Genomic DNA, 121672 nt, shown 5'->3' with positions numbered 1-121672 from the left:
AAGTCGGCCCATGTTGACAATGCCTCTTTACCGTCTATACCTGAATATGAAAATTTTTTAACGAGCCTTAGCGTTTTATATAGAAGCTCCTAAGTCAACCAACTAACATTAGGCAACATTTCTTGAGTTGGTGACGCATGGAACCATTTGTCGACAATTATGTATATCTTGCTTTGTGTTTATCTTTTAATCCCAGGGAGTTTGCACAAGTTGACTGTGGTGAGAACAACATCAAGGAAACCTATAAAAACAGGTTGTTTTAACGGGAAGATAATGTTCAACTTTCAAAGCAAGTTCAATACAGTATCAAGTTCCATCCGGTTGGAACCGGACCTGAAAGTGAATAGTCTTCAATGTAAGTGCTCCAACGTCTTGCGAATAAAACAACATTTTTACTCATGTTTGCACTGTAACAGAAGCGACCGAAATGATAATCCAGACAGCAAGTGGATACACTGGCGCCAATGACGCTGTGGTTTCGCGGAATTATTTCTCCTTTCCATAGTAGGCTAGTGGCCACGACATGATTTTCTTGGTTTATTGCAACTTTAAACTTCAACGACCTGTGGGCCCAAGATGATACATCGTCAAAACACAATTTTAAACAAAGCACGATATCAGCCACGTCGCATTCTATTGTGTTTCGATACTTTCAATGAGAATCGAAGAGTTGAATTAGTAAGTTATTGTTTCATTTTATGCTCCTACTGAGCTGTCCGTATTCTCGCAACTCAGTTGTTTGTTTTTTATTTATTTATTTGTTCTTTTCCACATTGTTGGTTGGTGACTGTACCCCGCCAGGTTCGTGCGCGGCGCGTTTGCAGTCCCGCAGCAGAATAGGCTACTTATACACCCACCAAACTTCAAGCATCATTCAAATAACGGGACACTTGACTCGAAAACTTTTACATCGAAAATACATATTTTTTTTCCTATCCACGGCTGCATTGCGGTAAAGCTAAAGTGAGAACTCAAATCACGTTTACTTAATTTCAAATAGAAAATTTTGAAAAACTTGCTGTCTAACCCTTCCCTTGCTTAGCTGCTAAATTAATATTTCAGCAATTTGCGTCACTTTTCGGATATTAGCAAATTTTGTGTGATTTAAGTTCGCACATCACATTAGTAACTCTGGAAATTTTACTAACGTAAGAACTCATGTCACACAAACTTTGCTAAATGCCGATAGATGGAGCCAAAAAGCATTTACGAATATTTAAAAGTAAATTATATAAAAATACGGTTTGGATTAAGTTTTTAATAATACCTTCTATTAATTGACAAAAAATTTTACTGGTTCGGTTCCGGTTCGAGCCCAACGCCAAACAAAATGTAGGGTTTGTAGCGGCAACGTGCCAATACGCAATATACCCGCCATTTTGTATAACTTTTTCCACAACAAAAGCACAGCCGAGCAGCAGGCTAGAACACTAGCTTCCCGTAAGTCATAGAATATCCATCGCGCTCCATAAACGGCACCGAGTTCCTCCTGACCAATGAATATACACATGGGCGTCCGCAGGAAAAAATACAGGGGAGGGCAAAACTATCGTCACATCGCCGTTCGATAAACGGTATTTCAGAACAAAAATCATCTGACTGCGCTACTCATTCTTGCCAATCCCAAAGTACCAAAATAATACAATAAACACAATATTAAACATCACTGAAGTATGTGGTAGGTTTGGCAAATACTTTTTAACGGAAGTAGGATTTACATTGACGAACCTTATCAGATGTAACAACAAATACAGTGAAGATATCACATAATGCCTGTTTGACACATCCATCAATGACGTAATAATATGCTTGTTACCGAACTATTGTTAAGTAATAATGTTCGATTCATTTAATTTGTTGTAAAACCTTATTCCGTTCTGTTACAGTTACACTTGTAATAAAGGGGTGGAGACCTACGGCGTCTTCAATTTACGTTCCAGGAATAGTTTTTGTATAACACTGTGTGAATGTTTATTGTATTTTGTTTTAAGTTGCGGATTCTCCGACCGTTTGCGTTTTTCTTTTTTCCAGGGGGGGGGGGGGGGGGCACGTGCCCCCTCTTGCCCCCCGCTGCGGACGCCCATGAATATACACTTGACCGCTCACATCGCTGGAGAATCCCTTCACACATGTCCATAATCCATATAAACCGCGATTTTTGGAAAGGTTCAACTCCGATTCGGGTTTTTGAGAAATCGTAATTTGCGGTTCGGGTTTAATGAAATAAACCGCTCAAACTGGTTCGCGGGTTCAGTTCCGATTCGACTCCCTGACAAGAATTATATGCACATAGGCTTAAAATATAATCCCCTGATAGCCACGCATATATCACGTGTATCACTTTGTTTGTTCGAAAAACAGCGAAACAACCCGAAATACGTAAACAAACAGGTATCGTTAAAGTCGCTTTTGACTATATTAACTTCACTTATTACAAACTATACTTTTTCATTTATCCGTTTTTTTTCTAATTCCAGGGGGCAAGGAAACTTTAACAATTTAAATCCGCAATTAAACTACTACTCTAAGAATCAGCATTGAATACAGTTTAACTAAAAGGCTTCGTAAGGTTTTTTTACAAACTACTTTGTACAAGCAGTGTTACACATGTTCATGTTTTCTTGCGTGTTTTTTTTTTCGTATCAAAAGGTACTTTTATTTTAAAAATAAAAATATAATAAACCAAATTTTTCAGGTTGCAACATATAAAAGTACCGAGAAACGCAGCCAATATTACAATTGGAACTAAACTGATGCAATAAAATAGCAAACAATCAAAGTAAACAGGTACAGTCTCTCCTTTGGAAGAAAGCAAAGCACAATCACAAGGCATTAAAACATTTGTCATTAAAGAAGCAGGCAAGAAAGTTAAAGGTTTCAATCCTTAAGAACGGAAATAATATTTTTTAGGAGTGCAAACAAAAAAACATGTTCAACTGTATTCACAGTCATTGGCAAATGTCCCAGATTGAATGTTTGTTTATTAATGTCTGACAACACTTTATTAATGTGTGTTAAAACAACGTTGACTGTTTTGGGGTGAACATTCTTACAGACACACATTTTGTGTAAACAATTTATTGCTGTCTTTTTCATGCCAAAAGGCACATTTTGGTCAATGGTACCCAGCAATTTATTCACTACAGAAGTGGTTAGTACATTCTCTACTGAAGTATTCCAGTACAAGCCCTGGCACAACACAGAACATGCTAACATTTGCTCGTTGGCACTGCCCCATAGAAAATCATCACAGAGAATAGGGATAATTTTTTCAAAGCAACTGATAACATTTGATGAAATTTCTTTCTCATTTATTGTAAAAAAATTGGGAACAGTATCTCTGACACTGATATGTCGTGTAACAGGTCCAGAAACCAAGATGCAAAATACAGTACAAATGTTTTTTCGGACACTGTGATCTTCAGATGTTAGACAGCTGAATATAGCACACTCTTTTTCACATAAAGAATAAAAAAGAATATCAAATACAATTTTTGAAACTTCGATGCCTTGGTCGGATAGCAAAAGTTGGAAGAAACTGCAAATGCTGCTTTTGACTGAAAGGGGTACCTCCTCTGAAGACAGCATGGTTGAGAAGTTGCTGACAGCCATGCTGTTACTACAACATAATGCTCTAAAATCCTTAGTATCAGGAAAGGTGTTTTGAAAACACATGATTACTAAATTAGTTGGCATTTCATTTTCTTCTACAGACATGTATGGAAACAAATTGGTTAAAGTGAAAGGCACTTCCATTTCCATGTAAACTGTAACCAATTGCTGAATATTTAATGCACCAATATCAGCCAAGAAAGGTAAATAGAGGCATTGGCATACACTTGCAATTATCTGCACCTGCAACTCATGATGGTCCATAAAAATTGGATTGTCCAAAAACTGTTTTGATATCAGCTTTAACAAAGACAGCAGAACAACTCCATCATTTATGGACAATAACGTTGTGAACTCTAATGGTTGGCATGCAAATGCATTGAGGGAAAGTGAGAGAAAGTTTATTATACCATGCAATGAAATCAGCATGCAGTCATAATAGTGTGTATCTTCTCTTGCACTTGTTAAGGTACGTGTTGATGTGATAGTTTCAGCATCATGGCCGCTTTTTATGTCAACATGGAGTGCATGACCTAATCGATACCACAATGTGGTCCAGATTCCAGACGACAGAAAATCTGCAACCGATTGGCTTTGGTTGTCTGTTACTATTTCCAATCCCATTCCAATAACACCATCCAATAATCCTGTACTAGTTGGAGGTAAAACATCAACTTCAGTCAAGTTGGAAACAGCTGATCCAACTAGATCAAAAAACTCAATTAATGGAAGCTGAAAACTCACCCCCAAGCAACTTAGTTTGTACATAAGCAAAGTTACAGACAAAATGACTGTGGGCTGAGTAGATTTCATCAAAATGGATGTCAGCACTGCCAAATTTTCTTCCAGCACGGAGGAAAATTCATTGTGTCCATCTAAAATTGTAGTGAAAGTATTAAGTACCAATTCCCAACACTGTGTCTGAAGTTCAGAGTCCAACACAATTTTTTGGTGCAATGTAGCTTGCAAGCATGAATTCTTAAATTTGGATGCAACAAATCTACAAACAGATGCACTATTTTGGCAACAAGTATAAACTATTTTCAGGCAATTAACACAGGCCTCATGCTGCTTGATGGGAAGTTCAAGGATCACTGATAGCAAACCACTGTCTTTTAAAAATAATTCTGATACGTAACTGCAAATGTGCTGTTTGCATGTTTGCATTGGTAATGCAATGACAGGCACATAAAGCATTGATGTTAAGCAAGACACAGCTAGGATTGTTTGTCTTCCCAAATTTCCATGGGGTGCTTGTAAGCAGGCCATTTCAAAAACACTTTTAACAATTCCTGAAGACAAGAGAAATTGATAAACCTTTGAAGCTGTAGATTTATTTCTTCCATGGTCACAGCTTTCACACAAAAATATCAAACACAGAAGTGTCTGTTCCAAAATTGGAACATGATGGAACTTGGAAATAATCTTTGCCAACAACAAAACCAACTTTCCTGCATACTCAGCAAATAATTCCACAGTAGATAATTTCATATTTGCAGCAATGCCAATATTCTGGACATTAAAATCACTCGCACAGTAGGCAGTGAGCATAGCCAGTAAATTGGTGGTAACTTCTGAAAACCAAATTGGTTGATTCTCAGTTGCATAATCTGAGAGCTGTGACAAGAAACTGGTAACTTCTTCAGTAACAGATATTTCCTTGCAAAATTTCCACAATGTTTCACAATCACATTTGGTTGTTAATAAATTGGTAATCACCCTTGACACAGATGTAAACTTGCCAGAAGCTGTTGGCTTTCCATTGACCAAGCCCAAAATAGAAGCATCCAAATCTGCTTTTAGTTTTGTGCGGAATGCATTATCACCTAAAAGCATCATAGGAGTTGTTAACTGCATGTTGTATGGATCTGTAGCTTCAATTACTTCTTGCCATTCATCATCCACATCTGATCCACCATCACTATCATCTAATTTTACAATATCTATGCTGGATAAGTTTTCCGGCGTTGTTGCCTTTACTTCCAGATCCTTGTGAGAAGCATTTTTTGTTTTTTCTGTGGCTACCAGATTACTGTCATGTTTTGGTTGAATATTTCCCTTAGAAGACATTTTTTGTCGTGCTTTTCGCAAAATTTTTGATCCACTGCCTTTGGAGACAATCTTTTGAGACATTTTCTCTTTTTCTCTTCTTACACTTTCAGATGGTTCAGTTGTTAAAGGTGATGAATGCTTATCATCTTGTGAAATTAGTATTTTGGATTTTACATATGGATGTTTAAGCAAAAATGGCCAAGTAAGTCTCTTCATGGGATCTTTTGTTAGCAGACCCTTTAGAAAGGTCCTGAAATTATCACTCATTGTTTTGGGCCATTTTATGTCATCTTTGATAATGAGACTGACTAATTGAAAGATGCTGTTTGTGTAAAATGGAGGTTTTCCAACAAACAGCTCATATAGAATGCAACCAAGTGACCACAGGTCTGCATTATGATCATATGGCCTCTCTTCAACTAACTCTGGAGACATATACAATGGTGTACCTTTGATAGATGTAAGGACTAGCGTGTTCATACTCATAGCTCTTGCAAAGCCGAAGTCACACAGTTTAACAACACCTCCCTTACCTATCAAAACATTTTGTGGTTTCATGTCTCTGTGCAAGATTCGGTGAGAATGTATGTAGAATAAAGCTGAAAGCAATTGACAAGCAATTTCACACACTTGTTGTTCAGACAGTTTGCCATCATCCTCTAAAATTTGAAATAATTCCCCTTCTGCAAACTCTGTAACTACTACAACTTCCTTCTCTGTTTCAAAATGATCAAGGAGTTCAATAATGTTGTCATGTTTCAAGTTCGACATAATATCAATTTCTCTCCTCAAGTTTTTTAAATCTTTCTCAGCCTTTCCAGTCTTGGGTATAAATTTGAGTGCAACAACTTGACCTGTGTATTTCTTTCTCCCTTTAAAGACTTTGCCAAACGAACCCTCTCCAATGAGTTCAAGCACATGGTAATTTTCCATTTTGTTCTTCAGGCATGGGGTAAAATCCCAAATGTGCAATCAAGGGCAGCGCTTAAAATTTTAATACCTTTACGAACATACACAATAGTTGCATCTTAAAACATGGGTGGATTACATAAATAAGATAATCAATGCTCAAGTGTAACAATACAAGTTTTGTTAAACATGGTTACTGAGGAGTATGGAATCTGCAAACTGTCTGTCAGGTCAGGACTCAGCATGTGGCATTGTCATTATTGACTACCTCAAACAGTTTTCAAAAATATTACATACGAGAGCAAATTTGCACTTACTAAACCAAGTAATGTATTTTCAAATAAACGCAAAAATACGGGATGAACTAACTAACACTTCTCTGTAGTTTCGGTTCGACTGACCCCAACCAAAGTCTACATAAAACTTTGACCCCAACGACTCGCAACAAATGTACAACTTAATTGTAGCTGTGTAGTATTTTAAATTTATAAAAAAATAAGGTACAACATTTTGCTCCAGAGCCAAAAATATTGCCTCTGCTGCCACTTTGTTGATTTTTTAGTATTTAATTAGATATACAACAGAAAGTATTTTATTTTGTGCCCAAAAAAAACTACGGGGGTAGGGGATTCGTTTCAAAATCACTTTGAAAATTACTGGTAAAGTTAAATTACTATACAACTGTGACTGTTTCCCAGACGTGATGGGGATAAACGCGTGCGTCCTGCATTCAAATACATACCTGCATGACTGTATTCGCATTCATGAATATTTACGCACACATAGTAGCCTTTTCGTACATGAACTGAACTTGTACGTACTTTTTGAAATAAAGGTTCGATTGTTTGCGCACAATCCTTGAATTTATGTTTAGTCGTGTCTTTGACATAACTAGTGGAAATACTTTTAAAAGAAGTTACCGGTAACTAATTCGCTAACCTAAAATTGTTTTTTTTACAAATTTTAAACGTTTTTGAATGTTTGGTAGGTTACACATCAAAATTTTAATACCCAGTTAAAAACAAATTATGTACGTTACGTTTGATAAAAACTAGGCAAGCTATTTTTGTATTTTGTTTGCTTTCACACCCAGTTATCGAGAAAACTACGGGGTCGGGGGAGGTAGTTTCAAAAATACTTTGGAAACCACTGACGGAACGGATTGACTGTAAAAAAGAAAAATTGCCACACAAATGTGATGAAATGTACCCAAACGTGCGCAAAACTGATTGTGACGTCATTACGTTTCTTACGGTCGTTATGACGTCATCAAATTCTATAAGTTACAAAATTGTCACCCTCAAATTTCGAAACAATATTCGATTCGCGTCCTTGTCTATAAATTCCCTCCAATTTTCACGAGATGTTTGATTCCAAAACTTGACCCGCTTTAGCTATCATGTCCTGAGAACAACCTGATATGTTGCCTACAACAGTGGTTCCCAACCTATGGGTCGCGACCCAAAGTTGGGTCGCCTGAACATTCTGTTGGGTCGCTTGTTATAGTGACCATTACAGCATCTACTTTTTGACGCCTCGTAGCGTTACTTTTATATTACCTAGGGCTTTAAATTAAATTGTTGCCCAATAATAAACTTCATCACAACTTGTAGTGATAATGCTTAAAACTGTTTGTGACGTCATAAAGTGATGTGTTAGCTCACAGTAGAGCGTTGTCTGGCTAATAATGCTTCGATTCAGCTCCGAGTTCGGGCTAAATGGAAATGTTTGGTCGAAAAAAACAACAGCGTTTATTCGTTATAAGGTTATTGATTTGCTAGACTGGCGTAGTAATTTTTAAAAAGCTTTCCGAATTTACAGACACAAATACAACTAAAAAGCATGTCCATGGGTCGCGAGAAACCACAAAACTAAATTTTGGTAAGTATTTGGGTCGCGTTAAAAAAAGGTTGGGAACCACTGGCCTACAACACCACAATTGCATTAACCGTACGTCAAACCCGAAGTTCTTTGTGTCGATCATTGTTTCGTAGCATAAAGTAAAACTGGTCAAATCAGGTTACATTCACAGACAAATCGATTTGCATTCGAATCTTATTTGCAAAAAAACAAACAAACACATTCTTACAAATACTCGATCTCGTAATTTAGTCATGTATTCGAACAAGTGAATACTCATCACGTTGGCAACTTTGGCAAATCCCAATAACACAGTGGTTCTTAACCCCATAAACAAATTTAGTTAACTTTGGACTCACCTCCCCCTTTGTAAGTGTAGTGTATTCTTTTTAAAAACGAGCACAAACGTTTTAAAAAACAAACGAATATGATGATGCAATACGTTGTTACATAACAAATTTTGAATAATGACATACGAGGCAAAGTTTTAGTTTGTCAGTATAAAATAGGGGTCACCAAATTTTTTAACTACGGGCCGGATAATTTTAATAATCACGCTCGAGAGCCGCATGGGTTACAAGCCCTGACGCAGCCTTTCCCAAACTGGCACTCGCGAGGCGATTTTGACGAGACCGCAAAGGGTTCATGTCTTCCCACGATCTTATTTGTATTCAGATTGTGCCGCTGTTTAATTGTCAAATTATGAAAGATATAGAAATGTCACATACCAACTAATGCACGTTTATTCTACCACAAAAAACTAAAAAGGCAATTGTTCGCACACAATTACTATTCTTTGCTTTTGTCTGTGACGTAACAAAGTGCTTTTGGATGATACTTATGCCTTGTAATCTTGTTAGACCAGGTATAATTATCAGTAATAATTTATTACTAAATGTATTATGAATGTTTGCACAATCTTTAACGCCCCCGGGCCGTAATGAGGTGATCCCTGGTTTACAACATAGGCGACGAAAACTTCTGGTAGTTCCATTGCTGCATGTGTTCGAAAAAGCTGTCGTTTTTTGCCTGTTTGGGGGGGCGTGAAGTGCCCGACAAACACCTTAGGGGGGCGTGGACAAAAAAAGGTTAAGAACCGCTGCAATAACAGGAAGGTGGCAAAACCGGTATGAATGACGATGAATTCAATTTGTTCCATGTCTGGTCCTTTCGTGTACATTAAAACGATAGTCATTTCAACGTACAAAACAAGAAGATGTAATCCATGGATCGCAAGTAATTTTTTGAAAATTTTCGATGATAATCAATACTCCAATTGACCTAATGCTCTCATTTAAAATTGCACTAGTTTTTGAGAATAAAGGTAAATTCTAGTGATGGATGTTGCAAAGTTTGCGTGCCCTGTGGCAAATCGAGTTCAACCAGTTCATCGGTCCGTCTCGAACGGCAGAACTGAAATGGGTTGCCGGAGTGAGTCAGCAAATTTTACCCTCTTTGTTGCCGAACAAGCTTTAAGTTTAACACAGGTTTGCTGTGGAGTTTGGGTTGGTGTTTTGTGCATTCTATTAAATAACCTACGAACGTAGTAAGGAAATCATTGTTTTGAACAATGTGCTACTTTGTTGTGTTTGACTTGAGAATAATTTTTGGTTTGGCAGGTTGTTTTGTTGTATTTATTTCTAATATTTGTAATGGACTATTTGAAAATAATATGTGGATCATCAAATGAAAAAGGGTGACATCTCCGTGTCTTGACCACTTAACACCCATTTGTGAAAGTCAACCATGTCTTGCAAACTAAAAAAACTTGGTTTTGAAAAGAGCAGTAGTTCTATGGGAAAATGCCCTGGACGAGTTATCCCTTCTATGAATGGAGATCGGTAAGGGTAACATTTTATTGTCTATTCACACACATATATTTGCATGTGTTGATTACCTTTTGAGTCAGTTTATAAGTTTTATGCCTTACCTGCCAATTGTTACATAAAATGGTTAAAAACGAGTCGTTTGACAACCTACCGAAATGAGCAACCAACATTGCATGCAGTATATATATATTTTGTTTTTGCCTCTCTAACTGTGATGCTCATAGTAGTAGTTATTTTGCTAACGATTGGAAGTGTGATGAATATTGTTTTGGTTGTACATTTTAGAATTGAAAGATTTGAGTTGAAAGAATATCCCAACGATTCTTTGACAATTATAAATGAGCTACGGCAAAACACTTTACTTTGTGATGTTACAATCAAGCTTGATTACAATGGTCAAAAAAAGAAATATTCTGCTCACAAGCTGGTTTTAGCAGCATGTTCTCCATACTTCAAAGCTATGTTTACAGGTGTGCAAAAATACTATGAACTGCTTTGTTACAAAAGTTTGTATAGGATTACCTTTCTTTATTTTTAAAGATGGTATGTGCCATCCTGTTATGGCTTGTTTCAGTAAGTGAAAACTAACCAAAGCCCTCAATAGAGGTTCCTTCTTTTGAACCATAATATTTTTAGGTGGTTGCAGAGAAAGAAATATGTCAGAAATTAACATGAGGGAGATACATCCTGAGGTTTTTACAAAACTTCTGGATTTTGCATATACCTCAAGAATTTTAATAAGTGAACAGTGTGTTCTTTATATCATGGTTGGAGCATGCATGCTTCAGATGACACATGTTATTCAAATTTGCTGCAAGTGAGTAGCTGCACTTTCCACACAATTAAAGGAGTAGTCCTGACTTTCTGTTGTTAAAAACAAAAATTTCGAAAAACTTTGGACTCAACATGATAAAATTGTAGATTTTTGGAGAACCAAGTTGATCCTTCCAACTGTTTGGGGCTGGCAGCATTTGCTGATGATCTTGGGTGTGGAGAGTTGAAAAAGAAGATTGAAAAATATATTTGTGCGCATTTTGGAGAGGTGTGTATTTGCATTTTTGTTTGTGGGCTTGCGGCAAATAGTTTTTTTTCATATTTTGATTAACAGGTGTCCCAAAGCGAAGAATTCAAAACACTTTCCCCATGTAGACTTTCTAAAATAATTGCATCAGATGAAATCCATGTTGACTGTGAGTCACAAGTGTACAATGCAGTGTTGTGCTGGGTACAGTATGACAGACAGGCACGACAACAATATTTAAAAATGCTTTTGGAAGCGGTAAGTTTGTGGTAGAAATATCTGTTAGTGTTTGGTACAGACGACTTACTTTTACAATAATGTTCTATAGGTAAGATGTCATTCATTGACACCAGGATTTTTGGAAAAACAATTGCAAAATTGTCCTGTTGTTAACAAAGAACCCCGTTGCAAAGAGTATTTGGCTCACATCTTTAAAGACCTCACTTTGCATAAACCTATAAAACACAAGCCTCGTGTTCCTGAAGCTGGCCAGGTACAGATTATTATTATCGCTTTCTTTAAAATCTTAAAAATATTTTAAACAATGCATATAGGTGGTCCTTGCCTGTACTAAATTCTGAAGCAGTCAGTGATTATTATTAAATTGTAGCATCACACACTAATGGAATGCTGCCAGGCAGTCAGTTTTCATAGTTGGATTCACATGTATTTGTACAGTTGCATTTGTTAAATTAAGTAATGCTACAATAGATTAAGGTAGTTTGTTACCCCCAATGCCAACCCTTTTAGTTTTATGCTGCATCCAAGGAATAAAAACAGTTTCAGCATTGGCTGCACAAATTGCAATTCTTGTGAAACAAGCACATGAAATGAAACATGATATTGGCCATTTGCTGATAAACAATCGAAAGGCCATTAGACTTTTTAACTATGGACTTTTGATTATTGGGGTTTGGCCGGTCTCATGGTGATTTAGGTCAGTTGTATATTACATTGACTAATCAGTATGTCTGTGAACATTGTAGGTGATATATGTTGCTGGCGGATATCTTCGACATTCACTGCCCTACATGGAATGCTTCCATCCAGAAGAGAATGTATGGTTACGACTTCGTGATCTTCCTATGCCTCGTTCTGGCATTGCTTCTTGTGTTGTTCATGGTTTATTTTATGCCATTGGTGGACGAAATAATTCACCAGAGGGAAATTACGATTCTGCTGCATGTGACAGGTGATAATACTTTGATGATATTAAAAAATGAACTAATCAATAAGTTTAAATGACACACTGACATGTTTGAGGAAAATTCAATCATGATCATCAGTACATCGCATATGATTTACCTGATTCCAAATGATATTACCTAATGAGTAGTACATTAGTTTGTTTTGCATTTACTTTTTACCACCAACCAAAACACATTTAAAAAAGTACATTATCGAAAATGCTTTGGAGTTACAATAAGAGTTTGATCTCTTTGATGCTTAATTTTATTTTTTCTCAGATACAATCCAATGTCTGATCAGTGGAATCAAAGGTCTTCCATGAATGTTCCCCGAAACAGAGTAGGAGTGGCAGTTATAGACCACATGGTATTTGCTGTTGGAGGTTCGCAAGGTACAATTCACCACAACAGTATGGAAAGGTAAGAATCACCTCAATGTTGAAGGCCATAGGTTAAAATCCTATAATGTTGCTTCTGTATAGAAGACAACTGTATTTTGTAAGTATTTATTTGGATTCACTGCATTTTAAAAATTGTTTGGCCATGTCTAGGTATGACCCAGAGAAGGATACATGGACAATGGTTTGTGGAATGAAAACCAAGCGAATCGGTGTTGGGTGTGCTGTTATCAATCGCATGCTTTATGCAGTGGGAGGGTTTGATGGACAACACCGGCTTTCCTCAGTTGAACGTTACCATCCAGAAAATGATGAGTGGTGTTTTGTGAAATCAATGCTTACTGCTCGAAGTGGTGCAGGTAAAGCAAGCACCAGTAAACTGCAGTGTATAAAAAAAACTCACGATGATGTAAAATTGCTGCTCTCACATTAGCCAAGTCTGAAATGTTGATGGTCTTAAGCCAGTGGTTCTCAAACTGTGGTACGCGTACCACTAGTGGTACGCCGGAACTTTTCAGGTGGTACGCGAGTAGCTTTCTGTGATACCTAAATTAGTCCAATCTAAAATTGCAACTCAATTGACCCAACTGTTCAGCACTGGTTTGGGCGAAACTCGTGTCTTGTACAGTCTTTTGAAATTGCTAAATATGCTAGTCAGGGAGAAAATTGGCCTATTTATTGGTCTATCCATGTAAACACGGTTTATGATAGGTGGTACGCAGCGATAGAAATAGTCGTCAGGTGGTACGCGGTCCGAATAAGATTGAGAAACACTGTCTTAAGCGAATCAGACAAGAGTTAGTTGGTTGCCCTTATTATGATAAAAATCGTTTGAATGCATGCATAGTCATGAAATAGTAAAATATTTTTGAGTTTTAGAGGGCTAATAAATGTTTTGTCAGTGGTGTTACAAATAAGTTGTAAAATCTGAACAATGAATTCGTTTATAGGTGTTGTTGCCTTTGGAAACTTTATTTTTGCGATTGGCGGTTATGATGGAAGAGAGCAGTTGAACTCAGTTGAGCGCTACAATGTTTTAGAAGACACTTGGCAATACGTTGCTCATATGAAACACCGACGATCAGCCTTGGCAGTAACTGTCCACAATGGCAAAATATTTGCACTTGGTTGGTTATGAGAAAAATATCATCCAAGTTTTCCTTTTTTGTGTGTTTGGAGCTGCTTTTGCCAAAAACTGTTAAAATGTAAATTTCTATTAGTATTTGCACATGGTGGATGGGCGTTTGTACATTAACATTGTCAATTTTTACCTTAGTCAACTCTGCAACATCAAAATTTTCATGAGCTGTAACATTTATGAAATAATGTAAGAGTTCTTTAGTAGCACAATGCGATTATTTGAATCCCTTTGTTACTATTTCAACTTCACAACACATATCGCCATTTTAACCTACTTTGTGCTGGCCAAACATTGACAAATCTTACACACTCTAGAAAAATATCAACTGTTGTAGAGTTGCATGATTTAAAACAAAAAAGTAACCTTGCCTTTCACAAACATACCAATACTCTACCACCAGTATGCACTCTAGGAAAACATACTTTTTTTATTTACATTAAATTACTTTTTGTAGGTGGATATGATGGGCATGACTTTCTATCAAGTGTGGAGTATTATGAACCATGCCGTAATGAGTGGCGGGAAGTAACCAACATGTCTGGAGGAAGGTCAGGTTGTGGTTCTGCAGTTGGATTTCAACCTTGTCTCCGTAGATAACAAAAGTAGCAAACCACCTGCATTTTTAAATGTCTGGTGGTTTTTTTGCCAACACACCCACAAACACAGACAGATCTTTCTGCACTTACTTTTCCATTAGACTATGAGTGTCTTGCACTTATCTATGACAATAAAAGTTTCATTTTTGAAGTACAACCCTATTGTTTGTGTTAAACTTCTATCATTGTTGCAAGTTCCAGTATCATATTGGGGATTGGTGCATTTGTTTTTTCACTAATGCCCAATAGAAATGTGTTGCTGCTATTTGTATGGACTTGGGTGTAAGGCTGTAAACTTCCGGTTCCTTCCTTGGCATACACCGATACTTGGATGGCATACTTTGTTCTTACTGATTGTATGCCAAGTTTTTACCCACTGTGAAGTACTACTGCAAAGAAACAAGCTTACGCAAAACAGGGCTATTTTAACCGGAGGGAATCGGATCTACCTCAGTGTATGGTGCTCAACAATACCTGGAAAACAAACGAGACCTATTTTTTGTTGTATATTTTCTCTTTTGTTGTATTCATGCCTTGTTATAAAAAGCCGTTTGGTGTTGCACATTGAGCAGTTGGTTACTGCTTACAATACAGTGTTACTTTGAAGGTGTGAATATGTTGCACCAAAAGTCGAGACATTGATGAAGTAAAACTTAAGAAAACATAATTTCACAACAGAAATCTCTGTGTCAGCATGTGTTATTGTCGCAGTTTTGACCAATAAAAAGTTCAAATCATACATGTTCATGCAAAGACTACTGACAGGATATAGCAAAAGATGTTAAGCCTTGATGGACAGGGACACAGTATTGGTCTTCCACAGCAGAGTAGTCAATATACATTAGCTTGAACACAAATCAGCAAGTTGTAGATTGTGAAGTGGAAGCAATCACAGACTTTTTGGCTCTGTATTTAAAAAAAAATTGCTAAACTCGAAAGTCCAAAAAATTGAATGTCAAACCATACATGCATTATCAGATAATCCATTTGGCAGCTGTGTTAGTAAAAAATCAACTTTTTGGCGAATAACTAGCAGTTCTGTTTTGATCAACTCAAGGGGGAAATTGTCTTGGGTGAAAGATGTGCCTCTCTGTTGAAAGATTGGAATTTAGAAACAGTTTGTTCAGACCCAATTTCACAAAATTCTGCATGTTACTTACTTCTGCATAATTATGTGTTGCAGAAGGCAGGGCAAGAGTCTGAACCTGCCAAAATAAGGCATAAAACCTTGATCATTCCGATAAGGCTATTTTATGCAGATAAAGCTAAGAAATCATGCTGGAGGTCTGTAATCCAATGGGTCATTTAAAGCAGAGCTACTCAAATTTTCTTGCTCTGCGACCCCATTTTTAAACAGAGATTTCTACGCGACCCCTTGATGGGTATGATGTAAAGAAATACTTATATTTTATATATATACCATCTAAAAAGCCTAAATTAATTTCTAACTTGATAGTCTTATTTTGTATGACGTCATAATCTATATTGTGACGCTTGTGGTATCTGCTTTTTCGCATTGTTTGCACACAATAGGCATAAAAAAGTCTGGCGCATCTTGCTACTAGGCTGGTAATACTCTTTTTAGTTCCACAAAATGTGTTTAGAGCATTTTGATTACACAGGAATGATGTTTAAACAATAAATGTACGCACGTATACCATTTATTGTGACTGACATAATAACCCATAATGTTTTGCGACCCCAAAATTATATTACGACCCACAGTCTGAGAAGCCCTGATTTAAAGCACCCTTTCTAAACGAGTGATTCCAAATGAGTGACTTTTTCTACTTGCTTACATTCAGTTGTTTCACAGAGCAATCTGACTATGTGTAAACCCCATTTATATCAGAAAAACAAATGAGGAAGAAATGTTTCAATTATGAAACAGACGTTTCAAACCAAACAGCAGTTAAACCCCATTGGATGATCAACAAAAGGGACTTTAACTGCAGACCTACATTTAAAAAAATGTTTGTTTACATAATAGTTTGTTTGTAGAACAATGTAGGTTTTGCATAATATACAAGTTAAATCTAAAAACGTATTTACAGAGCAATAATGCAAAATGTATAATCCATGAAAATGCACATTTACTAAAAAATGCAAATCTTATTTTATGACCTAACTTCATGCAAAATTATATATTTCTGCCTAAAATTGGCTGTGAGTAAGTTGTTGGCCTACCACCTGGAAGACCTTGATGTATCACTAGTAATAAGTATACAGTTTCCACTGTTCTATACCACAACAGGAAAACAAATTCGAGTGTTACAAACAAAAAAAGGAAAAACAAATAAATAATAGAGAAAATAGGCAATATTATGTGTTTAACCTTACATCTGAGATCGGAACTTGTGGACTTTTTCGGACTGGAGGTTTCTTTGGAATATGCTTTTCAACTCTTCCCGCTTGTACTTTTGCCAAACCAGTTAAAGCACCTCTTCCAAATGCAACTCCTCTACCTCTTCCTCTGCTACCCATGGCCCCACGACCACGGATATTCATCACGATTTTTCCAGAAACAGCTCTAAAATGTACAAACTGTAGTAATAACCAGCTATTTCCCTGACCAACAATTTTCATGTCACCATGGCATCATTTTAACACTGAGTGATGTTAAGAGTTTAAAGATGGCATGAAACCCATAGTGTTTGAATAGCTGTACACCTCAACACTTTACTGCAATAAACATGCAGTAAATATTTGAAAGTTAGATATGTTCATGATGTTCCATATAGGTTTGTTTTGCATAAGTTGGAAATGTGGTTCAAGCAGAAAACTTGTTAAAAGTTGTTTAGGCAAAAAAACTGTAGTAGTGCAGTTAGAGGTTGTCATCACAAATAACAGGGGTTCTACATGGCAGTAAATTTCATAAGCGTCTAGGGTCAAAAAAGTAAAAACTTTATTGGGTATGCCAAAATTGGCTGCAAAGCATTAAAATTACCATCAAAGTCTGCTAAAGGATAAACAAGAGAAAATAGTTAAAAACCTATGCAATAGAACATTGTTACACCTACCTTACCCAGATTTGAATCATTGTACAAGACTGTATTTTCAGCTGTGGTTAAACTTATTAAACTGGCAACCATGCACAAGCAAGACATTGTAATAAGGGCAATTAGAAAGGTGACTTTCCATGTTTTCATATTACCGTACTTTACGGACCATCCTTTTTTTCCTCATAAATTGATCGTGCACCTTATAAGCCGGTGCTCCTAATGTATGGATCAAGTAGTGCTTTATTGCCTACACTCCAGTACCGATACTATTATTATATAAATAAACCACCGTCTTACACAATAAACTACGGTAAAATCAACTAGCAACTGTGATATTCACTAGACTCATTTTTTCTTTTGCTCATTGTACTATTGTGACTTGCTTACATTTATTACGTAACAAGTAAACTTTTATAACCCATACTCCTTAAAATACGTTGCGTTCTATAGCTCGGTGCGCCTTATGTATGAACAAAAAACTAATCAAAGCAATTTATTGACAGTGTGCCTTATAATCGGGTGCGCTTTATGGTCCGTAAAATACGGTAATACATGCTATGTTTGACAAAAAATGAATAAATCTAAGTCAAAGTTACATGCAAAGCACCAAATAACTAAGTATGCAAATTCTTGGTCATCTACTTCACAAAATACAGCCAATCTAACAAACATTTAGGAAGACTGTATTTATCATGCGTGTAAATCTAAAGAAATATCAGATTGAGTGATCAAAAAGTCCCATTAGGTTGAAAACAAATACAGACACACCATATGTGTTCTTTTTATGGAATTATTGTAGTAAAAACCTGCAACGTTGTGTATATTTTTCCTAGCACAGTAGTTTCCAATATTTCTAAGAAATAATGCTAATATCTCAGATAAAGCAGTTTCAGACCATTGCTACATCTAAAACAGGGGTGCACAACCTGCGGCCAAATAGACGATTTTGTGTGGCCGTGAACATGTTTATTAAAATATATGCACTGGCGGCCGTGACGTAAAAACAACTCTTTTGCTAAATATTTTGACTTTCAAACTGCACTAAATCGATTTTGTAAGACTGAAAAGAACATTACCAGCCTAGAAACCCTGTGCATCACACTTTATATACGCCTATTGTATGCAAACAATGCAAATAAACAGTCATCTCTTGCGTCACAATACAGATTATGACGTCATAAATAGCTCAGACTGGTCGTCAGACTGTTTAGCTTAATCTGTGGATCAAGTTTTAAATTATCCGGGCTTTTTGGACGCCATTAGATGGTTTATGTATGTGGGACAAGCCCTATTTTCACATAATAAATTTCAAAACAAAAACAAGAAGGTAATTGGTGGCCGTTGGTGAAATAAAGATCTGCGATGCGGCCGTCTTTCCAAAAAGGTTGTGCACCCCTGATCTAAAATATATTACATTAGGATGTGTTGTAAAACAAGTATAAAAAACATAACACTGCTATTGGATCTTATGTCATTACCACAGTGTTTAGAATAGATATCATACATTCCTTGCAAAAGCTATCACTTTTTTTGCAAAGCCCCAAATATCATTTTAAAATGTTATTATTTTATTGGACCAAATTGTATATTGAACAACAATTTTTGTTAAAAATTGTTTACAAATAAGTGACACATTTTTTTCAAACAATTTTGAACCACTAGAGTTCCTTTGGCAGGTTTTGCAATCTAAATCATGTAAAGGCTGAACCAATAAAAATTCTCAAAACTATTCTTAAAAAGCAAAGATATGCTGCATTTCAAAAAGTGGCAAATGCAGTTTAATATGTTGATTTTGCAAAAAATGTGTGAAAACTTACACACTTTGTGAAACTCCTGTGTTTAAACCTTGTGGTTTCTGGTTTGGTTTTGGTTCAGCTGCAATATTTATGTCTGAAAAATTCAAAAACCATAAAAAACCTGAAAACCAAAACAAGGTAAAACTTCTGCAACCACAAAAATTAAAACAAAAATAGTTGTTTCATGGAGTTGTATTTTGGGTGGTAAAAGCTGTCAAAAACCAAAGAAAAAAACTGATTGTGTAAAGTTATTGAGGCTGCCGACGAAGAGGTCCTTTATCCAAGCCTGGACCGAAATTTGACAAAAATAGCACTGGTCCATGCCTTAAAAACCCATACTAAGCATAGCGTCACAGGCCAGCGCCTGTTGGTCAAGCTTACTATGTACTGTTTGGAAAATGTTGTCACTCAATTTGACAATAGCTTGTATTCTCAAAAGACAGGCATAATCACTGGCGACAGCCACTCGGTATAAGTGGCAAACATAGCTCTACACTCCATCACTCATCAATGCGCCTCCACCATACAAAATTACACGATGGTGTTCAAAAGATATATTGACGACATTATATGGATTTCAAAAAGTGCAGATGATGCAAAAAAAGTCATTTTTTCTGTATTCTGTCGTTTTTTAAATGGATTTTCGCACCATCCTCCTTCATATTAAATCCATTGTGTTTTCGGAAGCAGTACGCATGCGCCGCCTGAATGAATATGATGCCAACTTCATCTACAGCCTTGAGAGGTTGCAGCAAAAATGTTTAATTACTTGCTTTCCTACGAAAATGACTTCGGACATAATCACACTAGCTTCCACCTGGAAACAACGGTTTGGACCTAAAACTACTCCGCAGAAGTCACATAAAAGAGTTCTGGGCTACAAATTTTTTACGCATCCTTCACCTGACAGGCAAAGAAAAAGCGCTGAAACCAGAGGCTTGCATTGCGTTTCAACGCCCCAAAACACTGGGCGCAATACTATCAAATAAGCATGTACTGGATATGTCGAATCAACAGGCAGGTGGATATTCACAACCCTGTGGCAAGTGCGCATTGTGTGGTTGTAGAAAGGGGTGCAAAGCTATGGTTCCTTCAGTTTCCTGTGTCACCACCCCTTCCAATCACTCTATACCCCTAAGGCAACAACTGACATGCAAAAATTATGGTATGTACGTGGCCACCTGCACCACATGCAAAGAACAATACGTGGGACAAACGAAAAACCGTTACGTGGGACAAACGGAAAAAACACAAGATGGAATGCACACAGATCAACATGGCAGACAGATGATGTAACAGGCACCAAGAGCGACACAATGGCGCTGGCAAAACATTACCTAATCAACCATCCCTGTCTACAAAAAAAAAAAAAAAACGGACAAATCGAGTTGTTTTTCGGTAATATTTGTTGAAGAGCCACCTTTGAGCCAGTTAGATATTTGCGACGACAAATGGTTGAACGACCTAAAGGCAGCCATAAACAGACGCCTTGTACGCACGACCAGGTTTTTTTTTTAAGGTTTGGTTTGGGTGACCGCTAAGTAGTTTTAAGAGACCGCAAGTGTTTCATTTAAATACGAAAAAATAGCCATGTTTGCTTTTTGGGAAACCGCTGGAGAAATTTGGGGGGCCATTTCGGTCCGTTAATGTTAATGCCTCTGATGTCATAAGGCTGTTGACAACACCCTAACTACCAAGTGCAAAAATGTCCGCCAGGCAATCCATAACACAAGTAACATATGTCTGGTTGCCTTTACAACACTATTTCACCACAGAAACCTTTTGTTTGTGGTGCTCAGCTACCAACAGATACCCATTCACATTGTGTAAATCAGTGGTTCTCAAACTCGGTTTTCGGGCCGCATGCGGCTCCCAACTACTTATTTTGCGGCTCGCACCAGACCTCAGAAAACCACTAAACATTGCTGTTTTAGCTTTCAAAGTAATAATCTTTAGTGATTTTCTTAAGGTTTCGTTTTTTTGCGGCTCTCTACACACTTAAAAAAATACCATTTGGCCCCGACAATAAAAAAGTTTGAGAACCACTGGTGTAAATCAATTAAAAAAAACTCTTCTGTGTCCAAAGGTGTGAACAAAAACGGCACCCATTGAGTCACAAGTTTTGTTTTCAATTTTAAAACATTGGCCATCAATGGTATTATTGTACATACACAAACCTATAACCAAGTCAAAAATGACCTATGTCCAGGGTTGCCATCGACTTGAAACCAAAAATAAGGACAACCGAAAAATCAAATTTGTAGGAGAAACGAAACAAACGTTTTTAAACAAATCTTTGCAATTATACGAGTCATGACATAATATTTGCAATATTTTTTGTACAGAAACAATCTGTTTCAGTAACTCGTTGTTCGTAGAAAATATTTTGTGCATCTCACGACAGCTCAGGTCTAGGTTTACTTGTAGCAGGGATTTGACTTCTAATTGTTGAAAATAAGAAAAAAGAAGGACTACAGTCAAAAATAAGGACATTTCTTAGAAATAAGGACAATGAACTTTTCTAAGACATAGCCGTTCAAAATAAGGACAAATCTTAGAAATAAGGACGGTATGGCAACCCTGCCTGTCTATAGATTGTATAAGCAAAGATGATATACTACTACATAACCACTTTTAGGGCAACAGAAGAAAAACAAAAAATCAAATTCAAACCCCTTGTTGCAAAAATGTAGTTTAACTTTGACACTCCACAGTTAAGCATTTAACTATTTTACAACTGATGGAGGTTTTTGAGTTCCAATTATAACAATACGAGGCAAATATTTATGGCAACACATAAAGCCTTGAAAAAATATTTTAACAATGTAAACTTACCAATCTGCTGCCCACCAATAAATGTTCCATTTTCACCATGAACAGCATTCCGTGCTGATTTGGGGTTGTTATACTGTACAAATGCAAACCCCCTGTGTATCGAAATGGCTGCACAAATTAAGTTAAATTGTTACAATAAACTATTTTAATCACATTGCTGCCTATTCAGGTTATTTAAAAAGATCTTTAATTGCCACTGTATGCCGAAATAGTTGCCTATTTAATCAATAAAAAAATTTGATTTTATTGTTTGCAACATAATTTTACCAGTGATATATCCATATTTTGCAAATTGTGTTCTTAAATCTTTCTTAGTGATGTGAAGTGTATTTAGATTTCCCACGAATACTCTCATAAATGCAGTTTCAGGGTCACTGGTTTGTGAAGATATTTGGGGTTGCCCTGCAGGGAAAAAAGTTAAACATAAACAATCTGTGGTAGGATGAAATTGCTAAAAAACATAAAAAAACAACTCTTGCAAAAAACTTAAGTGACTTAGTGTGTACTGAACTGCATGCATGACCTGGGTGATGCTGGAATTCACTGTTATAGAAAAAAATGTAGATAGCATTACCGATTCCAGACAATTAAAATTGATAAAAAATGTATTTTAAATTCTCACTGTTATAAAGTTATACTGTAATGTCTTGTTAAAACCTACAATACATTTGTACACATTTTTTTGTGGGAGAAGTGGGCACTGACACAATAAATGTGGTAAAACTGTGACAAAATTTTTAGCTGTAAATAAGTGCATCAAAAAGTAAACAGTTGCTGTGGCCAGAAAACAAAATAAATTTGATGGTCAATTTATAAATAGAATTTATGCGCTATTATGCTGAAAATGATCATTTAAGGGGAATTGCTAATACTTGGTCAAACAGATACCTTTAAGCAGTGGTGGGATTCAAATTTTTTGTCAGCCAGTTCTATTACAAGTCATATTTTTCAGCCCGTTCTGTTACAAAAAGTCCATTGCAGTACCCAGTAATGCTAACCGGTTTGCTGATCTCATAAAATTTTCTGAAACGGTTCTTTAGAACCGGTGCGAACCGGCTGAATCCCACCACTGCCTTTAAGGTATTTACTGATGAGCTATATTTAATGTCATACCTTGAACTGGCTGACCTTTGTTCATGCCAAACATTGTGCAACTGCAGAAACCTATAATCTATTTTTGTACAAAGATACCTGTTGACATAATTGCAACCACAATCCTGAGTAAGCGTTCTTTGAAGTGGCTCAAGTTTTATCTTTATTATACTTTCTTAGAAAAGATGAATATGTAAAAAAGATGAATATGTAACTGTCGCCCGTTTTAGGTCACCTTTTTCAGGATAATAACACTTTAAAAGTAACAAAGAAGAATCTTGCTAATTGATGTTTTTTCCTCCCAAGAAAGGTAAACAATTATGCCTCTTATACTTAACTAATATACATGCACTTGTTTATTTCTCGAGATTGATTTTTGTAATTTGTATTTTTTCCCTTTTCCGTTGACCCTATTAACCCTAAGTTAATCAAGCATAATTACTTTGGTTCATCAAGTACATTGTTTTCAAATTCCCGCATGTCTGATATCTTATCCCTTGAGTGTTGTTATCCGTTGTTCACTCAAGATCGCCATCGATTGTAATCTTGATTTAGTAAAATACCGGACCTTCAAATACCACGCCACAAATGTTAAAAGTCACTCCAGTTCTATGATTCTTGTTTCTAACCGTTAAAATACTGGTCGAAGTGCAAATTGATATCACTGGCCAACACAATTTTTGGTGTCTTTAATGTTAAAACTGATATTGACTAATTTTGGGGTGCTGATTTCAAAAATCATTACGGTTTTCTTCAACAGATCAACTTTTTAAGTTATTCACAAAATCAAAATTTATAACCATATTGATTCAATGACTTTAAAATCATGCTTTTATGTGTTTGTTAAAGTTTTGTTACATTATACACATCATTTTTTTACAGTGCAGTCAGTTTATAGCTTGAATATGCGTTCTATGCTTATGCTCTGTCTAAAAATGGTTGGTGCAGGCTAGCGGTAACTTTAAACTATACGTGTTTTATGGAGTGATTTTCAGGCTAGTAAAGCAAGGTGGTAAAACTAAAATTAATAGTGGCTAGGTCATCTATAAGGTGTTGCATGAATTACCAAGATGTTTTATGCTACATTTCTGGTGTAAACCCATACAACACAACTAAAAAGAAAAAAAGGTCTGTATCAAATGTGCATATCTTGCACACTTCGATGTGGCCTTAGGGGTTTAGGACAAGCAAAAATTAAACGGGACGATATTGCTGCCACTCAGTTCCGAAAGTTACCAAAGTACATGTGTAGGGGTATACCTGATAACTTACAAATTTGAAACATTTTTTTGTTTTTTTGTGTTGAATTTTGTTTGTTAGGAGTGTCCACCTGTTACATTTAAAATTAAATTCGAAATTTTGTTCTTGCAATAACGTTAATTCCAAATAAAATACTCAAAACCAGTTTCACTATTGTGTATACATATGGATTGTTTTTCAAATGTGGATGTACCATAACAGGAAAACTAGACGTGATACAGATAAACTGATTGCATTTTTGAAATCAGGGCACTAGAATTAGTCAAAATCAGTTAAAACATTCCAGACACCAGTAAAAAAATATTTTTTTGTTGCCCAGTGTATTCTGTAAATATTCGCCCAATGTACATGTCGCTCGCCAATTTGATGTATCATTGAAGTCGTAAAAGTAAGTTATCTGCATACACATGTGTCCATATGTTTGTGTGTTTGCTTTTAATAAAACTCGTAAAAACGTTATATAAGTTCTGCTATAACAGTTAATAACCAGGAGTCAGCTTTGCATCCCCTGCAGCCCTGCAGGGTTAAATTTAGCTGGATTAAGAATCTATGGTTCTATGCCCTATATATAAGATTTTTGGAAAGTGGGACTGGGGTAGGTGGGACAGTAGGGTTTCTCTATTTCTCGACTTTTTAGTTTCTCGAGAAACGAGAAATTAAAAATCCATTTCTCGAGAATCACGAGAGTCTCGAAATTTTTATTTAAGCCGATTTTGTAACAAAAACAAACAAACAAATTTCCGATTGTACGTTTTTTCGCTTCTAGTAGCGATCGCAAGTAGTGATTCGCTAGCAAATCAGCCAAAAACGAAGCGACTGTTATAGATCTTATGCAACCAGGCTTCTGCCTGGGAAAGGTGAAAGTTTAGCGGCAACGCACGTTAAAAATCGCTGTTTCGGAAGCAAAATAAGAAAGTTATGTGCCCAGTCCGCTCTAGAGGCGAGTTGAAACGAAAAATACACGTAATAAGAGGTGTCGCATTTACTTTTTGTTTAAGATACATGACGTAATTTTTCTCGAGAAATTTTTATTTATTTCTCGAGACTCGAGACTCGATTTTTTCGAGATTTCTCGAGAGGGAACTCTAGTCAACGGCATTGTAATACCAACAGAAAAATCCAGTGTTTCACATTTTTGTAAAATTTCCCCCATAACCACTTGTTCCAACAAATATTAAATTTCAAGCTACCGCTACATTGCAATTTGCAAGAGACCAGATGCAACTTGTGGCATAAGAGTTGAGTTTCAAAAGCATCAGTTCAAGCACTAAATAAGTTGCTATTTTTGAAAAGACTACATGCTTATAAGGCTAAGTCATAATGAATTTTGTCTGCAAAGTGCTAGACGTCCAGTAGCACATTTTGCTAGATTTTGATTTGCTGATTGCTCAAGTTCGAAATTTTAGTACGCAGGGCAGAGGGACCTAAGTCCATCCACCCCCTCCATATCCACAATGTTTTGAGTGAAATAAGTGAAGCATGTCGATACGCTTGATAAATTAACAAAAGTGAGTTGTCAAATTTCAAATCAAAACCATGTCACATATTTTTTTTATCTGGGAGTCAACTGTGTTCGAAAAACTAAAATTATCAACCCTCGAACTCGAAAAAGCCTGCAGAAAGGGGGATGAAGATAAACCCTTCGAAATGCGCAATCATGTCCCCAGAAGAACACGAAGACATCACAATAAACTAGTGGTTCTCAACCTTTTGTACTATGCGACCCCCCTTTAGAGATTTTATAACTCCACGCAAGCCCTTTACACACGCACACAAGAAGTTTAACTACCAGAATGTGTTGATTGTGTTCATCACACATTTGCAATGTAAGGTGGCTGCAATAGTTCGGCGTTATGTAAGGTGCAGTGAAGTTAAGAAAATCCCAAAACCGCAATTATACAAGTATACAATCGCAAATATTGTTGCGCCTGTTTAAATCAAACGGTTGTGAGAGTTACTATGCCAAACAGAAGTCACAGGGAAAGTTTTTATGATACGGATAAAATCATTCCGAGTTGGGTTGAGTCTTCGCGACCTCCTCAAAAGTGCTTGGCGATCCCTTTGGGGGTCGCGACCCCCAGGTTGAGTAACACTGCAATAAACGAACGCATAGTCCCATAAGTTAGAGTTCAAGTTTCTCGGCAGTTTGATCCCCAACTGTGCCTCTGACGTCCAACACAGAATACCCGCACAGCGAGGGGACGCCTAGTCCTGAGCATTAATTGATTGATTGATTGGGAGTAGAACCGAAATCCGCAAACCCATTGAACGGGATACCGTAGGCCAGTGGTTCCCAAGGTAGAACTACTAACACTGGAACTCAGCTGACGCCCGGTTTGGTAGGTGGCGCAACAGAGCATAGGCGTTTATGGTGCTGACTTAGCAATCATTCTTACCATAAACCCAAATTGCCGAGTCAGCACCATAAACGCCTATGCCCCGATGCGCCACATACCATAAATTCCCAGACCGGGCGTCAGCTCAATTCCAGTGTTAGTAGCTCTACCGGTTCCCAATCGGTGGTAGCCTACGTGGTACGCGAACACATGTCGTTATTTTATTATTTCTCTGCATACAAATCGCTTCTTCCGACATAAAATGTAAAATGTTTGATCTTTCAAACGCCAGGTTTCACGTCACTATCTTACTCATTCAAGGTTTACCTTTATTACACTTTCTTAGAGGTCAGCATTAAGAGCGAGAAATCTCGAAAAAATCGATTTTTAAGAAATAAACAAAAGCAATTCACGAGAAATTACGTCACGCATCATAAACAAAAAGCACATGTGATTCCTCTTATTACGGTACGTGTATTTTTCGTTTCAACTCGCCCCTGGACTAGGCCTACGCTGGGCACATAGCTTTCTTACTTTGCTCCCGAAACAGCGATTTTTAACGTGCGTTTGCCGCTAAACTTTCACCTTTTCCAAAGGGTGACCGAGTCGGGCTTAGTTGCGTAAGGTCTAAAACACAGACCTACAGTCGCTTCGTTTTTTGCTGGTTTGCTAGCGAATCACTACTAGCGATCGCTATACTAGAAGCGAAAAAGCGTACAATCGTTTTTTTTTTTGTTTTTTTTTTGTGAGAAAATCAACTTGAATAAATATTTCGAGACTCTCGAGATTCTCGAGAAATGAATTTATAATTTCTCGATTCTCAAAAAAAACAAGGTGCAAAATTATGACGTTTGCACCATTTTGTGAGGACAAAATGTCTGCACCTGAATTGTTTCGTCACAACTATAACAAAGAAATAAATAATGCGCCTGCAGTTGAACAGTTCCCAGGCGATTTGAGGTGTAAAGCAAGTGTAAAAAGTGCGCTGCAAACCTATTAAACTAAGTTTTTCATGTTTAAAGGAACAAAGTGGCGAGGTTTTTCCGTAGTGTATGATTTGCATGAAGACGCTCGCTACGAGTGCAATGAAACCAAGTCTGCTTAAGCTAGGCTTGCCATACGTCCCGGTTTAGCCGGGACTGTCCCGGTTTTAAAGGTCTGTCCCGGTGTCCCGCCCGGTTAGCCGATATGTCCCGTTTTTTTAAGTTTATGCAGCCATCCGGTACGTTTAATTGACTCTCACCTGTGCTGCTATTAAAAGTGGATTGTCGTGCTTTGGTTTGTTGTTCACTACATTTATTTTGAGGAAAGTGGCATTGTTACATCACTGTATAATTGTGAGTTGATTGTTCCTGCTTTCATTGGATAAGTATAGTTGGCTGCAAGATAGCTTGCTAGATTTGTGAAGCACCTTAAAGTGTGACAATCAGACTGCTAAAATATTTCTAAAATGCCTAAAAGAAAATGTAAATTAACTAGTCAGCTCAAAATAGACTACCCATATATACGAGAGACGCATGATGACAAGGTTCACTGTGATCGTTGTCGGTCTGTTTTTTCAATTTGTCATGGTGGTCGATGAGATATCAAAGAACATTTGGAAACCAAAAGGCACAAAACTTCCATTGAGGCAGCAGTGTCGTCAACTCAACTGACAACATTTTTCAAAAAGGTCAATTCAAACGAATCTTTAATCTCAGCAGCAAAAAAGGCTACATTTGCGTTTCATACTGCTATTTATGGACAAAGCTTTAAAAGTTGTGACTGTACGTCCAATTTGATTGCAAAATTGTTTGATCCGAAGTTTTCCCTGGCAAAAACAAAATGTGAATTAGTGGTTGTTAATTGTATTGTGCCGATGTTAGCGGCTGAACTACGGCTGGAGTTAGACAAGGCTAATTTTGTCACCGTTACAATCGATGCTTCGAACAGAAAAGAGATCAAACTTGTTCCAGTTGTGGTTCGTTACTTTGTGCCCGACTTGGGCGTAAAAGTACGGTGGCCCACAAGTGCAATTCAACAACTTTTTGGCTGACATTAATTTTTTTTCAGTGCAAACATTTTTTTTTCAGTGCAAACATTTTTTTTTCAGTGCAAACATTTTATTTTCAGTGCAAACATTTATTTTTCGATGCAAACATTTTATTTGCAATACAAACATTTATTTTTCAGTGCAAACATTTATTTTTCGATGCAAACATTTATTTTTCAGTGCAAAAATTTTTGTTTCGATGCAAACATTTTTTTTGGTGCAAACATTTTTTTTTCAGTGCAAACATTTATTTTTCAGTGCCAAAAAATTTGTAGGTTCCATTACAGGGTGTGTCACAATTTTTCAAAATTGTGGAAACGTGATAAACCTGTACATTACACAGGCAATTGGTTGCAATCCCTGGCCACTAAACAATTCAGTACTTTCTATAGTTAATAAAAATTATAATAACAAGTATGTTGTGGATTTAAAGTTAAGATGGATTGTTTTTTTGCACTTATCCACATTTACATTCTGTCTGTAGCCTACTCTCTGCACACCATGCCAAAAACCAAAACGCTGGAGTTGTTTGTCTTAGCTGCACTGTAGGACATGTAAAATGTTGTGTTGTTTTACGGTGAAGCTTGCTAATAGGCTTCATTGTCAAGCAATATAGGCTACATCACACTTCCTATTATTGTTTAGTTTAAAATAAAGGTCCAATACTTCTACCCTTGTGTTAACTTCTTAAAAAAAAAAACCAAATTGTCCGCCACATCGAACTATTTTGCTTTATAATGCCAAAGTAAAGTATTTTGCTATTTTGCTTCATATTGTCAAAGTGAAGTAGGTAAACCGACACATATATTTAATTTAAGACCCGAAAATTCAGATAAATTAAAATCGATTTTATTTGTGCCCTATTAGAAAGTAGTTCTTTAGAAACCATTGCTGCATATGGCTTTATTGAGCCTTCTTCCTCCCGGCTACGCCTGAAACTGTACTCTCGCTTCGCTCTCACAGCCAGCTTAGCCCGCCCCCAATCTGTCCATGCTTAGCCCGTGTTAAATTTGTTAAGCCATTAGTTGACCTTGTTTAGCTCGCTAAGTCCAGACTTAACCAGCTTAGACTTAGCCCCTGTTCAATGAACTACGTCAGTGATTCTCAACCGGGGCCCTCTGGGCCACGCGTGTCGGTTCACTAGAAACATTCGCCAAGATACATTAAGTAATTTTTTTCTTCGTGGCGTAACCCCTTTCTTTCGTAATGCACAAAATTAAGGATATGTTACAAATGTCTTGACTTTGGACTCGGTCTTTGTGGCACATTGGGGCCACCAAGTACCATACCTACTTGATTTGATGTGATTTTTCTTCATCAATAAACTTTAACGATTCTGGAACTAAAAAGTTGATTTGCCAATACCTATTTTTAGGATTCGGCTTTTTACCTAATTTCATGGCCATAGCAATTTGTAAAACGTGAGCACTGTACTTGTTAAGGTACGCATGGCCCATGTCTTAATATTTATGCCGTTTGTCTGTTTTATAGAAATTTATTACTACCCCTATAAATCCTGGACTTTAATTTAAGTAAGTTTTTTATCTGCGTTTTTTTTTGTGCAGGGGTCACTGGGTCCTAAGGGGTTACTTATTGGGGGCACAGGTCCTTAAGGTTACTTGAAGGGGGGCACGATCTATGAAAGGTTGAGAACCACCGCACTAAGCCATCGCTTAGCACACTTGGCCCGGACAAGGTCTGATTACATCCTAAGCTCCGACTGTAGGCTGCACAATGCCTACCATGTCATTTTGCAATTTTTGACACGCCGTGTAAGTCCTAGGTGATGAAGCCATAAATGTTTGCTCAAAAAAAGTTTGCAAAAAAAAAAAATGTTTGCACTGAAAAAAAAATTTTTGTACTGAAAAATAAATGTTTGCACTGAAATAAAAATGTTTGCACTGAAAAATAAATGTTTGCATCGAAAAATAAATGTTTGCATCGAAAAATAAATGTTTGCACTGAAATAAAAATGTTTGCACTGAAAAATAAATGTTTGCACTGAAAAATAAATGTTTGCACCGAAAAATAAATGTTTGCACTGAAAAATAAACGTACGCAAAAAAATGTTGAATTGCACTTGTGGGCCACCGTATAAAAGTAAAGCTGTTGGAGTTTAAATCACTTGGTGGTGAAACTTCTCAAATACTTAGCAACTACTTAGTGTCCATTCTTGACCAAAATGTGCTAAAAGAAAAACTTTTTGGATTTTGTGCGGACAACTGCAATACTAACTTTGGCGGTGTAAAAAGAAAGGGGAAAAATAACGTTTTCTTCAAAGTAAGGGAAAGCCTGAAAAGACATATAATAGGCATTGGATGTGCTGCTCACATTGTTCACAACTGCCTCCAACACGCAGTGGATACATTGCCTGTGTGTGTGGAAAGTCTTGTAGTAAAAATCTACAAATACTTCCACATTTACACTGTTCGCGTTACCGAACTGAAAAATTTTTGCGACTTTGTCGAAATTGAATATCAGCGAATCTTGCAACATGGTTACACCAGATTTTTGTCCTTGTTACCAGCTTTGCAAAGAATACTTGATATGTTTGAAGCTCTAAAAAGTTACTTTAACTCCCAGGAAGGCTGCCCAACACTAATCAGAAGATGTTTTAAAGAACCATCGCAAGAGCTTTATTTGAAATTTGTCCACGGCTTACTGAAGTACTTCAACGAAATTATTTTGAAGTTGGAAAAGGAAAATGCCAGTGCTTTAGATATGGCAAACGTTCTTTCGGAACTAAAATTAAACTTACGTGAAAGGAAGGAGATCAGCTTCATTCCCTACCAGGCACTGCGTCTTTTAGAAAAGTTGGAAAACGCGGGGGAAGTGGATGGAAAAGTATTCCGTAAACAAACAACAGAATTTTATCAAAAATGCCTATCATATCTGGATCTTTACGAGGATGCTTATAAAGATGTGTTACCTCATCTTTGGATTGATCTAAAAGCAGGTGAAATATCATGGCCTAGTGTTCTTTCATCGGCAGAGCACATTATAACACCCTGTTTGGGATTGAGGTAATCAACAGCGACTCCCTTTTCGACGAGCATGTGCTAATCAAACGGTATCTGTCTCAACATGATAAAAACGAAAGCTGGAAAAAGAAATGTTGTGAAAAAAAGTGGGTCGAGATGTTTGCCTTCCTTTCAGAAAAACATGTACTCACTCCAAACTTTCGAAAGGTGATGGAATTTGTATTTTGCTTACCAGGGACTTCGGCACCGGTGGAGAGAATTTTTTCCATTATGAAAAATATATAGGGTCTGACAATAAAAGCAGAATGTTGGAGCAGAATGTAAAAGCCCTTCTGACATGCAAAATTAACACTAATATGTCATGCTGCGATTTTTATGACTAAGTTAAATCGAACAACGAGTTCTTAAAAAAAGTCCGAGGTACAGATAAATACGACTGGTCCAAAATGTAAATTGATTGCGTGTTTGCTTTTTGTGTTGAGTAATTCGGATATCGTTGTTCGTTTAAGTTAGGTGGTAGAGTAGTGGTTGAAACGCAATAGATTTTAGCTTAATATTCCTCAAATTTATGGGAATGCTAAAGAATGAATAAAATGTAATTTATTTGCTGTGTGATTGTAGCATTTCGTTTGTGTCTGTAAGGTTTACTCCTTGTGTTTGTGTACGGGGTATTTTTTGGACAGTATCCATCCCAGCCTTCCGCCCGTCAGTAAGTTTCATTTTCAGGATAAAAATCGTATCGTCTGTTTTTGATGTAAAAAAATACCGCATGTTTATGTCGTTAAAAATGTTTGTGTTTTCTGCTGCGTTCGCAAATACACAGCCAGATTTTGTTGATTATGATCAGGTCAACCACCTTCAGGCAGATCGTACAGAAGAGGTCGCGACGGCGTTGTCTTATATCAGTAATATCACCTACTATGCTAACCTTTGTTCCCCCAACACAGAAGAAACGGGAAAAAAATTGTTTGGAAGTGTCCCGGTTTAAAGTAAAAAAAATATGGCAAGCCTAGCTTAAGCGCCATTTAAGACCTTGAAGATAAGGTTCAACACCAACACATTGACAAAACAGGCGTCGCATATCAGATTAGGCTGCTTCAGGGATTCTTAAAGCTACCTGTGAAGGTTTATTTCTCGTTGCGTGGGAAAAGTTGGTCGGTTGCACGACAGATGGAGCTCCTGCTATGCTTGACCGTATATCCGGATTTCAACCGTATGTGAAAGCGCCAAACGCCACCCTTGTTCAATTGTTTCATACACAGATTTGCTCTTGAAAGTACTCGGATCCCTCCAAACTTGGGTTGTAAACTGGTCAACGTCGATAGTGTCAGCCTCAAACACTCGGTTGTTGAAAGTATGTAAACTCAAATCAATCTGTGAAGATCTTGCCTCTCAACATCATTAATTGTTTCCTTTACTATACTGAGACGCGTTGACTATCCAGAGGAAACGTGACGAGGCGTCTTTTGGAGGTGAGAGACGAACTACACACACTTTTCCATTCGAACCACACGGCGGGCTAGGAGACTGGGATTAAACCTAAGCCGAACCCGAAATGTAAATTCCAGTTTCACGAAATCTCGAACCAGAGTTTGTTTGTTTTATTTTTATCCGGATGGACGGGCAACGAGCTACCTTCTATATTGCTCAATCATAAAAACATGTGATGAATGTTATTTCTAATATAATATTAAGTATACCAAGTAAAATTATCTAGGGGGTGCTGCGGGGCCGACCTAGCACGACCAACCCCTGCTTGTATCGCAAATATATATGTATATTCCGAAAACAGATTTTTGCTCAAATTCCGGACATGTCCAAAATTTCTGGACGTCTGGAACCCTAGCATAGATTAAAATAACTTTTAATTCAGCTTGCACCGCAAGTGCCGAAAAAAAGTGCAAGGGCCGGTTATGAACTAAAGTTGGAAAACCAAGGCCAAGTTTGGAAAAAATCATGACAAAACATGATAATCGATACGACAGTATGATAGCTGATAGGCTATGGGTTGTTTTGCGGCGAATAGGTTACCCACCGGCCACCCCTGTAGGCCTACTTGTCCAACTGGAAACAAAAAAAAACTTTTAAGTTTTGTAACTTCAGCACTTGTTTCCAGTACTTCCGTCGTTCCGCATTCTCGTCTTCAAATTCCACAGGGCTGTACAGTGTTCTTGCACTGGCACTAGCAGTGTACAAAACTCGGAATGGGATGAACTACCGAAGCAACCAGTAGCCACGTGCAGCATGCAGATTGCAGATCAAGCAAATATGGATAGAATATAATATTACAACTGCTGTGGGTATTATCGGTGTTTTGTTAGATTGGCACGTTGATCATAACATAAGCCAATATTGTAATTGTAATACATGCTATACAATATACTACAGTACAGTGTTGTGAGCGGTTTACAGTTTTACACTTTGTAGTTATTGCATGATCTGCAACCGAACGAGGGACGGATTAACAACTCTAAGTGCCTGGGCCATTTCCCCTTCATCCGGCTCTGAGTCCAGTCTCTTGTGTAGTTTGGCGTTACTTTAATCTTCAGGCTGTTCAACTTAATCTCGTTTCGTAATGAGGCAATATAGCATACGTATTACGTTTAAATAGGTGGCCTTGACACAAGTAAGAAAGTAAAGGAAAATTAATAACAAGTCATGTGTCTTTGCTAGTTTGATGATGTTGTTGTTGTTTGTTGTAAATCTTTTGGATATTTGTTATTACGGTTTGTTAACTAGGGTTAGGGTTAGTTTATGTCTGATGGCTATTGCAATAAGTAAACACCTTGGCCTTGCCCTGCCTCAAAGTCGCCACATTATTGGATTGGGAGCAGCTGGATTTCTTGTTTACTTTATGAAAAAATCAGAAACTGGAAATTTTAAAGATCAAGCAAAGTAAGTAAAGATTTCTGTGTTCTAACATATCTTGTTCTGTAACAAGGGCAGACTCTCAATATTTTGCCATTTAGTAAGAATGTACTCTCAATACTATAATACCATCGATCTATTTGTTCCAGGGATGACGTTTATTTGTTACGAGATGAAAACAAAAATTCATCTTCAAAAGAAAAAGCCCACATTGATGGAGTTTTTATTCGGTAAGCAGAAAAAACTTTTTTCTGTGCCAATTTTTTTAAATATGTACAAAAATGCGAAAGGTTTCTGTGAAATTAATCACTGCTTTTAACCATTGCACCAGCCTTCTTATTTAAGATCTGTATGTAGTGGTATTTCAGTTATAAGCACCTTCATTATTGGTCAACACATGTTGCTTTTGTGCATTTTTTCTGCCTAACACAAATGTTTTTTCTGAGTTTGGTTTAGAAAATACGTTTCAACCTACTTTTTTGACCCAATAATGTGCAAATTTAATGTTTGTATTTCTCAACGCATATGACCCAGGAGTTTTAAACTTTGATTTGTTTGATTCCTAGTTTTCAAAACCATTTGAACTTCAATTTACCCATTTTTTATGCTTAATTCAGACAAAAGCGGTTAATAGTAAATCAGTTAATGCGGAAACAGATAAGTTAGAATGGTTCAGAGGATGTTGCACCGTTGCCTATCATTTGTTGAGAAAATAAGTCCGCTAAATGAAAGTCGCCTAATCAGTAAATGGTGAGTGTTAGTGATAAAATGTTGAATAAACAAAATATGTGGATAAAAAAGAGAGGATAGATTGAGTGAAAAAAGCGATGTTATTACATCAAAAATAACATTGGTGATGTGGTGTAAGTTAGGGTTGCCATACGTCCGGATTTTCCCTGACATGTCCGGGAATTTAGTGTTTAAATATGCGTCAGGGAGAAATGTTAAAATGTACCTAAAAGTCAGGAATTTAAGAAAAAAATATACATATACTATGAAATTAATGTACCAACGGAGAAAATTTCTAGTAATTAGCTACAATCGCATCTAAACCATGAAACGTAAAGAGGTAAACTGGCGGCGCGCAGGTTAACGCACATGGTTACTATTTCGTTTTGCAGTGTGTGTGCGCGCAACAATACCTGTTTGTTACTAGTTGTCTGACAAACAATACGCGTTAAATACAGAAATAAAAATCCGCGTCTCAAGAAAACACAGCGTTCGATGCTACGTGGGAACGTGGGAAGTTTCATTTGCTTTATCTGTGTACCTAATATGCAAGGAATTAACTAACAACCAAAAGTCGAATGTCGTGAGATATAAAAACGTTTTTACAGTGGCATTTTATTTCAAATTTAAAAGGTCTTTATAAGGGCGGCTCCCAATGTTTATTTTGTTTTTTTTTCTGTGACAATTTAAAATTGATCCGAATAGTTTTTAGAGTGGCAAAGGTTGGCGACCCGTGATATATGTGCTTATTGTTTCAAGGATAGTGAGAGTAGTAAGCTTAGCCTAATAAACTTAACTAAACAGAAGCCTACGCAGAAAGTTAATTAACAAGGATCAGAGTATTGTATCTAACGTTTTCTCGTGTCGCTGTAACTTCCGAATATTATGAATTTATTCCGCAATTGGAAGTAATTGGATCGCAAAAACCCAACGGTTCTCAAACTGGGTACGCGGTCTTTTAGGGCTCCATGAGGCACTTTTACGGGGACCGCAAAAAGCTGGAAGTAATTCTATGTTCTAATTTAGCGTCAGTTTGTGCAACTAAATAAGTTTAAATCAAAGTGAAATTGAGAATCGACCATCTCCATTGGCAAACAAAAAAATGCAATTGTTCGCACACAATGGTAATGTTTTTGTCTTGTCTGTAATGTCAGATTTGGATCATTGTTATGAAGAATTTTACATAACTATCTAAAATCCTGCAATCAATTTTCCGCAAGCCCTCGAAATAATGGCAAAGAGACCGTTTAGAGAAAATAACGAAAAAATTGAGAACCACTGGGTTAACGCAACTGAGATATATTTTGTCAGGGATTGTGTTTCATAAAATATGGCAAGCCTAGTGTAACTGCTGACCTAGTTATGCGAGAGCAGTTTTTTTGTATAAATATTAAAGAGATAAAAAGCATTTCTAATGTGTTAAATGCACTTCGTAACAACGTAACTCAGCTAGGGAAGTGTAAATTAACAACTGTTTTGATAATTTGTAATGTATACAGAGAATTCGGGTAATTGTGAAAAAGTGTTTCTTTTAACATAAAATACTTATTGCAACCAGGATTAACCGGTTTTGTCTTTAGTCAATTTTTTCAGTAACAGGCTCTTTAAGCCTAAAATCATTTACACCCTTTATTACACTATTATATATATATATATTACAATAGTGCTCATTTTTTACTGTTAAAAATTTCAGCCAAATTGCCCTAGTGACAACTATTGCAGCTGTATATATGTGCAAAATTGAAAATGTTTTGTGTCCTAAACTAAATTTAACACTTATAATAACGGTGTAGCTGCAGTGCGTTTCTTATCTCTTCACCAATTGTGCCCGCTCTTTTTAGCATCTCAACATAGTGCAGCTCTCTCCGGCAAGGTGAATATTTTAGTGCAATTGTGCTACTATGATTATTTCACTGAGCCAAATAAACTCAAGTCAATTTTTGGCATATAATGTCTTACAATGATTGAAAACATTGTGTCAACATAGTAGGCTAAAAGTACCAAAATATTGTTATTTTGCTAAAACTTAAATCAGTGCTTGACATGTTATAACATCAGGTTTATGTATTAATACAAAAGATAAGTTTTACTCTTTAAAATTTATTAAATTTATGATAAAATATAGTTTTTTAATTTTGTTTTTTTGGAATGACCAAATTCTTCAGGTGAAAACTGTTTGTTTCTTTTTATATTATATATACATAGTCATTGTTGGAACTTATTTCATTACCAAGTTGTGGCAAATTTATGAAAAAAGCAGGGTTCCATTTTTCCTCAATGCATGTACTTACACTATTTCAGGCGAATTTGGAAAATACTGAAAATTTTAGTGCCAGGTTGGTGGAGCAAAGAAACAGGATTCATAATTCTTGTTGCCTTAACTTTACTGATGCGCACTCGCTTTGATGTGTGGATGATAGGCAATGGAACAGCCATTGAAAGGTTTGTGGTGTACATTCTACTTTTTGGCTCTTTGTCACCTTATAATTTTTTTCTTGTTTATATATTTGTTGTTACAAGTTTTATTCATCACATTTTGTTTTTAGTTCAATCATTGACAGAGACAGACAGAGATTTGTACAGCACTTAGTGAAGTATATCTATGCACAACCAACGGTTGGTTATACCTTTACCTGGTTGAAAAGTTAAATAGAGTATGGAAAAAAACCTTGTTTTATTAAAATGAACTGGCTATTTTATGTTATAATACTGAACAATTGCAAACAATTACCTAAAAAAACTTGATTTGCAAAAATTAAAATTCTAGTGACCTGATAACAGTTTTAAAGTAAACATTCTATTGAAAAAAATGTTGTTTTGTTGAAGCTTTACAAATATTTTTATTTTTTTAGATTGCACTTACCAACCAACTTTTGAAATATGGCCTGAATTCTTTGAAGCTACACTTTCGCAAACAATTTTCTTTACATATGTATCAGCAGTATTTAAGGTTTGCTACCAGTTTGTTTGTTTGTTAGTTTAGACTTGATATCCCAATTCAAGTGAAAACTTTTTATGCTTTAATTTTATAATGCTTTATGACATGAATTAGTGTTTCTTGTCTTTTAGCGAATAAATTTGGGTTCATTTCTAAAAAAGATATGTTTTACCTTTCACAATGTGGCTTTTTAGTGTGTCACTTATTAGTTTGTCTCGGATACTTGGTTTTCTGGATATAAATAACAGCTTTTAACTCAAGAGATAGAGCTACTTTTTTGTGTACATGTTCTTTTTTTTTACTGCTTAATAAAAACATGATGTAAAACATGAACAAAAAGTCATAAAGTTTGTAAGGAATTTGCAAAATGCATTACCTGCTTTTGTCAATTTTTCTTTTTAAATCTGAAAATGATTGCACTATATTATTATGGGTCCCCTTCCCTGAAGGGGACACATATTGTTTTTGTCCGTATTTTTTTTTCTTTTTTCTGTCTAATGCCGGTTTGTGAGACGCGTTTGGTTAAGAAAGAGTGCTTCAAATTTATTCAAATTTACAGGGATGTTAGATAATAATCCAAATTTGATCCTCCTGAAGTTTGACCCCGTTTGACCCAGCGGTTCACCCACAGGCCCCCTAAACGTAAAATTTTAACGCTGGTTTGTAACGCTGGTTTGGTAAAGAAAAAGTGTTTCAAATTTATTTAAATTTGGACATATGTTAGTTATCAATCAGAACTTGATCCTCTAGAAGTTTGACCCGGAATGACCCAGCGGTTCACCCACAGGCCCCTGAAACGTAACATTTTTAACGCTGGTTTTTATCGCTTGTGTGGTAAAGAAGGAGTGCTTTAAATTTATTCAAATTTGGACATATGTTAGTTATCAATCTGAACTTGATCCTCTAGAAGTTTGACCCCGAATGACCCAGAGGTTCACCCACAGGCCCCCGAAACGTAAATGTGTCTAACGCTCGTTTGGTCAAGAAAGACACTGTAGGCAGAAGTACCAAGAAAGTAACTCACTGGTTTACGATAGCGGGAGGGCTCAGCTTGACGTCGGACAGACGTTTTACGAGACGTCGTTTCAGTGATTAGAAATCAGCTGTTTTGCACAGCAATGCTATGTCGTTTTATTAAGTTATCACTCACATTTTTAGTTTTGGCGAAGGTTTTACACCTATGACGTGATTTAAACCTAATAACCATGCTTCGTTTTTGTATATGTCAAGAAAAACTTTGTTTTTCAAAGAAAAGATGAAAAAATTAACTTGACTTTTTTGCCAAATAAATGTTTTTTTAAATGCTCGTTGTCAGGTTGGCCGCCGCATGATCACGGGTTACTTAAGGTCAACTAGTCGGTATTACAAACACAGTTTAACTTTCTTCATAACGTAGCGTTTTTTGACAATTAATTTAGGAGTCAATACTCAAGGCATGTATAAATTAGGCTTAACAGTATTGTTGAACACTAAGGACGGCATGCTATTGAAAACGGTGTCAAAAGATCAAACAGTTGTTTGGCGTGTGCACACTGAGAGGTTACTACAGGTCAATGGTACTCGTTTTGCGAAACAAAGTTAAATGAAAAACAATTTGTTATGTATACACTTAATAATAGTGCAAAAAGAATACGAAAAATTTTTTTTATTGTTGGGTTAATGCTTTCTAAAAATTTGTCCTTAAGAATCTAAAAATCACCGCAACATTTGTGTACTGTAAATCCGCACAAACGCGCGTATGGGGACCCATTTGTTTTTGTTAACAAAAACAATCATATGTGTAGATCAAATGATGTGTATAGTAAATTGGAAAATATCGTATAGAATATATAAAATGGAAGTATATCAGAAAGCCACTCTTCTAGTTAATTATTATCATTGCCAATTTGCTTGTACTAATGTATGGGGACTTGCTTGTTCCTCCTGCAAAAGCAATTATTTTGTTAAATGTCTTTCAAAGATAGGGATTCACCTAAAATGAGATAACACATGCATAACTGTTGTAACTACGACAATGTCTTTTAATAGGACTTACAATGTATATATAAATAGGCAATATATATTCATGCACTTGTCTGTTTTTTAACCATCATTAGCTTTTTTTTGTTTGTTTTGTTTTACAAAAAATAAAATTGTCAACTGATACTTATGTAAGGTGAAAAGTTATGTTTGATTAATTTGATAGACTATGACAAAAAGGTAAAATTGTTGGTAAAATAATGCTAAAACTTGTTGTTTAGTGGTCACACCTACTACAAGATGAGCAATATTGACAATCGTATTTCAAATGCTGATCAGCTTCTGACACAAGATGTAGAAAAGTTTTGCAATTCACTCGTTGAACTTTATTCAAACCTGAGCAAGGTTGGTCTAGTTACTATGGATGTGTTTAATAAAACTCAAAACTATGCTGTGTTTTATTTTAGCCATTGCTTGATATTGTAATCTACATCTATGGATTGACTGGAGCAATTGGAGCACAAGGACCGGCTATAATGATCGGCTATCTTGCCTTTTCAGGCCTCTTCTTAAACAGGTAATAATTCACATTAGCAACCAGCTGTGCATCTTCTACTATTCTTTGGGTAGAAAAGCAATATATACATGTTTCATAAACGCTTATTCTTTGCTTTGTTTCAGATTGAGAAAACCTATAGGAAAGTTAACTGTCTCTGAACAGAGGCATGAGGGAGAATACAGATATGTCAATTCAAGATTGATAACAAATAGTGAAGAGATTGCATTTTACAATGGTAATAATTATGGATTGATAGCCTTTCCTAATTATTTCATGCTTTTACCATAATATTGTCAAAGCAAGTGATAGTGTCCGAATTGGATGACATTTTGATGGTTTGTTTATTTCGCCATTAGGTGTCAATTGTTGTGTTTTATCCTGCAGCCCCAAAGTTTACCCCACTGGAATTGTGGGATGTATTTACATGTTAAGAAATAGTTCACAGGGTATGTGCTATGCCACTTGTCTAGTTTACTTTGTAAATGTATGATTTTCCCTGTTTGAAAGAAAACGGTTAACTTCTTTGAACTGCAGTTGTCATAATAGATGTAACCATTGAAAAGTAATATAAGCTTTATAGTTCATGCAGGGTTGGGCTGTAAAATAGGTTAAATAAACTCATGTGTGGTAAGGTGAAACATGGTAAATAAGGCGTGTAACTAAAACTGGGGGAAAGGTCATAGTCCAGTTTACTAATGCAAAGTCCAAAAGTGGAGACAAATGAAAACCAAATCCACATCTACTGTGCACCTAATGAACTTGCAACTTTCTCAAATTGTAATAAAAATCCTACAAGCAAAATAACAGCTAAATGGAAATAGTGATGATGTTTACTCTACAAATGGTGGTGGTATTTTATTCTTAGGTCATGTAGCCTGTAGTGACACACACTAAGTATTTTCTGTGAACAAGGATATGCTGAAATAGATTGTTTCTAGCAAAAAATATGGCATTTATTATGTCATGACCTTGCATAAACGCAAAGATTGTGTTAGTTTCGTTTGGTATGAAAAATGAATCTTTTGACTCTCCTTACTTTGTGGTCCTTGTTGATGGCAACCCAGGTCATAAGCATGACAACATTCCTAACTGCAAAGTTTGTTTGTAATTAACATTGGTCACATAATATGTGATATTTTTTCAAAAATGCTTCTTATGGGTCCCCTTCCATGAAGGGGACACATATTGTTTTTGTCCGTATTTTAACGCTGGTTTGTGAGATGCGTTTGGTCAAGAAAGAGTGCTTTAAATTTATTCAAATTTTCACAGATGTTAATTGTTTATCCATATTTGATCCTCCTGAAGTTTCACCCTGAATGACCCAAGGGTTCACCCACAGTGCACCAAAACGTATATTTTTTAAAATGGCTGTACTGACCAAAGTGCATAATCAAGGAGTTTCATGCTTTGTTGTTTGGTGCAATGTAAGGTATTCTAAAGAATTTTGTACCCTTAAAAACGATTTACCCATTTTCACCCCTTAAACCCCAAAATATTTGTTTCTGTCTAACGCTGGTTTGTTAAACGCATTTGGTCAAGAAAGAGTGCTTTAAATTTATTCAAATTTACACAGATGTTAGTTATTTATCCATATTTCATCCTCCTGAAGTTTCACCCCAAATGACTCAAGGGTTAACCCACAGGCCCCTTAAATGTATTTTTTTTAAACGGCTGTCCTGACCTAAGTACATGAACTTTTTATTGGATTCACCCATTTTGCACCCCTTTAACCCCGAAATAATGGGTTTTAGTTTTTCCAGTCCCTTAGTTCAGAAATGCAAGCCAGTTATATGTGCTAAAAGAAAAAAAATTTAAGAAAAAAAAAAGTTTGCAGTGGGTTATTCGTTTAGTGTTCAAAATTTTGGCTCAATGGCCAAATGGTTACCATTACATATGTGTACACTGGAAAGCTCAAGGGAGTAATTCACAATTGCGGCGATTTCATGCACAACGGGAGATTGCTGCTTGGCGCTTGAACGGGCGTTTTACGAGGCAGTCTTTTTGATGATTAGATCAGCACAGTAATGCTATGTGGTTTACTGGTTTTATTAAGTTAGCACGCGTATTTTCAGCTTTAGCGAACGTTTTGTATTTTAGAAGTGATTAAAACGATAGTTTGGTTTTGTAAATTTTAGGCAAACATTGTTGATTAACATGAAGGTAAAAAATACATGTTGTCCAAAGATGCAATAAAAAGTCATTAAACGGTCATTGACAAGTTGGCCGCCTTATGACGACTGGAGGTCAACTTGTAAGAAACGCAGAACACAGTTAAGAATGATTTTTTGTCACAACATAGATTCTTTAATTTTTACACATATGCTCCTGAAACAATACGTAAGTTAAATACAGATTAGGAGAAACATTGTTCTTAATCACTAAGGACTGCGTGCTATTAAAAACTGTGTCAAAAGATCTTTAAACAATTGTTCGGCGACTACACCGCAATAGGCTACTAAGGAACAATTATATGACAATAATGATGCAAAAAGAATACGGACAAAACTTAAGTTGGGTTAATGCTTTCTAATAATTTGTCCTTAAGAATTTGAAAATAACCTCAACGTTTGTTTTCCGTAAATCCGCACAAACACGTGTGTGGGGACCCATTCGTTTTTGCTTGCAAAAACAATCATACATGTAGATCAACTTATGTGTACAGTAAATTGGTAAATATCGGATAGAATATATAAAATGGAAGTATATCAGAAAGCCACCTTTCTAGTTTTATTAGCAATTGATCATGCAATGATTCATTTCCTTATGTGCATGTTTAATAACAGTTTTATTTTGCACCCTTATATCGTGTAAAAGTTCAGCACACGGTAATTTGACTAATGCTTTAAATCAAAACGTTTTTTTACATGACCTGTTATCTATAGGTTTTTAATCTTACATTTGTTATTTGAGGTTTTCACTGTACAAGTTATTGTTGATAAATACAAAAAATTTTTGAACTATAATTAGTAAAATAAAATTTGATTTACTTTCTTTCCAAAAAATGCTTTAATCACTATAAAACGGCTGTGTTTGCTAAAGTATAACCCCAGGTATTTCATGCTTTGTTGTTTATTGCACTTCACAGTGATTTAAAGGTTTTTTTTAGTTGGTTTTAATATTTATTTTCATTAATCTTTGAATTCATATTCGCAGGCACTTTCATGACTGAAAAACAATTTTCTGTAGCCTGAAATTTTAAAACAGTTGTTCATAGAGTATTACTTGTTTGTCACACAGCCCAACCCTAAGTATGCATTTACACTATTGTAGTGCAGTCTGTTTTCAAATTATAAGTGGTATGGGAACAGATTTTTTTGTATATATGTGGTGTGTGACCACTGTATAAAACCTTTCAAAAGGCACAAAGTACATTTTTTTTTCTGAATCTAAAAATGTTTGCATTATACATTAATACCATTATTAATTTACATGTGCGTGCTTGCAGAAACCAGTCTAAAAGTAGCTAACAGATATATACCCGGTGTAGGTAGAGAAAATGTTGTATGTGACAAATCATCTTATACTTTGCAGAATATATTAATTGACACTATATAGTAAAAACAATTTTCTAGCATGCATGAACTTAATGTTGTTTTTCGTTTCAGGAAACAAAAAAGAACAAATGACCATTTTAGATACATTCAATCGCCTGTTCAGACATTTGCAAAGATTTATTTCGTTTCGGTTTAGGATGGGAATTGTTGATGACATCATAGCAAAATGTAAGTATATCAGTACTAGGTACAAAATAGTTTCATGATGTTAAATTTTATTTTCAGACATGGCGACTACGTTTGGTTATTTGATTGTTAGTCGACCGTTTATGAATTTAAGTAATCCGAAGTTTGAAAATGCAACGCATTCTGAACTTGTTGAGGTAAAACTGCAGTCAGCACTAACCCTGTTTTATTGTTGATTTACTATTCAGCCTTTTTAACATGCAGGACTATTACCGGAGTGGTCGAATGTTAGTTCGTTTGTCTCAAGCTATTGGAAGAATAGTTTTGGCAGGCAGAGAAATGTCACGCTTGGCTGGGTTTGTAAATAGTTTGCTTTACATTTTTGTGGGAGACTAATCAAGTTGTTTTATGTTGCAGATTTACTTCTCGTGTAACAGAACTGATGAAAGTCACAGATGAACTTAATCAGGGAACATACCAGAGGACAATGGTTCACAGGTGTGCAAAAATCACGAGAAAATCATATAAAATAGTGATGTTTTGCAAGTTAACATATTTTAGTGAGAGTGGAGGTGCTGGAGGAAATGAGTTGACACCAGGAAGTGGAAGCATTGTTTTAAAAGACAAAATTATCAAGTTTGAAAAAGTTCCATTAGTTACACCAAATGGCGATGTTCTGATAAAGGAAATGAACTTTGAGGTCCCATCTGGAATGAATGTCATTGTTTGTGGGCCCAATGGTTGTGGCAAAAGCTCATTGTTTAGGGTTTTGGGAGAGGTTTGTCTGCTTTGATGTTAAGTAATGTGTTGTAAACATACTTCTTGCTCACAAGCATTTTGTTTACAGTTATGGCCACTGTTTGGTGGGACTTTGACCAAACCTCATCGAAGTAAGTTATTCTATGTTCCTCAACGTCCATACATGACACTTGGTACCTTGCGTGATCAGGTGATATATCCTGACACACATGCTGAAATGAAAGCAAAAGGTTTGGATGATAGTGTTTTGGAGAGCTACCTCAAACAAGTTGGTTGTGATTTTTTTTATCAACGAATGTCTTTTTTATATTTCTAAACCTTTATTCTATTCAGGTTCAGTTGGGCAACATTTTGGAACGTGAAGGTGGTTGGGATTCCATTCAAGATTGGATGGATGTTTTAAGTGGTGGTGAAAAGCAGAGAATGGCTGTAAGTGTTGTTGTACATTGATGTGTTAATCAATTATATTATGTAACAAAAAAATTAACAACTAGCCCTTTTGCTGCATCATATTCTCTCATTATAATACTTTGTGGGGATCGTTTTTTGATGCAACTACAAAATATGCTGTTTAATGGTATGACTTCATTCAATGGGTTTGGTATGTTGTAAGGTCTATAGACACCCAATTTCAGTACACTGTAGCCCCATAGACATCAAACCTTTCATTTAAACCTAATTTTGTGTAGATGGCGCGTTTGTTTTACCACAAACCCCAATTTGCGATTTTGGACGAATGTACAAGTGCAGTAAGTGTGGACGTAGAAGGGTTTATGTATCAACACTGCAAGAAAGTTGGTATTACCCTCTTCACTGTATCTCACCGCAAATCTCTGTGGCGTTACCATGAGGTATAGTTTAAGCCAAACAATTATTTGGCCTGAATTAAAGTTTTATAATGACGTAAATCATACCTGAGAAATGTTTTTGATGCTCAAAGCTTACTCCGTTATCAAATGTTTAGTATTATCTTCTCATGGACGGTCGCGGAAAATACGAGTTCAAAAGAATCGAAGAAGACACTTCAGCTTTTGGTTCCTAAATTCTTTGCTCTTAATTGCATTTTCGGTGGGTTTTTATCGAATTGAAGCACCCCCAATTAATGCACGTTTGTACACCTTGAATGGTCCTGCAGGCGCAGAAACTGTTCGGGCATAAATTAATATATAAGTTGTGGGAATTTTTTCTGTCGCTTGTTACCCTGTTTTCTTTAATTTATTACATGATTTAACAGAAAATAGTGCCATTACAATAATTTTATTTAATTACTGCCCGATTGCAATTATACCAATTACGCTGTTCCACGTAATAAACACTTTTGCTTGCCTCGTATAAAAGGCGTGATTTAATTGTGTTGTACATCATATGTCAGTCAATTTAATAACTTACGTTCATCGTGTGGTAAAATATACTACGGATTAAATTTAGATTGATTTTACGGGGATGCACTGGGTTTTCATTACATTACAAGTGTCATAACTTTCTCTTTCTCCCATACTTAAAATATATTCGGACTTTACCTCGTTTGTGTTGAATCTACCTTGTAATGTTGCATAAAAATACAGTTTTTCAGTTCGTTGTAATAAAATTTCCACGAAAAAATTGATTGCAACACCGTCCATAGAAATGACACAAAAACGTGAGTTTAATGGTAAGACACAACATCAAGTCTGGCAATTTAGAAATAAATCGACTTGAATTAAACTGCAGAAACAGCTAAATATGAAACATACCGGAAGTATTTTCCATTTTTCTATCAAGTGGCCTTGTTTTCTAGTACATAATGGAATAAACGGGATTCTGTCGGTAAAAACACGATATACACACGTTTGGTCATAACTCGGTCACACAATAGCTTGAGTAGATTCTACGAAACCTATATTTTTGGTTTAAAATTTTAACTTTTCTGCTTAAATAAAATTGATTTCTATTCCAGTAGCGATTTCTTGATAGTGTTTTTAACTGCAACATTTTTGAAACACAACAAGACAACCAATTATGTAAGTGCAATATTCGTGCCTGGAAAGCATGCACCTTAAATTGTCGGTTTAAACGTGAAAGCGCGTTTTCTGCCAATATGCTTCAACCGTGATGCATTTGTGGACGCTGATGTCTTAAATTTTCCTTTTGAATCTCAATATTTTTCTTTTGTCTATCAGCTGCCCATTTTTCCACGATGTTTCGTTTGTCGTACATCATTTTGTTAAACTGTCTTCCAGCTTCCATTGATTTTTCTAGCATCTTGTCCTTCAATAATGGATAAAATGTCAGTTAATTTTGACTGTTATGCAACAAAAACGATGCTGCAACTTCAAGTTTCTAAAATATTACCAGCATTTTTTTCTCCATGTCTTCACTGACTGCCTTCATTTGGAACCAAGAGTTCCATTCCAAAACTGCAGTGCTAGTAGATTCTTCGACAATGCTGTTTTTAAGAACGTAACATCCAGGAACACGCAATAATCCATTAACGGGCGTTCGTATTTTTAGTAATTGTGACGATTTCGTTCTTTCAATTGCAAACTTTTCATATGAATTCTGATCCGAAAGTGTAACCAACTTTGTTTTCGCTGAAACGAAAATGAAGATACTATTCTTCATGTTTTTCGTTTTGGAAAACACATGATCCCTGAGCAGGATTAGAACCCACAACCATGCAAGCACAAATAGGTGCTTTTTTATTTGACTCCATAGCGATCATATTTTCGTTACACTTACTGTATTGAATCTTGGACAAAGAATCCCACCAAGGTTTTTCAGCAAGTTTGTTCATAACCCTTTCCTCCATGATAGCTCGGTGACTCGTCATCATTTGAGATTTGTAAACAAATGAAGTATTTGTTGCATGAAACACACGCATAAACATATCTGTGTGGTAGCGCGGAGAGGGACCTGTAAAGGTAAAGAGTTGTGCAGACTATGAAGATAAAAGTTAACGCACAAAGACAGCAGGCGTAAATCACTCCATTGTACTTTTAAATAAACGCATTCTAACAGTCTTTACTTTAAAACCTCCTTATAGCGACTATTATAGTTTGACACTAAATAGAGTTTAACCGAACCAAGCTGGCCCAATGTGCGTTTACGGTGGGTTCGAACTTCGAATCTACATGTATGCACTGTTTTTGTATCACTCTCCAAAGCATGAGATATGTTACTGAACCGACTATGAGTATTATAGTACGCCTCTAATAAGCTCGGCGTTTTATAAAACCAAGTGGAAACAAATTGTTGAAATGCAAATATTTTGTATAAAGTACATTTCATCTTACCCATTTCTTCGTCACCGTACAGCATGACCGGTTCAGTAAAAAACTGAAGATAACGCGGATCTCCAGGACAAAGTTTTACATAAACTGCAGTGGAGTAGTGGTGTTCTTGTACGTCATACTGCTCCCCTAAACCCTGGTAAATATTTTTTTCTCAGTGAATAGGCATGTTACAGATCCAACACGAAAAAATACTATACAGTCTTACGTATTTATATCGGAGATTGTTTTCCTGTACAAATGCTGTTGTTCGCAGTGTAAATCTCCCTTTAACTTGTTCCACAATGGCTCGACAGCTCGTTTGCATTTCAGTGCATTTTTGTTTTGCTTCGTCTAAATCTCGATAAACTGTCGTATATCGCTTATCGTACATTGAAGTAGTGCGGTTAATCGTCATTTTGTCAAATCTGTGATACGTTGGCATACAAACCAAATCTGGCTCATCTCTTATAGTTTCAGCAACATTTTGCTCAGTTGTTTTGTTTATTTGTCGACGCGCTTTGTGCAACTCTGACATGCTGTATATATTCACGCCCGAGCCTTTGTAGCGAGCGAATTCGATCGTCGCATTCTCCAGTTCATACGAGCCTAATGGACAAAAAGTGAGTTTGGTGGATTTTCTTAATTAAAACAGAAAACTTGAATCACCGTTGCTTGGTGGATGAAGGCCAATAATGAGCCTTATAGCAATGGATGTACGTTCAGAAAAAAACAAACACTTAGTCTTTCACCCTTTAGTTTTAAAGATATATATATTTCGCTTTTACAGCATCGTCAGTATCTACAAACAAGCAGAAAGATTCCTTACTTGTATCTTTAAAACTAAATGATGAACGACTAAGTGTTTTTTCTGAACTTACATCAATTTGTTGGATTTTTTGTAAATATTCTGTTAATGATCTTTCTGTTGATTTTCCTTTTTCAACTATAAACAGTAAAACGACGGTCCCCTTTTCCTTTTTCAGATCCTTTTTCATTCGCCATTTTAGGCGAATATATTTTTTTACCTGAAACTCACTAATATTGTTTGAACCAAATATTATCGTCTATTGGTTTCATTCTTTTTTGTCCACGATGCGTTTTTTTAGCAAAACTGTAAAAAGTCTATATGACCAAAACTATTACGTCTTCAAACTAACTAAACTAATAAAAGTGGTACTTACGTATGTCCAATATTATTTTATTCCAAAGCTTTGTTTTTTGGACACCCATCAGGTTGTATTTTATGTTTGACAAGCCAGATGTGTCCACCTTCTCAGTTTTCTTTTCTTTATCACTGCTTTGAATTTAAAATAGTTTTTGTGTAATCTTTTTGTGAATTGCGGTATTTACCAACTGAAGATTATGTAAAACAATTGCATCAGTTGTCACACCTTGTAAGTGTCTTTTGGACAATTTTGCGGTAGGAACTACCCACCCCTGTCGAGGGACTAAACCACCATGGGTGAACATGAGGAATCATCTTGTATCTTCCCACTGTTTCATTTACCGAAGCAATTGACAATCCAGTTTTGTTTATTCTAAAGTACGACATGTCAACTTTAAATATTTCATAAACAAAACAGTTTTTAATTAACCTTTCTTCCATGTCATTGTCTTCACCTCCCCATCCCCAGAATCTGTTGCTGTGTCCATTTACAAGACGGTAGTTTTCGGGACTCATGGCTGTTACTCCGCCATACTTAGTCCCGTATCCGGTTGTGTAATTAAATTTGTCTATTGCTGCAGAGAAAGAAAAAAGAAAATTACACGCAAAAGAAGATTATTTAAAAATATTACCTGGCGAAAGATGTTTGGGCATTTTGCCACACATATACAGATTCTGGTCATTTTCTGGTAACATATCGACGTCATGAAATACAAAGCAGTCAAATTTCCTCATTAATCCGTCTTGATGAGAATTCCATTTGGTGGAAATTTCTTTAAATGCAGCGTTCATTACTCTCGCTTTGTTGAAAGAACCATCATCGAATTGCTCCGCAACAAAAATGCAGTACATAATATTTTGCCTCTAAATAGAAAATATTCTTTTGCATCAGATGTACCAACTGTGTCTAGACCAGTGGTTCTTAACCTTTTTATAGCGGCCGAACCCCTACGATTTAATTCCGGCAATTTTTAGTTTTTTCCCCAAATGAAGCATGTTTTTTTTAGTATCTGTACACTAACATGAAAAAGATGAAGTAATAAGTTTTTGCTGCCAACAAAATTTCGTTGTTTTTCTGCTTATGAACAACGCGAACAATGCTCTTTGTTACGTCAAAAAAAGAAAAGAAAACCTCAGTGCAGGGTTGCACAACCATTTTGCTAGGACGGCCGCGCCGCAGATTCTTATTTTACCAACGGCCGCCATTTACCTGCTTATTTTTGTTTTAAAATACTTGGTTTGTATCATGTATTTACCATCTAATAGCGCCCAAAAAGCCCAGATTAATTTCTAGCTCGGTGCATAGATTGAGCTGCACAGCGAGGAGATCAGTCTTAAGTGTTTATGATTTCACAATCTATATTGTGATGCTTGTGGTACCTGTTTTGTTCGCATTGTTGGCACACAATAGGCGTACAAAAAAGTCTGACACGTATGGTTATCAGGCTGGTAATACTCTTTTTAGTACCACAAAAACTGTTTAGAGCAGTTTAAAACACCCCTGCCTAAGTTTAACCTTCCAGTGTTTTGATATTGAGCAAATACAAATTGCCGTTATTAGCGACTATAGACCCTAAAGTTTGACAAAAACGAGTATTTGTATTGTTCTTCAAAAAGACCTTCGTCGAACCCCTGATTCGGCGTTGCCGAACCCCTGGGGTTCGATCGAACACCGGTTAAGAACCACTGGTCTAGACCTACATTAACCACCAGGTAAACTTTTGTTGTTATGCTATGCTCATAAATTTGTAAACGTTACTTTTCCAGAATCTTTAGTTAATTTATGGACTTTCGGTCACAATCAGTTAGCGCGGTGTTGATAACCTACCTGTAGCATTGGAATTAAGTAAGTAAGAAGTGTCAATAAATGTTGGTGTCGGTTTTTGAAGGGAATAACAACTGCAACCTTCTGTTTGGATCGACAATGTGTGGGTTGAAAACAGCCCTCGTGAAGATTTATCCCAGCTTTTGTTGCCTCCAATATAGTGGCTTTATAGGAAGCATTAACAGAAAGATTCCCCACTGCAAGATACAAAGCGTGTTCACGACAGCAGGCAATTATATCACAAACATAACGACTTGTTTAAAATATACGTTTGTTTTTGTGTATGGCCGACTTACATAAAAAAGAATTGAAATGCTTGCAGGCCTGGTTGCTGTTGCCTAGCAAATGCTTCAAGTCAGATAATGTCCTTTGGGTAGTTGAGCTTGCACCACTGTTAGCAGTGAAATCCTTCTGTATTTGCAGTGGTAAAACTATTAAAAAACTGCCATAGATTTCTACCGTTCAATATCTGCTTTTATTAATTACCCTTAGTTTTTCACTGATGTGCTGAAAAGCAATCTTTTCCCTTTCCGTCGCTTGAAGCTTCATTCTTTCATGATTGTAATATAGATAGGAATGCATTAAAAAAGTCGAAATAACTGACGAAGCAAAGACTAAAACTAAACACTTTAATCTGTAGTTCTGCATGATGAGAAGATGCTAGCAAACGCTACACACACAAAGGCAAACGCAATACTGACACATGGAAAAAGACTAGAAATCAAATGCCGCAGGCTATCGTTTATCTTGTGTTACCGGTTAGTCGACCAGAATAGTCCTCTTAATATTTAACGGCTTACAACGTTTCTTAACTTGTTACTAGAAAAAACTTAAGGATGTGCTTGTAAAATATTTTTTTGGAAACGAAGAAAGGGCAGCATTTCAACCGACAATATATCTTTAATAATTTGACTTATACTTTGTTAGCCAAAACATAAGCTAGTTACACTACAAACAGAGTCTAGCCCAGGGGTCGGCAACCTTTTTTCCACTGCGGACCGTTTTTGAAACTGAAATTTTTTCGCAGGCCGGCGTTCAAAACTAACATATTAAGCAACTAAAACGCCTAAATTAGTTTATCATCCCCGGGATACATGGGCAAAATGTTTCAAAACATTTAACCTGAAAAATGATACAGCCCGGTAACCAACTCGCCGCCTACCCGTACCGGTCCGCAGCCCGGCGGTTGCCGACCACTGGTCTATAGCCTATACAAAGTATAATAAAACGTGACATATTTCAGGAACAATACATAGAGCCTACCCTTGCTATAAAGGACACACATTATCGTTTCTATAACGTTGAATCTACCGTTAGTTGTTTGTTTATGTTATATAACTTCTTCATTGTTAAAACATTAAACGTAGCCTATACGTTATTCTTTTTTAATGTGTGTTAATGAATGTCAAATGTTTTAGCAAGTGCCGTTTAAGTTCCTCAGATAGCACTGTCGCTGTTATTTCAACTCTTTTAGGATGTATTGATGTACCAAAGTTTCGGTTGAACAAAACAATTTTGGATTTTTTTATTATACAAATGTAACCAATTATATTGGTCATGCATAATTATGTCCTGTGTACAACTTGTTTTTCGTGGTTTGGCAATGTCACGCGCATTTCATTTCTTCTGTTTTGTTATATTAGTGGACTGATTGACCGAGAATCCGCTGCTTTGCCAATCAGCCACTTACGAAAGCAACCTTATTTTTGTAAAAGGGGGGCTTTTTATCTGGGTGGCGCGAGTAATGCGAGGTGTTGGCTAAAGGTCGCATCGCGCTTTTGCATTTGAACGTACGTTTGTTGCTATTGGTTTTATAGTTTTAATAAAGTTGCGCCGCCCAAAACCAAATCAGTGCGCGGTACCGTTGGCTTTTGTGGTGAGCCGCTATTGCAGGGTTCGTTCCCAAAATAATTCAGTAACACAAATACTTTCTTTCTTTTGAACAAACGTAAAATTTTACAACCCACCTGAAACAACGTAATAAAACAATTTATCGTGTCTCCACACAAATATATACCTGACCACCTTGAAATTTGAATATCTTCCTTATGGTGATATATGTTATGTTTTATCGTTTGAAAAAAGTGATCTTCGTTTCCACTTAAGATACTTAAAATACCAATGATGGTTCACCAAAGAACAGGGATAAATAACAGAAACAATTAGGAACTTAGTTGCCTATTTGTTGAACGTACGCCAGACGGGAAAGACCTAGTTATATGTCAATGACTAGACATAACAAAATGTGTTTGTATGCTTTCACAAAAATCTTCTAAAATAAGAACTTAAATCACAAAACGTTTACTAAATACTGATGGATGGCGTAAAGACCAAGAATATTTAAAAGTGTATTGTTTGAAAATGGTGACGGTTAGGGTTATTAAGGTTGGGGTGAGTAAACCCAACTTAAAAATTAGATTTAGTTTCCAACCCTATCTCAGTTTTATTGTTATTTTTATATAACTGTGCTCTTTACCTCCTTTATCGGAATTTAGCAAACATTTTGTGATTTGAGTACTTACTTTCGTAGCTCTACATACTAACACTAACACCATAACTCACGTCAGTCGAAAATTGATAAATGGCGCAATAGGAATAAGTTATTAAAATATCGGTTAAACAGGGGTAGGTTTAGGAACTATTTTTTTAGTTTTTGTGATATTTAAGTTATAGGTTTAACACTGCATTTAACTCGGCGCATAACTCATAACTTAGGACGTTTAGCGGTATGTGCTGGATCAGGTCTTTTGTGGTTTACGTCATGTTAAACAATAAGGTGTATATAAGGCAAAAAACACCTTTTTGTTGAATTTTCAGAATTCAAAGCTTAACCAACACATCGCACTTATCAACCAAAAATAGCACTTTATCCCAAATGTATGTTGATAACCAATATTAGCATGAATGAAAGCGCAATAAGTTTAGTAAAAGTTGACAAAAGAAATATTTATCCGTCAATCGGCTACTTATATTTCATAAACTCGGGGTTTGTTATGCAACAACAGGGCAATCTATTTTGCAACAAAAAGATTTGTTAAATCCAGCAAAATTTTTTTATCTGTATAATCAGGGAGGTAGGTTATGGACGGTTTTAGTTTGGACAAAATACATTACTCAACACAGCATTCCGATGCTATGTGTAACAACGGTAACGGTTGATCAATCAAGCGGTAATTTAAACGTATAGTAAGTCAAATGAGAGCTTTTCGAAAAATGTCGGTTAAACGATGACGCCATTACACCCACTTCGTATTTTTTTAAGTTTGAACTTTAATGTGTACTGCATACCGGCGAAAACAAATATAAACGTGTTGCTGCTCACTGATCAAAGCGACGAAAATGATTCAAACACAATCATATCACAGCAATGTGCACAAAAGTGATTAATGCAAAAGGCAGGGTTGAACACATTTTAGACCAAACTTGCCTGAATGGCTTTTACAGATGGTATGTCGTTATTTGCGCCGATATTTTAAAACAATTTAAACGTATTGTTCGCTTAAAGTGGGTTGTTGGGTTAACTTGTGTACGCAAATAAAACGCTTTTATACTTGGACGCTTAACTACTTCGTTCAAGGTTAAAGTTAATTACATAGATAACTGTGATAAAGTTTATGCTATCTTGTTGCTTAGAATCCATGTCCCTGACGTTATCCCACCCGTAACATTGCGGGTTAGTCTTTTGTCGACCACAATCAATTGATATTCACCGCATGGGAGATTAGCTTCTGTGAAGACTATGTTGTTTTTATATGATCACATGCACAAAATATTATGTTAATATCGTCAGATATTTCCTTTTTTGCAACATCTTGATGAAAGGGTGAAATCGGTATAGGTAATAAACCGTGTGTACTAAATACAGAGAAACCCATTATTGGACATATTCGATTTCTCCGCAGCGACTTTCTTTTGTTTCCCTACGAAATCGTGACAATTGTACCTTAGCAACGTGCAAAACCAGAGCTCTGGTCCGTTGTGCGTCTTTAGAAAGTGCGTAATATAAGCTGTCGTTCTGTTGTGTACTTTTAGTCGAGACGATAAGGTTTTTTTTATTGACGCAGCTCCGTTTACAGAGCCCTCTATTTGTTAAGCTGTGAACAGGTCTAGACCTGGCCCCCATTGTTCTTTTGTTTGGATAGCCAACGGTTGCCAACCGAACGCGCTTTCGTTGCGCTGACGATCGGTCTGTTTGGAATGGTTGTCTGACACGTGACGAATTTAGCCAATCGAAAACCGCGAATATCCACGCTATGGCTTTAAAAGTCAGTGCTGGGCCTAAATCTGTTTATTCCAACCTGCCAAGACACGTAACGGTCAGCAAGCAAGTTTGGTCGATTTATCTCTTCACTGTTTTTCTGTTTCCAAAACTTCAAACTTTTCAAAATGGTAAGTTGTGCAGATTAATGCAGTAAAGATGTGTATTTTATTTAAAATAAGCTGTGTATTGATTGTAATTTTTGGTTTAGCGTGAATGTATCTCCATCCATGTTGGACAAGCCGGAGTCCAAATCGGTAATGCGTGCTGGGAGTTGTACTGCCTTGAGCATGGCATCCAGCCCGACGGTCAAATGCCAAGTGACAAGACCATTGGTGGTGGTGACGACTCTTTCAACACCTTCTTTAGTGAAACTGGAGCTGGAAAGCATGTTCCACGTGCAGTGTTCGTTGATCTCGAGCCAACTGTCGTCGGTAAGTGCAAGTTTCTTTTGTCACTAGCTTTGTTGACGCCATTTCAAATCGCAACTCTTCGTAGATGAGGTCCGAACCGGAACTTACCGCCAGTTGTTCCACCCTGAACAACTAATCACCGGTAAGGAAGATGCCGCCAACAACTATGCCAGAGGCCACTATACCATTGGTACGTACTACAAAGAAGAGATTAACAGTTTCCTAGGTTTAGTCAAATATTAAGATTTTATTGTTTGTGTTTTAGGCAAGGAAATTGTTGACCTGGTTTTGGACAGAATCCGAAAACTTGCCGATCAATGTACTGGTCTCCAGGGATTTCTCATTTTCCACTCCTTTGGAGGAGGCACCGGTTCCGGATTCACTTCTCTTCTGATGGAACGTTTGTCCGTTGATTACGGCAAAAAGTCCAAGCTTGAGTTTGCCGTCTACCCAGCACCTCAGGTAAAACCAAGGACTAAATTCATTCACGAAACTTTTTCTCTGATTAAACCAATTTTATTGTCCAGATTTCCACTGCTGTAGTGGAACCATACAACTCCATCCTCACCACCCACACCACCCTCGAGCATTCCGACTGTGCTTTCATGGTTGATAACGAAGCTATTTACGACATTTGCCGTCGTAACTTGGACATCGAGCGACCCACCTACACCAACTTGAACCGTCTGATCGGCCAAATTGTGTCTTCGATTACTGCATCACTTCGTTTCGATGGCGCCCTCAATGTCGATTTGACAGGTATTTACATCATTTTATTTTCTAAACTGTAATCTTACAAATGTATCCAAATTGTGTGGGTATTTACCTTAATCTACATCACAGTTTTTGCGCAAAGTAGCCTTTGCGCTGCTATTTCCGACTTGGGTATGTTTTAGGACAACGGCGACCCGCGTTATGTGCTAATTCAACTCAATTACGTTACAGAGTTCCAGACAAACTTGGTGCCATACCCACGTATCCATTTCCCCTTGGCCACATATGCTCCAGTCATTTCTGCTGAAAAAGCTTACCATGAGCAGCTCTCTGTGGCCGAGATCACTAACGCTTGCTTCGAGCCAGCCAACCAGATGGTGAAATGTGATCCCCGTCACGGCAAATACATGGCATGCTGTATGTTGTACCGAGGAGATGTTGTCCCCAAGGATGTCAACGCAGCTATTGCCACCATCAAAACTAAGAGAACCATTCAGGTTAGTAGAACTGATCAACTACTCTGCACACTAAATTGTTACAAAAGAATTACCCTTTGATTTTGTTTCCATAGTTTGTGGACTGGTGCCCAACAGGATTTAAAGTTGGCATCAACTACCAACCACCAACTGTCGTTCCCGGTGGAGATCTCGCAAAGGTGCAGAGAGCTGTTTGCATGTTGAGCAACACCACCGCCATTGCTGAGGCCTGGGCTCGTCTTGACCACAAATTCGATCTGATGTACGCCAAGAGAGCCTTTGTCCACTGGTACGTCGGTGAGGGAATGGAGGAAGGTGAATTCTCCGAGGCTCGTGAGGATTTGGCCGCCCTCGAGAAAGATTACGAAGAGGTTGGAGTCGATTCAGTGGAGGGCGAGGGTGAAGAAGAAGGAGAAGAATATTAAATTTATTGCTCCTAAACAGAAATGTCAATAAAATGAGTTGATATGTGAATTTATTTGGAGGATTTTCAAACGTATGTTTGTAGAAAAGTTTATGCCAAAAATAGCTATCTGTTAAGATTTAACAAAACATACAATATTGTTTGACCAAGCTGAAACACAAAATCCGACTTGAAACGAAAACAATCGCAACCAGAAATCGGGCATGAAGCAGAGCGTTGTGCAACATTTAACAGAAAATTACCCAATATGAAAATTTTTACTCAAGGTCGATTAGAATTATATGTTGTAATGAAAATGAAGGATATAATGCAAACGTTTGGGCACCTTAATTAATACTGGGATATTGCTTTCAATATACGAAGTCTACATTAAACTTTAAAGCTTATTGCCACAGCAAAGTAAAGGCTTTAAAAATATAATATCTAAATATTTAAGTCAGAGATTAACTTTTTCCGCCATGGATCAATTAGTTTTATGAAGGCGCGAGTGGGTCGAATAGCTAACTGGCCCAAAGGCAGCCTTTCCCAAACCAACATAATATTTTTGCGGCACACTTTAGGACAGCGGTTCTCAACTTATTTAATTTTTTGTCATAACGGCCCCTTCGTATTTTTTTCGAGCACTTGCGGTCCAAGCTAAATATAACTAAAAATACCTTGGCCAAATAAAACTGTGGAGTTACCAACTAAAAGTTTATTTGTTCCTTTCAAAAGTATTTCCACAAAACATGCAGGATGAATTTAGTTTAGATTTATAAGTTTAGATTCCGCACAAAATGTTCAAAAAAGTTAATTGTTATTCATAACAAACAAGAACAAGATGAATTTTTTGAGAGTTACACTCTTCAATATCAAAACTTTCGTTGCACACTAACATCTGATAAAGGTACTACCGGTAACTTAATAACTCACGGCAGACATAGTTTGCTAAATACCTAGGTGGCGCAAGAAGCATTTGCAAATTTAAAAGTAATAAGTCTGAAAATTAAGTGTAAGGGCTGTTAAAGTTGGGGTGAATTTTTATGATAAAAAAGCAATACATCCAACTAATAAATTAAATTATTAACCAAACATTTACTTCCCAACCCTATACCCCAGTGTAACTTTTAAAATAACGGTGGCCATTGCGCCACCTACCGTTTTTTAGCAAATATTGTCTGTTGTGATTTCCCATGTTAGTAGCTCTACCTGAAAACCCCTTTTGGAGGCACAGTAAATTAAAATCAGCTGTTAAAAAACTGTTAAAAAAATATAATTATTATTAATTAATTAGCACTTCGTTTTATAGTGTCCCTGCTGCTATACTTAAAATTTAGTACTTCTGAGATTTACGCAACCCTCAAGGTAATCTTTAGGGCTGGGCATTGGCAATTAAGCTTTAGGCATATGTAATATTGGACTAGAAAAGTCGAAACAGTAAACTGTGCTCAGTGGCGGACTAGGTCCAAAAATATTAGTTGCCAGAAGACATAGCGGCGCCCACCTGCCGATGCAATGTTAGTGATAACAAATGTTGTGATTAGCATTTGCATGATGATCGTGTTCTGAAACTCTTTTAACTTAATTTTCGTAACGGTTCGTTTGCACTTTTTTTCAAGCACTCGCGGTCCAAGCTTCATATTTATGAAACTTCAAAGAAACTAGAAAATGACCAAGCGAAACAAAACCTTATTGTTCTATACCTTTTTCCTCATGGTATTGACACAGACGCATGAAGTTTATAATCACATTTAGGTTCTAATTGATTTATGCCTCAAAGAAAAAGTCACTTCAAAAAGTTCTTAGCACAAACGCAAGAGGCAGTAGTTTTGTTCACATCTAATCGTGCGCATAATTAATCAGTGTACTGTTTTCTTTACCGAAGGTCTATTCATCAGCGAGTTACTTAAGCTTCCTGGTGCAACACTCCTAATCATTTCATTTCATTTTTGATCCTTGCGTGCAGCTACTGTAAATTGTAATATTCTCACAGAAAATAGGTTTATAAAAAGAAGGAGAAATATGAAGTTGAACTTCGCTTTTGCCGTGATTGTTGTCTTTTTAGTTTTCAACCCGCATCATGCCGAGGCTTGGAGGTAATACTATATGCACTAATATTGTCAGAAATAAAGATAACAAACTTCAAACCAATGTATTTTTTGCAGTTGGGGAAGTATATTTAACAGTGCCGTAAGAGTAGTAACAGATACTGTTGAGAACGTTGCAGCTTTTCTCAACATTCTTCCAGCAGAACGAGGGTATGACCAATTTGAAACAAAACAGAAATACACTTACCCTTGCTACTCATATATTCTTTTTAAGAAACAACAACTGTGATCCGATTACCATTATGACAAGGGAAGAAGCCAATGCGTTAAATTTTCACGGAAGAAAAAGTATGTACGCTTGTTGTGATGGACACGACAGGATATCTCCCTGGGAAGAAGACTGTGACATAGGTATGGGAAAGCACTTCAAGGCTTTTTTTCACACAACTTGAAAATGATCCAATATATAGCAATTATGTAACTACTGCAAGAGCTATTATATTGTGTTTCATATCATAATCTTTTTTGTCTTAGCTATCTGCGAGGGAAAGTGGGATTGCGAAACCAGGGGCACATGCGTTGAACCTAACGTATGCAGTTGCCACGAGGGATACACGGGCTCAAAAACTGGTTGTCGAACACGTAAGTATAAAAACTGTCGTTGCGAGTGTAAAAGTGGTAGCAAAGTATGCCTTTATCCAACAAGCGTGAAAGATCGTTTAGATGTTTTTTTCCGTTTTTTGTTAAACGAAACTTGAAGTTATAAAGCTGACGTCATCACAAAAACAACTCCAATAATAAAATATAAAAAGTATAAAACTTTAAATAATTACAAAGTTATTTAACTCGCTGGGGCATATGTGTAATCGAATACAAGAATGTTTGTTATAACCTGATTTCAAAAAACAGTTTTCATTCACACTTCGCAGCTACATGTAGTGGTTCGGCTGATTGTCAGACAAGAGGAATTTGTAGTAATCCCAACCAGTGTACGTGTTATGCTGGTTACTCCGGAGAACTAGTCGGATGTTCAAATGGTTTGTACATGTGATTTTCAAGCATTTTTGTTGTTAAAAGATGTTTGTTTTAGATGTGAATGAGTGTTCGTGGTTAAATGGAGGCTGCCAGCAGCTTTGTGTGAATACACACGGCTCCTATTACTGCGATTGTCATAGCGGATACAAAGTGGTGGGAACTCAATGTGAAAGTAAGACTATTGTTTTCTACACTTGATGTTTAAGTTTCATAAGACAATTTTGATTTGCGCAGATATTGACGAATGTGCTACCGGAACACACAACTGTGCTCATAAATGCGCGGATGCTATTCCGGGATTTACATGCTCTTGTTACAGTGGATACAAAACTCATGACGGCGGAGTGTCGTGTTTGGGTAGGAGTATATACAGTACAACTTTGTCACACTCTTACAATAGTTCTAAAATTTTTATGTTGCAGCACTAACAGACATTTTTTGCGACACCATTTACAAGTTAAAACTTGAAGAAATGATTTTTTATTTAATGTTATGTGTGGTAGTTAATTGTCAGTAACATTTATGTTTAATAGCGTTATTATGTACACCCACATTTTATCAAGTTTTAAACTAGATACAAATTACAATGCAAATACTTTGCGGCTTGTCAACTTATTGCATACATCTGCTCGTTTAGACATTACACAACAAACGGTTACCATTGGAGCATATTTAAAAAAAAACACTATATAAGTTAAATCCATAAAAAACAAATATTCTTCTTAGATATCGACGAGTGTGCTGTTGCGAACGATTGTCAAGAAATCTGCAACAACATCGGAGGCGGTTACTACTGTTCGTGCCCAACAGGGTTGCACCTTTACGGCGAAAAGGACTGTGTCGGTGAGATCATTACCGACTTAAACTAACTAGAGATGTACCGCATAGGCTTAATTTGGGTTCGCCTGAAACGGCATATACGGCATTTTTCTGTATAAATTCGAATTAACCGATTACCGATTCATTTATGACGTCACGCATAGTTGGAATCTGCACGTATGACATGAAAACATAACCTTTTTCCATGTCGCAAAGAGTTGTGTTACACAACAGAATAGCTGTTTTATTATCATTTTGGTTCTGGGGGATTTACGGTTACCTCGATCATAGTTGACAGCCTGTCTATGACGGAAAAGACACGTTTTATGTATAAATTTTGTGTTCGAATAAGATTCGGTTTCGGCCGAATCGCAACAAATAATAAAATGGCCAATTCGGCCGAATAAATTCGGAAAACCGATTATTCGGTACATCTCTAGAGCTAAGTTAGCTTTTTAGTTCAACTAACCAAAGCAGCATCTAATTCTAAGCACAGTTTCCACGGAGAGGGTTTTTGACATTTTATTTTTCACTGCAATTGCTAGATCATGACGAGTGCAGCACAGATTCACATAACTGTGAATATATGTGCAACAACAACCACGGAAGTTTCTCATGCTCATGTCCAACTGGATACAAACTGAACACTGATATGGCGACTTGTTCCGGTCAGTAAGCAAACTGTTACTTTGTTTGTAGACAGTAAGCATATATAATTCATTTCTGTTAGACTTTGTAAAATACAAAACGCACTCAAATTTGTTAAACTTTTAGCTGTAATAGACGAAAGTTGGCAGAATATCTTTTCAATAATTACAACACACACACACACATTACAGTCAATATGTTGTGTAGATGTTGATGAATGCGCTGAGTCTAGTGATTATTGTGGAATCCATGATTGTGTTAACTTCGATGGCGGTTATTCCTGCACATGCAACACTGGTTTCAAATCTGTTTCAAGTCAGGGCTGCGAAGGTAGATGCAATAATTTTCTCTGTTAAGCTTGTATGGTAAAGTATACTCGAGACTTTTGGTTCTTCAAGTTAAACTTGATTCCAATTTTAATCGAACCAAAATGGCGTAATTAAATCTTTGTTGACCAACAGATGTTGCGTATGTCTCGTTGGCGGTTAGTAGAGTGAAGGTTAGATCTTATTAATGTACACGTTGCTGTTATAAATAGCTTCTCTAGTCCGCAATTTAACAAAACTTTTGACGTTCCCCTTGCTGCTCACAGGTTATTAGTACGAACTACATTTATACGCCTATTCATTTGCAGACATAAACGAATGCAGCACGGGAAAGGATAATTGTGATCATAATTGCGTTAACACCATCGGATCCTTTTCTTGCTCGTGTGACAAGGGATATGCTCTCGATGATAACCAACATTCCTGCAATGGTGACTAGCTTTTTAAATATTTTTTTTTCATTTCTGATTCCGGTTTGAAGTATTTTTGTTTAAATTTATCAGACATCGATGAGTGTGGCGGAATCAATTCGTGTGACGTCAACGCCAACTGTGAAAACCAGCCAGGCACTTATAGTTGTAATTGTAAAGCAGGGTATGAAGGAAACGGCCAATACTGCACGCGTAAGTGGCTTAATCTGTAACTAAAATTAGATAAGTGATTAATTAAAATATTTTTGCACTTTAAAGCGATTTGCTCAATGACCTGCCTGAATGGTGGAACATGTTCGGCACCGGAAACCTGCCAATGTATTTCACGCTTTGAAGGATCTGACTGTTCTACACGTACGCTAATTACATTATTTCTGCTACTTGACTGATTTAACCTTCATTAATTGCTTTTGCTTTAATTAAAATAATTCGATAATTTCATTTCATACAGAAAAAAAATCTTAGTGTTTTTGTTTAGCAATTTGTGAACACTGCGTCAATGGAGAATGCATCGCCGAACCCGAATCAAATTTTTGTTCCTGCAATGAAGGATACCGGGGAACAAAGTCAGAAAATTAAATAAGTGTATTGTAGTTAGAGCAATTAATTTATTTTAATAAATACAATTTCTTCTCAAGTTCCCTGTTCTTCCGGTATGGGATAGTTTGTAATGTGACGTCCCGTTTTACAATGCATGGTTGTGGAAGCGTCAACGAAAATAATTGACTTTTCATTTTTTACTAAAGTAGCCCAAAGAGCACTAAAGAAAAGTCCAAAAAAGCCGCATGTTGGTTGTCAAGCCTCTGCATGCACGACAAAAATGTTTAACTTTTTACACATCATACAAAGTTTGCTCAATAGCGAATGGTGGCTTTCCAACAAACACTAAAATCTGTATAAATGCTAACAGTTAGGGTTATTAGGGTAAAGTTTCAGATCTTTTTTAAGTTTTTTTAGGTTTATGCAACCATGATGAGTCGCGGCACTCTGTTAACTTGTGGGGCAAGTTACCTAATAAGGTGTAGCAACAGGGCTTTTGCTTTTGTACTAGAGCTTTTGCGTCTATTTGAGAAACAAACTAGGTATTTGTTAATAACATCATCTGTGATAAACATTTTTAGTTGTGCTGAAGATTATGATGAATGTGCTCACAGTCCTTGCTCACACGACTGTGTCAACACTGTAGGCAGTTATCACTGCGAATGCCCTGCTGGTCTTATTCTGGATGCTACCCAGTTCGGTTGCGAAGGTAAATATAGCACTTTCAGAGTTGCGGAACACTAAAGATAGTTTGGCAAATTTTGTTGAACTGTAAAAGAATAATTTGAATAAAGCAAATTATTGTTACGTCACAATTTGTGTGTGGTACAATGACGACCGTGCCGCTAGGGCAGTGGTTCTTAACCTTTTTGTAGTCACGGACCCCTTTTATGAATTTTGTAAGTCCGCGGACCCCCAATGCAATTTACCATAAGTCTGTTTATGTTTCACGTTTCTTGCATTATACCCTGTCTTGCTTTTGAAGCATTTAAATCCACCTTCACAGTCCTTTAAAATCAATGACGTTTCTGTATTGTAGTGGCCAACACAACGAATTGGTAATATTTGTGGTATTTCTATTGTCTATTGTCAATGTGTGTTATGATGTCACAATAGGGAAGACAATCACAAAAAGTATTAATTGTTCTTATTAAGGTGTAATAAACAGCGTGCACTCATATGCAGGATTGTAAAAACGGTTGAGAAACTTAAAAATATTCTTCTGTTGGTTAATGATACATAGCATATTTCCCTCCGTGGACCCCTTGAAACCATCTCACGGACCCCTTGTGGGTCCACGAACGCCAGGTTAAGAACCACTGCGCTAGGGAAACATAATTACACTGTTTCTATGGAGCGTTACTGTTATATGCATCATTCTTGTTTGGATTTTCTTTACAAACCTCGGGTAAACCCCAAGCAACATTTTGAAAAAACCTTGTGCAAGTTAGGTGAAGACTTTCCGTTCAATGTTTTTCAATTTGTATGCATGTAGATCATAATGAATGCGAAACCGACAATCACGGATGTGAACAGTGCTTAAATCTTTTGGGATCTTACATTTGTGTTTGTGACGATGGCTTCGAATTGATAGCACCAGACAACCAGCTTTGTCAAGGTAAGTTACAATTTGTACATACCCTTGATTTTGACGTACTGCAGAATATAAGTTTAACCTAATTGACCAGATACCGACGAGTGCACGACAGGTGAGAACAACTGCGAACAAATTTGTGAAAACACAAGTGGTTCATACAGTTGCGCGTGTAATGATGGATATCGTTTGGAACAGGACGGTCATACTTGTGTAGGTAAATATCAAGACCAACGACAATTAGTTGTTGATTGTACAATAATCTACAATACTTTTTATTAGACATTAACGAATGCATTGAGCAGCAAGTATGTGGTCAGTATTGTATCAATACAAACGGAAGTTATGAGTGTGCTTGTGGAGATGGCTTTGTACTTGGTGATGATCAGCACATTTGCTTGGGTAAGTCGACAAATTCTAGTCCAATACTGGATGAATGAAGATTGATTGCTAAAATGTGGTTGATTATAAAGTATGTGTTGTTAAACTTGGATTGTAGATGTGGACGAATGTATGGAGGACACAGATGATTGCGAACATATTTGCGGTAACAATGAAGGATCTTATTCGTGCTCATGCAACGAAGGCTACCAACTTATGTCAAATGAACGCAACTGTGAAGGTGCATTCTTGTTTCAACATTACATTGATTAAATAAAAGGTTTTTGTACGGACCGGGAGTCTAAGCTTAAGTATTAGGTCTAATTAAACTAACCGTGTTCTTGATAGGCAAAGTGCTAACAAGTACCAGTTTAATGTTGTCATACATCTGTAACAATAAGTTCAACTAAGGATAGCCTACTGACATCGTTGTTTGTTTTTGAACGGCGTCACAATAGCTTGAACATCCTCAGCAATTAAACACCAGATTCCCATATTTTATTTCAGTATTTAGCGGATTATTTGTTGTATTTCGACTAATCCCTGTTACAGTACAGCCCTTCTTGACATTTTTTGACTTCCGTTCTGCATTAATTTTGTGTTGTTAAAAAACGAAGCAAACACACAACAGCCTATCACTCTATTAATTGTATGTGTATATCTCGTTTGCAGATGTTAATGAGTGTCTCGAGGAAAATGACTGCCAACAAGTTTGCAATAATATTATTGGAAGTTATACCTGTGAATGTGATGATGGATTTGTGATTGAAGATGATTTGAAATCATGCTCAGGTGCAGTGGCATGACAATTTCCATTTTAAAACACGTTTGGGTAATCGTACATCTCAAAACACAGATATGCAACCACAACCTATTCAAGCATTTCCTGATTGCCATACACACAATAAATATAACAAAACTTCCCAATTCCAAACCGAAACTGCTTCAGCTAATAATACTATTACGATTATTGTCAAGTGCACAGACTGCATTTTTTCGGTGTTTTTAAAAAAAAAATTAACAACAGATGTGAACGAATGCGCCGAAAACACCCACGACTGCCACCATGTGTGTGAAAACAACGCTGGATCCTTCAATTGTAGCTGTGATAGCGGATTTTATCTCTTAGCTGATGGAAAAACGTGCAGAGGTGATTATTTGCTGCTATAAGTGTGCAATCAAAATATTCACTTTTTCCCATTCGGACAAACTTATTATTCACTTCAAGACGGTGCATCTGTGAAAAAATGCAATCAATTTCTTATTTCATAAACACATAGAACTTGTCAACGCTTGGACCATTACAAGAAGTGGTTGTCAGTGTTATTATGACCCAACTCGATTTGACTGTCCATGTTGCATCGATGGTGGTTGTCAATGTCAAGATGAGGAAGTGAGGGAAAAATGCGTACAATGCGGTTATGGAGAACAATGCAAAACCCCAATGATTTGTAAGTGCAAGTACTTCTTTTTAGGCTTTTATAGTCAAATTTCATTTTACTGTTGTCTGTAGATGATGCTGCTCCTTGTTTCTTCGAGGCCCAACAACCAGAAGGTTTTTCTGTTTTTAACAAGAAGTGCAACATAAGAGGACTCTTTGAGCCAACGCAATGTGATGAAACTGGAAGTTGTTGGTGTGTGGACAGATTGGGCAACACTGTGGAAGGAAGTAAAGTTATTGATGGAGAGATGCCCGATTGCGGTAATATGTCTCTTATGTTCATTATAAAGACTACTATTGATTTAAACACATATAAATCAACATAATAAATTTTTTTTAGCGCCCCAAGTAAGTTACTATTTAATTCAGTACCATACTGGCCTTCAAACATTTTTTATAGGCTACCCTGGACGTAATATTTCTTTCGTAATTTGTTCGTTTGTGCGTAACAGAAAACAGAAACCTAGTCAGTGGTTGGACCTTGAAGAGAACTGGCTGTCAATGTGATTTTGATCCAAGCCGTACAGATTGTGCATGCTGTGTAAAGGGTGGCTGTTCATGTGGTGAAAAAAGTCCACATATGTGCATTCAATGTGGATTGGTCAATAGTTGCGGTGGGTATCCATGCTTTTAAATGCTTTTAAAAGTTTTTTTTTGCAATTGTTTATTTTTGTTTATTTTTTGCATTTTTTATTATATTTCAGAAACAATTGTGGATCGTTATCCCAAGGAGCTACTTGGTCTCCTTCCATAATCATACACAGCTCTAGCAAGAGTAGTTCATCTATACTCCTGTAGTTTACATTTATAACCTATATGTGTAGATATATAGCTGCCATATGCAAATATGTACTCTTGCAGTAAACATTCTTTTCAAAGCTGAAGTGCTGTCCTCAATAGTCTAACGAAGTTAACGAAGTAGCCCAATAATAACAGCACTAACTGCCTTTACTGTGCCTTTGGACGTTATTCAGTTAGTTTTACGGGATTCAATTTCTAAAATACCATAACATTTGTTAAAACAGAAAGTAAAAACTGTATGCCCTTAATGTATCTTTTCCATGCAAAAAATAAACAATAAACCCTAATTACTCAAAACGTATTGCTCGAGTCACCAAAACTTCAGATGCCTTTTAGTCAGCAATGGGGCGAAGGTATTATTATTACCAGGATTGCCGATTATGTCTGTATATATGCGTGAGGCGCACCAAGCCATTAATAAATAAAAGATACTGCAAAAGATTAAAGCGTACCCTATGGTTGTTTGATTAGATTAGGCAAAAAAATACTGATTATGGGCGTCACATTGCGTATAAAATTTCTAGCTGAGGATTACACAAGAGATTTATTGACAAGAAATTAACATCCCAAAGTCCTTGCGTACCCTTATCCCAATGTACACATGCCGGTGGCGTAGTCAGAGCAAAAATTCGAAAAGGCATAAAAATTAAAATAGGTTTGTAGCGACTTACCTCACTTCAGCCTGTTAACACGAAAGTGTTATTATTATGTGTATGTATAGTTGTGTTGTAAGATAAGACAACAAAGCAAATATCAGGGCCCTGGAATTTGCTCACAGTTGCAACTCAAGTCTCTGCGAAAACAAGTTTGGGACTCGAATACCAACAAGGATTATTTTTGAGAAATATAATTAGGCCAGTTGTACTTTAATAAAAAAAAACAAAAAAACTTATTATTATCATTATGAAACCTCAGACCCTAATAGCCTTAACCGTCAGCGTTGTTTTTTTACACAAACTTTAAATTTTAGCATTTAAAATATTTCCCAAGCTTCACCTAAAGAAAATTAGCAGGCCTGTGATTGTGAGTTCCTGTGTTATTAGCTCTACCAACCAGACATGGGGTCAAATACACGCGTCCTGTATTCGAATACTTTACGAATACCTGCATGACTGTATTCGAATTCATGAATACTTTGGTAATTTTTGAGGGACAACACTTCGAATGGTATTCAAATAAAACGAGTCAAGTATTTGTATTCATGAATTGTTGACCAAACTACAACGACAAGTAATTCGAATAATATTCGAATAAACCAAGGCATGTATTCGTATTCATGAATTCTACGCACTTTTTAAAGTTCGGCAATTCGAATTGTATTCGAATAATGCGAGTCAAGTATTCGTATACACGAATTGTTTTGTAATGTTAAGGTGGCAGCTGTTCGAATTGTATTCGAATAAAACGTGTCAAGTATTATTATTCATGAATAGTTGACCAATAAACAACAACGTGTAATTCGAATACTATTTGAATAAACCCCAAGCGTGTATTCGTACTTTTTGAGGTCTAGCAATTCGAATTGTATTCGAATTAATAGTTCTAGTTATTTGTATTCGAATTAATAGTTCTAGTTATTTGTATTCACGAATTGTTCAGTTGTTGTAAGAAGCAAACAATTCGAATAGAATTCGAATGTACCGATTCGGATATTTGTAGTTGCGGAAAATAAAAGAAATAAATACGCCCCGAAACTGAAAAAGTATTCGATCAAAAAGTAACATGGGTTTATGCATTGCAAATTTATTGGTAAAAATGTAAACCAACGAGTTTTTTTGCCACATTAGCTTGACTGATTTAATTATCCGTTATATAAAATTTCCTTAAATTTACAGGGGATGTTTGCTTCATGAACACGCTGCACCTGTCATGTGCTGAGAACAACCCAATGTTGCAAGCTTTGTAACACAATTCCATTTATGAATCGTCACAATTAAACTTCTATGTGTCATTGTTTCGTAACATTAACAAAAACTTGTCTAATGTGATCACATTCACTGCCAATTTGAATTGTATTCGAATCTATTTGGAAAAAATATGTAGCAAAATATTCTCGACTACTCCTAGTCTGGAGGTAATCGGCGATTCGAATTGTATTCGTAAAAACGTAGTCAAGTATTCGATTTTACGTATCTTACGGTGCCAAAGGCCGACAACAATTCGAATTGTATTCGTAAAAAATATCGTGTATTCAAATTTGGAAATTCTTAGGTCGGCAAAAACCTACAACAATTCGAATTTTATTCGAATAAATTTACTCAAGCTTTTGTCTTCATGAATTGTTGGTTCAAAAGATAACATCAACTATTCGAATTGTATTCCATGCACGATCGGACGAAAGCCAAATCATTCGAATACAGCACGAATGTGGCAAAACCTGAATGCATTTTTTCGAATGCATTCGAATACGAATGACGAATCCGAATTGCCCTATGTCTGCTACCAACACCAAGTCACACGAAAATTTGCTGAAAATTGATAGATGGCGCAAGAGGTGTTCGAACCTATGACATTCCATGGGACGAATCCCGATCAGGTTTTTTATGTCTGCATATGGGTCAGGCGCGCCAGACCATTATTTTCACGGGGTTCCAACCCAGGACACTCCCGGGGACGAATCCCGATAAAGGTTTTTTATGTCTGATATATGGGTAAGGCGCGCCAAACCATTCGCCAAGTTCCTGCCCACGCCGGACCATTTTTACACAAACTCTATTCAAAATACTTGAGTGCGTTACCTACCAGAAATTAGCAAAACTGCTGTAAGTTCCTGTGTTAGTAGTTCTACCTGGAATTAGTCGGTCAACAATTGGCTGTCCCAGAGTTAAAGCGGGCGTGACTCAGGTCCGAATCCGAAAGTTCAAGCCCGCTAAACATATTTTCAAAACAAACGAACCTGACCTGAATCAGGCACGAACGTCTGTGAAAATGCGACAATGGCGAGTATAAACTCAGGCCAAGGCCGTTTTATTAAAACTAGAGATGTACCGAATATTCGGTTTGCCGAATTTATTCGGCCGAATCGATCATTTTTGCAAAGATTCGGTTTCGGCCGAATAATTTGTTGCGATTCGGCCGAAACCGAATCTTTTACGAACACAAATTTAATGCGTTAAACGTGTCTTTTCTGCTTATTAAGGTCCACGCAATCTTTGAAAAGCCCAAACATAACGAAAATTGCGTCAATGTTTATCCTTTTCAACACATTATCGTTTTCCCCACGGTAGTCAAAAAAATTAGTAATTCATTGGCAGGTTGCCAATCATGCTTAAGGCAAGATTAAACCCCACAGAACTGAAATAAGGACGAAACACAACTATTTTGCACTGGCTGCCTGGTAGATAAACATTTTTTCATGTCAAACGCGTAGCGTACGACTTCGCGTGACGTCATAAATGATTCGGTTGATTCGGCCGAATTTATTCGGCAAAACCGCCGAATATTCGGTTTCGGCCGAATCGAAATTTAGCCGATTCGGTACATCACTAATTAAAACTCAAGCCCGACAAACTCGACCGCACATACAACTCTGGTTGGCGCATTGTTTTAAGAAGATCAAAAGGCAGTGCAAACGTAAAAAGTTTAGTAAAGCGTATCGGGTAATTAGTTAGGCAAACACTGTGTAACCTAATTTTAGCAAACCCGATTGAACAAAGGTATACATATTAATGGTATGAATCAGATTAATAAAATTACGTCCTAATATAGCTGAATAGTACGTGTAATTATTGTGTGCATAATAGTTCTCGCTTGCTGCGATTTCACAAAGACGAGAGACGTTGAACGAAATTAGTTACGGAACATAGAACCAGAGAGTACAACCGCTTGTTATGTGGGTTCAGGTTCAATATTTATTGTTCTTAGGAGTTCGGGTTCTGTTCCAGGTGTAAAAAATATCTATTTTACGCGACACCTTATAATACGCTGTTTTGACACGCCCTTTAGCGATTAGCTCACGTATTCTCCAGTAGCCTACATTGTTATGAAACCACGATTTTTCAGTAAATACAGGGTACACTTTTCCCGGTTCGGTTTTGGTTTAGATTCAACGACAAACATAATATGGGTTTCAACTAAGGTTCGAATTTCTGAGGTATTTTGGTTTACAGTTTGGGTTAAGTTGTTCGATTCCGCTCGCTGTATAGGAAAGAGGGAAAGCACGGGATGCAAATATTATACGAGTACATGCAGTAATTACGTTTGTGTTTATTTTTTTAAACTTTCCTTCTGATTTAAACTTTTTCCTCCATCTTTTGTAGAGATTCCACCCCTCCTTGACAAGTGAGGACCTTCTGATCGCAATTAATCTGTATCGGCTCCTTACTATATATGTGACAAGTATATAGCCTACGCAACAGACCGAAAAAATAAGGATCAATTTGTCTAATAACGGTACAAGAGGACGAGGAAAAACATGGGTATAGCCAATTTTACAAAAAAATTCGGGGTTTTTATTTAATATTTTTATTTTGTAGATGACGTTAAATCATCGTACGTAAATAAGTATTCCACCAGCTGACTGAAGAATAATTTTTGAGTTATAGTGTTTGTGGTTTTGCGTTAAAGCGTAATTCGAAATCGATTTTGCCGTAGATATATGCGAGTGTCTTTAAACTTTTTGGTTAGTTTTTGATAAATTTTCGAAGCGTTTTATTCACAAAAATTGGAGAACTTAAGATATTCGCTGTTAGAATCGATTTATGTTGTGGTGTGATTGTCTAATGCGAGAATCCAAAACGCACGCACAAGTAGTCGATAATACTGGTGATCCATAAACGTATTTATATGTTTCTTATTGTTATTGTGCAATGAATGCTTTTCATGCATATTAAGCAATGTCACATTTTATCTGGCAACTTTGTCTTTCAAAGATTTTTTTTTGCAAATGTCTCAGATAACTCAGAACACCAAGCGTAGTTTCATTGCAATCCTGGTGTTCCAGTCAAAGCGTTGAATCAATTAATTACTTTCGTGAAAGAACGATCGTGAAAGACTTTTTTCTTTGTTTTCAGTCCTTTGAACCTACACTAACACTACCAGAACTACAGGGGCATTTTTTCTCTGCAAATTAAACATGGCCAACCAGGATATATAGGGCAGCTAACACTGTATCAGACAGTTTCACTTGATGTTGCAGACAACGAGTTGCAATTTTCAACAAGATTGATTTTGGTTGCATCAAGATGAAGTTGCTCATCATTCTGGGTTTCGCGTTGTGCTCGATGGTACATGGTAAGCAACTGTAAAATTATATTACAAGTAAATTGTAAATGCGCGTATTCTCTTGGTTTCTTTTCAAAACCTGTGTTGAATGAGTCGAATGGATTGCCTCCGAATTCGAAATTAGTTGCAATGTTGTGGTTTTGCAGTCCTTTTGTGCATTACTGAGAAGTGTAGTAATTCAGGAATTCTTCGATTTGAATAAAATTGAGCCTTTGATTTAAATTTTATTAGCTTTTTACTGAGCACAGAATTAGACAATGCTGGGTAGTGGCAAAAGCATAAAAAATGTTTGTGGAACGGGATACCGTAAAAAGTCTCCATACTCGAAGGTGTCACAAATGTCGACTATTTTACAAGTCTATCATAAAATATTTTTTTGTCCTAAATAAGTCACCCATAGTTATTTTTGTAACCGGAAAAGAGGTTACCCTCAAAGCTGTGCAACAGAATCGGCACGCATGTTTACTGGTATTGTATTTCATGATACTTCATAACAAATATGATAACAGTTATAGAAATTTGACGTAAAGTGACCAAATAGCCGTATAGCGAGATATAGAGTCCAATGACAGATTTGTTTGAATCCAAAATTAGGCAGACGCACGATGGTAACAAACCAACCCAGCGATACAGAAATCCAATAGGGAGGAATGTACAGTACAAAACAAAAACGCAATGCTTTGCAGTGCAACCTAACTTACCAAAATAATATGCAACAGGTGAACCAGTCGGATCTCGATTTTTTTCCCAAAACTACCCAGCCTACACAATCGGAATCACAAACAACAATGAAGCACATATCGTGGTTAATTCCGAACAACGCTTTGTTATAAGGTCACCAGGCATCTCTGGCAAAGTTGGCTCAGTTTCATTTGAATCTGTTGACAAACCGGGTTACTACCTTCGTCATGCTGGCTATGTGATGTGGCTTCATCCATTCCTTGAACAGAAATTGTACAAGGAAGATGCGACTTTCTTTCCCAGGATTAACAAGTTTTATTCGGTATGACATTCGCAATTGTCAATACATAACATAAATATTAAAATTGAAATTTATTGATAAAGTATCCTTCAAAAAACAACTGTATCATGGGGCATGGCGCCATAAGGGTTCGGAAAGTTTATTGCTTAATGTTTCTTATACTCTTAGTCTTGATGCATATAAAACACACTTTTAAGTTGCTTGGTGAGTAATTCAGCCCTGTTACTATGTAAAAGAACATGTAATCTTATCCACAGGGTTACACCGCCTATGAATCACAAAACTATCCCAACTTCTTCGTCCGACATCAAGGTTACAGACTAAAGATTTCACGGGATGACGGCACCCCACTAATGCACAAAGATTCCAGCTTTAAAACAAATGGAGGTGTGATATAAAAAACTCTGCCATTTTTGCAAATTTTAAAGCCATTTTTGCAAATGTATGAAAAGAGTAATCATCCAATTTTTGAGGTTTTTTAATAAACCGAACCGCTAAAAAGTCTACGTTTTGTTGTTTATCTTGATAACACCTTGTAACTTATATTTTGTAAAACAATTGTTATCTCTGCAGCTAATATTTATTGCATGGTTTACATTGTTGGACCGGTCAGTTTTTAAACAACAGTTGTTACCAGGTGTACAAAGACCAACAGGATCACGATTTGTTTCCCAAAACTACCCTAAGCACTCCATTGGAATCCAAAACAACAACCAAGCCTTCATCGTTCAAAATTCGAGGAAACGTTTTGTCATGGTTTCGCCGGGTCTTACAGGCCAGCCTGGAACAGTTTCATTCGAATCTGTGGACAAACCGGGTCACTACCTTCGTCATGCCGGCTATGTGATGTGGCTTCATCCGTATGATGATAAGAAATTGTACAGGGAAGACGCGACTTTCTATCCCAGGCCTAACAAGTTTTATTCGGTACGAAACATCACATAGCAGTGGAATAACAAAAATTATTAACGATAGAATTACACAATTTAGTATCCGCCAAAACTAAATTGTGTAATTACTCGGGTGTTATCTTATACATCAATAAGTAGTTGCTTAATTTACAATTGCCTTGTTCGTTTGAATTAAAGGTGATAACTCGCGACCAGCATACACGAATTCACGCAATTCCGGACTCGATTTGCAGTTTCGCTTTCTTTTACGAATATGTTTGCAAGGGTTCAATTTTAATCGCAGGAGGTCAAAAAGTTAGAATAGTATATAGACGACAAAAGTCATAAAACCAACACGTTTTTGGGATTTGGCTGATCTTGTTTTCTCTAAATGCATCCCTGACCAACTGGTTAAGAAGATTCCATGTTTATTTTAATATCTTTTTAGTGCCTTTTCCTTTTGTGTCGAAATCACGTTCTAAGTTGCTTAGCTGTGAATCCAGTGATGTTCATAGATAAAAAAAATATTTCTTTCTCTTCTCAGGGTTACACTGCTTTCGAATCGTTTAACTTTCGCAACTTCTACGTGCGTCATCAAGGTTACAGACTAAGAATTTCTCAGGATGACGGTAGCACTCTAATGCACAAAGATTCCAGTTTTAAGGAACAGGGAGGTGAGATATTCCGTTTGAAATTCGAAAAACTTAACAACAAAATTATGTGGCTAGCTTAAATAGTGTTAAAATCAATAATCGTATGGCGAAGGCCTGTATCTTTTTGAATTTTTAAACTATTCCGCCTTTACCAGGTTCCTCTCGGTTTGTTTCCAAAAACTACCCAGCATACTCTATTGGAATCCAGAACAACAATGAAGCCTTTATTGTTAATGGAGAAGGCAAACGCTTTATTGTGGTGACGCCAGGTCTTACTGGCACCCCCGGTACAGTTTCATTCGAATCTGTGGACAAACCGGACCATTACATTCGCCATGCCGGCTATGTGATGTGGCTTCATCCATACAATGATCAGGATTTGTACAGGAAAGATGCGAGTTTCTATCCCAGACCTAACAAGTTTTATCCGGTGAGTTATGTAACTAATTACATAATTCACAACAAATTGCTGCCAACAAACTTTTCTGTGTTTTATTGTTCGACCTAAGGGCTTATGTAGAAAAAGGTTTCGCCATTTATAAAAATAGTTTAACCATTTTTTATGAGATTAATAATTACTATAAAAAATATACTCAAAGAGAGCGGCAGACGATCAGCGTCAGTGTAAAGTTTTATTTGAAACAGAAATATTAATTTCGCTTATTAAGGCATCATCAGTTTCTTATATTAATAATTACTATTTACTAATTTTACACTTTAATACGCTTTAGCAACCGAATTGGTTTTTAACAATTGAACAATTGAAACAAATGAAAACAAGCGAAAATGAGTAAAAAACATATTTTTTACACAGGGTTACACCGCGTTTGAATCTGAGAACTATCCCAATTTCTTCGTCCGTCATCAAGGTTACAGACTGCGAATTTCACGGGATGATAGCAGCGAATTGATGCATCTTGATTCGAGCTTTGTCAAACATGCAGGTCAAACAGTAAAAAAAAAACATTCTCATTTGTAGAAAAAAACGAGGCCTCACGTTATGGCGCATACCCTAATAGGGTTGTATCACATATAAAACTAAAATAAACGGGTTTAGGATCTAAAGCAGTGGTTCTCAAACTCGGTTTTCGGGGCCGCATGCGGCTCCCAACTACTTATTTTGCGGCTCGCATCAGACCTCAGAAAACCACCAAACATTGCTTTTTTAGCTTTCAAATTCACCTTCTTTAGTGATTTTCTCAAGGTTTCGATTTTTTGCGGCTCCCTACACACTTAAAAAATACCATTTGGCCCCGACAATAAAAAAGTTTGAGAACCACTGATCTAAAGCAAACATCCCACTATACCAGGAGGAACAAAAAAAAAATTTAAATTAGTATTATGGGCAAGAAAAACGAGCCATTAAAAACGCTTTTGTAAATGTTGAATTCTTTTTTTTTACGACGGAGCAGTTGAATTAATTGCCCAGCGATTTTGCAATATCATTTTACTTTACAAATTTTCTGCCTGATTATTAAACTTGGAGTTGCAACAACAACCGACTACCACATGCGGGTTTCTTTGAATTGCAATCACAACCTCATTAATAATTTTTAATTAGTTAATTTTCTCTTTCAGAAATGAACGCGTGTGACGGGGACCATACTTGTGACGCCAACGCAGATTGTGTAAATCAGGGTAGTTCGTACATCTGCAATTGTAAAGCTGGTTACGAAGGAACGGGTCAAACCTGCACGCGTAAGTTCGTATTTCGGACTTAATTATCTGATTAAACTGTGTTTAAATTTACCTGCCATTACTGTAGTTATTTATTTAGCTAATTTATAATGTATTTGAACTTTTAATTAGCCACTTGCTCAATGACCTGCCTGAATGGTGGAACATGTTCGGCACCGGAAACTTGCCAATGTATTTCACGCTTTGAAGGAACTGACTGCTCTACACGTACGTTTATTAATTTATTAGTTGTTTTTCTTAACATCAATAATACGTGAGTGGCAACTATTTTGGGCTTTATTAAATTAAACCGTATTTCAAAAACAACAGACTGATTAATTCCGAAATCTTGTGATTTTCTTAATTAGCCATCTGTGACACCTGCGTCAATGGAGAATGCGTGGCTGGAACTGAAGCAAATACTTGTTCCTGTAATGATGGATACCAAGGAACAAGGTTACTTAACTAGTTGCGGTTTAATAACATGCTGCTACAGTCTATAAAAACTGTGAAATATTTTTACGTGATATAACACATTTTTTCCGTAAATCTACCGCTGCTTTAATAATTTTGTGTTCTGTATTTTACATAATTTTAAACAAACGATTAGTTAATTGTTTTGTTTTCTTGTCACCAGGTACCCCTATACTAGTTCTAGGTTAGGATTTAAATATACAACATTTTAGTTGTGCTGAGGATACAGATGAATGTGCTGCAAGTCCTTGCTCAAACGGGTGTGTCAATACAGAGGGAAGTTTCTACTGTGAATGCCCTGTTGGTCTTCTCCTGGATGCTACACAACTCAATTGTGAAGGTAACTACAAGGCCAAGGTTTCGATACAGGGGGTACAATTGATGTTCATTGGGGGCAAACATAAAAAGCAAAAGTGACATCCCTTTTTGAGAAACGAAAAATGAACTACATCAAAATACTTATTCAATGTCTCGTGATAAACGTACGCTTGTAAGTATATACTAACCTCTCTAACCAGTGAATATTTTCTCTTCGATTTAATTGTAAACTTGAGTGCATGCAGATCATAATGAATGCGCAACCGACACTCACGGATGTGAACAGTGCTTCAACACTTTGGGATCTTACACTTGTGTTTGTGACGAAGGCTTCGAGTTGATTGCACCAGATAACAAGCTTTGTCAAGGTAAGTTGTACTTTTTATAAATTTTGACCATTCTTAGATCGGGTATGCGACACTTGTAAACTTGTTGTTCAGATACCGACGAGTGCGCGACTGGTGACAACAACTGCCAACAAATTTGTGAAAACACAAGTGGTTCATACAGTTGTGCGTGTAATGATGGATATCTCCTCCAGGAGGACGGTTATTCATGTGCCGGTAAGTGATGCAACAAACAAACAAATTTTGTGTTAATTACGTGTGTAGGTGGTAAAACGTTCCCTAAATAATAGCTGTGCGTTTGCAGTGACCAACAGGCCACAGAAAGTTGTGTCTATTGATGTCCTTTTGGTTTTCTTGTCATGCAAACTCAAGTTCTTTGCAGAAATTTATAAAATTACTTTATCAACATAGATGTGGATGAGTGCATTAATGATCCAGAGGCATGTGGACAAATTTGCAGCAATACAGAGGGGTCATACACTTGTTCATGCGAGGAAGGATACCAACTCTTGTCAGACGAGTACACTTGCGAAGGTGCGTTAATTGCTTGTGTACGCGGTTCTCCCTTACGCATTTAGGGGCGTCGATCTAGCATATAGTGACGTGATTCGTAACAGGATACTAGGGCTGTTATCAAACAAATAATTATTTGATTATTTGAAATTTTTAATTATTTGAAAATTTATCAAATAATTTTTGACACATTTCAAATAATCAAATAATTTTTTTCTATGCTGTAAACCTCGATAAAATGTGCAAAATCAATTTACTTGAACACATTGGTGACATTTTTATTAAATTGCTGTTACACAGAGACACTGCAACATATGTTTTCAGCCTTATATTAGTGTTCAGTAACCCATTCCCAAAAAAATGCTAGACAAAAAAGCATGACAATTTACTGTTCATTCCAGTATCCGTAAACACACATATGGTTTTGCCGAATTACGGAGAATGACTGAAGCATATCTCTATCTAAACTAATTTGTGATGTTAAACAGAAAAAAGGTGTAGCCTAGATTTAATGACTAGCTATGAGAGCTTACAAAATTTGTTTAGTAATTTCAACTATAGTTGCAACTATATCTTATTTATATATTTATTTAATAATGACTCTGGGCCTTATGTATCAGGTATTCTAAATTATTTGAATTATTTGATTATTTGATTTAAAAGGAAAAAAAATATTTGATTATTTGAAAAATTAAAAACCTTTATTTGATAACAGCCCTACAGGATACGGTAGGTCGATATGCCATTTCGATCAGCCTTTAAACACGTTGCAACTATTTACGATATTCGGCCGGGGTAAAACCATAGATAACTAATCTATGGTAAAACACATAAAAGTACTTTGCGAGCTACACAAATCCCTCGGAGAGCCAGGGGTCATGTGTTTGAGATCTCTGTAACGAACGAATTTAAGTTATGTACTTTTATTAACAAACCCGGACGCGGATAGATATGTATACTATCTAATACATCTTTTTGGGAGCGATTTAAAGCTTAGAAAATAACTTCATTACAATAAAAACATTGAAAATAATATCACGTTTTAATATATTTGCTTTTGAAAACCTTTGTTTACAGACATCGATGAGTGCGTGGAAGGAAATGACTGCCAACAAGTTTGCATTAATATTCCTGGAAATTATGTTTGTGAATGTAACAATGGGTTCATCATGGAAGAAGACTTAATATCGTGTTCAGGTGCATTTAATTAATTCTAATTTACAGACGTTTTTTGGAACTTATGTATTCCCTGCCATGATCATATGCAAGTCTAGTGTTACTATAACAAACAAACAAAAGCATGTATTCGCGCATTCTCTTATCTAAAAAAAAAAAACTTTTATATTTTCAATCGAAACACCACGCTACGATCTATATTTTATACTAATTGTTGTCTTCAGTGCTGATTTGTTTTTATTCTTTAAACAGATGTAGACGAATGCGTCGACAACAGCACTCACGACTGCCACCACGTGTGTGAAAATAACGTTGGGTCGTTCGATTGTAGCTGTGATAGCGGATTTTATCTCTCATCTGATGGGAAAACATGCGAAGGTTTTTCACAACAGTATTTACAACTGATAGTTTGTTAAAATACACGCTTATCTGTCTTGATATTACACACAAAAATGACTTTCAGTTTGCAAATAGTTTAATTTAACCTAATGCAAGTGCAATAGAACAAAACTCGTGATGCAACAATACGGTTGTAACCTTATTTATAGACATTGATGAGTGTGCGGAAGAAAATGACTGCCAACAAGTTTGCATTAATGTTCTTGGAAGTTATACCTGTGGATGTGATGATGGATTCGTGATTGAAGATGATTTGAAATCATGCTCAGGTGCAGTGGCATGACAAACTTCCATGTGACAAATGTTTTGTTAAGTCATTAATATTACTGGTATAGTCATATGCAAGTCTATTATAACATCAACAATTAAACATGGGCATGCATCCTTGCGTGTTCTACTCGACAAGAAAGAGACGATACAACACATTTAAATTTACCTCCTAAACAATAGGACACTTGTGCGCAAACACGCAGCTTCGTTAACGCCGGTAACATTCCATCCAAACTTGCAAGTCAGATAGTTTAGATCTAGTTAGAAAAAATAGTTTATAAAAAATTACCCGAAATTGTTTAAAATTTCCAAAGGTCATATTTTCCCGTTTTGTCCTATATTTGGGCTGTGTAAAGGACCTCTTATGTTTGACTAAAAGTCAGCATATGAAAAGAAACATACACTAAAAATACCAACCATTTTTTATCATTTGCATTTGAGAAAACACGTTGACACCGAAGATGGCAACCTACAAACAGATTTAGCGCACGTCTGTTTAAGTAGGTCGTCTAAAAAAGGCGAACATCGTTTTACCTCATCACCTTGTTTTGCCCGCTTATTTTAAAATGTACTTTTGGACAGATGTAAATGAATGCGACAAAGACACTCACGACTGTCACCATGTGTGCGAAAACAACGCTGGATCGTTCGATTGTAGCTGTGATAGCGGATTTTATCTCTCATCTGATGGAAAAACGTGCAGAGGTGAATAATGTTCTACAAGCATGTGGTACATAACATTTATTTACAATTATTTTAACATTTATTTGCCATACTCAGAACTTGTCAATTCTTGGACCATTTCAAAAAGTGGTTGCCAGTGTTACTTTAACCCAACCCGGTTTGACTGTCCATGCTGCATCGATGGTGGTTGTCAATGTGCAGAGAAGGATGCACGCAAATGTGTACAATGTGGTCACGGAGAAAACTGCCAAATTCCATTGATAAGTAAGTACCTTTTGTACCCTTTGTGCAAGTACCTTTTGCCGCGATATTTTGGTAAATCTTACTATACTGTCTATTGCCTGCAGAGGATGCTGCTCCATGTTTCTTCGACGCCCAACAACCGGAAGGAATTTCGAAGTTCAGTAAGAAGTGCAACATAAGAGGACTCTATGAGCCAACGCAATGTGATGAAACTGGAAGTTGTTGGTGTGTGGACAGATTGGGCAATACTGTGGAAGGAAGCAAATTTATTGATGGAGAGATGCCCAATTGCGGTAATATGTCTCTTATGTTGTATGTTATCCTATTGTCGTTACTGGTCTTATATCGCCTCATGTCAGTGCTGGATTAACCTATAAGCAATATAAGCACGTGCTTAGGGCATCAAGTAAAGGAGGGGCACCACAGAAATGGTTTCAAGGTAAATTATTAAATCTAACCAAAAACTACAACTATATTCAAAATCTAATGAAAATGAAGTTCTGTTTATAAAGCGAGAAAATAAAATAACTGACAAAAGGGATTGATTGCGTGCTATATGACGTAACAACGTTGCGTTGTTCTGTTTGTTAAAACCTTAAACAGTCAAAACTCATGGGTGCCCAACCCGTCGATCGCGATCGACTAGTCGATCTCGGACTGATATCCAGTCGATCGCGAGAGATTCAGAAAATTATTTAAAATACTTGTTTTGTAATGCGTTTTTAGGGAATGTTGCCCTACATAAATGACTTTATTGTGAAAGTTATTCATTAGGATTTGTTGATATGTTCACACCACAAATACTCAGACGACACTTTACGTCGCAAAAGTCACAAAAGTAATAGTTACAGTAGTAATGGTTACTTTGTGCTGATACTTTTGCTATTATCAAGATTAGCATCGGATGAATTATAAAAATTAAGTTCAATGCAAAAAGTCACACCCAAACCACGATAAAAAAACGTAAAACAGGTCTCGGAAAATGCTAGTTTTTCTTTGGTAATACACACATAGTCTTGCCTTGCATTATCTTGTTAGTTTGTATTGGAATGGTAGATCCCGAGAGTTGGACTACCTCAAACGTCGATCTTGAGTCAAAAAAGATTGGGCACCCCTGGTCAAGACAGTAAGGCAATGCTTAGTTAATAGCATGCTGTTTGAAAACATATTCGCGTATGTGGCAAACGTAAATTAAACACGACGCTAATACTAGTATGTTTTACAATTGGGCAACAGTGCTGAGACTGGGGAAGGCAGCAGCAAAATTAGGCGTTTTTAATTGAGTTTTGGAGTATTTCTGGCATTCTGAAACAAATCTGCAAGTTTAATATCAGCTAAGCTTATAGTCTATTACCCTTGCTGCTGTATATTATGTTAAAATCGAAATCTCGATGAATAATTTTGTTTTTTTGTTTGTATTTCGAATTAAAAATGGTATGAGGGGCACCAAATTGTTTTAGTGCTTAGGGCCTCTAATGGTGTTAATCCGGCCCTGCCTCATGTGTTATAACAGCTTCCGGCGTGACATATGCGTGGATTTGCAGATAAAGATAAAAAGCGAGGTGCTGGGTGTTTACACGGCAACGCCATGCGACAGCTTTAAAATAGTGCCACAATTACCAAAGAATATTTTTTGTTTGGCAGAAAACAAAAACCGAGTCAGTGGTTGGACCTTGAAGAGAACTGGCTGTCAATGTGATTTTGATCCAAGCCGTACAGATTGTGCATGCTGTGTAAAGGGTGGCTGTTCATGTGGTGAAAAAAGTCCACATATGTGCATTCAGTGTGGATTGGTGCACAACTGCGGTGGGTTTCCTTACTGTTTTGGTAAACGTTTAAACGTGCAAAACTAATATTTTGATTATACCCCACAGAAACAATTGTGGATCGTTATCCCAAGGAGCTGCTTGGTCTCCTTCCATAATCATACACAGCTCTAGCAAGAGTAGTTCACCTGTACACCTGTAGTTCCCATTTATAACCTATATGTGTAGATATAGCCGTCATGTGCAAATATTTACTAACTTACTATTGTTAAACTTTTAAGTAAAGCTAAAATATTTTGTCTGTTCATCAAACGAGCTTCACCGTATAACCAAACTTCGCAATTACCCTGACGTGAAACATAAGATAAATGCAAATTGATTTAATGACGTGATTTAATACGTTCGAATACTAAACGAAATCCACCATACTAACGTCAAGTAGCCTACAATATATGGGGTTGTTGTACTTTCCGTCGAATTCTATAGTTTCAATAAAATGAAAATGTATCCCCTCCTATCAAATAAATACTGAAACATGCACAATACAACATGTAGTTTATGGAAACTCGGCATAGCTGCAACAGCTTCCGAACTATGCTTTACCAAGGGAACGTCAAACAGTTTTATTAATTAGCATTAGAGTGTAAACCGGCCACATCCGGCTAGCCACCAAGTTTTCGTGACACGTACAGGCGAAGGGTTTCGGAAGAAGAGCTGTTTACAAATACAATAGCACGTTAAAAAAAACTAAATTTAAACCGGGCGAGTAACTTCAAACGAGTAACGTTTCCTCATGATCGAGTTTACAACTCTTTCACAATGCTCTTCTTTGATTTGTGTATGTTAATTTTAATGTGACATGGGTGGCAAGTGTTTAAATGGCTGTTAATACCTAAACTTGGGAAGTGGAAACACAAACGAACAGTAGCTGTCTAACGTGGAAACCACAATATATGCAACATTATGCTGAACTGGAAAAAAAATTTAGACGCGGCCATCTGCACTTAGGTTGTCGGGATAAAGTCAACCGTGAGTTGTACACATGACTGCAAGAAAATACTCAGTACAAACTTTTTTACATGCAGCCTTGTATTAATCACCATCGTTCAAACGTGAACTTGATAAATTCTTTGTTGAATGAAAAAAAGGATACACTTAAATAAAAGCTCATCAGGGAAGTCCTTACGTGCAAGCTAAAGCAATGAAACACAAGTGCACAATAAAACGCTGTATGTGGCAAGAACAAAAGCGATGAGTGTCGCATGGTATCGCTTATCTGTTATGGTTAGCTACCATAACAAGTACCTTGGAAATAATTTATAGTGCAAAACACCTTAGGACCATAAAAAACACGGCATCACAGACATGTTATGATTTAAAACATGGAAATGAAAGTTAACTTGCAAACGCATTGCGATTAAAACAAACATAAAATAAATTGAAGAAACATGATAACACCACACGTTCAGCCCAAAATTTCATCAAATTCATTTACAAGATCATCAAACATAGATCCAATGTCATCCAGTACTTTTCGTGCTTCAGTGTTTTGTAACTCCTCATCGGAATCTAAAAATCAAGAATTTTTAATGTGGTTCCTTTTGCTTTCATAGAGTAACAAGCCACTAGATGCATAACACCAACGAAAGAGTATGATTCATTGCATGGAATCTAAATACAGCACTAAACGTGAAAGCAGACAAAGAGTAGGACACAGTGTGACCCAGTGATGTGACTGTGACTTATAAATATGTACATATCATCATTTTGATGAGCACAATTTGTGCTTTAATGTCACAATTATGTAGGTGATCCATTATAATGGATAATTATCTTCTGAAAATAATGTGTTGTAGACAGCTTACCCTCAACCACGCAATATAACTTGGGAGAATTACTTCATATAGTTAAAAATCACAATACAAATCGAAAAAGTACCTGGTATGTCCAAAGGTTGTGTTTGCTTTTTTCCAAGTTTTGCTGGAACTGGAGGCGGTAATGGGTCACTTTTTCTTGCAGTTTTTGGTGGAAGCACAGGAACCTGGCTTGTTGGTATGTCAGGAGTTTTATTTACCTGGTGGGCTGTTTTTACTGCTTCATTCATTTTTTTTTCCTTTTGCTCAGAGGTAGAAGGTGTGTGTACTTCATTCAACAAATTAATAGAAGCTGGTCGTCGCTTAACAGTTCCTGTGTCAATATCTTCCTCAAAACAGGTTTCATGGTCTGACATTACCTCCGGTAATGGCTCAGGATCGGGTAAATCTACATCCAAAGGAGGTGGTGGTGCTGGCCACTGAAAATCTTCTGCTGGTGAATGAAATGATATTGTATTGTGTGATGAAGTACCAGATGTTTTAACAGTGGGGATTTGGTTTTTAACAACAGGTTTTCGGCTTTCTTTTGGAAAAGGTTGTTTTTCGTTAGGTTTCCGGTTTCCAGATGAAAATGTTTGTTTTTTAACAAATGGTTCTTGAATTTCTCCAGGGAAAGGTTGTTTCTCAACTTTAGGCTTTTGGTTGTTTTCCATTAGGGAAGGTTTAGATGGGCTCAGTTGATCAAGAACACTGAGGTCAAACCTATTTCCAACATTTCCAAGTGGCGATTTGGGTGCAATACTTTGGGTATTTTGAGCTGCATTGCCATGAACTGGCGAGGTTTTTAATGTATGTTTAGGAGGGGACGGAAGTTCAACTTGATTTGTAGCCAATTGTGACATAGGCTTGGGTTTTGCAGTTGGCTTCTTCATCACATTTGGTTTATTTGCATTAATTTGTGGTTTTTCAGGTTTGGTGGGTTTTGGGGCCACACCTGGCTTCTTAACAGCAACTACAGGGACAGGATGATGATGATTTTGAACTGGTATATGCGGCAGCTGTTTGTCAGGGACAACTTCTGCTGATCCATCATCCGCTGAGACAGAAGTTGTTCGCTTTGGTGGGCTCGGTGGAGGGCCCCTGTGATGACTACCTTGCTTTCGAGTTTGTGGTGAAGGTGTTGTAGCTTTTAATGAAGGGCCTGATGGTTGAATCACATCTACCTGAAATCGTGAAGAAACAAAATAAGAAACTGTGGTAAATTTTTTGCAAACTAACATCATGACCATACTGTGCTGGTGTCATTGATCACAGGACCAAAAAAGTATTTTTATTATTGTTGAAGATTATTGGTGACATTTAAACAACTACCTATCTAATGATGTTTAGGAAAAAATACAAGTTTTGCTAAAACACACAAATCCTACAATATGACCTGAAAATTAAAACATTTAGCTGGTGTAGTGACAGCAAGCATCCCTAGATTGTAATGCAAAAATAGTCTTTTTTGGACGTGTTTCTATTTGGATTTTATATTATCAATTAGGCAGTGACTGATACAGGTTGAAAGTCAAACTGACTTAGATATAACACAAGCATATTTATATTTTAAGTTATACCAGTTTGTGTAATAACAACAAATCATTTTTTCATGTGATATTTTGTGTTTGAGTTCAGGCCCCAAATGTGGCACATTATTAACAACAAATTGAAGTATTGCAAACAGCACACCGCACCGGACATACCTTTGATACCACATATGCGTTGGGCTGAGAATGGGCCACATAGGAGGAGGGCGTTACTTGCTTTGGTTCTACAGAAGTTTCTTTCGCTGGCGATTTGGGTTCACTTCCGGAAGCATCATCAATTACTTTCTGCCTTCTGTTAAGTGCTTTTTGCAATTCAAGACTTAGCCCTGGGTTTTCATGAAATGATGCCATTGTTTTGGGTTTTGGTTTTGTACCCGGTTTCACACTAACTGGGGGTGCATATCCAGAAGACGGCTTCAGATTTGACATCTTTCTTGATACTTGAACTTGTTTGTCGGTAGACAGACTGCTTTCACTCGGAGAGCTAAGAACAGCTGATGTATTTTGTGGTTGGCTAACAGGTGAAGTTGAAGTCCGTACAGTTACAGACTGTAGCAAGTGCAGCAATTCTTTAATAGCTATAGTAATTTTTTTCTGATGCCCTAGTTTGTTTATTTTCAAATCCTGCAAAAACAAGCAGTATTTTTAAAAAGAAACACAAATCTTTTCATAACAGAGTCTACAAGAGTGCAGTGAATACCTGTAGGTCTTCCCAAGATGTTTGTGTCAGTCTCTCAATGCTTAGTATGCCATGTTTCTTAAAGATAGGCATGTAATCCAACAAACCAATACTAGATAACCACTCATCCACTGTGTTTGGTAATCTAGCCAATAATTTTGGATATTTGCCAGTAGACCTTAGAACATGTATTTGGCTACTTAATGTACTTCTGTCATCTGGGTTAAAAATGTTCAGTGCACTCAAGTCAGAGGGATTCATGTAAGAAATAGTGACCATATCATAACCATGAGACAAAAAGCTCTGACAGTAATCCTCCATGTGAATAGATTGCAACCACTGCAGGACTTCTTCTTCAGACTTACTGGCCTGATGTACAAATTATATTTTCATAAAATTTTTACCAAATTTGATATGAACTCAAATTGCAAACACACCTTTCCACTGCCCTGAACCACAGTTCTATTTGTTGCTGTCAACGGACCAACTGCAATAAAATAATACTTATGAAACAATTTGTATAATCATCAAATGCAGCTGAATCATGCTACTAATCATCCATCATTCACGTCTATTGCATATTCATGCAACTTAAGCTCATCATGCGAAGTGACGTACCTGCGCTGTGGGTCGAAGGAAGTGCTTGATTTTGCAATGGTTTATGGTTGCAGGCAATTTGCGTGGCTACATTACTTGCTTTTCCACTTATAGAGACAGAAACTGATGAACAATCAATAAGCACATCCTCATAGCTATGAAAAAAGCCTATGTCAGTGAACAAAGGCTTGTCGTCAGACACCATTACCTACCCCGGGTTGGCAATCAAAGGTTTTGAAACCGGAATAGTTTCAATGGGTTGTGTTGGTGCATTTGACTTTTTTACAGAAAGGTGCGATTTATTTTGAACTTGTTGACTAAAAATGACATCATCGTAACTTGGGTTATTAACATTGGGTATGACATGTTTCTGTAAATCATAATGATTTTGAAAGAAAATCATAAGAAAAGATAAACCAAAAATAAATCAAACATACTCGTGAAGCATGAGGTGGGCTTGCTGTCACATGTGGTTCCATATTAACGTACTTATGCGATGCATTAGAAATCACATGGTGACTTGTTGGCAAATTTGAAATAGGATATGTGTACATTGTGGAAGTGGGGTGACAGGTAAAGTTAACTTCCTCATCATAAGGATGTATTCCACTATCATCTGAACCTTGAAACACACCACTTGTAAGCACACAACCACACAACTACATGTAACACACTTCCTGCCATTGGTGACATGCTGCATATTTCATATGTACCTACTTTCTACAGAATAAGCATTACACACTTTTAAGCACATCTTATATATATCAGTCCAGCAGTGATAGGATACATTTGCCAGATGTTTGCTACACTTCAACATGTTTTAACACTTTTTTAAATCCATGATACTCGCTATTAAATTACCTTCTAAGCATTGGCATCTAGCTGTATACAGCAAGCGATTACACTTTAGGCATGATGAAATGTTATGTGTTAGTTGGATGATGTATAAAATACCACCGTGCCTGTGACACATAGCACTTAGAAAAAACCTCAGCCCATTGACATTTCGTGAACTGTTAGTGGCATACATTTACATGAAGAACAAGAAACGTTCACAAAACATGTGAAGGGTATGAATTGCTTACTTAGGATATCTGTGTCACATGCAAATGTAGTCTTAATAGCAGTCAAAAGAACCTGCATTCTGTTAGGCATCTATTGAAGTTTTACAACAATAAATAAAAACCAGGAAAAAACATTTACCTGCTATGCTCGCATGATAATCATCCTGATCAATGGGACGTACATATGCAGATGGAAAATAACCCACAGATGGTATTCCATTCAGATTGTCAATTCGACCTTTCCAATTTCCACTTGCATTTTGTTCCACAACAGTTATAATTGTTCCTCGTGTAAATGCAAGACTTGACTTATCGTAAACATTTTTAAAGTCATTTACAGCATACACCTAAATGAAAACAACACATTGGCAGTTTGTTATGAAACTCAGATAAGATGAAAACTTATGTTTTCTTATTGAAATTTTTGAGAAGCAAAATTGCCAATTTTTTTGGGTGCTTTCTGCTTTGCATACCTATTACATCTGCTACATGCACATAAACATAAATATATGTATGCATAAAACAAAGTGTTAAAATAAGTTTTATTTAGCAAGAAATCAAATACGAATTAAGATGCATTTGTGCAGTAAAAAAATTAATTCATCACTTTAAAGCCTTTCTTCTTGTCATTACAAGGCACAGAGTCATACACTGCTTGTTAAAATAAGGGGAAAAAGTTACCTGCAAAAATGAAGAGTTTGTCAAGCTCAATATTTTCATCATATCAATGGTTGGGTGAGTTTGAGGAAGCCCTTTAACAATGTCCAGAGCAGCTTGTCCTTGAGTGTTTGTTATAGATGTATCAATGCCACAATCCACCAATAGCTGTACTACCTATAAAAAAACAATTAATAGACAAAAACCATGCAATCCTAAATTCTAAATCAAAAATTCAACATTTAAATATAAATGTTAGCTCACAGGAGTGCGTTTGACATTTAATTGTTGGATTGTGAAATCCCACAGGAAATCTATGTGGTTGTACCAACAGTATAATGCCTCAAATGCGTCCAAAGCACCCGACAAGTATCAAGGTACATTTCGAAATTTCAATATTGTTTACCCTAAAGAAATCTAAGTCAATTTGACAACGACCAACGAACCAATGACCTGATGGTCATATTTAAGGATTTGTTTGCACAACACAACCCTACATACTGTGCAAATATGCGGGTTTGTTTGTGACATCTCTAAATGTATGAGAAATGAAATTTGTCAATAACTATATTTTTGTGATGATCTGACACAAATATATACATTTCAAAACGGGTTTATCTTAATTTAATATCAATACCCAATTTTTACAGAAAAGATGTGTTTTATCACATCTTGCATATTATATTTACACTCAGTACATACACATGTCAAACAAGAAGTGAAACACATGTTGCAGTGTAAATGGTTCAAAAAATGTTAAGCATAAAAAATCTAAAGGATGATACTGTTTGCAATTTGGACATAATGTTGTTTCACAAATTTTCCTTGCAGGTCCTGTATTAATATTGCCAAACTGCATTGTCAGTTATGCATATATAGAACAGATTGTACTTCACCAACAGTTTGGTTTTACTTGACATTTAAGTGGGTGGTTACAACACATGGTGATTCAGAAAGCAAAAAGGTCACAAGCTTTTTTTCAAGCACCTATTTTAAAATGAAAAATTTAGGCCACATTCATAGGCTTATTACAACTACATTACTCATCAACAAATGGTAAATATTATATTGCACTTGAGGTGATGATCAAACTTTATCACAACTCTGACATTAATCATAAAAATTTTAGCAGATTTTGATCAGGTGTATTTACACAAATAAATCCAACTTACGTCCAATTTTCCATGAGTCACTGCTTCATGCAAACACGTTCCAGATGGACATCTCCAGTTTATGTTCATTCCTGCTTGTAATAGTGCTCTTATTACATTACCATGGCCATTTTTTGCAGCTAAGTGCAAAGGACTTGTGGTGTGACTGTATTCATTTTCATGGCTGTAATTTAAGTAGGGCTCAATCAGTTTCAACCCAAATTGGCAATTCAATAGCAACTCGACAACCTGCAACAAAAATAAACAAATTTAGAAAATAAAACAAAAAAGGGCAGAAAAAGCAATTTGTTTAAATGGGAAACCTCGAGACGCCCGAATTCACAAGCTAAATCAAGGCATGTATGTCCATGTAGATTTTGTTTTATTGGATCAGCACCATACTGGAGTAACATTTTGCAAGCAGTGATATGTCCATACTGTGAAGCAAGATGTAGTGGTGTAATCCCATTGCTTGCTTTTAATGAGTGATTTGCACCACATTGCAGTAAAGTGGCCACTTGTTCACTTTTACCCTACACATTGAAATGCATCATTTTTAGAAATAAACAAAAAACACGATCACATGGACAGAGTACAGTATTAAAAAAGAAAGTGTAACTTTACAACTTGAAACGTACCTGCCAGGCACAATAATGCAAAGGTGTGTTTCCTTTTCGATCCTGTATGTCAATTTGCGCACGAGAATCCAAAAGCAGACACATTATATCAGAACTCCCAACCAATGCTGCCTGATGCAATGCAGTGGTTCCTTCATTGTTCTAAACACATGAAATCACAATTATTACATTTTTGTGTTAAAAAACACCAATACAAATCTTTTCCGTAATTACAGTGCTGGAAAAATTAAAGAGACAATTACAGGAACAACCCTGACTTTCAGAAATAAAATTGTTTTACCCACTTGGTAATTAACATTGATTTTCTTTGATCCCAAAATTTTTCCTTTTCCTCTGTTTAAAATTTTTTGAGCTGTGGACAAATCTTGCAGACGAACAGCTTCCAGAAGTTCCTCACCTTTTCCCATTACAATTTTTCCCAAGTGAAAGCTTCTAATTCCTATTTTAGCAGCATATTTTAGTTGTATCCTAATTAGTTTATCCTTGGGTGTCACTGGATTCCTAAATATATTCAAAAATAGTTAATTTTTGAAAAAAGTCATCTTTAACAAAGCGACTAAATTAAAACAATCTTTACTTTGAATTAAAAATGTCATAAAACAACAATGTTTACAATTAACATGATGGTGCTAAAGAGAAAAACAAACACAAGTAAAAAGTAAATATTTAACAAACAAATCAGGATTCGGACCTTATTATAAACAGAATTCGGGACCAAATAAAGAAATTATAGCACATATATACTAAAACAAATATATAGTAAACTATCAGATTGTAATATTTACGTATAGACCTACATGTGAAAAATTTCATCTAATATTTTACAACTTATTTTTGCAAGAAACAACTTTAACAACAAAATCCAAATAAAAAACAGAGTTAAAACCAGAAGGATCGCTTCAAAAATACTGTAAAATATGTTAGTTATTAAAAAGGCATTGTATTTATTCCAGATCTTTCACAAGACAAAATATATACAAAGTTTGTCCAGCAGAAACACATGGGTCATATGCTACTGTCTGTTAAATTTTTGTTACAACATTGTAAATGCTGCATTAAAATACTAATCAAACACACACAAATTTTACCCAACAAATATAATCGCACATTGTTTTATTGATTTTTTTGAACACGAAACTTTTGGGCTGTGGTACTAAACACCCCATATTACTGCATGGCCTGTGGACCTAAAAACATAAGTATAATTCTCTAAATCCTCAGCCATTACAAAGTCAACTAAAGTATAATTTTGATTAAGTATGCATATTTGTGTGCATTAAAACTGTGTTATTACGTGGCATGATGCTGTGTTTAGTACAATGGTTCTCAATCTTTTTTTTGTCTGGGCCAAATGGTAGTTTTGTAAGTGTGTAGGGAGCCGCAAAAAACAAAACCTTGGGAAAATCACTAAAGATTGTTGCCTTGAAAGCTAAAATAGGAATTTTTGTAGGTTTTCAGAGGTTTGGTGCAAGCCGCAAAATAAGTAGCTGGGAGCCGCATGCGGCCCTGAAAGCCAGTTTAAGAATTACTGGTTTAGTACCAACACCAGTGGGGAGCAATATGGGGGATTAGGAACAAACAAAAGCAATGACTCTATCCACTACTATTTATTTTTCAGTTTTCTTACTCAAAAGAAAACTGACCAGTGCCATATATAAGCTATTGCTGCCAGGCATAGTATCAAGTTTAAAGAGCTCTTCTGGCAAATGTGATTTTATTCCGAATTAGAGGGCCAATCATTTGCTATCGCGCGGTGTTTTCGTTGCGTTGTGACGTGCTTGCGTTCCATTCTTTTTTCCCTTTGTTTATCATGCACTGTACTAGTCGCATTCAGTGTTATTTACTCTGATGAAGACGACCTGTATAGGACGTCGAAACTCGGAATAAAATCACATTTGCCAGAAGAGCTCTTTAAAAAAGAAAAACCATGTTTAGCAGTCATAAGAGAAAGCAATTTTTTTTAACAATAGCTACGTGCCCCAAAAAATGGACTTTAACTCATCCTTATGGGTGCAATCTAAGGTATTTGTTTTGTCTACTCTCTAAACACATTAAATTTAAATTTGATTTCTCAAGAATCTTGACCAATCTGTGCAAACAAGTGTGGTTTCTGGCTTGGTTCACCAAAAGAAGCATAGGCTGAATAAGAGCAAACAAACAGTCAAAATCCGAATTTTTAAAAAAAATAATGCTCTGTGGTAAAAAGAAAAACAGTTTAGGATGAAAAAATATGGGTTCCTCTATTTCTCGACTTTTTCGTTTCTCAAGACATGAGAAATTAAAAATTCATTTCTCAAGAATCTCGACATTTCAAGTTAAGCCGATTTTCTAACAAAAACACACAAAACATTTCTTGTATGCTTTTTCGCTTCAAGAAGCGATCGCTAGTAGTGATTCACTGCCAAGCAAGCAATAAAACTAAGCGACTGTGGATCATGTTATAGATATAACACAACCAAGCGTAACTACTGCATGGAAAGGCAAAAGTTGAGTGGCAATGAACGTTCAAGATCACTGTTTTGGGAGCAAAAGAAGAAACTAATGTGCCCAGTGCGTTCTAGGGGTGAGTTGAAACAAAAAATATACATAGCATAATAAGAGGTGTCACATTTACTTTTTGTTTATAATACATGACATAATTTTTCTCGAGAAATTTGTATTTATTGCTCGAGAATCGAGACTCGATTTTTTCAAGATTTCTCGAGAAGGTACTCTACTTTGTGGGGTACTAGTACTTATCTTTAACTACCAGAAAAAAGCTTAAACCTTATGCTCAACCCACATTACCTGACATAAAAATAATTTTACAAGTTGCCAACAAGAGTTGTTGTTCAATAAACCTTCAAGTTCAAACCCAATAAAATTTGCCTAATCCACTGGTTTTTGGCATAAATGAAGTTGCTATGTAAAGTTTAATTACTTTCATACTCATACTTCACAACCACAACAGACAACACATGTGACACAATTGCTAAAAATATAAGACTTGTTTTGTAGTTTGGTACACAATGGTCCGACAAACAGTTTAGGATGAAAAAATATGTTTTTGAAACTACTTGGCAGACACAACAAACTTTACCATGATGGTTTACTCTATCTATCCTATTCATCACGGAATACTCCATAGTCCACAGTCCACACACACAACACAGTACCAGAAAGCAAAGCATTCCTAAATCCTAAATTCCTGCCTTGAATTTGTTGCTCGTTGCTGCAGTGCAGGCACGATTGCCTAAAACACCGGAGTCCATAAACATGTTTCCATTAATAAAATTGTTGTCATTAATAATTATACCAAACTATTTTTTAAACATACAAAAGTATATAAGATAACACTCAGAGATCAGAATTTTTGAGTAAAACCATTTATGGGCCGACGTCAAATCTTTAAAGCTAATGACATTGTAAAAGTACGAAATTACGAAAAGATAGTTGATCAGTGCTTCCAAAAACCTTTTAATTTGACGGTCGATGCTAGAGAAATGAAAACACATACCGGTAAGGGAGTTTATATCAAACAAAATCTAAATCAAACAAAAACTTTTTTTACTTCTTTTATATGCAATAAATCGTAACGGTTTTGATATTATCCGTTGAATACGTTTAAAGTTCACTTATTACTTTTTTTTGTGCCACCATATGATCTGCTTAAAAATCAGAAACTAGAAAAGTTTGTTGAGACATTGCCGCATTTCATACCTTTAAAAGCATTTTATCACTAACAATCTGTATCAACGTTGAGTTGGATCGCTATATTTTTAGCCGTTGTTTTCAATTGCTACTCCAACCGTATGTCCTTATCATGCAGGCTAGGCTAGGCTAGGTAAGGACTAGGGTTAGTTCGGATATCAATAATTTCCACTATCCGGATAACGGATATATACGGATATTTTGAATTTGACTATCCGGTTAACCGGATAATAACAAGTCCATTACAACGTCATCAAATTGTGGCACAGATTTTGTTTTAGTGTTTACAATTGTCCAACATATGTCAAGTTTGCCCCTTTACTGCTTAAGCCAGTGGTTCTCAAACTTTTTTGACCGCGACCCAAATCTGAGCTTTATGAACACCTTGCGACCCAAGCCTCAACCAACAAAAATGTATTTTTTATTTTTGTATTAATAGTTATCATCCTTAAACGCTAACTGTTACTTTCCAAGTTCAGTTTCGTATGATTAACCTCCTATATTCCCCGTGCTAACGTGTTACAATCGCCGCGTACGTAATAGAAAATTGGAAGGCTATTGTCTGTATGTTATAATGATTGGTTCGTTTTGCTGTATAGCGTTGTCGAGTGAGGTGCTATCAAAACTCTCAGAAAACCACTTACTTATGCTGCAATACTCCAAGGTTACTAAGATAAAGCCACATAAAATGCCTATGATACAATAATTCAGTCATGATTGAGAATTAAAAATAATTGAAAATTGAAATGAAAAAAGTTCGTTTGGGCGGAATTGAATGACCACAGCGCGACCCATTTTGTGACCCTGCGCGACCCATGTTTGGGTCGCGACCAGTGGCGGCTCGTGCCTAAAATTTGTGGGGGTGCTGCCCATTGTGACGCAATTTTATTGTGACGCAATAATGTACACGAGTGTAAACAGCAGACGGCATCATTTGTGTATTTTGTTTACTTGCACAGCGACGGGCTAAACACAATAACTTGCACAGCGACGGGCTAAACACAATAACCCATTGTGACGCAATAATGTACACGAGTGTAAACAGCAGACGGCATCATTTGTGTATTTTGTTTACTTGCACAGCGACGGGCTAAACACAATAACGTTCAGTCATAATGTGAAAAACAAAAACATACGTGGCACAGCTTCGAAACGAAGCGGTTGTAATTACGGTAAAACACAACAGGAATTTCAGTTCGACAACAAAAATTTTCATGTTTCATTTGAGTAAATTTAGTCACAGTCAGCGTTTTCAACATATTCTATGACACTTCACAGATTATTGTCACACAAAAAAAACTAGCCATACAGCTTTTTATTGGTATCATAACTAACAAATTTAACAACCACATTACATTGGTTTCAGAACTTGTTCATTTAAACATCTTTCTTGAATTTTTGCGTACAGACTATTAATTGTATTTTAGTTTCTTAACTGCAATAATTGCTGCTTGCTGACAAATAGCTTGTAATTCCTCCTTCAAGTTCAAACCGCCTTCAAGCTTTAAAATTTACAACACTCCCACTTAAATTTAAACCATACTATTAAATCTTGTGCTTCCTTTTTCCAACCAAAATGAATCATGAGGTTATAGTTAGGGCATGATAATTGATAGCTTCTTCCTTAATCCCAAATGATAACTAAGAAAATGTTTTTCTATTTAGTACTAGCACTGCAAGTCTTTTGGATATATTGGTGTTCCTCAGCAAAACTGGCATCTTTGTCAGTGTTAAAAAGAACTGTTTTGCCTTTGAAGGAATCATGGAAACAGCAAAAAAGGATTTTTCATCCTAGTAGTTTAACTTGTCAAAACATCATCTCTAGATTAATTATTTTCAAAGTAATCATGAACATCAGATCTACAGAAACATTTTGAGTAGCTAGCTGTTCTTTGTCAACAATAGGATGTGCTTGGTGTCACTACTATCTTGTCTGTAGAATAATCATTCTTAAGCAACACTTCCTGTGAAGCAATTTAGCAGCTACTGTTTAGACAAACAGTACATGTCCATTATATCAATACACATGATTGCACTTGGTTGCAAATAGTATTTGTATTTGCCAAATACTGTCCATATGGTGTGTTAAGAAATCCACACTTTAAATTGTCTTCACTCTTTTTTGTCTTCATTTCAAAATTCCTGTTGCTTGCAGTTGTTAGTTCTGCATTTGATATTGCCTGAATTTCAGTAAGGCATTTAACTTCACAGTCACAAATTTAATTATTGTTTGGTAGCATTAGGAACTAAAACTAAGTATTTCTTGTTGTTGCTTATTCCTGCATGACATTGGAGTAGCAGATGTTTTGTCCCATACTTTCATAACTCTTTTAAATTCAGTTATTTATTATAAAGGTTAATTGTGACTTTTGAAGGTGTTAGATGACCTTTTTTTTCTTTTTCAAGGTGTTAGATTAGATACACTTATTTAATTCAATGATAACTGTAAAACCTGAAACCCACTTACAGTCATCTTAAAAAGTCACGACTAACAGTCAAACAACAAATTTAATGATAGCAAAGTAATTCTTTAACTGCACTTACTGTCGAACTTAAAAACACAGTAGGCTACACGGGTTTGGCTTTGGAGCTCACTGATGCGAAGCAGACAACACAACTAGCGCTACGTCACGCGAGGGGCTGCGCGAGCCACAGCCCCCTCTCGCCTATTTCGCCCGGCATGTAGCTTTTCCAAGTGCGCATGCGCACAACTGAAAACGTCATGAAACGTCACGAAACTGGAGCTGCAGCTCCGCCATAGATAACATATTATTATTTTTTCAAAATTTTTTTTTTAAATAATACAAAATTTTTATTAATTTTATTTTAATAAAATGCCGATTAATGCCATAAAAGTTATTCTTAGTATACACTGATCAAACATAAAAACTATATGTAAAGATTGTTTTGTATAACAACTTGGAATAGGAATGTCAAGTAAAAATACTGGTGGTGCTGCAGCTCCGCAGCCCCCTCGCACGAGCCGCCCCTGGTCGCGACCCATACTTTGAGAACCACTGGCTTAAGCAGTGTAGTTCTGAAAAAGAACGATACATCAGTTGTTTTACATTTTGTCCCACAGTCAGTTCTGAGCGAAAATAGGCTCCAAACATTGCTATTAAAGTATAATTTTTTTTTCGAATCTCACAATTTATCCTTCGAATCACTTTAAAATGGATGCATTTTCTATTTTATTAGTTTGACTTCAATTCTCTCGTGAATTTTAGCATCAGTAGGGACAACAAAGTGAAATATATGTACAACAAAATGAATATTCGGTATAATTAAGATAAACATAGTACTCTGTTGCACCTATCACTGCACGTTATAACTGCATTTTTTTCTAAAATTGTGTTAAAATGCATCAAACGCGTACGCGGCGCTAATCTTTTGTTATCCAGTTAACCGTCACAAAAATATCCGGATATCGGACAGCAAAAAACCCTTCGGTTAATCGGTTATCCGTTATCCGGATAATTCAACCCTAGTAAGGACACATTCCAACGACACCCCTTGATCTTAGGCGAAGCATGTTTTTTAGCCATTTTGTGGCATTCGCGTGGTATCTGCTTCTATCAGGACGCTATAAATTCAATTGGTAAGATAAAAAATTCAATGTTATTACTGGAATAGAAAACACACACACAGTGTACTGCATAAGATGCCGCTTTTCATTTTAGTCGGTTCGGATGGTATAATATGATCAAAATGTCGCCACATAACGAAATAAAATTGCTTCGAACCCAAAACATGTGACAAAATGCGATGTATAGTGCACGGCGACGTAAAAGGAACACGTTTAAAAGTACCCAAACAGCAATTAGCCTACGATGCACTGACTTTTAGGAGAAGTATGACGGACGTATTGAATGCAACAAATTTGCTTACAAGAGGCATTTATATCAAACAGGAACGTTTAGATCGTCGCAGAATTGCACCACAGCGGTGATACCAACTACAGTAGTACAACCTAAATTTATGGACTGACAAAGACTACTAATTTCCGATTATATCATTCGGATATTGAATGCACATGGATTAGATCCGTGGTTTTCAACCTGAGGGTCGCGACCCCAAGTGGGGTCGCTATAAATTCAATTTATTGGCGTTTAAATTTATTACCAAAAAATGATACGTTTTTCTTCTATTTTGCAACCTTAGCTGATATTTTGCAGTACAGCTCGGTACTTCATGTTACAATTTAGTCATTGTTACGCGTTAGTGCCCCATGAATGACATATTGTGTCTAAAATAATACAGCGGGTACTGGAGAAAATACATAAATTTACTGATTTCTGCAAACTGGTGAGCTTTAACGCAATATAGATTAGCCAAATTAAATAAAACTTTTGGGTTCTAACATTTGAGCATAACAATGCACGCTGAATTTACCTGAAAGTACTTTCAATTTCAGCAATACTTGAAACATTTTTCTCCCCATCGGAAAAAATGGGGTCGCAAGTAAATGCTGCTTTTTTTCTCAAATTGGGGTCGCTTTTAAAAAAGGTTGAAGACCAGTGGATCAGATTATACTTCACATGCACATATTTTTGTGTAAAATTTAAGCAGTCAGATTATGTTTGTCAGTACCAAAGGAAGACACAGTAAGTAAAATACCACAGTGTTGGGAATAAAAAAAAACAGTCTTCAGTTTAAGCAAAATCTATTCTTCAAGTTTTGAGTAACGTGGAGGAGAAAGCTTCCTCTTTGCATACTTTACAATTGCAAGGGGAAGGCAACTCAACCCAGTTATAACTGAAACCCTCCAAAGAAAACCGGTACTTGTCAAGAAACTTGGATCTAAACAATCAACAATATTATTATATTTTTCCAAAAATGGCAAAGTATTACAACCTAGAAAGACTTACCGAAAAATTCTTTCAAGACAGCTAAAGATGCAATGTAAATTCCTAAGCTGAGTGCTTCACTTATTAACATCAACCAGTGCCAAGTGCGAATTGTCAAAGCAACCATAAGCAGTTCAGTAATTATAAGTGATGTAAAAGATATGCTGACAATGTGAATAAAGTCAGTGTCAAACAAGATCATAGCAACATACATTATAACTCCCCCTGTAACAATAGAGAGTTAGAACTCAAATTTTAAAAACAGGATTTTGTCACTTACCTTGATAAATGCTGATCAAAACCCACAACAAAAACGTTTTTAATGACAAAGATCTTCCCTGTTGAAATACAAGTTTTAAAATAGAGATACATTCATCAAAAATATTTCTTACCTTATGCAATTCTCTGTAGAGTTCAGGAAACCTTAAAGCGACACTGGAATTGACGTCCTGGTCCAGAACTAAAGAAAACACTGGAAACATTGTGTATATTGTAGTGTACCTGTAAATTAAGTCACAATAAATTCAAAGTAAGATAAAGTTTAAAGAACACACTTACCCGACCATAAGAAAACCTTGATACAAGGAAACAGAAGAAAAAAAGAAAAGTGAAGAAAACACAGCCTGCACAATAAAAACTTTTATCATAACCTAGAAACAACAGCTAACTTAATTTAAATCATAAAATAAAGTTATTACCTGCATTACTGAAATAATAAGACCTCTGTGAATAATGAATTGACTTAAAGCAGCAGATCGCTTGTAGCTGTTTCTTCCATGAATCATAAGCAAGGGTCCAAGGTAGGAAAACTGTGTAATGGAAAAGTCAGCAGCAAGAGAAGCTTGTTTTCCTTCCTAAATTTAAATAAAACATAAACACATAACAAGTTCCAACAGACAGCACAGCTTTCCACCAAGTACCTTTCCCACAATCCCAATACCACAGTCTGCTGCTTGTATCATGCTCACATCATTGCCACCATCACCTTCAACATGCATTTAATTAACAGCTAGAAACTAACCATAAACAAAATTTCAGACAATCTACTCTACAATACAAATGTTTTGCACTAACAATGCAATTATGTTGGTCAGATGGACAAAATAGTGAAGAGAGGACCAACACAAATTTTCAGATGTTTATTTTTACTGTACTAAAGTAGAGCAACTAAATAAAGCAACTTAACAACAAACCTATTGCACAGATTCGTTTTGAAGTATGATTACGCAACAGTGTAACAATTTGAGCTTTTTGTGTTGGTGAACACCGACATACAACAACTGCAGGACATTGGCAGGCAAGTTCAACAAATTCTACAGCATAAAATTGCAGACAAAGTTCTAATGAAGTTCCCAGTATCACTAAAGCAGCATTGGGTGCATGTCTACGAAAGGAGTTCAGCTCCAAATGTGTTTCGGTTCGAGTTGCAACCTACAAATTAAAAAAAAAAGTTATTTAAAGACTTTTAATCCATGTTCTTTTGGTCATTACAGTTTACAAGAGCTAAAAGGGGCAGAGATAATCTTGTCTTAGACTTACCTTTTGAAAAATATGTATATCTTGATCCCTGGACACAAGGCAGGAACTTTTGGCAATACAAGTTGCAGTTTCCAACTTGTCTCCTGTTAGCATCCATACCTGTCAAAAAGCCGAATAGTGTAACAAATATTAATGCAAAACTGTTTTTGGCAATTGTAAGTCAACAATTTGGGAAAACAACAATGTCACACTTGTTGTATACTATACTGTACAAACTTTATTTTTGTACAAATTAAATCTTTTTAATCTTTAAATAACAAAGCAGCATGATTATTTTAAATAGCAAGAAGCATGTTTGACAAGATTAAGCAAAATTAGGAAAAACATTAAAACATAGTAAGCTGAACCTTTATTCCAGCATTGCAAAGTAACTCTAGTGTAGGTCTAACATCAGCCTGCAGTTTGTCCTCAACTCCTGTCAAACAGAGCAGTTCCATATCTCTTTCCAATGACTCAATTACAGAATTGACATTGGCCACTCGATCATTTGTACTCAATTTTGCCTGGTTGTATCTTCTCTGTGTAAAGAGAAACACAAAAAGTTTGCAAATACAGAAAAAACTGAAGAGAAACATTGACCCTTTTGTTTTACAAATACAAATATGCACAACATTTTGACACAAATTTTAGATCATTTGAACATTATCATTGAAAACTGCATAACGATACAAAACAACACACCTCAAATTCTTTGTACATTTCTCCAGATAGCACCTTTTTCGCAACTACCAGAGTTCGTAAGCCTTCACGGGCCATGTTTTCACACTGAAACAAACTTCTAAGATAATGCCAGCAAAATAACATTCACAAAAAGCATCAAACCTCTTCCTCCAACCAATCATTATATTGTACAATTGATGTCATCACAGCATCTGCACCTTTAAGATAAAACACTATTTCTTCTGTGCTGTGATCTTTGACAATAATGCCCATTCTTTTACTTTCAGATGTAAAAGGAAAAATCTAAAAATTGTGTGTATTAAATCGAGAAGCACATTTAACATGCAATAAGGTGTAAGTTACTATTCCATGTAAGCAATATTGCTGCATACATACCTGAAGAATTGAGAAATTAAAGTAACTATTGTTGCTAGATTTCAGTTGAATCGAATGTAAGTCACGATTGTTCAATGACAAGCCAACATCTTCAGTCCATTTTACAAGGGCAATCTATAATGTTCATTGTATGAGAGAAAAATTCATTGACAAAAATGAGCCACAAAGAGAAACATGCTTTTTTTTATTCAGAAATAAGTTTTTGGTTGTTCTGGTCGAATAAGGTATAAGAAATGTCATGAAGTTAACCTTTTATATTTGCAAATAAATTAATTCAAAACTTTGGCTGGTTAACATTTAACATGTGGACCCTCACAAATCAAAGGACAGAACAAAATTACATATTTTGGATTAGCAATCTACCTCATCAGGACTTGATGCTTGATATACTTTATTATTGTTTTCAGGTCCATCCTCAAAGACTGGTGTAACATTGTGGCAAACTGCTATAGCTGTAAGTTAAAAAAGGCAATGCTATTCACACAAGAAACACTGGCACCCACAATGCTGTTTGTTACACAATTTTAATAGTACAAAAATATAAGGCTGCATAGAAATAAAAAGGAATAAAATTTGATTTGATTTAAATGAGTTTCTTCATCACACACACTTGTCATTTTGTTCAATTATGCATTGTTAGGTTTACTAAATGCAACTTACTACAAAAACCAAAATATTTTGTAAGAAATGTTAAAATGTTTTTACCTTTTACAGCTTCTGCTGTTTTCATTTGTGAGCTTCTTTTTGTTTTGGAAAATAAAACATCTTTTTTTCTAACATCATTTATATGATTGGGTTGTGATGCTGACGTGAAGAAATGTTTAAGGTGCATTTCAACCTGGAAAGTGAGCAAAAATATATGTGTGTGAAAATCACTTTTAAAAATAAAGTCTAGCATTGAAATCAACCCTACAGCCCCAGTTTTCCGGTGATTACTGTTCTCTACATGAATATAATCCAAAACCCAGTGCATAAAACCCAAGGCCAAGCAGAATCAACCGTTATACAAAGTATTTGCACAGAATATATATTTCACCAAAGGTTTTTGGCAATTACTTTTAATACACACCGTCAAATAACATTTAACAAGCAGGAGTGACGAAAACAAGGTTTGTGCAGCTAGTTTTCTGTAAATGTCTAAAAAATACTGGAACAGACAAACTTAACATACTGTTCTTTGAAATCATTTTAAAATTGCATGAAAACATTTCAACTCACCTCATCCATAGTATCAACACCATAAGCAACAGTTCCGATATGAAGTCGTTTGAAAACCATCTCATTTTGAGTAAGGGTTCCAGTTTTATCACTTAACAAAAAGTTTATTCGACCAAGTTCTTCAGGTATGGTACTTGATCTACAAAGAAACAACAAAACATCTATAGACAGCTGTTGCAAAAACTAACATTAACTGTTTTTATTTCAATCATTTTATTACCGAACAACTGTCCCTGGAATATTTGAGTCTCTTTGAATGAACCAGCTATAAACAGTTTTTCCCATGTCCAAGTTTACTCTCAACCCAATAGGAATAATATAGGAAAAAAGAATAACAAACCGGAACATGTACTGATACCAAGGTCCATGGAAACCCTAAAAAGATTTCACAAAACTAACAAGCAGTTTTTAACACACACATACATTGCATGTAAAAAATATATTGACTATCTCTAAATTAAATTTTAAATACACTTCAAACCTTTATGGCAATCAGGGCGAAAGACAGTAAAAGAACAGCAGCAAACAGAATTTTGGTCAAAAAATTGATTTCTGTGTCCAGAAGTCCAACCTAAAAAAACAACATTGAAAACTGGAGTAAGCCAGCAGCAATGAAAATGACTGCACCTTGGTTTCTGGTTGAGATGTATTCATTGCACTTCTGGTGTGTCGTCCTGTATAAACCACCACACCTACAATATTACCGGAAGCTAACACTGTATTCGACCAAAGAGTATTTTCGATGCTCAAAGGTTCTTCAGTTAAAAAACCATCTTCATTCATCTACCCAGCAAACAAGAAAAAATATTTTATTAAGACCTTATGTTACCACATATGAAAGATTCGACAATACTTAAGAACAACTAAAAATATTTTTTTGTTAAAATAATAATGAAAAAAGTTAATTTTGTGTCTGTATGTTAAGTTGTAATCACAATACAAGCACCATACTAGACATCTTATCAATACACACCACTGAAAATGTTCCCACAAAACTATAAATGTCATTTTGAGGTCTTTCTGCAAAAATGGATCCTTCACATTTAGGTAAATCAGAATTTGATCCAATATTTTGTGTATAAGACACAGACACTTTTAACTTCCAATCTGTCTCTCCATCTAACTGATCAGTTCGGATAAAGCAGGTTCCTTCAATTAAAAAAAAACAATTAAAACTAGAAAGGTGGCTTAGCACATATTGCCCTTGCATATACACTATAACACATATTTTCTACACATATTTTATATTGGGTCCCATATCATCCACTGTCTTTTATAACCTTGGTTGTTTCCGCAAGCAAAAACTCATAGGTGCCCCACACATGCAAAGTTGTAAATAATACATTTCAAGAGATAACCAAGAGAAAGTCGGGTTTTGTACGGTAAAACACAGTGATCGGTACTGTGCATAAATAAATATGCTTTATGGAGTACAAACTATTTAAATTCAGTCCATTTATACATTTTTGAAAGTTTTTCTATTTTATGGTCTATCTGAGAAAAAAAGTGTTAAATAGTGAGAAAAGAGGCTAAAACACAACAATCAGCTCCTATAACACAAATCAGCGCGAATTGCACATGACTGTTGGGGGCTAGTGGAGTAAATAATAGAGCTACAGGGTTGAACACAAGAATCAACACCTGTAAATGGTGCACTGTACAAGCTGTCCAAATTTCATTCAATTCTGACATTGTTTAAATAATTGACCCATTTTGGGGGGCTAGTGGGGTAAATGTTGGGGCGACAAAGTTGAACATAACAAACAACAACTATGCTAGGCAAAGTCAAACACACAAAGATTTTGTCTTGGTACGTAACAATGCCCCCTCTTTGTAATAAACTAATAACTATCAACGTTTAATCTAACAACCTTTTGGTATAAACTGGGCATTAACATATACAGTTCGTCCGGCCGATCAAAATAAAACGAGTCGCGGGGTGCTCAAAAGTTGCTCACGGGCCGCATCCGGCCCGCGGGTCGTAGGTTGCCCACCCCTGCTCTATAAGCTGTCCAAATTTCATCCAATTCGGACAATGTTTAACAAATTCACCCTTTTAGGGGGCTAGAGGGGTAAATATTGGGGTTACAGGGTTAAACACAACAATTGACACCTAAAAATGACAAATTATACAAGCTTTATCTAATTCCGACACTGATTAAAAAACTCACCCATTTTAGGGGGTTAGTGAAGTAACTGATGGGGTTCAACACCCAAATGTAAAAAATATGAAATCACAATGACCCATTCACCAGTCATAAAAATTTTACCCAATTCTGAAAATGTTTAAAGTTTTGACCACTAGAGGTGTTATTAGCAACATTCGTCAATGCTTCTGACGTAATAAGGCTGTTAACACCCCTCTAACTAGCATGTGCAAAAACGACCACCAAGTAATGCACAAACACAAGTAGCATATGTTCTGTTGCCTTTATTACACTATTACACCCCAGAAATCTTTCGTTTGTGGTGCGCAGCAACATACAAAAACGTTTTACACTTTGGGGTCTAGCGGGTAAATACTGGGGTTATCAAGTCAAACAAAGCAGAGGACACATCTGCATAACTATATCTACCATCTGTGAAAGTTTCATCCCAATTCATCAAAGATTTCATGCCAAAAGTGCAAGGACAAACTTCACCAGAGAAAAAAAAAACTGAGTGAAATCAAGATGTGTCCCCTTCAGGGAAGGGGACCCATAAAAATATAAATTAAAAAAACTTCATCAAATATGACAAGATAAAAAATTAATGACAACAACATGAAATCTGTTTAAGATGCTTCAACAAAAAATCATTTTTTATACATTCTGTCAGGTCTAAGGTTTATTGAAAGGTTTATAATTGTAAAGGGAGGGTGGTTTTTACTATAGTTGTGCCAGAAAAAAAAACACTTTTGTGAAAGAATATTCACAAAATTAAAAAACACCAACCATTCTTTTCTGATGATTTTAAAAGCACAAGATCAGCTGGCACACGTTGATTTTTCTTTAAAACCAGCAAATCTGAAACCTTGGTAAAAAAAAACATTAACAGAGCCCAACAATATCATGCCAACTATTACCAAAATAAACAAACCTGTATTTCAGAACTTTTGATCGATGTTGTAGAGCCATTGGAGCAAATTTTTTGGTACACAGTGGAATTGATTTCTTTGTCCCGATAATATCGTTTTATTTCATCATACCCTTCACGAAGAAGAGTTACAAATAGAACAAATCCCTAAAACAATTCACAACAATAAAGTTAGACCACCATCAATGATTCCAAACCTTGCTTTTTCACTAAAATATTTAGAAATCTGGTTTAAACTGCTCGTTACTTTGAAGTCTCATAAGACAGGGCAAAACAAACCATCTTATCATCCGTAACAACATATCATCATCAAATCCAAAAAGAAACTCAACCAATAGCAAAGTTATAAAATTTAAGGTAAAATACACACATACAGTCATGGTTTAAAAGTACAAACAATGATTGTTAGAGCTTACCAATGGTCCCCAGTATGTATATAGGTAACCAATTTTTAAAGCTGGTATGAATTGGGAACATGCCATCACAAGAAAGTAAAGGTTAAGAAAAAACTTGAACTGATCATAAAGTACCTGAAAGAAATGCATCATGTTTTTTTTTGTTTATTGAAACAAATTTGAAAGTTTCACAAACCTTTGGAACAAATGTAATCAAGTTGTATTTCTGATTGCATATCTTGTTTTGTGGAAAAACCTGACTGTTAGAGTTTCCAAGTAAAATTGTGCGAGATCCAGCTTCAACTTTGGAATGACAACACCTGTTAGCACACCACAGCCCATTAATACATTTAATAAAATACCCAAGTGTTATAACCATGCTGTTTAGAATACTAAAGATTGGTATCAACAATCCACCCCTACCCCCACAAACACTTGTGCCCTTTTTCACATAAAAAAATGCAAAGTAAAACACTGTTACCACTTTGACCAACAGCCTGAAGTACAACAAGAAGTTTTTGATTTGGAATTTAACATCTCATAACCAACATCATCATCAATTGTGTGATTGGTAGCAGTAGATCCCATAGAGACCATGGGTACATCATTTGACTTCCCTGTAGTATACCTACACAAAAACATGTTACTTTTAAAAAAGAACACTCATATTTGAAAATGGTGAACCACAACATTTATACACAATAAAATACATGTTAATATACCATTTATTGGACATGCTTAATCTTTAGTTCTGATTTAGTCTAGACCAGTGGTTCTTAACCGGTGGGAAATTTAATGTTTTCAGAGGGAAATTATGTAAGCTTGAAAAGAGCAAACTCGCGCTCGAGGGTCAAATCCGGCTTTGAATTAACCATTGAAAGTTACTTTACTAAAAATTTTCTGCAACGACATGTAAGATTAATTTCACTAAGGTTTACAAGACACATACAAATCCAAAGGCCGTTTGTTACATCACAGACAAGACTAAAACCATCAATGACTTTGCTATTGTGCGCGAATAAAAGCCTTTCCTTTGTTGATTGTGATGCAATAAATGAATAATGCAAGCAGAGCAGAGCAGACTCTTTAGTATTCCATAAAGTTTAATCTCTCACAGAAGCACTATTTAAACTAAATGAGATTGCAGTATACCTTTAGGGACCAGACCAAATCGCTCCACAAAATTATTTTATTTAAAAAATATTTTTTTTGTTAACGTACGGCACAAAACATCATTATAAAATAACTTCGAGGGGGAAATTCGAAGTTGGTGATTGACGTTAGTGGGAAACCACACCAAAAAGGTTAAGAACCACTGGTATAGATCTTCATCATATTAATGATCATTGTACGGATGCCATGGCTCAGGTTGGAAAAGGGCATATGATTTATCTACAGTTAACATTTTGTCATCTTAACATTTAAATATAGGCAATATATATTCAACCACATCTCTGGTGTCAACGTTCATTTGGATGGACCTACTTGGCAAGGATCACTTTCTTGATTTTTGACTTAGTTTTAAGTGATTCTTTTATAAAAAAAACCATGCACACAAATGTACTTACATTTTTAGAGGTGAGTACTTTACATGCTCACTGGCAAGCAAAGGATTTCGGAGTCTGTCCATTGGGTTTTAGCTTAACTAATTCAACATTATAAAAACTTTAAATATGTTTGTGAACAACCCAAAAAATACCTGATTACGGAAAAAAATTAAGTGTGTGTTTCATTTTAGCATCAAGTAAGCTGAATATTTATTTGTCAGGCATTGTGTAATTTGTGTTTACCTTGGCTATACAGTCCATTATGAATACTATTCAGAATACATACTGTTACAATCACAATGCTAAATTAAATTAAGGTATAGTTGTCTGTCTGACTCAGTTCTCGACACACTAATAGTAAAATTAAAATACACAACACATTACACATACAAAATGATGGGAAATAACACTTCGATACCTGCACACTGCACAGTAACACACTACAGAAATGACTATTAAGTAAATAAAACAAACAAACACACAATATGGACACGCTCTGTGCACCGTCACGCAACATTGGAGTTATGGTAGAAATATAAAGTTCTCTATTACAGTCCAGCATAAAGTTTTGAATTTTATATTGTAGTTTTGCTATTGTATATTTGTCACCTTATGTTGAGTAGTGTAAATATTAGCTGAAATATTGTTTGTGGTAAGTAAAAATAAACCTTTCTGGCGAAAACCGGTCTAGTGTGAGGCAGGAGTGCAAGTCGTAGCCTAATCTATTATATTGCAATATATTCCATTTCTATTCTGTCGCAAATCCATTGCAAATGTTTGGGGGTAGTTAGTAGTAATTACCTTATTTTTTCTGTGCTACTTACTTTTACGACGAAACAACAATTAAATACATAATGACGTGATATTGAGCAAATAAATGCAAAAAGCTGGTTGCTTTCTTTGCATGAAACGTTCAGGCACATTAATTTGTCTTTACAGTCGATAAGATCCTCCTTTGGTTTTCAAATATATTTTGCCAAACAATTTTCTCGGGAATTCGAGGTCAAAGCATTTTGAAGCACAAATGCAGCATGTATGTACCTATTTCGGGGAAAACCGATGGCCCACTGGGGTACGCCACCGTGTTTAAAACTTATCTGCAACAGACTCCATAAACAGGCATACATTTAAGGTACGCACCACGACGCAAAAATTACTCTTCTTTATAACTCACTTTAGAAACCAACTTGTGATATACGTTTAATGAAAGGAGGAAATCGTTGCAACAATGGCAATAGAACAGAGAATGATTCCCAGAATCAATTTACCAGGATATTTAGAAATCATAGTTACGAATTTTTATCGTTTACGAACGATCTTCCGGATGGCTACGGGGTCTGTTGTTTGGCGTTAACGCTACCTTACCACCACATCACAAGCTACCAGTACCAACACTGATTTCAGTTGCTCCTTCGTTTCCCTGAAAAATGTTGTTTCGCACGTTTTTTGTGTGTGGAAACTCTTACGCGATGCGAAAACTGCTTTTCCGCTTTGTAAGCCAGAAGCCCATGTTTCTGATGGCCAAGTCGTTAACAAAATAACAAGTTCTTTCACAAAAACGAGGAGTTTACGTTTCATGTTTAAACGATACTCGTTTTTGAAATTCAAATGTTCTGCTCAGGAAAACATTGGTGAGGTAATTACTTTTTTAATTGGATCCTCTTGCACATGGTAAATACATTGTTGTGCTTTTTATTCAGTAAAGAAAATTATCCGTTACTACTGGACCCATAATAATTAAGACCATTTACCACAAACATTTAAATGGAACAAACTGCTCCAGCGGATCATGTCTGATTCTGCTTGACTTGACGTATGTTCATGTTTTGCTAAATTTAGGATACCGTTGACAGCCTTGACACGCAGGAACAACAATAACTCATGGTTGAGGTGAAGTCTTTATTTTGTGGGTGGAACATGAAAGCAGTGGTAACATAATTGTACAGAACGGTTTATTGAAGTATTGCATCAATAATCTTCAAACAAATTCTACAGACAAAAATTTTCAAAACTGTTTTCACGATTTCTATGAACGTTTGGCAGTGTAAACATTAAACAACATTATAAGCAATACTTGACACATTCTTTATGTGTTATGCCTTTGATAGAAGGTCATTAATTCAGCATGTCACATATTGCATTGGAACACATCAGTAAATTGATCATCAATTTGAATTTGAACCATATTTTGCTTTGCCCTCTTCATTAATTACGCAGATGTGCTGTAATTTTTCACAAAGTGATAAACTTAAAGAACACATAAATCTATTTCGAACATTTGTTTGTACTTACATTTAGGTCACGAAAGTATTCATTAAAGTCCAATGCATATCCAATTAAAAACTTGTCAGGAATTTCAAATCCAATGTCTGAAGGCAAAAAATGTGTGTAGTTTGCATACTGTAAACCATAATTACCAAACATACATACAATCAGGTCTGTAACCACAGCTTAGTTTTGTTCTTTTTACCAACAAACTTGCAACTTTGATAGAGTGAGGATTGTATTGGTTTAATATGGCAAGCAACTTTGTCATTGTGCGCCCAGTGTCAATAATATCCTGAAAAAAGGTGATAATATGTTTCTTGCAATTAAAAACCAAAGTATAATGTTTTTTAACAGTTTTAGTCTTAAATTGGTTGCCAAAATCTGGAAAATTCTATGAAAGCAACACAACATGTTGAACAAAATAAAAGACTACTAACAGCCAATCTTCATTGATTTATCTTCTATCTGTAAAATGGCCCATAAAATAAAGAATTGCAACACAAGTATTTAAGAACCATGGCATGGTTAAAAATCCTTAACTGGAGAGAATTCACCGCCTATTTTATTCAACTAAACTCAACACACATAATATTCAAACACCAAAACAACTACCTCAACAACAAGGACATTTTTTCCAGACAAATGTGACAAATCATCTCCACCAATAACCTTCACATTTCCTGTTGACTGATCATCCTTAAAGAGTGAGTTGCAATTAAACTTAATTGATTATTATCAATATTTGTTTGCTATAAAAACCATACCGTATAACTTTTTAGTCGAATGAAATCAATTGACAGCTGACAGGATTTGTTGGAGTTGGCATTCAGTTGTCTTAAGTAATGCAAAAGATCATTAAAAAACTGATACCCTCCTTTTAAAACACACAAAGCTGCTGTAGGTTTTGATTGGTCAAGACTTTCAAAAATATCTCTTGCGATTCGCTCTGTTCTGAAACAAATAGAACATGTTTCATTGGTGTATGCTAAATCAAGGTAGCACATATGATAACTGTTACTTTTAAAACAGGGCATATTGTCAATGTATTTGGTAACATTAGGTTCCGTATTTAATATAGTTTTTTAAACATGCAATTTACAATATAAACAGGTTGTTTATTGCGCTGCTTAGAAACTGCACACTCTAACATAGTCTCACTCTCTCCAGCGACAAGAAATATATTTAGTATTTCATGTTGTCATTTTGTGGCATGTCAAACAAAACTCTGGTCAGCACCTGTGTGATGAGTTTCTAAAACAAACCTAATTAAATACCAAACCACAATAACACAAACAAACAGTCCTGTATAAAAAAAATCCCATTGCCACTGTTAAATATTGGACCACCAGACGTATGTAAAACACTAGAATGGTGGCTTTCTGATATACTTCCATTTTATATATTCTATACGATATTTACCAATTTACTATACACATCATTTGATCTACACATATGATTGTTTTTGTAAACAAAAACTAATGGGTCCCCACACGCGTGTTTGTGCGGATTTACGGTAAACAAATGTTGCGGTGATTTTTAAATTCTTAAGAACAAATTTTTAGAATGCATTAACCCAACAATGAAAAATTTTGTTGTATTTTTTGCACTATTATTGTCGTATAATTACAAAAACATTAAAAAAGAACGAAACAAATACTTTCAATTTAATCTCTTGCTTTGACCCAGATATTGTCGTCCAAGGTCGGGTTTTAAACACAATTTTTTCTAGAAAGCTGTAACAGTTGTGTTACAGACAATTAAAAAGCGATTTGCTGCAAGTGTATACATAACTTTTCATTTAACTTTGTTTCGCAAAACGAGTACCATTGACCTGTAGTAACCTTTAGGGTGCACACACCAAACGACTGTTTGACCTTTTGACACCGTTTTCAATAGCACGCCGTCCTTGGTGTTCAACAACACCGTTTGACCTAATTTATACATGCCTTGAGTATTTGATTAAAAAAAAAAAAAAAATGCTACGTTATGGCGAAAGAAAGTTCTGAACTGTGTTAGTAATACCTTCTAATTGACCTTAAGTAACCCGTGGTCATGCAACGGCCAACCTGACAACGAGCATTTAAAAAACTTTTATCTTGCAAAAAAGTCAAGTTTATTTTTTCATATTTAGTTTGTTTAACAAAGTTTTGCTTGACATTATATGAAACCGAAGCACGCTTATTAGGTTTAAATCGCATCATATGTGTGAAACCTTTGCCAAAACTGAAAATGTGAGTGATAACTTAATAAAACGACATAGCATTGCTGTGCAAAACAGCTGATTTCTAATCACCGAAACGAAGTCTCGTAAAACGTCTGTCCGACGTCAAGCTGAGCCCTCCCGCTCTGCCCTATTATTCGTAAACGTACTCTCTTGGGACTTCTGCCTACAGTGTCTTTCTTGACCAAACGAGCGTTAGACACATTTACGTTTCAGGGGCCTGTGGGTGTGTCGCTGGGTCATTCCGGGTCAAACTTCAGGTGGACCAAGTTCAGATTAATATCTAACATATGTCCAAATTTAAATAAATTTGAAGCACTCTTTCTTTACTAAACAAGCGTTACAAACCAGCGTTAAAAATTTTACGTTTCGGGGGCCTGTGGGTGAACCGCTGGGTAATTTGGGGTCAAACTTCTGGTGGACCAAGTTTGGATTAATATCTAACATATGTCCAAATTTCAATAAATTTGAAGCACGCTTTCTTCACTAAACGAGCGTTACAAACCAGCGTTAAAAATTTTACGTTTCGGGGGCCTGTGGGTGAACCGCTGGGTAATTTGGGGTCAAACTTCAGGTGGACCAAGTTTGGATTAATATCTAACATATGTCCAAATTTGAATAAATTTGAAGCACTCTTTCTTGACCAAACGATCGTTACAAACCAGCGTTAGACAGAAAAAAGAAAAAAAAATACGGACAAAAACAATATGTGTCCCCTTCAGGGAAGGGGACCCATAATAAGCCAGTGAAGGTAATGATGTTATTGGGCAATATAGTTGAGTCAAACAAACAGATGGCACATCCACATGACCATATCTACCATCTGTAAATATTTCAACCACAGTAATAAAACATTTTGTGATGTGACAAAAGGTGGGCAAACTGTAAAAAAACAAAAACCTGTAAAGTAAAATAAAAATATGTCCCTTTTTTTTTTTTTTTTTTTTATTATTATTCAGGAACCAATAAATAAACTGCGGAATTGGGTATGATTTTTTTTTGAGAAATAGTAATGCTTTACTTTTTAGTTACTCTAAAAATGTATTTGTAGTTTCATAAAAATGACATCACATGGTAAAATGTAGTTTTATAGAAATGACATCACATGGTACAAAATTCTGATTAGTTTTCACACCTGTCCAAAACAAAACCCTTGGGAATGATTACAGATTCCAAGTCTTGTTCATAATGTTTTGGAATACAAAATTGATCTATGGGGTAACCTGAGAAATCATCAGGTATCTAAAAATCAAATAAAATATTTAGTGTTTTTGTTAAAAAATATTTCTGTATTACCTATTTGCCAGGTTTTTTTGTTTTTTTTTTATTTCCAGCATATGGGAAATGCCAATATTAATTTATGTGAATCCTGACAACGTAATTTACATTTTTTCTGCCCCTAATTTCGTCATGACTAAAATTAGTTTTTATCTGCTACAAACATGTAAAGATTTTGTTGATTAACAACACATTTTTAATGCTACTAACCCCAAAACAAGTTTTGCGAATTTGAAAAAAAATAGAAACGATTTCTTTATACTGCAGCCCATTTTTGCAAAACAGTTTTTAATCTATAAATAAAAACATCTACTTACGATATTATTGATTTTCGAAAAGGACTAATTTTATGGGATTTTGAAAAATGATTTTCTAGGGAAATTTCATCAGGAAACATTCCTGAGTGAGAACCCTAATGTATTGTAGACACAGTTTACTGTAAAATGCTTAATATAAATTATTCGCAAGTTTCATAAACCTGGCATTCTTTTATTTTGTTCAAAGACTAATACTTGATGTTTTACTAACCCTTTCTGTTTTGTTTAAAAAAATGCTTTTGCAGTCCACAAGTAATTGGGGTCACACTAAAAGCAGAAAAACAGAAAAGAGGGAAAAGCAGGAAATCAGCACTAAAAGCAGAAAAGAAAGGAAAAGCAGAAAAAAGGGAAATTTATGTTTTCTAAAACAGGGAAAAAATAATTCCAGAAAAACAGGAAAAGAGTGAAATTTCTTGTTTCATTACAAAAAGCAGAAAAACGGGAAATGTTTCTTTATTTGTTTTTTATGCCTTTCTAATGGGCTACTCTAAAATACGCAATCTACGGCTATAAGGGTAAAGGTGAGGGATTGTAATACAAATAACTTTATTATTTAATTTAGATAGTTTTTGGACCTAATTTTCTTAGTGTTAACATGTGGTACCATACAGTGCTTTGTACCACTTTCAACACATATGAGAATATTAAGTCCATACTGGGAATCTAAAACTGAATTATAGTGTTATTTTTATTATAAACCTTTACCCAGACCCTAAAAGCCCTAACCATCAACATTTTATAGATTGTGTATTTTGGAGGAGCCCCTTTCTAACTCGTAAAATCATTTGAATGTGATCTATTAGCGTTCTACATCGATTGCGTGTTGTGTCCAATACTGAAAAACAAGACATGTTTTTTATTTGTTTATTTCCCGTCTTTTCTGTATTTTGACATTATCAATGTAGAACGCTATTAGAACACTTTCGAATGGTTTTTAGGAGCTAGAACGGCAAAAAAACAAATAAAGAAACATTTCCCGTTTTTCTGCTTTTCGTATTTCTCGTATAAATTTTTTATGAAACAAGAAATTTTACTCTTTTTTTGGAATTATTTTTTCCCTCTTTTAGAAAAGACAAATTTCCCTTGTTTCTGCTTTTCCTTTGTTTTCTGCTTTTAGTGTTGATTTCCTGCTTTTCTGCTTTTAGTGTTACCCAGTAATTGCATAATAAACAATGGCAATGAATTTGTTTTATAGGACAGTGAAATAAAACTAAGAAATCTATTTGCTTAACTTTCTAACCAAAGATATAAAAATATGGATTGTTGATGTAAAAACAATTTGACAGTCATAATCAAAATGTTAAAAATTATTACCTTTACAAAACACTGTGTCATCTGTGTGTCAGAAGATAAATTATCACTTTGTAGAAATAAAAGCACAATTTCTGCAAATACAATGTGTCCAGGGTTCACTATCTTGTTTTGCTACTTGCTTATTTCAATTTTAAATATCAATCCAGTGCAATTTTAAACATTGATTGAACAATAAGAGGCAAGAGCAAACTTGATTTCCAAAAGACATTTTTTGACGCTATTATAAAAACATTTTACTATTTCTGGCGATCTTGTTTAGGAAGTGTTTAAAGTTCGTCCATAGTTTACCAGGTACAGCAGGCCCAGGTAGAGGTAGCCTAGTAGGCACTATCGGTACTCGGCAGGTGTTCCCAGGTATCCCACCTGCATCGTACCCGTTTCAGTAATTAAGATTGCTTAACCTTGAACGCAGGTTGTCACAATTCACATGCCGATTTAAATACGCTGGGTGGTTTTTTCCTCATTATGAAACTACTTGCGAAACAATTGTAAACAATTAAACAATTGTTAACACAAACTTTTTTCTCTCCCGCCCCTCGTGTCTTAAAAGTTGTTAATCACATGTTGTTGTTACGATTTAAAAAATATGCTTTCTATGTATTTGTATTTTGTGGTTTTAGCACATACGAAAAATCTCAAGATTTGACCAAAGAGTATTTGACACAAAATTTCAAGACAACAAAAATATTTAAATATACCAATTTTATTTCCAAACTCATTACCAGCGACAGTGTAGGAATAGGTCCAAAAATGTTTGTTACCAGGAGACATAGCGGGGCCACCTGCCAATACCAAATCTATGGCCAATACAAGTAAAAACAATGTATGTGATTAGAATTTACATAACGATCTTTTAGGGCATTGGTTTTTACACTTTTTTGTCATAGCGGCAGGGTTGGGTAACGAGTCTTATTAGTAGGGTCTCAAGTCAAGTCAAGTCAAGTCAAACGGGGTTCGAGTCTCAAGTCAATTAGTCTCTAGTCCAGTGGTTCTCAAACTTTTTTATCGTCGGGCCAAATGGTAGTTTTTGAAATGTGTAGGGGGCCGCAAAAAAACAAAACCGTGAGAAAATCACTACAGATTATTACTTTTGGCCCCGACGATAAAGCATAACTAGCAATGTTCGGTGGTTTTCTGAAGTCTGGTGCGAGCCGCAATATAAGTTGTTGGGAGCCGCATGCGGCCCTGAGAGCCGCGTTTGAGAATCATTGCTCTAGCCCAGGGATATTCAACGGGGGTGATATCGCCCCCCAGGGGACGATTTCGTCTACCGAGGGGGCGATGGTGACAATTTTTGTAGTTGGGGGGCGATTTTACTTCAAAGTGGGACGATTTCAACATTACTGATTGTTTTAATATGTACAAGAACTGTGAGACTCAGCTCTAGCCTTAAGTCAAGTCAAGTCATTGTAGTGGTTCGAGTCAATGCAAGTACCAAAAGTTTTTGCAAGGAAAGGTTTGGATAGTTATTATATTTACATGGTTCCTCGCACCTTGTTTACCTTAAAACGGACACCGCTGCATCACACTAATCCAGGGGCGGGCAACATACGGCCCGTGGGCCGCATCCGGTCCGCGACGGGGTTTTGAGCGGCCCGCAGACAGTTTCCGATCTTACATGATAATGTGGTCAGCGGCCACAGTCTGTCGCAATCCCCCACTACTTGCCTAGTATGTCAAAACTTGGCCGAATGGCCTGGCGCGCCTGACCCATATACATAAAAAATCTTGATCGGGATTCGTCCGCGGGAGTGTCCTGGGTTCGAACCCCGTGAAAAAAAAAGTATATAAAAAACGTTACTGTAACGGACAGTAACGCTACCCAACAGTAGTAAGTGTTTCAGCAGTATCTAAGTCTATGGTGTATGCATTAAATTTGCTGTGGTGAATAATTTTATGTTATATCAGTTAGATTGTTTGGACTGTATTGTAATTGTGACGTTCTTAATTGTATTTGGTTTAGGACTTAGGTGGTCAAGAATCCGTTTTAAATTACTCTATAAATACGCGATTAATGTATCGATTCAGTAATCCGGCCCGCTAAGTAGGCTACTACTTTTTCCCATATCAGGCCCACCGACTGGAGAAGTTGCCCGCCCCTGCACTAATCCCATCAACGTCCCTTTCTTAGAGTAGGGTCAACTTTAATGAAACACGTTGGACACTCATTGAACAGCTGGACAAGAACGTCAATCCGTTTAAACGAGGTTTTGAAAACCCAAAATGCGGTGGGATTCAGCCAGTTCGCACCGGTTCTATAGAACCGTCTCACGAAATTTTATGAGATCAGTGAACCGGTTAGCATTACTGGCTAGCCTACTGTCGATGGACTTTTTGTAACAGAACCAGCTGATAAAAACTTGAATCCCACCACTTTGTGCAACCTTTATTACTGGGGGCAAATTCAATTACCATGATTAAAACGCGGGCCACTACAAGTAAAATTCGCATTTGATTCTAGCCACATGTTGCTTGGTCGCAGAAAAATAGCACCGGGCGCATTAATCTTCTCAAATATAGCCTATATATAATAGTAGAACTCGTTTGTCTGTACATTTGACATCCAAGCGTCTCTGCGGGCCGCACAACCCTTAATCAAGGGCAGCGGGTCACTCAACACCCGACGAATGTACTGATTTCAATGCGGCGTCTGTTGTGGCCCGGGAGCCTGACTGCAGGAAAAGACTATTTCTTGAGTCATGGAATATTCACCAACGGGCAATTTCCTTTGTTTATCGTGCACTGTACTAGTCGCATTCAATGTTATTTACCCTGATGAAAGACGACCTGTAAAGGACGTCGAAACGTCGGAATAAAAATACATTTTCCAGAAGAGCTCTATGAACTTGATACTGTGCCTAGCAGCAATAGCTTATTTATTGCTGCAAGATATAGCTAACTTGCAACGCTAAGTTGCCGCTGCGTCGCAAGTAACCCGGTGCATTGTGGGAAATTCGTATCTAAATGTATGAAGATGTCCCACAATGCACCGGGTAACTTGCGACGCAAGATAGCTATCTTGCGGCAACTTAGCGTCGCAAGTTAGCTATGTTTCGTTGCAAGTTAGCTATCTTGCAGCAACTTATTCGACAACGGCGCCCCATAAAAAACGACAGATACGTAAGTAAAGAAGACACCGTCAAAGTCGCTTGTTTAGACATTTGCTTTGAATATGTCAACTTCCTTTCTTAGATCATTATCGTTTATCAGTCATCACGTTTTTGAGAAAATGTTGTAACTTTGCGGTACTTTGAAATTCCAAGGGAGGGCAAGTGCCCCCTCTTGCCCTTACGGGCCGGCGCCTATATATGATGATTCTGGAAATACGTTTTTGCTACATCGTAAACGCTTTCGCCATGTTATAACAAAGCATTGTTTGAGTTAGCTTTTCGAACTACAAAACATGTAGTAATACAGTTATCTGGTGATATATGGCCATCGACAGCCCTTGTCGATTCAGTATTATTGACAAAATACTGGTGTAGCCTACGCTACATGACAACGGTGTACATGACAACCTTTATTTGTAAACGGGCCTTTATTTGTTACGTTTTGACATATTCACCCAGCCGTGTCTTTACACAAATTACACTTACATATGCATACAGTGCATGAACCTTTATAAATTAGCAAATTGTCTGCGATTAACTATAGCTTTAAATGTTTTGTTCACAGATGTTTTTTTCTCTTTCGGCATACTGTTATCCGCATCACCCTGCAAATCTGGCAGTAGTGTAGCCTTATGTCTTATTATCAGATTGTTTTAATTTTCTCCTTCAATCACCCCAAACCTAGACTAACACATCAACTTTCATGCCTTTCGATATTTTTAAGTAAAGTGGTACGCGAACACTAGGCTATGACAAAGAGTTGTAGGCTATCATTTTGGTAGCTCTGTTTTGTTTGGCCCGCTTTATAAGTTTTCCTTCAAAGGCCTGCATTTTGACATGTTAAGAAATATGCTACAATTGCAGGAAAGTACGGACATTATTTTTTACATATTTTCCGTTTTAGAACATCTCTAAACCCCCGTTTTTCGAAACAGGCCAAACTGACGGCAAACCAACGACAGATTGCTCTGTAGATCAACAACACAAAAATGCAACTTTGTTAAAGCGTAAAAACTAACTTTAAATATTTTTACTTTACTAGTTGCATTCAAGACACATATTATTTGTTAAGACACATTTGTAACAAAAACATGTTTAGTTACTGATGCCTAATTTTTTAATAATATTATTATTTTAATTTTATGAATCAGTGTTAAAAGGCTGTCAAACTTTGATGTACACCCAAAGTAGCTCTCAGCAGCAGGCAGCAGCTCTCATCAAGAACAAGAACTCCTCCTTTATGGAAGAAAATATAAACGGAAAATTAGTTCAATTATTGTCACAAAACAACCAGAGCAAGCTTGTGGGTTTTTTGCTCTTTAGCAGAAATGAAAAAGGTCTCCCTTTATTTCTGTCTGAAAAACTAAAAAGTAACAACTTCCGAGAAGGATTATTAAGTTAAAGAAGAATGTGCATATAAACACATCGCCCGGTATGTTGGTAACTGTTTAGTTTTTCCCAGCAGAAAATGTTTGGATTAAACAAATAGCATCAATAACTAATGTGTTCAAATGCATGTCTGAAACAAAAAAGCCTTTTCATTGTAGCAAAAATTTCCTAAGCTACGATGTAGTTCAGTCTGCAGAATATTGCAGTTTCTGATGAAATCTTTGGCATGCGGGAGTATCATTTTCACTCATGCATGAACCCTAAGTTCCAGTGCAAGATCATTTTTACAGGGGAAAAAGGATCAGTCAGTGTTTCGTGCTTAATTTCTTTTACAATTCACTGTGCTGCTTCTATATTCTGCTGACTTGGTATAGGTGCTGTTAAACAACGGTGGGTGAGGGATTTGTTATCTGTGGGACAAAAGCAATGTATGCGTTGTAGGCTCGATATAAAAAACACTTTGTGCATCTATATTGGCCAGTCTGCAGAGTGTGGCAGCTGCACGCACGATTTTTTTTTTGAAAAAAAAAGTTTGCACACCAAGTTTTGGGGTTGCACGCGAAAATTTTGCACCAAAGGCATTTAATTGGCCTGTCTTGACCTC

The 121672-nt window shown here is 36.2% G+C and overlaps 11 protein-coding genes and 1 pseudogene across 17 annotated transcripts; 6 read left to right on the top strand and 6 right to left on the bottom strand.

Annotated features, from left to right (window-relative positions):
• Window positions 1-2582: 2582 nt before the first annotated feature.
• Window positions 2583-6982, bottom strand: LOC145224622 (serine/threonine-protein kinase 36-like). Of its 2 annotated transcripts, XM_080091159.1 has the most exons (2): window positions 4357-6980; window positions 4051-4264 (listed from the first exon to the last, which is right to left on the bottom strand). In XM_080091159.1, exons 1-2 carry the CDS (start codon window positions 6595-6597, stop codon window positions 4127-4129), a joined length of 2379 nt encoding a protein of 792 aa, XP_079947285.1. In that variant the 5' UTR covers window positions 6598-6980; the 3' UTR covers window positions 4051-4126. The 2 variants fall into 2 exon arrangements, with proteins under 2 accessions (XP_079947284.1, XP_079947285.1); XM_080091158.1 differs by having other exon boundaries at window positions 2583-6982.
• A 3044-nt stretch (window positions 6983-10026) lies between these two features.
• LOC145224805 (kelch-like ECH-associated protein 1) lies at window positions 10027-15219 on the top strand. The gene is made up of 11 exons (XM_080091385.1): window positions 10027-10274; window positions 10548-10732; window positions 10899-11079; window positions 11184-11304; window positions 11371-11541; window positions 11612-11776; window positions 12270-12475; window positions 12750-12890; window positions 13022-13227; window positions 13819-13995; window positions 14464-15219. The coding sequence occupies exons 1-11, from the start codon at window positions 10180-10182 to the stop codon at window positions 14604-14606; spliced, it is 1791 nt and encodes a 596-aa protein (XP_079947511.1). The 5' UTR covers window positions 10027-10179; the 3' UTR covers window positions 14607-15219.
• A 67-nt stretch (window positions 15220-15286) lies between these two features.
• Window positions 15287-26386, bottom strand: LOC145224806 (RNA-binding Raly-like protein). Of its 4 annotated transcripts, XM_080091388.1 has the most exons (9): window positions 23773-26382; window positions 23352-23429; window positions 22506-22640; window positions 22239-22346; window positions 19425-19497; window positions 16946-17135; window positions 15766-15810; window positions 15572-15695; window positions 15287-15511 (listed from the first exon to the last, which is right to left on the bottom strand). In XM_080091388.1, coding segments are annotated over exons 2-9 (711 nt in total). In that variant the 5' UTR covers window positions 23386-23429; window positions 23773-26382; the 3' UTR covers window positions 15287-15509. The 4 variants fall into 4 exon arrangements, with proteins under 4 accessions (XP_079947514.1, XP_079947516.1, XP_079947513.1 ...); XM_080091387.1 differs by lacking the exon at window positions 15287-15511 and having other exon boundaries at window positions 15518-15695; window positions 23773-26383; XM_080091390.1 differs by lacking the exons at window positions 15572-15695; window positions 15766-15810 and having other exon boundaries at window positions 23773-26385.
• On the top strand, window positions 20147-21023 carry LOC145224807 (uncharacterized; annotated as a pseudogene).
• Window positions 26387-34652: 8266 nt separating the features above from the next.
• On the top strand, window positions 34653-46955 carry LOC145224804 (ATP-binding cassette sub-family D member 3-like). Of its 2 annotated transcripts, XM_080091384.1 has the most exons (17): window positions 34653-34834; window positions 34957-35037; window positions 37838-37978; window positions 38083-38152; window positions 38389-38486; window positions 40715-40838; window positions 40901-41010; window positions 41115-41227; window positions 44598-44714; window positions 44772-44869; window positions 44937-45028; window positions 45090-45170; window positions 45234-45450; window positions 45520-45699; window positions 45765-45860; window positions 46121-46282; window positions 46396-46955. In XM_080091384.1, the coding sequence occupies exons 1-17, from the start codon at window positions 34701-34703 to the stop codon at window positions 46471-46473; spliced, it is 1992 nt and encodes a 663-aa protein (XP_079947510.1). In that variant the 5' UTR covers window positions 34653-34700; the 3' UTR covers window positions 46474-46955. The 2 variants fall into 2 exon arrangements, with proteins under 2 accessions (XP_079947510.1, XP_079947509.1); XM_080091383.1 differs by having other exon boundaries at window positions 45090-45450.
• A 36-nt stretch (window positions 46956-46991) lies between these two features.
• Window positions 46992-52368, bottom strand: LOC145224803 (uncharacterized). 2 transcript variants are annotated; one of them, XM_080091380.1, is made up of 12 exons: window positions 52159-52368; window positions 51969-52083; window positions 51676-51869; window positions 50480-50711; window positions 50278-50422; window positions 50074-50220; window positions 49864-49979; window positions 48909-49288; window positions 48704-48836; window positions 48150-48323; window positions 47763-48001; window positions 46992-47678 (listed from the first exon to the last, which is right to left on the bottom strand). In XM_080091380.1, the coding sequence occupies exons 1-12, from the start codon at window positions 52318-52320 to the stop codon at window positions 47514-47516; spliced, it is 2202 nt and encodes a 733-aa protein (XP_079947506.1). In that variant the 5' UTR covers window positions 52321-52368; the 3' UTR covers window positions 46992-47513. The 2 variants fall into 2 exon arrangements, with proteins under 2 accessions (XP_079947506.1, XP_079947508.1); XM_080091382.1 differs by having other exon boundaries at window positions 49864-49976.
• Window positions 52369-55820: 3452 nt separating this feature from the next.
• LOC145224134 (tubulin alpha-1A chain) lies at window positions 55821-58007 on the top strand. Its single transcript, XM_080090568.1, has 7 exons — window positions 55821-56061; window positions 56142-56364; window positions 56429-56533; window positions 56609-56805; window positions 56871-57102; window positions 57289-57554; window positions 57629-58007. The coding sequence occupies exons 1-7, from the start codon at window positions 56059-56061 to the stop codon at window positions 57956-57958; spliced, it is 1356 nt and encodes a 451-aa protein (XP_079946694.1). The 5' UTR covers window positions 55821-56058; the 3' UTR covers window positions 57959-58007.
• A 1900-nt stretch (window positions 58008-59907) lies between these two features.
• LOC145225189 (uncharacterized) lies at window positions 59908-68083 on the top strand. Its single transcript, XM_080091868.1, has 25 exons — window positions 59908-60032; window positions 60102-60194; window positions 60259-60395; window positions 60519-60626; window positions 60914-61021; window positions 61075-61191; window positions 61254-61376; window positions 61746-61862; window positions 62384-62506; window positions 62694-62816; window positions 63121-63243; window positions 63316-63435; window positions 63502-63597; window positions 63722-63809; window positions 64365-64492; window positions 65279-65401; window positions 65472-65594; window positions 65660-65779; window positions 65877-65999; window positions 66431-66550; window positions 66786-66908; window positions 67039-67209; window positions 67272-67460; window positions 67652-67813; window positions 67904-68083. Exons 1-25 carry the CDS (start codon window positions 59959-59961, stop codon window positions 67951-67953), a joined length of 2982 nt encoding a protein of 993 aa, XP_079947994.1. The 5' UTR covers window positions 59908-59958; the 3' UTR covers window positions 67954-68083.
• A 5061-nt stretch (window positions 68084-73144) lies between these two features.
• LOC145223450 (uncharacterized) lies at window positions 73145-84234 on the top strand. The gene is made up of 22 exons (XM_080089875.1): window positions 73145-73232; window positions 73943-74226; window positions 74463-74592; window positions 74843-75132; window positions 75640-75781; window positions 75904-76178; window positions 76563-76692; window positions 77327-77446; window positions 77558-77653; window positions 77794-77881; window positions 78112-78239; window positions 78463-78585; window positions 78658-78780; window positions 78976-79098; window positions 80155-80274; window positions 80506-80631; window positions 80802-80921; window positions 81505-81627; window positions 81703-81870; window positions 81954-82142; window positions 83494-83655; window positions 83724-84234. Exons 1-22 carry the CDS (start codon window positions 73184-73186, stop codon window positions 83771-83773), a joined length of 3159 nt encoding a protein of 1052 aa, XP_079946001.1. The 5' UTR covers window positions 73145-73183; the 3' UTR covers window positions 83774-84234.
• Window positions 84235-84808: 574 nt separating this feature from the next.
• On the bottom strand, window positions 84809-92338 carry LOC145223298 (caskin-2-like). Its single transcript, XM_080089703.1, has 14 exons — window positions 92089-92338; window positions 91805-91945; window positions 91490-91699; window positions 91188-91415; window positions 90040-90192; window positions 89498-89705; window positions 88732-88916; window positions 88507-88664; window positions 88316-88449; window positions 88135-88184; window positions 87719-88066; window positions 87175-87642; window positions 85554-86652; window positions 84809-85184 (listed from the first exon to the last, which is right to left on the bottom strand). The coding sequence occupies exons 1-14, from the start codon at window positions 92209-92211 to the stop codon at window positions 85081-85083; spliced, it is 3609 nt and encodes a 1202-aa protein (XP_079945829.1). The 5' UTR covers window positions 92212-92338; the 3' UTR covers window positions 84809-85080.
• Window positions 92339-99144: 6806 nt separating this feature from the next.
• On the bottom strand, window positions 99145-109352 carry LOC145223117 (putative phospholipid-transporting ATPase IIA). The gene is made up of 26 exons (XM_080089456.1): window positions 109193-109352; window positions 108106-108252; window positions 107821-107944; window positions 107646-107759; window positions 107233-107376; window positions 107088-107166; window positions 105128-105303; window positions 104782-104937; window positions 104636-104725; window positions 104375-104529; window positions 104155-104293; window positions 103642-103774; window positions 103300-103388; window positions 102937-103050; window positions 102703-102843; window positions 102562-102645; window positions 102228-102398; window positions 101881-101979; window positions 101535-101772; window positions 101262-101326; window positions 101040-101195; window positions 100900-100964; window positions 100734-100842; window positions 100622-100679; window positions 100363-100566; window positions 99145-100294 (listed from the first exon to the last, which is right to left on the bottom strand). Exons 1-26 carry the CDS (start codon window positions 109252-109254, stop codon window positions 100158-100160), a joined length of 3249 nt encoding a protein of 1082 aa, XP_079945582.1. The 5' UTR covers window positions 109255-109352; the 3' UTR covers window positions 99145-100157.
• A 1698-nt stretch (window positions 109353-111050) lies between these two features.
• Window positions 111051-117095, bottom strand: LOC145224494 (hypoxanthine-guanine phosphoribosyltransferase-like). Its single transcript, XM_080091001.1, has 8 exons — window positions 116858-117095; window positions 116570-116640; window positions 114796-114902; window positions 112204-112390; window positions 112052-112135; window positions 111602-111731; window positions 111464-111540; window positions 111051-111393 (listed from the first exon to the last, which is right to left on the bottom strand). Exons 2-8 carry the CDS (start codon window positions 116588-116590, stop codon window positions 111337-111339), a joined length of 663 nt encoding a protein of 220 aa, XP_079947127.1. The 5' UTR covers window positions 116591-116640; window positions 116858-117095; the 3' UTR covers window positions 111051-111336.
• Between the last annotated feature and the right edge of the window lie 4577 nt (window positions 117096-121672).

Source organism: Phallusia mammillata, chromosome 4 (genome assembly GCF_965637545.1).
Source record: "Phallusia mammillata chromosome 4, kaPhaMamm4.hap1.1, whole genome shotgun sequence".
NCBI classification, from domain to species: domain Eukaryota; kingdom Metazoa; phylum Chordata; class Ascidiacea; order Phlebobranchia; family Ascidiidae; genus Phallusia; species Phallusia mammillata.
This window is presented reverse-complemented; position numbering and strand designations above follow the sequence as displayed.

What these genes read in the sequence shown, in the direction of transcription:
- LOC145224622 (XM_080091158.1), bottom strand. Translation starts at nt 6,597, where the DNA reads ATGGAAAATTACCATGTGCTTGAACTCATTGGAGAGGGTTCGTTTGGC.
- LOC145224805 (XM_080091385.1), top strand. Translation starts at nt 10,180, where the DNA reads ATGTCTTGCAAACTAAAAAAACTTGGTTTTGAAAAGAGCAGTAGTTCT. An exon ending in GATTCTGCTGCATGTGACAG is followed by an intron (nt 12,476 to 12,749) that starts GTGATAATACTT and finishes ATTTTTTCTCAG; the next exon opens with ATACAATCCAATGTCTGATC. An exon ending in CACCACAACAGTATGGAAAG is followed by an intron (nt 12,891 to 13,021) that starts GTAAGAATCACC and finishes GGCCATGTCTAG; the next exon opens with GTATGACCCAGAGAAGGATA.
- LOC145224806 (XM_080091387.1), bottom strand. Translation starts at nt 23,385, where the DNA reads ATGTTTGGCATGAACAAAGGTCAGCCAGTTCAAG. An exon ending in AAAATATGGATATATCACTG is followed by an intron (nt 22,347 to 22,505) that starts GTAAAATTATGT and finishes TAATTTGTGCAG; the next exon opens with CCATTTCGATACACAGGGGG. An exon ending in TATTGGTGGGCAGCAGATTG is followed by an intron (nt 19,498 to 22,238) that starts GTAAGTTTACAT and finishes TGAATTTTTCAG; the next exon opens with ACATAAATATTGCAGCTGAA.
- LOC145224804 (XM_080091383.1), top strand. Translation starts at nt 34,701, where the DNA reads ATGGCTATTGCAATAAGTAAACACCTTGGCCTTGCCCTGCCTCAAAGT. An exon ending in GAAATGTCACGCTTGGCTGG is followed by an intron (nt 45,029 to 45,089) that starts GTTTGTAAATAG and finishes TTTATGTTGCAG; the next exon opens with ATTTACTTCTCGTGTAACAG. An exon ending in TGTTTAGGGTTTTGGGAGAG is followed by an intron (nt 45,451 to 45,519) that starts GTTTGTCTGCTT and finishes TTTTGTTTACAG; the next exon opens with TTATGGCCACTGTTTGGTGG.
- LOC145224803 (XM_080091380.1), bottom strand. Translation starts at nt 52,320, where the DNA reads ATGCAGAACTACAGATTAAAGTGTTTAGTTTTAGTCTTTGCTTCGTCA. An exon ending in GCATTTCAATTCTTTTTTAT is followed by an intron (nt 51,870 to 51,968) that starts GTAAGTCGGCCA and finishes TGTATCTTGCAG; the next exon opens with TGGGGAATCTTTCTGTTAAT. An exon ending in ACATGGAGAAAAAAATGCTG is followed by an intron (nt 47,679 to 47,762) that starts GTAATATTTTAG and finishes CCATTATTGAAG; the next exon opens with GACAAGATGCTAGAAAAATC.
- LOC145224134 (XM_080090568.1), top strand. An exon ending in TCTCGAGCCAACTGTCGTCG is followed by an intron (nt 56,365 to 56,428) that starts GTAAGTGCAAGT and finishes AACTCTTCGTAG; the next exon opens with ATGAGGTCCGAACCGGAACT. An exon ending in CCGTCTACCCAGCACCTCAG is followed by an intron (nt 56,806 to 56,870) that starts GTAAAACCAAGG and finishes TTTATTGTCCAG; the next exon opens with ATTTCCACTGCTGTAGTGGA.
- LOC145225189 (XM_080091868.1), top strand. Translation starts at nt 59,959, where the DNA reads ATGAAGTTGAACTTCGCTTTTGCCGTGATTGTTGTCTTTTTAGTTTTC. An exon ending in AAAAACTGGTTGTCGAACAC is followed by an intron (nt 60,627 to 60,913) that starts GTAAGTATAAAA and finishes CACACTTCGCAG; the next exon opens with CTACATGTAGTGGTTCGGCT. An exon ending in GGACGGTCATACTTGTGTAG is followed by an intron (nt 65,595 to 65,659) that starts GTAAATATCAAG and finishes ACTTTTTATTAG; the next exon opens with ACATTAACGAATGCATTGAG.
- LOC145223450 (XM_080089875.1), top strand. Translation starts at nt 73,184, where the DNA reads ATGAAGTTGCTCATCATTCTGGGTTTCGCGTTGTGCTCGATGGTACAT. An exon ending in GTTGTGCTCGATGGTACATG is followed by an intron (nt 73,233 to 73,942) that starts GTAAGCAACTGT and finishes AATATGCAACAG; the next exon opens with GTGAACCAGTCGGATCTCGA. An exon ending in TACACAACTCAATTGTGAAG is followed by an intron (nt 78,240 to 78,462) that starts GTAACTACAAGG and finishes GAGTGCATGCAG; the next exon opens with ATCATAATGAATGCGCAACC.
- LOC145223298 (XM_080089703.1), bottom strand. Translation starts at nt 92,211, where the DNA reads ATGGGAAAAGGTGAGGAACTTCTGGAAGCTGTTCGTCTGCAAGATTTG. An exon ending in CCTTTGATTGCCAACCCGGG is followed by an intron (nt 88,450 to 88,506) that starts GTAGGTAATGGT and finishes CTTTTTTCATAG; the next exon opens with CTATGAGGATGTGCTTATTG. An exon ending in TGGTTCAGGGCAGTGGAAAG is followed by an intron (nt 88,067 to 88,134) that starts GTGTGTTTGCAA and finishes TTTGTACATCAG; the next exon opens with GCCAGTAAGTCTGAAGAAGA.
- LOC145223117 (XM_080089456.1), bottom strand. Translation starts at nt 109,254, where the DNA reads ATGGACAGACTCCGAAATCCTTTGCTTGCCAGTGAGCATGTAAAGTAC. An exon ending in TGATTACATTTGTTCCAAAG is followed by an intron (nt 107,760 to 107,820) that starts GTTTGTGAAACT and finishes CATTTCTTTCAG; the next exon opens with GTACTTTATGATCAGTTCAA. An exon ending in GTATTGGGATTGTGGGAAAG is followed by an intron (nt 101,196 to 101,261) that starts GTACTTGGTGGA and finishes ATTTAAATTTAG; the next exon opens with GAAGGAAAACAAGCTTCTCT.
- LOC145224494 (XM_080091001.1), bottom strand. Translation starts at nt 116,590, where the DNA reads ATGACACAGTGTTTTGTAAAG. An exon ending in TGACACAGTGTTTTGTAAAG is followed by an intron (nt 114,903 to 116,569) that starts GTAATAATTTTT and finishes TTTGATTTTTAG; the next exon opens with ATACCTGATGATTTCTCAGG. An exon ending in TTCGACTAAAAAGTTATACG is followed by an intron (nt 112,136 to 112,203) that starts GTATGGTTTTTA and finishes TCACTCTTTAAG; the next exon opens with GATGATCAGTCAACAGGAAA.